At 41.0% G+C, this 144,179-nt stretch overlaps 2 protein-coding genes, 1 long non-coding RNA gene, 1 other non-coding gene and 1 pseudogene across 6 annotated transcripts; 3 read left to right on the top strand and 2 right to left on the bottom strand.

Moving 5' to 3' along the window:
* Nucleotides 1-6,664: 6,664 nt before the first annotated feature.
* LOC101601526 lies at nt 6,665-7,196 on the top strand (annotated as a pseudogene).
* Nucleotides 7,197-51,971: 44,775 nt separating this feature from the next.
* On the top strand, nt 51,972-56,606 carry Dlx5 (distal-less homeobox 5). Of its 2 annotated transcripts, none has more exons than XM_045161105.1 (3): nt 51,972-52,657; nt 54,545-54,647; nt 55,750-55,884. In XM_045161105.1, the coding sequence occupies exons 1-2, from the start codon at nt 52,300-52,302 to the stop codon at nt 54,634-54,636; spliced, it is 450 nt and encodes a 149-aa protein (XP_045017040.1). In that variant the 5' UTR covers nt 51,972-52,299; the 3' UTR covers nt 54,637-54,647; nt 55,750-55,884. The 2 variants fall into 2 exon arrangements, with proteins under 2 accessions (XP_045017040.1, XP_004656254.1); XM_004656197.2 differs by having other exon boundaries at nt 51,977-52,657; nt 54,463-54,647; nt 55,750-56,606.
* Nucleotides 56,607-62,938: 6,332 nt separating this feature from the next.
* LOC123463999 lies at nt 62,939-116,564 on the top strand. 2 transcript variants are annotated; one of them, XR_006639291.1, is made up of 3 exons: nt 62,939-63,077; nt 64,617-65,095; nt 105,156-116,564. It is a non-coding gene; the product is annotated as an uncharacterized LOC123463999 (long non-coding RNA). The 2 variants fall into 2 exon arrangements; XR_006639292.1 differs by lacking the exons at nt 62,939-63,077; nt 64,617-65,095 and adding an exon at nt 72,344-72,708.
* Nucleotides 65,850-71,333, bottom strand: Dlx6 (distal-less homeobox 6). The gene is made up of 3 exons (XM_004656198.2): nt 70,303-71,333; nt 68,873-69,066; nt 65,850-67,116 (listed from the first exon to the last, which is right to left on the bottom strand). The coding sequence occupies exons 1-3, from the start codon at nt 70,766-70,768 to the stop codon at nt 66,865-66,867; spliced, it is 912 nt and encodes a 303-aa protein (XP_004656255.1). The 5' UTR covers nt 70,769-71,333; the 3' UTR covers nt 65,850-66,864.
* On the bottom strand, nt 94,339-94,442 carry LOC123464195. Its single transcript, XR_006639435.1, has one exon. It is a non-coding gene; the product is annotated as a U6 spliceosomal RNA (small nuclear RNA).
* Nucleotides 116,565-144,179: the final 27,615 nt, after the last annotated feature.

Genomic DNA, 144,179 nt, shown 5'->3' with positions numbered 1-144,179 from the left:
GAACAGTAGAACTTATATTTTCTAATATTATATCATGAAGGATAACAGGGGCAATGGCAACTTAATAGGAAAATACCAACAGAGATATTATTCTTGTTGTGTGACTGAGACATTCCTTTTTCTCATTATTCTTCCCAAGTTCCAAATAAATCATACTATAACATGTGTAGCTCTTTCTTAACATTTGTTCTTTCTTGAGTAAAACTTAAATTATCTCACCATTATGTATGATACAACTTGACCTGAAGTTATGAAGTTTCAAAATAGGTTGCTAGTTAAAATTTGGAAACTAGTGCCTTTAATAACTGAGCAATCTTCTCAGACCCTGCTGGTTAAAATTTGAACAGAATAGAAAGAACAACCCAACTGAGAATTAGGAGACCTGATTTCTAGTATTGGACTATCAATACTGTGTTTGATTTTGGGGACAATTGTACAAATCCATAGATGATCACCCATCACCCTTCCATTTTTCAAATCATGTGAATTAATACATGTTGTATCTCTCTGTGTGTTTTGGAGTTTTGTTGTTGTTGCTGTTGTTGCCGCTGCTATCTTTAGGACAGTCTTCGTAGGTAATATAGACTGGCCTAGAATTTGCTTCTCCCACATTGGTCTCCTAAGTGATAGAATTATAAGTGTATATTACCACTCCCACACTAAATGTCCTTTCTACATTAAGTCACAAGTATTAATTAAACACTACCTAGGTGCCTATTGTTCTAAAGAAGGCAGCTATCGCATTTGGAAATAGCAAATTTAATGTAACCATGTATCTTAGTCAATTTTCCATGGTATTGTAATTACCTTCTCATTGCTGGGATTAAGCATCCAACCAAAAGCAGCTGATGGGAGGAAAGCTTCCATTTTGGCTTACAGGGGAAGCTTCGTGATGGCAGGGGAAAGCATGGCAAGAGCACAGTCTGGTCATCACCTCTGCCACAGCAGGTGGAAAGTAACAGAAGAAGGAGCCAAACTGCCAATAACATCTCTGCCAGTAAAGCTCAACCTCCCAAATTTCCACCACCTGGGAACCAAGCATTCAAAACAAAAGTGAGTTTATGGGGCACATCTGATTCAAACCATCACATTTCAGCTCTGACTCCCATAAACTGATAATGATCCATAATGTAGAATGAAGTGCATTAAGTCCAGCTTTATAAGTTCCCACAGTGTTTATGAATTCCAACACTGTTCAAACATTGCCATAGTCCAAGGTCTCTCAACTGTTAGCCTATAAAACCAAAATCACATAATGGCACAGAGCAAACATTCACACTGCAAAAGATGGCATGGCAAGGAAAGATTGAACCAATGCAAAATATAAAACAAATAGGACAAACATCAAATCTGGTAGCTCCAAATCCTACATCTGTAACCAGTGACAGTTACTGGGGTCCCAATTCTGCCCTTCCAGCTAGACTGCCCACAGCTCGGGGAAAACTATATCCCAAGCCAGTAGCTCTCCTTTATGGCTGCCCTGTAGTCCTGGCAACTCTAAAATCCTGGGGACTCCACTGCAACCTATGGTTCATGTCATGGTTCCAGTGGCCTCACATCACCCCAAAGCCATTTCCAAAAAAATAATGTCACAATTTTTTGAAATCCTACAGGACCTGGTAATTCCAGGTGTTCTCCCATCCAAGTACTAACTAGACCCAACCCTGCTTAGCTTCCAAGATTAGGCTAGATTGGGCACCATCAGGATGGTATGGCTATAGATCAATGTTGCAAATGTAATGATCTCTTCCTCTTCTGCTTTTGTTATACTCAACTAGTACCAAGTAGGTTACCAGAGTTTTAATTCAGGAAGGAATAGAGCCAACTTTGAAGAACAGAAAAAGCCCTTCAGCATTCTTCCTTCAAGCCCCCTACTTTCAAGAGTAAGCATTCTTCCTGCTGCCCCTGTGCAGAACAGCTGTCCCAATCTCAATGGCGGTAATAACTCAAACAATGGCAACAAAACCAAACTGCTATATCCTGCTCAACTTTCATTTCTGTGCCTTATCCATCTGCTCATACCACTTCATTTTTTTCTAAATTCAACCCTGCTCAGGTTCTCATGGCACAGGCAGAAAGCAGCAAGTCTCTGTATAAACTACTACTAGCCCAGTCTGAATAAAGCTCTTTCTTCCCCTTATAAACCAAGCCTGAAGAAATTTTGCATTTAGGTCTCTCAAACTCTGAAAGAATGGTTTATCAGACTCTGCTTATAGTACTGCAAGGCATCTATGGGGCTAAGGTTTAAGGTCCACAATCCTCAGCAAATCAGTTCTAAAAGGCCAAAAGTCACACAGTCTAGCAGTAAGCCCATTCTGGTGCCAAGTTTCTGTGGTAGTTACCTTCTCATTGCTGGAATAAAGCACTTCTGTCAGAGTACTTGATGACCCACCAAAGGCCAGTGGTAAGACCCTATTGCTAAAGATTCCATATGCAGCTGATACACAAAATCAAACGGCATGGCTGGAAGCCAGGAGAGAGTCAGTCCCCAGACAGTCAGCATGTCTAGTGCCAGAAGGTGTTACATGGGCGACTGGGGGAAACGACCAATATTTGTCCAAGCAACTCATTGTCTAATCTAATTAGCAACAAATAACCTGACGTGATGCCCACACAAGTGCAATAGTGGCACACAGCCATGGTGAGGAACCAACTACTCTTGATTTGGATAACTGATCCACTCAGTGGTACTAGACCCATAGCTGGAGCTGGGAAACAAGTCAGAACCATACCCAAACACAAGCCCACTCTACAATATCAAGCTATCATCAATCATGGGGAACAAGAGGGCCTACACCTATCAATTTGTCTATCAAAAAAGTAAGTGTTGTTTCAATTTTCTTGGTGCTAACTTACTCTCCGTTGGAGAATCTGCTTCTCTTTTTCAGACAGATGCAGATCCTATGGAGAGAGCTGCCCCAACATACCTCAATAGGGGCCCAACTGAAACTAAGGACAATTGGTGAAACAAGCAAGGGTGATGTTTTCCTGTGAACCGGATACCAGCACAAAGGGGAAGGAGACCAATGCAGAGAAAAATCAACTCCTACCAAATCAGAGAGCCAGAGCCTCAGATGCCCCCAACACCTCAGTACTGAAGCAGACCAAAAATGAACCCAACATGGCTCAGGGAAATTTTGCGGAAGAGGGGGCGGAAAGAATGTCAGAGTCACATGTTGGGTCATGATTTGCAGAGACATTTATCATACCAATAACTGGGACTAACCCCACAGTGCATGACCCATTTACATCAACAAGGAGGGTCTAATGGGAGGGGGTAGATCATAGATGAGCCTAAACAATGGTACCAAACTGCCTGTATTTGATGAAAAGTAAACTAATAAATCAAATTTTTTTTAAAAAAAGCACTTAACCAAAAATAGCTAATGGGAAGAAAGTTTTGTTTTGCTTTTAATTTTGGCTTACAGTCTTGAGGGAAAGCTTCATGGTGGCAGGGGACAGCATGTCATGAACAGATGCTAAACATCACTTCTGCCAGCAGGTAGAAAACAAAATCAGGAAAGTGAGTCAAATTCTAGCCAGGAGGATCTGGCTATAACACCACTAAACATACCTCCAATAGCATACTTCCTCCTGCAAGGCTCCTTTTCCCAAATTGTCACCACCTGGGGACCAAAATACATGAGCTTATGGGGACACCTGATTCAAATCACCACATATGACTAAAACAAAATACCACAGACTGGGTAAATTTCAAAGAAAAACATTTCTCACATGACTTGGGGCTGGGAAATCCAAGATCACAACACTGGCAACTGTCAAGGACCTTTATGCTGCACTATAACTCAGCAGAACATAAAGTGAGCACCTCAAGACAGAGAAGCCTAAAAGTCACTCCTGCCATCACTAGCCCATTCCCACAGTCTTGGCATTAGTCACTTCTTGAGGCTCATGAAGCCCACATGACCTAATCATCTCCCAAAAGTTCTATTCCCAGTACCATCCAAAGGCAGTTAAGTTTCAGCATGACTTTTGGAAGGGGCATGTGAACTATACTGTCATGTTATTGTTTTTGAAAGTAAAAGACCCAAGTGATTGGTTAGGTACCACAAGGAGAGGAAAAAGAAAAGGGATATAAATCAAGGTTTTTGCTCTTGAAGGCTACTTTCTTCTGCTCCCTTTCCAACACTTTTTTTTTTTTTGTTATTGTTATTTTGTACACAATGATTATACATATTTATAGATTAGCAAACCATCTGGGGTGACAGAACCTACACCTAAGAGGATATGTAATGTTCCTATTATTTTTGCCATATCAAATGTCTGGCAGTAATCCAATTGGTGTTATTTGGGTAAGGGTTTTTAACAAGCATTAAATTAGATCATATCATGTACAAACTCCATAAACGGAGAGAAAGAAATATGACCAAGACTAGAACCACCTATAGTTCCTGAAAAACATCATCAAGTTGAACTAGGCCAGGTTCTTTCACATAATCAGGCAGCAAAATAAGGACAAACAATGTTCCACAAGTGGGATCCAATACACTGTGGTTTCACTCTTAAAATCCTGGGATTCTCTTCTTCCATATTATCTTGGTTTCTTTCATCTCCATGAGACTGGTTCTTAGTGTTCATCACTTTTCTACCTATCTCCTACACCCCACCATCTCTTCACTGTTGCCCCACAAAGACTGCTCCCTACCCCTGGCAGGAGCTGGACTCTAACATGGAAAGACTAGGGGTTAGAGTATATGTCCTTTGTGGCATCTCTGAATGGGGCATGATGATGGTCCCCCAGCCTTGAAGTGAGAGCACTATGGCATATCTATTTGCTGGGCAGCATGCCACAAGCTGTGCTGAACAGGAGCAAGTTTCTCCTGACCATACCCATGGGCCATGTGGTTTAAAGATCCTATGACTCCTACCACTTCAGTTTCCCTAGACACCACCCCCAGCTCAGTTATACAACTCCCAGTTTCTGCAGGAGCACAAATCAACAACCAACAAGACCAAGCACATGAACCCTGATGCACTTATGGGGTTCTGCATCCAACTCCACATACTTCCTGCTCCATGCCCAAGGGCATCCTTTCTTCCACCTTTACCCTTGCCCAGTAAGATTTGTATTTGTCTATTGTCTCTGTGGAGACAGGAAACTTATTACATTTTTATCTTGTTTCCAATGTTTACATTTAAAAGTGGCACTGCACAATATGAAAACCAGTGGGAAAATTATTCCAAACATTTAATATGTATTTTTATTTACTTAGAATGACATCAAACAATAAATAAAAACACCATGATGAAGTGAATAGAAAGAGATGAAGAAAGCAAAAAGTTTCACATAGCACCTTTAGCAAAAGTTTTTCCCAGACTTCAGTTTTTATCTTGCACTAAAAATTATATATTCAGCCCCACAAATGAAAAAGGGAATTCTATCTTGAAAAAGATTCCTGGGCATTGGCATGTACCTCATTGGTAGAGCACTTGCCTAAAACCATATGGAAGGCTCTGGGTTCAATCTCCAGTGCTTCATAACAAGCAAACAAACTTGGAGGGAGTGCCAAATATTTATTAGGCATTTTTAATACCTTTTAAGAAGAATTTTTATGTCCCTGTCTAAGAGTGCATAAGCTATGATAATTAATGTGGGCAGTATCAGCCATGGGCTTACATTTTTACCAGCATACCAATGCCAGTGCAGACCTCCTTTCTTAAACTGTCACTGGTCTGGATACTTTTAGCATACATGCTCCAGAATCAGTCAGCATAAGGGATGTCATTGTCAACTCATGATGCCAGGAGAGAACAAGCATCACTATCTAATGTACTTCCTCAACAATATGTGGAATCTGTAGAATCACAGCACATGGTGCCTTCAGTTAGATATAAATGCTACTGGAATAAAAGGAATTGAAGACCAAATAATCACAAATGGGGCTGATGAGATGGCTCAACAATTAAGAGTGCTTGCTACACAACCATGAGGTCCTGATTCAACCCCTAGCAGCCAGGTGAAAATCTGGACATGGCTCTGCATACCTGTGACTCCTGCCCTCAGGCAAGGCAAAGACTGGAAATTGCTGTGGATTAGCAGTCAGCCAGTTTGGGCATCTGCACTACACATACATCACATATACATAAAATGAATAAATAATTAAAATCTTAAAAAATAGCCACAAAGTAACTGTTTATATAAAACACAGTGTAATTTAAGATGATTGATTACAAACTACCCAACTTCCCACACACAAAATCTAATCCTTCCTATTAAAACTATGCATCGGCTATCACAAGTAGTAGAAGAGATCTCTGTTGTACACAGCATCATATGAAAACATCAAGTTGCATCCTTAATGCATATCTCAAACAAACTTGTCTTGACACACCAGCCAATGTTATCTTTTCCTCTGTATAACATTTGTGTGGAATATAATAAAACAATTAAAACTTTGCAAAAAAAAACAGAAATGGAAAAGCATCTTTTCTTAAGAAGTATACCTTCAGCTACCTTACAGTATTTGGAGTGATGTAAACCATGAAAGTCAGTTGAACTGAGTATTGAAATCTCAAGGGTCCACAATGAACATAATACAAGATTTCTCTAAAACTGTCAACGAAATGAACATGCTGAGGTGAGCACTAGCGGTTTTCAGAGCCAGGCAGGATCAGGATCCTGATGGGGTCGGCCTGGCGCAGTATGCTCAGGCTTCAGAAGAGTGTCCTCCACTGTGGCAAAAAGGTCTGGTTGGAATCTAACGAGACTAATGAAATCGCCAATGCCAACTCCAGCCAGTCGATCCTGAATCTGATCAAAGATGGGCTGGTCATCCGCAAACCTGTATCTGTTCATTCCCAGGTTTGATGCTGGAAGGGCAGGCACATGGTCATAGATAAGCGGAAGGTACTGCCAATGCTCCAACGCCAGAGAAGGTGACCTGGATGAGGTGGATGCAGATCCTGCGCAGGCTTCTCAGGAGATGCCATGAATCTAAGAAGATTGACCTCACCTGTACCACAGCCTGTACCTAAACGTGAAGGGGAATGTGTTCAAAAACAAGCGCGTTCTCATGGAGCACATTCACAAGCTGAAGATAGATAAGGCCCGCAGGAAGCTACTAGTTGACCAAGCTGAGGCCAGCAGGTCTAAGACCAAAGAAGCCTACAAACACCCCAAGGAATGCCTCCAGGCCAAGAAGGAAGAACTCATCAAGACTCTGTCCAAGGGGTAGAGACCAAGAAGTGAAGCTTCCCTCTGCCTGTACATAGTGGCCTCAGTGGTCAGTCACAGACCACTGAAATAAGCCTTTATCCGTTTTTTGTTTTTTGTTTGTTTGTTTGTTTTTAAGAGAGAGAGAGCCAGGCTTGGTGGTGCATGCCTTTAATCCCAGCACTTAGGAGGCAGAGGTAGCAGGATCTCTATGAGTTCAAGGCCACCTTGAGATTACATAGTAAATTCCAGGTCAGCCTGAACCAGAGTAAGACCCTACCTCAGAAATGTATCTTAATGTTCTGTTGTTCCCTGCTAGTTTTCACTGTCCCTTCTATTGTTGAGAAACATAACAAAAAGGTTAGGATGGGGGTAGGGAGGACAATGTACAAAAAAAGCTAAATAACTTGTATGAAGCCACACAGAACATCACTAACAGAACCCGAAATCAAAACCCTTTTCCTCTAGTCTCCCACTTAGTCTCCCCAGCAAGGATCCAAACCTCAGTAGTTGGATTTTCTGGGTGTGAATTCCAATGGTAAGAAATCAGGCAAACTGTAAATGCCACCAGTAAGTGCTAAACATGAGCTAGTGAGCACCCAGAGCTGAACCCAATCACCAACTTGAAAAACTTTATTCAATCCATTTTTCACATAGTTTTCTGAATTCTTCTGGAAATTGTTATAGCTTTGGAAAGAGCATTGGTTAGGAAACTTGGCATGGATTGTGCCAATAAAATAAGTACATTTTTCTTTTAAAAGAATTTAGTTTTTCAAAACATCAGTTCAGAAGCTGTATAAGCAGCTGTATTTAATTAAACAATTTTTTTTAGGGAAACCCTCTAGTTTTCAGTAGAGCATTGGCTTCTGCTATCTGTCTTAGCAATTGTAGAACTCTGCATAATAAATGTGGTAAGTGAAATGGTGATTGGTCTATTCCATAACAAACACTTTTCATGAAAATGTCTGCATCCTAACTAGTGTCAGAATGAACAAAAAAAAATGACAAAATAGATATAAAAGAAGTAGATTTCCAAGTAGATTTTTGAAAAGATTCTGATTTCAGTGATATACTTGTCAATTTCCTCATTCAAAACACATTACAGTTGTCATCCATTCCTAAATGAACATCATAAAAGAGGGCAGGCAGATGGGTAAACACATGGTTGCTGGTTTTGAAGATAGCATGGTACCTGGAAGAGCTTTGAAAACCTACCGTTAATGAAAATACAGAAAACTGAGATGCCATTTGTACTGTACTATAACATAAAACATGTTGAGAATCAGCACAAAGAAAGGATTTGTTTTTCATCTTGGATAAATCAACTATGGGCAGGTTTTTTGGTTTGGTTTTTTGTTTTGTTTTGTTTTTCAATGTAGGGTCTTGCTCTACTGAAATTCACTATGTAGTCTCAGGGTGGCCTTGAACCCATGACAGTCCTCCTAGCTCTGCCTTCCAAGTGCTGGGATTAAAGGCATGTGTGACCACACCTGCCTTAGGCAGGTTTGTTTTTTTTAATACTTTGAAAGTTAGATGAATAATGTTACTCATAGTGGAATTTTCATGCTTACCAGATAAGATGTTTTTTAAAAAGCAAATGACATACTATTTACTACATGCCTTTCAGATTGTTCCCTCTAGGAATCTTTACAATTTAGACTCAAATAAATCTGACATGGAAACAATTTCTTGGATGTAAAGATTTCTTTACAGTTCCATTATCACCATCCTAATCTTAAATGACAGGGTCTACAACAGGACTACTACAGTGTATTGTCTCAGTTCTCTGTCTCCCTGCTTTCTCAGGCTGATGCAGAGTCCTTAAAATCATGAGGAAATTATTGTTCACACACAAAACTCTGCACATAATTTGAATAAAGCTAGCTTATAACTTTAAAGATTTAGTACGTGACTCTAGAAGACAACTTTCCGTCTTCGTGTTTTCAAGGCTTTGTTCCATGTATGTAATATTCTACTAGTCAGTCTTATGGTCACTGCAATCAAATATCTGAAAGAAACCATTCAAGGGGGTGAAGAATTTATTTTGGCTCCTGGTTTCAGTGGTTTAGTCCATGGTCATTTAGCCTCATGCACTTGTGCAGAGTATCATGATGATGGGGGCATGTACAAGACCAGATTCTTCCCCTCATGATGGACAGGGGTCATAGACAGAAGATGGGTCCAGAGATTACATACAACCTTCAAAGTCACACCCACTGTGACCTGCTTTATAAAGATGGGTTCACCTCCCCTCATAGCACCACAGGCTGCAACCAAGCATTGGACACATGTGAGCTTGTGAGGGTCATTTTGCATTCAAACCATAACAAATACTATTATCTGAGACATACATGCCTTGTTTGTGGTACTGTGTTTGTAGTTCTTATTAATGACATGTTGGAATGAAGTTCTGACAGATTTAAAAAGTCATGCAGGTCAAAGCACCACATTCACAAACCTTAATCAAACTGTTAAGCTCAAGAATCGCTGTATTCAGGACAACAAAACACTTCCTATGCGGCACTTTTATCTTTGCCACAGAAAATTCTTTGCAGAGTACACATCTGCCTTTTATCCCCCCTTATTTACCTTTTCTGGCGACTAAGCACCCAGTAAACATTCTCTGGAAGGCTGTGCCTCGCCCAACAGATACCCTTTTGTAGGACTTAAATCAAGAAAATGAATGTATGATCTAGATTAGACCAATCACAGGCTCTCTTTGTGGAACATAATTCTGGATCAAACTTTTAAACAATAAAGATTACTGATTTTAATAGCAATGACCTTAAAGAATCACTGGTTCCTGCTACCTATGTATGGTCTCCACATCCATTTAAATGCTATTTATAATATCTAATAACTATTAAAATTCAATTTCATAGTAAGGAAAATTCTCAAATGTATAATTAGGGGCTGGAGAGATGGGTTAATGGTTAAGGCTGTTGCCTGCAAAGCCAAAGAACCCAGGTTCAATCCCCCAGTACCCATTTAAGACTGATGCACAAGGTGGCACATGTGTCTGGAGTTCACTTGCAGTGCTTAGAGGTCCTGGCATGCCCATTATCTCTCTATCTGCCTTCTGTCTCTCTGGTAAATAAATAAAATATTTTAAATGTATAATTAACAGGAGAAAAATCACTACCTTGTGGAGTAGTTTTGTTTTGTTTTTTTCAGAAAGAAAATGATACTCAGTCATCAGGATGGCCGAATGGTCTAAGAAGATGATGCTCAGAATATTCTAAGTTTTTCACACACACACACACACACACACACACACACACACATACACACACACGTGTGCACTCACACATACACACTCACATGCACATATACCATCACCACTATCACCACCACTGCTATTTGAGTAGCTACTGAACCTGTTATTAGCCTAAAGTAAGACAGCTAAAACTGGGACTTGGACTCTGAGTCTCATCCATCCTAAGCACTCTAACAGTGAGCTAACACCCTCAGTCCCTTCTTAACTTTATTTTGACAAAGGGTCTCACTAAGTTGTTCAGGGTTGCTTTGAATTTGTGATCTTCCTCCATCAGCCTACTAAGTAGCTAGAATCATAGGCTGACACCCTTTTCCTGGCTCCAAATGCTCATTTCTCATTGATGTTACAAACATCCATAACTATCCCCTAATACTTCCATTTTGCTGAGATTTCTTCCTACAACCTTTCCCCTAATTGAGTGGCTGAATGTCTCCTGCCAGGTCATGATGAGATTTTGAAGGAAAAAGGACTTTAAGCTGATAAAATAGTGACTATGCCAGCTCAGGTGCTGCTCAGTCAGCACACTATCATGATTTTCTGAAAGAAAAAAATCCCTCTAATGTCACCAAATATTTTTGAGTAAATATGTCACTTTCCAGGTTAGTGGTTTGCAATATCAAGGCTTAACTAGAGTGAGCAATAGCAAAATGCACAGATTAAAAAAAAAAAAAAAGAAACCTTACTAAACTTCTCAAGATGCTATCCATTCATATCAAGAGTACAAAACACATCTATATTAAACTAATTTTTGAATTAGCTACTATTGTTATATATTTTTACTATCAAATTGGTGCTAAATGTCAGTTTTGTTTTTGAAAATCAAGAATAATTATGAATATATGGTTGTTTTCTAAGGAACAATGCATGTAGTAGAACTACATTTTGTAAAACAAATGAAAATATAGTTGTCCCATGATAAATGTGGCAAGTTGTTTCCAGAACACCCAGTGGATTCTGAAACTGCACACATGTTCAAGTGCCTTGTAAAAGAAAAAAAGTATAAAAGCTAAAAGTAGTGGTGGTTTATGCTTGTAAAACTAGCACAGTGAAATTAGAGATAGAGGATCAGTAGATTAAGTCTGGCCTGGGTTCCATAAGACCCTGTCTCAAAAGAACAAAAGAGGCTCAGCAACGTGTTACTTGTAAAGTCTACTGGACAAGGTTCAATTCTCCAGCACCTACGTAAAGCTGGATGCAAACACGTGCATGCATCTGTGAACTCAACACATCTACAGTAATTGGAGACAGAACAAATAAAATTCAAAGCTTGTGGGCCAGCAGGTTCATTTGCTATAACAAGAGACCCGGTCTCAAAGAAATGAAACACAGACAACCCAAAGTTGTCTTCTGAACTCCCCACATCCATACACATACACACACACTAAATAACAGTTTAAATCAAAAAGAGCAAAAAAGTAAATTATTTACATAAAGCCCAAGTACAACATTTGATATATTTTAAATTATCTCTAGATTATTTGTGATACCTAATACAATGTAAATAGCAAGAAAAGTAATGCTGCATTGTTTTAAAAATCAGAATAAGAGGGCTGGAAATATGGCTTAGTGGTTAAGGCACATGCCTGCAAAGCCAAAGGACCCAGATTGAACTCCCCAGGACCTATGTAAACCAGATGCACAAGGAGTCACATGCATCTGGAGTTCCTTTGCGTGACTGGAGGTCCTGATGAGCCCATTCTTTATCAGCCACTTTCTTTCTCCTTCTCTCTCTCTCTCTCTCAAATAAATAAATAAAAAATATTTTAAAAATCAGGATAAGAAGAAAGGTCTCTGCATGTTCAGTACAGACTCAATAAACCAGTCTACAAGTCAGCAACAATGAAATATTTTCCATCTGTGGTTGACTGAATTTACTGACTGGGGACCCATAAATATACAGGACCTACTGCATATTTAGGACATATTCTTTTCACATTTTTAATGTAGAAATATTTTCAATCTCCAAATAGCTATTACTAAAGATAATATTTCATTACACAATCATTGGCATGTTCGAAATGAATAATATTATAGAGGATCTAAATATGCCTAAGTATGCTTTCTCAATTTAGTAACCCTGTTGTTTAATATTCATAGTAAATGACTGAGTCTATATAATTTCTACAGGGAACAGCACTGCTCATTTGTATTCTGAGTCTGGATCACTTCTTTTACCCCTGACCCAAAGCATCCAGAATTACTTAGAGTGACCTTGGACTAAATATCTATAAACTAAATATCTATAAACTTATAAATATCTATAAACCTTTATGTATAATATCTCACTGGTTTTAATAAACTACTGCAAATGAATGAGTATTGGCTTTCTTTATTTGCCTAAACATCAACACAAAACTTTAAGGACATTTGGATTTTAGCAGACTTTGTGGAAAATGGGGACATATTATAGACAAGGAAAAACAATAAAAAATGTGAAATGGGATTTAATAAATCTTGAAGTTTCTTATTTATCCTAGCCCAAAGGTTTTTGTTTTGTTTTGTTTTGTTTTGTTTAACTATCAGGATTTTACACAGATTACATGTACTCTGCTCTTATTGGCCCCACTTCTCTTTCCTGATGATCTTCTCCCCACCACTATTCCCACTTCTCTCTTGGAATATATATATATATTTTTGGACCCAGAATCAGCATATGAGAGAAAACCATACACTACTTCTTCATCTTTCCTACCCTACAAGGAATTTCTTAATAGCAATTTTTCCACTTTTTACAATATTTTCATGCAGAGGTTCTATTTCTCCTTAGTACCTATCAATACAATAGCTTTTTCAAATGTCTTTCTCTTTCAGGGGTAAGAGAGTATCTGAGACCTTCCTGCTCCAGGTAACAGAGAGATCTCAGCATTCATAATATTATTATGCAGAAAAATCAGCTCTTCCACTACAGAGCTGTCTCACTAAAGGTTATTTTGGGGCAGATGAGATAGATCAGTCATTAAAGTACATGACTAGAAAGCATGTGGATCTGAGTTTGAACCCCAACAACCACTCAAAAATGCTGAATGTGGTGGCACAGACTTGTAAGCCCAGCAATGGGAGTGTAGAAATGTGGACTCCAGGGCTCACTGGCCAACAAGTTTAACCAAATTGGTGAGTTCCAGGTCAATGGGACAGCCTGTCTAAAAATGATGAACTGTGTTCCTGAGGAATGACACTTCAGGTTGCCCTCTGGGCTCTAGATACACATATGTACCAACATACCCATGTACATGAACACATATACACATGCATAAAAAGATTGTTTCACACCAGAAATGAAAAACCATTTATTTACTTACATTGAAACAATAAGAACATGGGAGTGGTGAATGAAGTATATAAATGAAGCAGATTCAATGTGTATTGATAATCACTGAGGTTGTTGGTAAATTCAAGTATTGGTACTTAGACCTTTGTAGATGTAATGCAATCATTTTTAGAAAAGACAAATAGATAATATTCATGAAGTCAAATTCAGTATGATGTTCTTTACCTAGGAGGTGTGGATATCTTCCTTTCAGTAAGTGTCAGTAGGCAACTTTTACAAATGACAAGGATATATAGATGCAGTTACACACCCTTTAGAAAAGCTAAGGAAGATAACTCCACAACATATCCAAATTCACAAATACAGCCTATTTTCTTCCTTCTGAAACTTTGCACATACTATCCCTATACCCTTATCTTCTACTTTCTCCCAAATTTACTTGCTGAGTTTTATTTGTATCTCAGATCTCACTTCCTGTGTAAGGATGAATTATTTACACTAAGTTAGGTTATCCTATTATGTGCTCCAATGCCATCCTTTTCTTCCCCTTCTGAAGAAACATCACACAATATATGTATCTGTTTATGTCAAACTGTATACTCTGTGAAGTCAAAGATACAATACATCATGGTCTCAGCTATAGCTGACGTGTTTTATCAAAGTGCCCAGAATATGAAAGACATTCAGTAAAGTTTCATTGACTGAATGACAGAGAGGCTACTGAATAAAACCATGTAGGAGCACCAATGTAATTCCCAGTCAAAGAACAACTTGTCAATAAATGTGTTCTCAGTGAAGAGAGGAATGGAGAGATATCTAATCAGAGTCACACCAAGGCAGAAAGGAATGTGATAAAGCACTCTAGCTGAGTAACTCCTGCCGTCTCAGTGGAGCAAGGAATTAGAGAAATGAAGAGTAAGTGACAATCAATAAAAACAAGCCACATGCAAACAAATCTTGGCTATGTTCAGATCAATTGCATTTTCTTTCACTGTCATGTTGTAATCACCTGTGACTTTTCTGCGCCGAAAATTCCATCAGTTCATCATTTGTATTCTGATTGTTAGACTTAATCCAAGAACAAAGGGCAATGATAATATTTTACTTTAAGATAAAAATCTATTTTTATTTGCCTTCTCTGAAAGAATGGGCCAAGATGGTATAACTAGATAATAATCTTCATTTGTGATTTGTTTTTCTGCACATCTTTCTGTGTTTGTATTTAAGTTTTTGCATGGTTGTTGGTGAAAATCGCTGCCATATTGGGTTAAAGAGATTCACATTATATAAATGGTAAAAGTAGCACCATCATTTCCTTAAGAATTATGAGTTGCCAAGATATTCCTTGGTAATTTTCTGATATTCCCCCTACCATCACAGGAGGACTGATTTCTTTATCCTAATGCAGAAAGGGCATCAGGCCTAGCCTTGAAATGAAGGTTTTTGTAATATTTAATCTTTTTTTCATCTTCCTTTGCTGCATCTTAAGTCCCATTACTCCTGGTCCTGTCCTTGTTGACTAATGAGGATAATTGGTCCCTTTACTCCTGAAAACATCCTTTTATGTGTTTTGGAGAGCTATTATGGCCCTTTCAGGCCTCTCTTCTGTAGGCAGAGCAGGTCTGATTTTTGTAACCTTTCCTCACAGGGCTGATTTTCCAAACCTTTGATCATTTTTGTTCTTCCCCTCTGAACTCTCTCCAATTTGTCTGTCTCTTTCAAAATGTGGTGCCCAGGAAAGAATTCAATCCTTCAGTTGAATCCTAACCAATATAGTATTAACCTGGGCAATGTTTAGTGCATTTGTAATAGAATCTTAAATATTATTTACCCAAATTCTAGTACAGAAGTTTATTTTTAAAAAAACAATAGAAATTAGGAAATTTTTAATTTGACAACTTATTTCCCATAGATAATCTGTGTGATAGCATATTACTTACAAAACAGTGAAATGTCAAACAATAGCAAACAAATTATGAGATACAATAACATTTTTGGAGTGACCAAGCTTCTTTAAAAATTTTTTGTTGTTGTTTATTTATTTATTTGAGAGCAACAGATAGAGAGAGAGAATGGGCACGCCAGGGCCTCCAGCCACTGCAAGCGAACTCCAGACGTATGTGCCCCCTTGTGCATCTGGCTAATATGGGTCCTGGGGAGTTGAGCCTCGAACCGGGGTCCTTAGGCTTGACAGGTAAGGGCCTAACTGCTAAGCCATCTCTCCAGCCCAGTGACCAACCTTCTTAATGGAAAGGAACAATGAGCTTTTCAAATATGAAGAATCTCAGACTGCTTTCTGTCATTTTACTCTATCACATAGCTATCAATTTTTTTTAAATGTAAAGCTGGGCGTGGTGGTGCACACTTTTAATCCCACCACTCAGGAGGCCGAGCTAGGAGAATGGCTGTGAGTTCAAGGCTACCTTGGGACTACATAGTGAATTCTAGGTCAGCCTGGTTACAGAGATACTGTACCACAAAAAAAAACAAAAGAAAAAAATGGATTCTATGTTTAGGTTGCCTTGAAAAATCTCCTAGGTATAAATTTTTTATACCTCAAATTGATACAAGGCTATTTTTTGCTTTGAATCTCACCTTAAAATTATAATAGTAGTTATCAAAAACTATATTCCAAGTAGTTGAAAAAGAAGAGAGAAAATTGTATCATGAGGGATAAAGAAATCAGTCCTGCTGGGATGGTAGGCGAAATATCACTAAAGCTTGGAGAAAAAGGTTAAAGAATGGTTCAAAAGAGATTATAATTTACCTTTTATGCCATCAAAACAAATACTATTAACAGAAATATAAAAGCTATATGGTATCAGCAGTTGATTTTGCAGGTCTTAAACATCAGGAACCATGGAACACTAGCAAACCAGAATGTGGATAAAACAGTAATTCAAGAAAAGAAATCAATTAGAACAATAAGACCTGGCCCCATAGAAGAGTTGAACTTAAATTAAGCCTTGAAAAATAAGCATCAAGAAAGAGAAGAAAGGAAGAAAAGACCAGAAATGTAGAAATGTAGTGGATAAGGAGGAAACTCAACGTGGCTAGAATAGAAAATAAGTTGAGAACCTGTAAGAAATAAGGTGGGCAATTCATACAAGTGGCTTGAAAACCAGGCACTCAGTGAGATGGGCCACTGGGGACAGCTAAGGATTGATGAAGGTTCCCCTGTGGAGATTGGTCTGGTGGCCTACTTCTGTGTTAAGAGCGGTGGGGGCAGGGCAGTGCTACAGCGAATGAAGCACCTGTGAGCATTCTACCCATCACTAGGCTCTTTGGGCTGTCAAACTTGTCCTTTTAAATATGTGAACCCAATTACTCTCCTTTGGCTATATTGCTAGGTGACTTTCATACAAGTCAAAGAAACACTCACACTTAAACATTTCAGTCTTGATCCATCAACACATGTATTTGAAGCACTTTGGAGTTCCAGAAAGATCCTTTTAAGGTGTATATTAGTAGAGAACTTCAATTTAACAACTCCAACAACACTCTTGCAGGACAGGAAGGAGAGCGAATGAGATATGTCTGACCAGTAGATGTCGCTGCGGCTAGTTTACCGAAAGGTAAGCATTCAGAAAGCTTTAAAACGGTTTTCAGTACAGGAGAAAGTAAAATCCATGATGATTGCAGTCCATCCCAACTCCGTCTCACCCACATGCATACTCTTCCTGAAAGGCAAATTTCTGACATTCATCTGAGGGCATGTGATAAGTCTAAAACAAGCTGAACCAGAGTCTCACACCTTCTAGGCAAAGGCTCTACTGAGCTCTATCCTCAGCCTTCCTTTACTTTTTAATTTGAAACAAGGTTTCACTAAGTTGTGAAAACTGGCTCTTAAACTTTTTCCCTAACCCAGGCAGTCAAAACTCGTAATCCTTTTCCCTAAGTGTCCTAAGTAGGTAAGATGCAGGCTTATACCAACCACGTGGGGAGACAGGCAGGGGTTGTTTGTGTTTGTTTTTCCCCTGAACTTTCCTTTCCTAAACATGCGGTTTTCTTAGTGGCTGTATGTAAGACAGGACTGTGGCTTCTTTAGTAGTATATTTGGTTATAGTGACATAATGGGTTAGTTCTTTTTCAAGTGATTTCTGAAAATATTCTGTCAGTTAAGATCTGATTTGGGGTATTCCTTTTAGCTGCATGCATCCCTGGCTTGTTATATAGCAGAATTTCCGAGTTCTCTGTGTAACTGTTTATAATGAAGCTGTTAATACAATGAATGAATTGGAAACCCAAATCACACTTTATTGTGTGTCTACACAGTCTTAATTGCTATACCATGGGAGATATTTTGGGATATTTAAATTTTTTGTATGCTTAGGCTATAGCTTATGAACGCAGCCTCCTATAATAACATGTTTTGTGTCCCCAATAAGGCTGATAAATAACAAGTGTGATCTCTTTGTAAGTAAACACTGTATAAAATACCTTGTGAAATATTTAAGGTTCTCTTCTATAGTAACTAAATGGAGTTAACCAAAATTCCTGTATTTGTCTACTCTGCTAAGATACTATTTAAATTAAAGTGAGAGGAAGCTAGCTACACACTAAAGTGAAAGCAAGACATCATATAGGCCTACATCTTAACCACAGGGATCTCATTTTTACAGCTCCTCATTTCTTGGGTTCAGGGAAGTATCCTCTCTTGTGTTTCTCTGACTATAAATACATTAAGGAGCTAAAGCTGAGAAGTAATAAAATACTCATTGAATTAATGTGATTAAGGAAAAAGATACAGAATTGCTTCATGAGCTCATGAAATGCATAGACACCTAATTTTGTTCTTTTGTCGAGCAAGAAGGTGCAGGTGTAGATTTTTAGTTGGAATTTTTTTAAGTTTTTCAATGTTTCCAAACCCTCTTCGATCTATTTACAGAACCTTAGGAGATAAATATTGCTAAGTCTCCACTCTATAATTTCCTTGTAGGCCTCTGCATCTCAGGAGAGATTGTTGATGACACCTTGAACTAGGATCCTAGCCAAATCAGCAGGACTTATCTCACGCCATATCTTCAGCACACTGCACATGCCACATTCAGAGGGATGCCTGGTACTAAAGAAGACTCTGAGAGCAAAGACCTTTAAGTTCCCAGACAGCATGTGCTGGTACAGCAGGACGCAAGTGGCCACCACTGTGAGGACTCAGGTTGTATAAAAAGAGGACCTTCTCTACCTCTCATCTTCTTCCCAAGGAAATGTTGCATTCTGTCCATCTAATCTAACTCACCACAAGAGACAGATTCAGGATGACAGCTTCTTTGAGCTGCATCCATACAACATGAAATTGAATCACCAGAAAAGTTTACCAAGAAAATGTGAGAAATGAATCTCAAGTACTATGTTAAATGCCCTTCAGACATTGCTTGAAAACATCATTTACTATGTTGTGCAGCTTCCCTGATGGTCAATATTCAGATTTGTATATTTTGGTTTAATTTCAAAGAATGAATACACATTTCTTTTTCTAAGTAAAATGATGATGCAAAAAAAATGCTACATTGACAAAATAAAAATCATTGAAACAATATAGGTAACTTTTTAAAAAATTTATTCAGTTGCAAGGAGAGAAAGAGATTGATAGAAGATGGGTGTGCCAGGGCCTTTAGCCACTGCAAACAAACTCCAAATGCATGTATCACTTTGTGTATATGGCTTTATATGGGTACTGGGAAATCAAACCCCGGTTGTTAGGCAACACATGCAAGCATATTAACTTCTGAGCCAGCTCTCAAGCCCCAATATGGGTAATATTTTAAAGAACTTCTGACACTAAAGGAAAAATGAAAGGATTGTTCTGTTTGACATGAAGTATAAATCAGAGATTGATAAATAATCTCAAATTAAGCACCTGGTCTTTCAGTTATTTTCATCCAATATTCTGTAGCAACAAGCCAAAAAACTTAAGCAATCTGAATGATATTGTGGGCCGGGCATGGTGGCATTAATTAATTAATTAATTAATTGCAGAACTCAGGAGGCAAAGGTAGGAGGATCACTGTGAGTTCAATGACACCCTGAGAGTACATAGTGAATTCCAGGTCAGCCTGAGCTAGAGTGAGACCCTACCTTGAAAAACAACAACAACAACAAAAAAAAAAGTACTGGAGGATCCATGTTTTATAAGTTGAAATGTTTGCCCACTTATATTATGGAACCTATAGTTTTAAGTTATGATGTTTAGCCATAAAGACATATATTTTCCATTAAGAACTGTGTTGTTAATACATTAAGGAGTTTGTTCAGTCATCCATAGGCTACTTCAGAGCAACAGAAAAGAAACTTTCATTTTATTAGAAGCCATACAAATTTTTTTCTAATTTGTGTAATGCAATAATATTTGAAACATAGATGGTTATTTCAACTTAAGGTAAAAAGATAGTAACAATAGAAAATTAGACCTTTGGCAGAAATCCCAGCTTAAAGCTCTGAAAGTGAAGAACTGTTTGATCACTAGTAAATTTGGAGGAAAAACAAAAGCTTTGTATTTAGTTTTGTGAAAATAATCTTTCAAATTAGCAATTTGTTATTGGTAGTGAGCTTTGACGGAATATTCTCACCTGAACAAACTGTAATACACTTCAGATGGAAATCCCAGAGTAGAAGGGGAAAAAAAGCAATTAAAACTCTGGCAAAAATTCCTGGGAGAGATGTGTTCCCAGTGATGACTTGCCTGGCAAGCACTCTGGAAATGCTCTCTCCAGATGCTCCCACTCTCCAGCGTGGGAACCCATGCCAGGTACACACCACATCTGAGCAGAGAAGGGATATGAAATAGAAAGTTTGGCTGTTCTTCCCCAAACCCTATCAGTCAGAAGGGACCAAAAGCTTATGTTAAGTATGGGCACGTCTCAAAAACTGTCTCATTAGTACATAAAATTTATTGTCAAATGTATTAATTCTTTTTTCTTTCTTTCTTTCCTTTTTTTTTTTTTTTTTGGAAGTAAGTTTTGCACTATAACAGAGGCTGGCCTGAAACTCACTTTTTTAGCCAGACTGTCCTTGAACTCATAACAATCTTCTTAGCCTCCTAAACTTTAGGATTATAAGTATGAGCTGCACACTCAGTTTCAAGTATACTAATTGGTATACATATAACAATCCTGTCAGATATTAGTTAATGTGTGAAAATGTAGACAGAGGGGCTGGAGCTATGGCTTGGTGGTTAAGGTGCTTGCCTGCAAAACCGAAGGACCCAGGTTCATTTCCCCAGTACACATGTAGAGCGGGATGCACAAGGTGGCACATGGGTCTGAAGTTTGTTTCCAGTGGCTAAAGGCCCTGGTGTGCCTATTCCTTCTCTGTCTTCTGATCAATCTCTCTCTCTCTCTCTCTCCAGTAAATAAAATAAGAAGTGTGGACAGAGCGCCCTCCATGAAGTTAACCAGACAAGGGAGATCAAGTATGGGCTGGCTATGTACACTGGCCAGGACTTTGGGATTTGAATTCAACCTTTTTGGCCTGGTCTATTCATAAACTACATTGTACTAGCAGCATGTGTCCAACTCTCCCCACTGCCCTCTTGCCTTTCTCTCTAACTTTTCCCATGTATCTAAGGAGAGGCAGAAATGCACATTTATCTCCCATGTTAACTACAACTGCTTTGACTTCCCTTGTTAAAAAAAAAAAAAAGCAAATAAGCTAGTAACCCAGCAGCAATGAGATTTAGAGAACTTGGTATATGTCAGCAAGCTGTTTTGCAGTCCTCATCTCACCTGTGCATCAAGGAGATTATCACCAAGTTCTCAGGGAGGTCGACTAGAGGAAAACACATTGGTGCTAAACCTGTAGAGCCTGGAAAGCTGCTCCAACTTCCTCTGCACTACATTGCTGTAGAAAGTTGAAAGCACAGCTGCTCTCTGGGTCAAGAGTAGATTCTTCATGGAGATGTTACATTCTCCCCACAGGGCCAAAGGAGGGAGCATTCATTTTATATATGATCATTCAATCATTCCATCAAGAAATAGATTGTCTTTTGTTAGCATTGAATTTTCATAGGGAAGTAGAGTAGCTAACAAATTATCTTTAGAGGCTCCTGGGGATTGGGAGCCACAGTGATAGAAAACATCATGAAAAACTACATTAAGGCATTTTCCTCAGAAATATTCAGTGAAGCTTATGCCAAGAAGTAAACATACAATCAAATGATATACTAACAAATATGGAGCAAATGTACAGCAAACAAAATTAGCCATTATAAGAGAAGTAAAAATGACTAAATTTCTCTTTTTTTCTTACAATGTATATAAACTAGTTGGACACAGAGAATCTCATATACAATAAATAGATGCTGATATGGTCATCAACATGTGACTCTGTAAAGGACTGCTTCAAATATTTTGAATCATGTTAAATAGTTTATGAGGCCTAGAGAGATGGCTTACTGGTTAAGCACTTGATTGTGAAGCCTAAGGACCCTGGTTTAAGGTTCAACTCCCCAGGACCCACATAAGCCAGATGCGCAAGAGGTTCATGCATCTGGAGTTTGTTTGCAGTGGCTGGAGGCCCTGTTGTGCCCATTCTGTCTGTCTCTCTGCCTCTTTGTCTGTCCTCTCAAATAAATAAAAATAAACAAAAAATAGTTTATGAGAGGAGGTAAGTAAAGGAACAAACAAATCAATTGTGTATCAAGAAAAAACATAGTAAGATTAGAGGATTTATATAGGAAATGGGACTTGAACTTAACTTTAAGGAATGAGAAAGATTTGACTCATTATGGAGGAGTCAGGAAAGATCCAAACAAGACTGGGGACTTGCATCAGAGTATACAGTAAGGATCCCAAGCTCAGAAGGAAAATAAGTGTCAAGGGATCTAGGGCTGTTCACTGACCTGTTCCAAAACTTACCCAACTTTTTTTTTTCAGTACTGGATAATGAATCCAGTACTACACGTCAGCTAAGTAAACACTCTACCACTGAGGAATAGCCCTAACTCATTTTTAAGGTTTATCCTAAGACAGGATCTTACTGTATAGTTAAGGCTACCCTCAAATCTGTGACCCTCTTGCCCCAAGATCTTGGGTGTTAGCATTATATGTGTATTCCACTATGTCCTCTAATTGTTTTTATTTTATTTATTTGCCATCAGTGAGATAGAGAGAGAGAGAGATTGACAGAGAAAGAACAGACATGTCAGGCCCTCATGCTGCTGTAAAGAAACTGCAGATGCATGTACCACTGTCCATCTGGCTTTATGTGGGTACTGGGGAATTGGACCCAGGCAGGTAGGTTTTGCAAGTGAGCCATTTCCCTGACCCTGTAGATTTTTTGTTTGTTTGCTTGTTTGTTTTCTGTTGTTATGCAATATAGCAATCCTAGTGTGTGAAAAATGGTACTCCACAGTGAACTCTTGATTTTAAATTTAGTAAAATACACACAACTTAAGAATTACCATTTTAATCATTTTAGCTGTACAATTTTGTGGCTTAAGATACATTTATATTATTGTACCACTATCACCATTATGCATCTCCCGAACTTTTTTTTACCACTACATAAAGAAACTTTGAACATATTAAATAGCTCACTATTAATCCTTCCCTCAAACCCCTGATAACCACTGTTTTACTTTCTGTCTCTATGTAAATGGTTACTCTGTGTAACTCATGTGAGCGTATTATCTTATGTCTGATGTTTCACTTAATGTGTTGTCTTCAAGGTTCATCCACATTGCAGAAAGTATCAAAGTTTCTGATTTTAAGGCTGAATATATTCCAGTGTATCTGATGACCTCTTCTTTTTCTGACTTTCTTGATAATTGAAAAGGAAAAACCAAAAGTGTACACAAAACTGTTGACCAACTTGGAGCACTGTCACTATGGAAAGGAAGGACAAGATTTACCTAAGGTTGAAGTTAAGTCACGCAAAGAGTAAGGTGTGTGTGTGTGTGTGTGTGTGTACACATATATATATTGCAAAAAGTAATGGACTATACATGCATAGTCTCCCCTCAGAAGACAAGAGTGGCAGAGGGTGAAACAGCACACCATGTCAGACCCCTGAATATAGCTGGAGAAGCTTCTCTCTAGAGATCTGCAGAGTGGCAGTGACCACAGTGACTAAAGATGGCTAAAAAGCGCAAGGAGGTACAACAAGAGAAGGAACTGTCATGGGAAATAAAGAGGAATGAATTGAAGTCAAACATCATTTTTCCTTTGATAACCACAGCTAAGGTAAAAGAATGCAATTTGCTTGGTCAGACTCAACATTCAGGGTACAAAAGGTAAGGAAAAAAATAAAGTATGATTGTGGCATGTGACAAAAAGGAATAACACAAGTGTATCAATGACAAACCATCACAAAATTTAGTGGCATAAAATAACAGCTGTGAGTTAATTCTAGGCCATGAATTGGCTGCAGAATTTAGCTCATCTGGGCCAAAGTTGGTTGATCTTAGCTAGGCTCGTGTAGAAATCATGTTTTACCTGTTGGAGGCTTGATGGTCTAATATATCCTCAATAAGATGACTTGAGTCCGCATGAGGTCTCACTTCTCCAGTAAACTAGTCAGGGTTTGTCCACATAGTGATAACAGTGGACTGAGAGACCAAGAAAAGGCCTCCTCAGCTCTAGGCTTGGAAACTGTCAAATCATGATTTCAACTGTGTTCTTCCAGTGTAAGTATAGGGCTGGGGGTGTAGCTAGCTCAGTTGGTAGAGAGGGCTAGCATGCACAGAGTGCTGGGTTTGATCACCAGCACTGCATGAACTAGGCCTGGTGAGATATGCTGGTAACCCAAGCACTTGGGGGACAAAGGCAGAATGAACCAAAGCTCAAGGTCATCATCAGCCAGCCTAGCACCTATAAGCCCTTGTGTTAAGGGGGTAGGGAGTATAAAAGAAGTTCAGATTCATAGTAGACTCCACTTCCTAGAGGGAGGAGCTACAACTTCATGTTGCAAAGCACATATAGGTGAGATTTGGGGGCCACTTTTTCAAAATCTTTGTGTATGTATATGTGTGTATATGTGTTTGTGTGTGTGTGAATGTGGGCACACACATGACATTGTGAATGTGGAGCTTAGAAGACAATTTTGTTTGAGGCAGGGTCTCTTTGTTGTTCCCTGTTGTATATGCCAGGTTATCTGTTTCATGGGTCTGAAATTCTCTTGTCTCTGCTGTAGGAGGGCTATGATTACAGACACTACTGCATCCAACTTTAAGTGTATTCTAAGAATCAACATCTAGGTCATCACACCTATACAGCAAGCACTTTTGCCCACTGAGCTTTTACCTCACTCTGAAAATTTGGGCCACTTGTGCAAGTAATCTTACCACAGAAGGAACAATACAGCAAGGCTCCAAATTTATTATGTGTGCAAGAAAAAATAATCCTATTTCCTGGGAATTCCAGAGGACAGCTTCACTATCAGAGAACATGGTACCTGAGGTAGGAAAAGCAGAGTGTTTAACAAAGCATACCATGTAGCAGAAATCCATGTTGGTGAATCAAAAAGAAACATGAATTTTTCCCCAAGTGCAAAACTTGAATCTTCTAACTTTAATACCCCAATGCCAGTGTGTTCATGCAATCCATATAGGTCAGACTAAAGATGTTAATAAAAGTCATAATTATTAATCAAAAGTCCTGGTTCTTTGTCATCTAAGCCTGACCATATTCCACATGAGTATACCTTACTGTATTAATCTGTAAGGAAGAAGGCTTAAAATTTCAAGCTTATTCACTATTTTAACAGCTCTATCTCTTCTGAAACCATAATTCTGCCAATTCTCTGCTGCTGAGGTGCTGTCAGCTATTGAAGATGGAGCTGCTGCCCTGTACTGAGGTGTGACTAGGCATATCCCTGAACCTGTTACACTCAGTCCTGCTAAGAAGTGGATGAGGAAACTGCAGTTTATGCTTTTCACTTGATCCACACCTAGGGGGTCTTCCTTTGCTAACCGTCCCATCATGAGTTTAGCTTGACTCAATCCTCTGTTGTATTCCATCGTTTTTTTTTTATTGTCCCCAATTCAATAGGGTCACTTAATCCCTCGCTACAGCAGTCTCTACTTCAAGAATACCTGCTCCCCAATCAACTGTCTTCCAGATCCAACCATGAAGCATGCAAAAACTCCTATATCCCTCCACATAACATGAGGATTGAAGGAGATTAACCACATCCTTCCTAGTAACCATTCATACCAACATCTCCACCTGAAAGGACCCTCTGAACACGTGTTAGCATAAGGTCACTTTGCATCATAGTTTCTTCTGGACATTCCAAATAGAAGCAACGGTAAATTGTCCCTCTCCTTGGTAACACACACACACACACACACACACACACACACACACACACACACACGCCTGCAAATGTCCTCCATGTCAGAAGCTATGACCTATAGCTCTCCATAGTTTACTTCTCCATCTCCTCCCTCTTTTATCTTTTCATGGCCAAGGCAGGGATAGAAAGGCCCAGCTCACTCTTCTGATGTGGCAAAAGTTTCCTTTCAATCATACTGGAGTCCCTTTATTTCGCCTAGTGCATTAAATTTCCTCACAAGTTTTACTAGACTAAAGAGTATAGAAGGTTAAACTTACCTGGTGATGTGACTTCATTCTCTTTAGGTGTAAGGAGTTCCTTTTTTGAGTAATTCATTCTTTTTCTCTCTCTCTCTCTTTTGTCCTTTTTTTTTTAAATTAGTTAGTTTTGTATTCAGTGAATACATTCAAGTTAGTACCATTGTTAGCCTCCTCCATTTCCTCCCCCATATCCCTGCCCCTCCTTGTTGAGGTATGTGGGTCATGCATTGTGGTGTTAGACCTCAGTTATGGTTAGGAGGAAATGTCTCTGCCTATCATGACCCAACACGAGGCTCTGACATTCTTTCCAATCCCTCTTCTGCAAAATTTCCCTGAGCCATGTTGGGTTCATTTTAGGTCTGCTTCAGTGATATGGTGTTGGGAAACTCTGTGTCTCTGGATATCTGATTTGGTAGGAGTTGATTGTTCTCTGTGTCGATCTCCTTCACCCTTGTGCTGGTACCAGGTTCACCAAGAAAACAGCACCCTTGCATGTTTCACCACTTATTCTTAGTTTTACTTGGGGCCCTTTTTTGTGGTATGATGGAGTGGTTCTCTCCTTAGGATCTGCATCTATCTGAAAAAGAGAAGCAGATTCTCCAATGGAGAGTAAAGTTAGCACCAGATAAATGTGATAACCCTTACTTTTTTTTTTTTTTAGAGATAATTAAATAGGTGTAGGCCCTCTTGTAGCTCAATATTTGTGGGAGCTTGATAATGGAGAGTGGGCTCATTTTTGGATATGGTTCTGATTTGTTTCCCAGCTCCAGCTATGGGTCCTGTTCCACTGAATGGGTCAGTTAGCCAAATCAAGAGCAGTTAATTTCCCACCATGGCTGTGCACCACTATTGCAATTGTGTGAGCATCACAACAGGTTATTTGCTGTTAAGTAGATTAGACCATAAGTTGCTTGGACAGATATTGGTCATTTCCCCCCAGTTGCCCATGTAGCACTTTCTGGTACTAAATGCTCTGATAATCTGCGGACTGACTTTCTTCCAATTTCCAGCCATCTCACTCCATGTTATGTGTCAACCGCATATGGTGTCTTCAGCAGGAGGGTCTTACCACTAACCTTTGGTGGGTCATCAAGTTTGAGTAATTCATTCTCTTTCAGGATTATGGTTGAAACTGAGATTTCTTCCTCTTGCTCTTGCTGCACCTGAAGATAACATCTGGGAATATGGAGCAAGATTGGGTCAGGTTTATGTGGCCTAAAAGCAGTAAGAGAAATGGAGCCTCAGAGCCCCTACTGGTCTAAGATGCAAAGGGACTGGATCGATAGATCCCTATGAGTTTTGTGAAATGAAAGACATTTGTGGATGACTAGCCAAAATGCATCAAACATATTTTTATTTCATGCTACAAGTATTATAGCAACCTCTGTAGATCATTTTGTTTTCATTATTTTGGGACCTTGGTAGGTATTAAAATTGCCACCAGACCTTTTATAATAAATAACATGTATTACCATATCACAAATTAGCTTCAAATTTCAAATTAACTGAATTTACTGCAATCTTTAGTGGAGTAGTTTTTGTTGTTATTTTATATGGTTGTGTTGTGTTTTGCTGGGATTAGAGGCATGAACCACAATGCCCAGTTTAGTTTTACTTTTTCTTTTATTTCTCTCTATCTTTTTCCTTTCTCTTTATATACTTATGTATGTGGCATGCTTTCATGTGTGCATGCATGTTCATATGGGTATGGGTACACGTGTGTGTGCCTCTGTGAGGTGGCTAGAGGTTGACATCAAGTATCTTCCTCAATTGCTCTCCACCTTATTTCTTTGAAACAAAGTCTCTCCCTGAACACGGAGCTCAGTGCCTTGATGACTAGCTAGCTACAAAGACCTAGGGATCACCTGTCTCAACCTCCCCAGACCTGGCATTACACACATGTACCATCACACCTGGCTTCTAAACTTATACAGTGATCTAAATTCAAGTCTTCATGCTTTTATGGCAAGTATTTTATGTACTTTGCCATCTCCTCAGCCTACTTTTAATTTATGCACTTGAATATTGCTCTTATCCCTATTGCTGATGACACCAACATGAAGGCATTGCAAAACACTAAGAAATCAAGCTGGAACTGAACTGGAAGCCATTTCCCCGTTAGATGGTTGCCATAATATTGAAAATCATTATTCAGGCTTCTGGGGAAGAAAAGTCATCAACATTCTAAACAAGCAGTGGATCCTGCAAGCAACACAATCAACCAGCCAGGCAAGATGTGCCTAAGGGCGCAACAGAGGCACATAAGTTATAGAGGTAACTGCTCTCTGATTAGATTTGAAGTCTTCTCAGTGGGAGGGAATTCTCTCTGCTACTGCAAACCAACTCAAAAGCCTATGGCTTGAAAAGCCATAGGCCATAGGGAGCAGCTACCACTGTACTTTAGCTAAATAAATATGTTAAGCCTATTAAATTGCCTTTTAACTGTATATATTCGTGCCCATTGATTTATGTGATTCTCACTTTTTTTTTTCTAAAGGTAGCATGGATTACTAGAGACATCTTAGACTCAAGGAGATGAAAAGAAAAGAAAGCCCAATAGTTAGCACTAGATCAAGACATCTCTATCACAGCCACCAAGTTGTAGGAAACATTGTAGTGGAGGTAGCAAAAACAATATGAGTGCTTCTCTCACTGCTAGCCACAGACACTTCTCTATAGAGATGACTGTACACACTGAAGCAATTTAAAACATACTAAAGCTGAAAATAAGAGGCTGCTGAGAACTCAGCACTAAAGGAGACATCTCTATCACACCCTCCAAGGCTTAGGAAACATTGCCGAAGAGAGGCAGAAAGAATGTAAGAGCCACTGAATGGGAAGGAGTACTTTAGGGCACTGACTTCTAGACGTGAACTAGTGGTACATTCATGACTATTAGTTACTAGTACCCATACAATATCTGCACAATTATGAACCCATCAACATGTTGATGTATAGAATAGAGGAGGACATTACAACAGGAGTAATACTTAGAAAAAGGAGGGTGTTCAGTGGAATAGGGGTAGGGTGGGGAGAAAAGAGGGTAATGGGAAGGGAATACGACCAAATTACATGTTCATGTATTAAAATTGCCAATTTAAAAAAAAGAAAAAGAGGGCTGGAGAGACGGCTTAGCAGGTAAGGCACTTGCCTGCAAAGCCAAAGGACCCAGGTCCAATTCCCCAGGTCCCACATAAGCCAGATGCACAAGGTGGCGCATGCATCTCAAGTTTGCTTGCAGCAGCCAGCAGTCCTAGTGCACACATTCTCTCCCTCTCTTTCTCTCTCTCTGCCTTGTTCTCAAATAAATAAAAAATAAAATATTTTGTAAAAGAAAAAGAAAATTTAAATATATATCTTTTTGGGCTGGAGAGATGGCTTAGCAGTTAAGCGCTTGCCTGTGAAGCCTAAGGACCCCGGTTCGAGGCTCGGTTCCCCAGGTCCCACGTTAGCCAGATGCACAAGGGGGTGCATGCGTCTTGGGTTCGTTTGCAGAGGCTGGAAGCCCTGGCGTGCCCATTCTCTCTCTCTCCCTCCATCTGTCTTTCTCTCAATGTCTGTCACTCTCAAATAAATAAATAAAAAATATTTAAATATATATCTTTTTTCTGACCAAAACTAAGTATTATCATTTCATAAGGAAACCTGTTATTTTCTAAGCAAATTAAAAACAAAATAAAAATAGCTTTCATCACCATTAAAAAATAAAACAGCTGCCGGGTGTGGTGGCGCACCCCTTTAATCCCAGCACTGGGGAGGCAGAGGTAAGAGGATCACCACGAGTTTGAGGCCACCCTGAGGCTACATAGTGAATTCCAGGTCAGCCTGAGCTAGTGAGACCCTACCTCGAAAAACCAAAATAAATAAATAAATAAATAAAACAGCCAAACATGGTTGCATACGCCTCTACTTGAGAGGCAGAGGTAAAAGGATTGTCATGAGTTCAAGACCAGCCTGGGACTATAGAGTGAATTCCAAGTAAACCTGGGCTAGAGTGAGACCCTACCTTGAAAAAGACATATAAATGAAAATATTGCTCTTGATGGCACATGCTTTTAATCTCAGAACTCAAAAGGCTTAGGCAATAGAATTATAAATTCAGGGCCAGCCTGGACTAAATAGTAAGGCCCTTTGGAAGAAGAAAGAGAGAGAGTATAGGAAGGAGGAAGAAGGAAGGAAGGGAGGGAAGGAGGGAAAGAGGAAGAAAGGAAGGAGGAGAAAAAAGGGAAGTAAGGAAGGAAATCCCTTTTCAAAAAGGAATACACAGGCTTTCCCATACTGCTGCATGGGTTCATGTTGGTTTAGTAACTATTAAGAAATCCTGTGTGAAGTCTCTGGAGCTCTCCACTGAGTTTGAAATAAGCAGGATCTGTCTGAGGATTTGAATGACCCACCCTGAAAGTGATGAGGCCATAAGCCTCCCCATATTCCATTAACAAGAACATAACAGTTTGGCCCCACCTGACTGAAAGGAAACCCAAGAAATGTAGTCTGAGTATTTGCTGAAAAAGCAAGTTAAGTGAGCTCCTAGCTAGCTCCTTCTCAGGGGCAAAGATAGTTCATGGTTTCTGTCTCACTTCTAATTCTCACTCTAGAGCTTAATCCAAAGGAATATATATCTTCTTTTATTAAACTTCTTTTTTAATTGACAACTTCCATAATTATAAACAATATCCCATGGTAATTCCCTTCCTCCCCCACTTCCCCCTTCGAAACTCCACTCTTCATCATTCTAAACTTCATTAATTTTATATGTTTATTTGAGGAGGGGGATGAATGGACACACCAGGGCCTCTTGCCACTGCAAACTAACTCCAGATGCATGCACCAACTTGTGCATTTGTGTATCCTGGGGAGTTGAACCTGAGTCCTCTGGCATTGCAGACAAATGCTTTAACCACTAAGCCATCTCTCCAGCCCAAATCTGTCTTCTTGTTCCTTTACCACTTACCATACCACTGCTTTCTCCCTGGCATCCTCATATCCCCAGAAGTAATAATATTTCCCTCTCCTTTTTCTCTTAACTTGAGCTCTTCTATGTCATATTCCCCTTCTACCCTTCCATAGGGTTTCACAGTCTATGCACCATAGGTAAAGAGAAACTCTTCCCTAACTATGAGGAAATTCCCTGATGTAAGTTGACTGGTCTCAGCTCTGAATATGAGATCTGTGGAGCAACTATTAACTAGAAATTGGTAAAGATAAAACACATCAGTATAGTCTCCCCACAACATCCCTGTTTCACAAATAAAGAGATAAGATAGTTAAGAGGGATTGCTATCTTTATGACTGGGACTTGGGTTCATAGACAATGGAAGAGTTCTGACTGAGTTGGGGATAATTATGACATAAATGGAAATCTCCTATTTAAAGTGTATAAGTGGAGTTCCGATTTGAAAAGAATAGAAACTGAAATTATGAGCATACATACAAAATCTCACCACTGAATGACATATTTCAAGAATATGGTCACTTGGGGACCATGTTTGAGAAAGTGGGTGAGATAGTCATTACAAAACAATCACATAAAAAATGCACAATGTCATCTGAAGAGTGAGAAGATCTACCACAGAGAAGCTTGAAGGTCGGAACTATGCCTTTGTTGTTTCCATATCCTAACACCTGTACAAGTATCATCATGGTCCATGCCAAGAGTATATTAATAAGGATAAAAAGACTGGGGACTGTTATGGAGTGGCCTTTTACTTCAGTTTTGTCGCTACCATTTCACTACATTGATTAGGAAGCTCTGGGGCAAAAGGACAATAAAGGAGGAGTTTTCCTCATTGACCCATTCTAGCAAAATCAGAAACATCTACCCTTGACATTAGATTCCACTTAAGTTTGGGACAGAGTTGGGTGAGGAAACTGCTTCAAAGTTAAGCTTCACAGTTACAGAGCAGCTAGGATTGGTAAAAGTTCTGGGTTTGGAGACCCATGGCTGTAATGAGAAGTACAGCTCTCAAGTTTGGATCGATTTGCATTTTGTCAGAAAAACCTGAGCTTGTCATTGCCATGTAGTTTCATTTACCAAACAGTGTTGGCCTGCCCCTACCTCTTCAAATAGTTGTAGGCCACTTTTCTCCTGTAACTTTGGAAAACAGGAAAAATAGGGGATATAAGGATACTACCATCACCAACGTGGCTGTGGTTGCCTCAAGGCAGGTGGGTGACCCAGCCAGTCCTTAGGGAGCTCCACAGGTCTAAGAGCTGTCCCACTGGCCAGACTTCTCCAGTAGCAGAGCTAGCCTGGGGCTTGCATGTCGATCCTGAGCAAGCTTTAATGGGGGAAGCTGGGGCTTTCTCCCACTGTGACTGGAGTGCATGTTTATACCAGCACTTTTTCTGTACATGTCTCTTCAATCCAACAAGTCTATTTTTTATGCCAAGTAGCAGAGGCTTTAAGTAGCTACTGTTATGCTTTCAGCAGCTGGCCGTGGTCTCTTCTGCACCATTTTCTACACCAGACCTGCTTGGCACCACAGGGAGCGCTACCCCTGCACAATGACATTCCAACCACCACCAGCCAGAAGTTACAGCCAACTTTGCTGATTGTCACAAGCAGGGCCCTGAGTCCATTGGCACTGTCAGTGATAGTAAGCCAGTTCTTGGGAGGAGCAAACCTCCTCTCCACCAATCTTCTTGGGCCTTTCCAAATGGGACTTCAAAGGAGTCCCATGCAGGTGGAGTCCATGAGCCAATGGGATATGCAAAGATGCTTAAACATTTCAGGGCTGGTTTCTGTACATATTTAATTCTGGTGCTTAGGAACAGGACCCCAAGCTGATACCCAAGAGAAAGCTCCACTTCCTGTAGGAAGGGGCAGGCCAGACCCTGATGCCTAGTAAGGGGCAACCCTAGGCTTTGTGTTTTCTTGCTTTTATTCCTTTTTTTGTTGGTCTTGTGCTGGGTGTGTTTACAGAAGTTTTATTTTGTTTAACCAACTATTAAAAATGGGAAACTCTGAAAAAAAATAAGGATAAAAAGCAAGACAAAAAAAAATATAGAAAGTCTGGGTGAAGTTAAGTATAGCAGACAGGAAAGAGGCCACCAAATGTGTCAATGTCCTACTTCTGGGACATGTAGATAAAGTTATATCTATATTATACAGCAAAGGGTCTCTGAAAATATGGTCATGGTTAAATCAACTGATGAGATTTCATAGCTTGTTTGGATGGGCTTTATTCCAATCAAACAAGCAAAAGAGTGGGTCAGATAGATGTTAGGTGGGGGCCCCAGGGACTGCTCAGATGAAATATGGAGGGAGGAGGCTATGTGCTAAGGGACACCATTACATATACCAGCTAGGGCCACCTTTCAGCAGACAGCTAGGAGAAAACCTTGTCTTGACTGTACAAATAAAAGAAGCTGAACCTCCAAGCCAGAAATGGATTCTCTCCCAGAGCCTCCAGAAAGAGTGTAGCCCATCAACACTTTGATTTTGGTGTGGTGAGACCCAGTCCAGATGTGTGATGGGCAAACTATAATGAATGGTGTTATTTTATACCATTAAGTTTGTGGTAATTTGTCAACAACAGCAATGGAAAATTAATAGCCCATATAAAAGTAAATAAGAAGGGCTGGAGAGATGGCTTAGAGGTTAAGGCTTTTGCCTGCAAAGCCAAAGGATCCTGGTTCAATTCTCCATGACCCATGTAAACCAGATGCACAAGGGGGTGCATGTGCCTGGAGTTCGTTTGCAGTGGCTAGATGTCCTGGCATGCCCTTCTCTCCTTCTCTCTCTATCAAATATATATACATTTTTTTAAGTGAATAAGGAGCTGGGCATGGTGGTGCACACCTTTAATCCCAGCACTCAGGAAGCAGAGGTAGGAGGATCGCCATGAGTTCAAGGCCACCCTGAGACTACAGAGTGAATTCCAGGTCAACCTGGGCTAAGTGAGACCCTACCTTGAAAAACAAAAACAAACAAACAAAAATATAGTAAATAAGGAGAATTCATGAAGAGAAGTAATCTTGAGGCAAAATCATACAAAATTCTCATCACTTCAGTAATTAAAGGTTAATAGCTTAAAAAATTGACCATTGTCCTGAATAATGGGATAGGTAAATGAGAAAGCTCTTGGGTATAGGGCAACTCCCCAAAAAGGACACACAAGTGGTAATTTTAAACACCCTTAAGAAACTCCTGGGAACACAAAGGAAAGAAAAAAGTTATTTAAAATCCAGAATTAACTCAGGTGAAGTTTTCCTAGTTTGCAGTTTTTCATAAGATTGAACATGTAAGGAGAAAAATCCTGTAGCCTCTAAACCTAAGCTATGTTGTTTTGGTTATCTGAGATTAGTTCATTATCAGAAAAGGAAATAGGGGAACAAATTAAATTATAAGAGTTATGTTTTGTACATTGAGATTAATGGTCATTAAAAAAGGTATAAATGTTAGAATAGACCTATCTAAATTCCATTTTGAAATGTAATATTTTATTGGATAAATCATCATGTGTTTTTGGTGTTACCTTAGAATGTTGCTTAATTTCTCTGAGCCTCAATTTTTCCGGTTTAAACCCAAATATAATATAATATAATATAATATAATATAATATAATATAATATAATATAATATACCAGGTTATGTCTCAAAACCCTCTCAAGATCTAAAATCTGTAGTTCAGGGACTACTTAAGTTTTCCTCATAAATCCACAGTTACCTTTGTTACACAGTCTGGTACTATTTCAGGAAACAATGAAGTTGGAATTGTGTATAACCTTATGGAAGGCTGTTCCAATGCCGGCAGCACAGGTATCAAAGGTGGAGAACTGGGTCTACCTGAAGCATTTTCCATCAGCTGACAGACACTGACTTGAATACTCTCATAAGAAAGAATCAGAAGCCTGTTCCAGGCTGAGCTTAATCTTGAGTATCAAGTGGGCTGGCCAGCAGTGGCATGGGAAAGTAGGGTGTGGATATGTGGGAACCACATATTTCCTATCTCTGCAATGCGGGTAAGGATGATTAAGAAATCTAAGGATTTACTCTGATGTTGCTTGCTATTTCCTAGAGAGGGACACATCAGAACCAAATGAAAGTAGTAGATAAAGAAGGGAGCAGGAAGATACTAGGGAGGTGAGTAGGGCCTGGTGTTAAAATTGTGGGTGGCCAAGCAACTCATGGTCTAACCCACTTAGCAGCAAATAACCTGGTGTGATGCCCACACAAGTGCAATAGTGGCACACAGCCATGGTGGGGTACCAACTGCTCTTGATTTGGCTAACTGATTCCCTCAGTGGTATGGGACCCATAGCTGGAGCTGGGAAACAAGTCAGAACCATATCCAAACACAAGCCCACTCTCTAGTACCAAGCTACCATCAATCATGGACTACAAGAGGGTCTACACTATTAAATTCTCTACAAAAAAGTAAGGGTTATCTCATTTGTCCTGTTGCTAACCTACTCTCCATTGGAGAATCTGCTTCTCTTTTTCAGATAGATGTAGATCCTAAGGAGAGACCCACCCCATCATACCTCAATAGGGCCCAGAGGCTGAAACTAAGAACAATTGGTGAAACAAGCACAAGTGCTGTTTTCCTGATGAACCGGATACTAATGCAAGAGGGAAGGAGATCAACACAGAGAAAAATCAACTCCTACCAAATCAGAGAGCCAGAGCAGCAGAGGCCCCCAACACCTCATCACTGAATCAGACCACAAATGAACCCAACATGGCTCAGGGAAATTTTTCAGAAGAGGGAGCGGAAAGAATGTCAGAGCCACATGTTGGGTCAAGATATGCAGAGACATTTATCTTACCCATAACTGTGGGCTAACTCCACAATGCATGACCCATATACCTCAACAAAGAGGGGCCAAGGGGAATGGGTAGGTCACAGATGAGCCTAATAATGGTACCAAACTGACTGTATTTACTGAATACAAAACTATTTAATTAAAAAAAAATCATGGGTGGCATTTCAAGCACCATCCATCTTAATTAGCAGTTGCCTTCATGTGCACCAGAACTTCTTTGCCACTAGGATTCTGAATGCAGAGTGAATGGCATGCTTTATATTTAACAAAAGAGAAGTGAAAGAGACTTTAAAAAAAAAAAATCTTGGGCTGGAGACATGGCTTAGCAGTTAAGCGCTTGCCTGTGAAGCCTAAGGATCCCAGTTCAAGGCTCGATTCCCCAGGACCCACGTTAGCCAGATGCACAAGGGGGCGCATGGATCTGGAGTTCGTTTGCAGTGGCTGGAGGCCCTGGCGCACCCATTCTCTCTCTCTCTCTGCCTCTTTGTCTGTCGCTCTCAAATAAATAAATAAAAATAACAACAAAAAAATTTTTTTAAAAATCTTTTCTTTTTTATTGAGATAGTCTCAGTACTGCAGGCTGGTCTTGAAATGACTATGTAGCCAAGGACCACCTTGAACTTCTGCTCCTCCCACCTTTACCCTCAGTTTATATAGTGCTGAGGATCAAAAGCTGTGCTAGGCAAAGATTCTACTTTGCCTGCTTTCTTCAACCTAGAAATGACATGTTTTCTGTCCTATTTGGCTCTGCTACCAGTGACAGGATATGGAAATATGAACTTGGGATATTCTCCCAAATACATTCTAGGGTTTTTCCTCCCTCTTAGCTTCTCTGGTTGAGAGGTAATTGCAGCAACAATGATGGTAGCAGCTTCTGTTCCCTCCATTGTTGCTTTAGCTGTGTGTTCTGGATTCAATCTTTCAGATACAGCATCCCAACTGATCCATTAGTGGTAACCACAGGCCCAGTTTGGACTTTTCCTTCATCCTTTGGCACTGGGTATTAAATTCCTTTCTGCCTAAAACATTTAGAATAATATTTGCTTCCTACATTGACTCTTGCTATAGGTAGACGTGAAGTAATAAAAATATAGAGAGAGCCAGGCATGGTGGTGCATACCTTTAATCCCAACACTCTGAAGTCACAGGTAGGAGAATCACCATGAGTTTGAGGCCACCCTGAGACTACATAGTGAATTCCAGGTCAGCCTGGGCTAGAACAAGACCATATATAGAGAGAGAGAAAAAAAAAATGTGGTCAGAGAAACATGAAGTAAATCAATGAGATCACTAGAGGGTTGATTGGAGATGGAGTAGACAAGGCTGGAACAGATCCTGGAAGCTTAGTGCTATGATGTGGAATTCAGATGAATCTCATAGTGAAAAGATATCATTAATGAAGTGCTGAATAGAGCCCAGAGATACTGAAGATTGGAATATCACTTGGAGTCTTGCAATTTCAGGGTGTGATATGAATAAAACACTTAGACTTGGTTGGTACAGAGAAAAGAGGAAATTCTGAGGTATAAGAAAAGACTGAAAGTTATATGTTAGATGTAAATGATGCAATATTCTTTACATCAGAAATCTATTTTATTAAAAATAGAATTTGTAACAAAATTAGTGTAGCTGTAAATAGATCTATGTGAAATTCCAGATGTTATCATTTAGTCCAATTGAGGCTACAGAAATGGCTCAGCAGTTAAGGTATTTGCCCACAAAACCTAATGACCTGGGTTCAATTTCCCACTATGTACATAAAGCCAGATGCACAAAGTGATGCATGCATCTGGAGTTCATTTGCAGCAGTTGGAGACCCTGGTGCATCCATTCTCTGTCTGTCTGTCTCTCTCTCTCTCTCCCACCCTCTGTATGTGTATGTGTGTGTGCATATATGTGTGTTTCGTTCTCTAATTGAAAATAAATAAGTAAGTACCTAAGTAAGAAAATTTGAATTTTTATTTGGTTTCTTCCTTCATGAGTCTCTGCTAGGCCTGTCTTGCTTTAAATGTAAAATGCATCCCATAGCCTCATGTGTTTGTGAGTAAGCCTCATGCTCAGTCCCCAACCAGTGGACTCTTTGGGTGGTGGAGCCTTCCTAGAGGGAATACAGGCCTTAATATTTTAATCCAGCCTAATTGGGTGCTCATAGGTCAGTTTTTCTTCTTCCTCCCTCTTGGTGAAAAATGTGTGCCACCATGATATTTGCTTTTGCCATACTTTCCGTGCCATGATGAAACTTTCTTTAGAAACTTTTCTAAAAATTAACCCTTTCCATAAGCTGCTTCGGGTCAGGTATTGTGCCCCAGCAATGAGAAGGTAAGCACTATAAGATCTAAATACTAAATCAAAAGCTTTAGATCTGTAATGCCATTTTGCCTTCATAATAATTTTTATGATAAACATTTACTTAATGACTGTATAATTGAGAAGACCAAGACTCAGAAAAGTTATTAAATTCTAATCAGGAAACCAACTGCTCTTGATTTGGCTAACTGATCCCCTCAATGGTATGGGACCCATAGCTAGAGCTGGGAAACAAGTCAGAACCATATTCAAACATAAGCCCACTCTCCATTATCAAGTCACCACCAATCATGGGCTACAAGAGGGCCTTCACCTATTAAATTCTCTATTAAAAAAAAATAAGAGTTATCTCATTTGTCCTGGTGCTAACTTACTCTCCGTTGGAGAATCTGCTTCTCTTTTTCAGATAGATGCAGATCCTAAGGAGAGACCCACCCCATCATACCTCAAAAGGGCCCTGGCTGAAACTAAGAAAAATTGGCAAAACAAGCAAGGGTGCTGTTTTCCTGATGAACCGGATACCAGCACAAGGGGGAAGGAGATCAACACAGAGAAAAATCAACTCCTACCAAATCAGAGAGCCAGAGACCCAGAGGCCCCCAACACATCATCACTGAAGCAGACCAAAAATGAGCCCAACATGGCTCAGGGAAGTTTTGCAGAAGAGGGGTTGGAAAGAATATCAGAGCCACATGTTGGGTCATGATATGCAGAGACATTTATCTTACCCATTACTGTGGGCTAACTCCACAATGACCCATATACCTCAACAAGGAGGAGCCAATGGGGAGGGGTTAGGTCATGGATGAGCCTAATAATGGTACCAAACTGACTGTATTTCCTGAATACAAAACTAATTAATAAAAAATAGTAATAATAAATTTTAATCAGCACACACAACTGATTTATTTCCTTATTTTAAAATTGATAACTAGAATGAATCATAGGATTTAGATAAAGACAATTGTTTCATTGTTTCTCCTATCAAAGGCCACACTGAATCTCTAAATCTGAGCTATCATTAGTAAGACATTATCTTTTTTAAAAGGTTTTTTATTACTTATTGATGTTTTATAAAAAGGTTGTATACTCTTAGACTCCCTGCTCCCCTGTCCCAATTATGCTGAGGGTCTTCAGTGGGGTTATTGATATTCATGGTGGGGACCAAGAGGCCTCAGTCAATCTTTGCAGAAGGTAAGGAACATGGTGCCTCAGCCTATTTCCACCCACCCTGAGGCTCCTACAATTCTTCTGCACCCTCTTCTGCAATGTTCCCTGAGCCTCCGCAGTAAGATAGCAATCTGATTACTATTGCATTCTCTATGCCCTCTGGATCTCTGTTTTTGTTGTTTGTTTTGTTTTGTTTCTGCTGTTTTGTTTTTAAAGCTAGGATCTTGCTCTAGCCCAGGCTAACCTGAAATTCACTATGTAGTCTCAGGATGGCTTCAAACTCATGGTGATCCTCCTACCACTGCTCAGGTTAAAGGTGTGTGCCACTATTTCCTGCTTGGATCTCTGTTTTGATGAGGTTTGAGCAACCACAGAAAGGCATTATCTTTGTGTAGCCTTTTAAGAAAATATTGAAGCCAAATAATTAAATATAGTAGAAGTTGAGTGTATTTTTCTCAGACTAAATCAGTGCCATTTTGTTAAACTAGAACCCTTAGATAATAAACCCAGGAAGGTTTCTGATCTACAAAACCTAGGATAGACCCTCACTCATTACAGTAAGTAACAATGTAAGCAGGAAATTAAATAGGAAATAGAAAATGGAGCATTTTTAGTGGACTTCCAAAATTAAGAGTAATTTTCTCACATCTATCCTCTCAGGGCAGTGGTATATTACTATAAACCTTTACATCCTACTTTCTTAGCTTTGAAAAGTCAAGGACATTAAGACAAGTTCAGCCACTGCCTGGTCCTGTAATGTTGTCTAACTCCCTCCCTTTCATGGAAACTTGGTTTAAAAAACCAAGACTCAAGTTCAAAAGCACTGGGCAGACTAATTAATAGCTATAAAATGCTTTCAAATGTGAAATGTTATATCTGTATGTGCTAACTTTTTTTCAATAATCATGTTCATGTCCTATTCATTTTACTGGCAATTGCATAGCACCATCAAAATGTAATGATGTACTCCATGCAAAAGTCAGATGAGATGATCTAATGATGTCAAGATGAAATGCTGACAGTGTAAGTCTATAAAGGTAGTATAACGCTGTCAAAATTGAAAGGAATTATGGCATTGTACTACCATTAAAAAATGTTAGAAGGATAGGGTTCCACAATCTCGGGCAACGTCTGTTATGACATACCTGCTTAAGAAACTTACAAGACAAACTGGCATTCTTCATGCAATTTTCTTTATCCAAAGGATTTTCATTAAAATTCTCTGTTAATTTCCTCCATGAATGTTTTCAAGCCCAGAATAGGACTATATTCTCAAAAGCAATTTGTATTTGAAACACTCATTGTTCCTTGGATCTGCGGTCCAACATTAATTGCTCTAGATAATCACTTCTCTTGCAAGGAGTACATTTTAAAAGATTCATAAAAGTAATCATCCTCAAAGCTTCACTCTTTGAAGAAACTTTGTCAGTGAAGGAGATCTTCGTTATGTAGGGCAAACTTCACAGAAGAAAAGAAGGCAGGCTTTCCTACATGGTCAGTTCAGATACACATATCTATCCTCTCTGTATACCAGATATTGAAAAGTCTTAGGAAGATCTTATCTGAAAAGAAAATGAAATCTTTCAGTATAATTTTGAGCATTTAGAAACCTTGGATTACAATTCTATGAACTTTTATGTTAATTGGGGGATTTAGATTAAGTGATTTTTAAAAATATACACAGTAATTTCTGCCAAGACTATTAAAAAAGATAATAGAAGTAGGGATATAGATGAATCCTTACGAAGAGTTAGAAAAGATTGAACTTTGTTGCACTCAGAGCTTCAACCAGACTATGTGGTACTTTGTGTGAGTTAGAATAGATATGCCTTTCTAACAGCAGAGATGGTCACACACTTGGGAACATAGCTGGGCCAGAATGGTAAGGGTGGATGTCAGCTCCCATTTTCCCTTCAGCACAGTTTATCAACCTGCGCAACTACTTTTCAGGGTACTTACCCTCCCTAAACTGCTAGATATAGACCATGTAAGTAGGTATCTCAAAAAGTCTCTGCTCTGCCAACTAAACAAATTTCTGGGATGCTAGGTTACTAGGCAAGACTCCCTAAGATGACCTCCTGAAGGACTTTGCAGAGTGTTAGAAATATATCATGAAATTAAGACTTGACTAGGACCATTCTATTTTACTTCTGTTGTGTTACAATAAATTATTAACATGTCTTTTACATTTTCAAAAATGACTTACTTTGAAGGTTAAATTTTATGTATACCATACACATAACACTACTAAGAAATAATATGAAAGTGTTAGGAAAATGGTTCAGCAAATAAGAGTATTTGCTGTACAAGAATAGCCCAAGATAGCCTGAGTTTAATTCTTAATTGAACCCTGGCCAGCAGGTTTTGCAAACAATCACCTTTAAGCACTGAACCATCTTCATAGCTCCTTATTTTTATTTTTAGTGAATGCATAGTTAAGGGTATATATTTATGGAATACAGTATGATAGTTCAGTTCATCTATATAACATTCCATAAGCATATCAGGGCAGCTGTCCTTTCTTTATCATTTCTTTCTATTAAGAGCAGTTGAAATCCTCTCTATTATCCATTTTTAATATTTTATTTTTATTTTTTACTTGACAGCAAGAAAGAGGTAGAGAGAGAGGCAGATATATAGCGAGAATGGGCATGCCAGGGCCTCTAGCTACTACAAAGGAACTCCAGATGCATGCACCATCATATGCATTTGGCTTACATGGATACTGGGAAATTGAACCTGGGCCCTTAAGCTTTTCAGACATATGTTTTAACCTCTAAGCCATCTCTCAAGCCCTGTCAGCTATTTTTAAACATCTGATTAATCATTGGCTAGCATAGTTGTACTATAGAACATTAGAAGTTATTCTTTCATTCCAATTGAACCTTGTATCTATAAACCATCATCCATCCCTATCACCACCTCTTGTCTTCATAGGCTCTGGCATCCACAATGTATTCTCCATTCTTTTTGTTAATCACATAGATGATAATTAAATGCATTTATCGCTCTGGTTCTTATTCCTCTGTAAGATGGGATAATGATGGTAAGCTCTGGTAAGAATAAATAACAAAGGGCAAAGTGGCTAGCACATAGTAAATGCCTAATGAATGTGGTGAGTTATTTTGTGTGTGGTAAGTTTTTAATGTTGAAAGAGTAACAAGTTTGCTTCAGTCATAACCAACTGTGTGAGTGTGTGTGTGTGTGTGTGTGTGTGTGTGTGTAGACAGTAATTTAACTATGGGACATTTTGACTGTGTATATCAAGCAGAAAGTTAAGAAAATAGGCTTTGTCTTTCCTTACCTGCCTGTTAAGAAAAGGGTAGGGACAAATATTAAATTATACAAGAATCTTCTGAGGTTTTTAAAAATAAGTTTAAAATTCTAAACAAATACAAGCTATTATTATTACTACAGTGTCCTCTTTGGATCTCTTCATATTAATCTATCAATAGGCTATCAGTTGCTTTTTTATTGCTAGGACAAAATACCCAATCCAAAAGGAAGGTATTTATTTTAACATACAGTTTCAAGGTGAAGGGAGAAAGTGTGATAGCAACAGATATCTGGTATCACTTTTTCACATCAGCAGGGAGAAAACATCAAGAGCCAGCAGGGCTGGGTTGAAATACCTCAAAGCCCACCCTGAGTGGCACATGTCCTCCAGCAAGGCTCTACCTTTCAAAAATTCCATAATCTTACCAAATAGTGCCACCAACTGGAGATTAAATATTCAAACACATGAGTGTATGGGAGATAATTTACATTTTAACTACCATATTATTCATAATGAATTTATTTGAGCCAGACATAATGGAGCATTCCCATAATCCCCTCACTTGGAAGGTGGAGACAGGTGAAATGTGGTGTTCAAGATTATTCTCAGCTACTTAGTGAGTTGAAGGTGAGCCTGGGCTACATGAGACCTTGTAGTCTTGAGTACACATATGTATGACTTTCAGTACCACCTCTCTCTGTCTCAACCACCTGTAGGGCAATTTGTATTTCACATACATAGGAGAATTGGATAGACATATTTCTTCCTTTCTCAGGAGCACATTGGTCTGTAGGGACTGGACCTGGAAATTTGGCAAGAAGCCCAACATCTAACTTCCATACTCATGAAGAGAGGACTATAGTAATGGTAAGAGGGAGGAAAGTAATGGGCCAGGCAGGAGGAGGCAAGAGCCCCACACTCAGCCAGCATTTCTATGACTATATGTTCCCAGGCCTACTGAGCAGTGAAGGAGATGCACAGCTGGCACTGTTCATACCAGTCCTCAAAGGCCTGTGGCAGTAGCAATGCCACCACAGCATTGCCCAAACCCACCAATAAAGGGTGAGGTAGGAAGGTAGGAGTGCCAGTATGGAATATGAGCAAGTTCAAGTTAATTAAAGGTAAATATATAAAAGTCAAGGACCACCCACAATAGCCTAGCATAGCTACTTCACAAGGGTACTTGTGAAATCCAAGTAAATTATATGTGAAATTCCTTTGGATAAAAACCATTTAAAAGCCTATAAAAGTTGCAAAAAACATACCAAATGGCCTCTATAAGACTGTGAAGAGTGGACTGGAGAGATGGCTTAGTGGTTAGGCACTTGCCTGTGAAGCCTAAAGACCCCAGTTCAAGGCTTGATTACCCAGGACCCTCATTAGCCAGATGCACAAGGGGGCGGACGCGTCTGGAATTTGTTTGCAGTGGCTGGAGGCCCTGGCATGCCCAATCTCTGTCTCTCTCTATCTGCCTCTTTCTCTCTCTGTCTGTCACTCTCAAATAAATAACCCCCCAAAATTAAAAAGAAACACTGTGAAGAGTAATGGACCCCAATAATGCAATAGAAGAAATTAAAGAACATTTGCCCTAAACTGACACTTAGAGCCAAGTTAGAGATGAATGACCCAATTCCTACACCTCAAAACTCACAAAGACATGAACCATCATTATAATCCACACCCGAACATACTTCCAACTACTTCAAGAGGTGTTCTCCCAAAGATAATCTTTGCTAGTAAGTGCTATTTTCTACAGGTCACCCCAGTGCTTATTCTCATAGAGACCAAGGAGGTTCTATCTTATGTTTGTTGTTTTTTGTTTGTTAGTTTGTTTTGTTTTGTCTTGTTTTTGCTGCCTATTTCTACTTAAACTCTGTCATTATTCTTATAATGTAGGAAAAATTATTAGGCAGTTTTAATCATTAGGTACTCACCACCCACCTATCTGCCTAGTTGACAGGCTTCAGGAGTAATTCTATTGAAAAAATAATTTTAATTTAACTGTAGCAAGGATGATCTCTTTTGTTCATTTACTTTTCTCAATGAATAAAACAATGTCCTATAATCTCACAAACTTTACTATCCAGGTATGCTACCAGCCATCTAGCACATTCCAACAATAGCCTGAGAGCACCTGAAACCTTAAACAGTCAAATGTAGGGGAAAATTAAAAAACAACAACAACAACTGTTAAGTAATATAACGTGGAAGCAGTGAGATACTCAAATAGCAAAGAACATTAATAGGAAAGTATATGGAAAGATGCTACATGCCATGGTATATTCTGATTTTTTTTTCCATATATGAATTCAGCTACTAGTGACCGTGTCTGTTATCTGCTTATTGAATTTGTTGGTTTCCACCTTTACTTTTTCCCAATAGTAAAGGATTAAACACCAAACCTATACAGTCTGTAGCTAGCTGAAATACAATAATTATGGAAGGTGTATCTTTCTTTTCTCCAAAGATTCCTGTAACTTTTAAGAAAAAGTCCAGATATTCTTAATTTATCCTATTTTAAACTAATAGCAGTGCACACAGACATACAGTGGATTGCCTGCAAAGTGATCTCTCTTAAAAAGTTGTAGCAGCCGGGTGTGGTGGTACATGCCTTTAATCCCAGCATTCAGGAGGCAGAGATAGAATAGAAAGATTGCTGTGAGTTTGAGGCCACCCTGAGACTACACGGTGAATTCCAGGTCAGCCTGAATATGAGTGAGATCCTACCTTGAAAAATCAAAAAAAAAAAAGTTGTAGCAACAGAAAAGTGTCTTTTGATTTCCTAGGTAACCAATTGAAATGCATACATCAAAGGGAATAATGCTGAAAAAAATACACAAAACTACTTAATAATGCAATTATATACCCAAACTTAGAATCCACAATGCAGTCATAAGTCATACAAATGTATATATTTACATATGATTTGCTATATGTTTGACCCTTATCTCCTGACACAGTGAAATAAAATAAGACTGAAGGTTTAGAAAGTGAAAAAGTGATTTTTTTTTTTTCCCCAAGTTAACTGACAATAGATAGGTAGTCATTGCTGCCAGGGATTGGTTTCAGGAACTGTTTCCCAGACAAAATTCCATGTATGCTCAAGACCTTTATGTAAAGTAGCACAATATTTGCATATAAACTTCTCACATTATATTTATATTTAAAAAACAAAGCAATTCTTCTTCCTTTATAATGGCTAACACAATGTAAATACTATATAAAAAGTCATACATTGCTTAGAGAAAAATGACAGATAGAAAATCATTACATGTTCATCACACATGGATTTTTTTCTCCAGAAATTCATTCAATAAAAGGTTGTTAGAATCCAAGGGTATAGAATCTGCAAATACAAAGAGCCAATGCTGTATGGTAGATGTCATGGAGATTCTGTCAGCAAGTAAGATATCTTTGCTGCCTACAATTTTCAAAAGGGACTTCACTACAGTGTCAGCTGCTTTTCACTTGGAAAAGCTATTGACTTTTCCTTCCTGTTGCCTTAATTTTCCTCTACCAGAGCACAGAGGGATGTGAGTCCGGGTGGGCGCTGCGCTTTCCACTGATTATGCTATATGACACCCAGTGGGAAAGCCTCTTATCTCAGACTGGGGTTGCCTGTTTAACATGACTTTTTTTTTTTCTTTATAAAAGGTATAAGGTAGTAAATACAGCTGTATAAAAAGTTTTTGTGTTTTCTTTCTGTTTGTTTTGGTCTATGGCAATGACACAATTATGGTAGAGTGCAAAGAACAGCCCACAAAATTTTCCTGTCTGTCCTAATGTCCTTCCTTTCCCAGCAAGTTGTACCTGTCTCACACTGTTGGATTAAGGCAAATGGATTTGACTTTAGAAATTGATTCCTACATTTTTGCATACAGTACTGTCAGATCATAAAGTAAGGAGGTCTCAGATCAATGGGCTTTAAAATTCTATAGTTTAATAATGGAATTAGGGTGCTATTAAAGATCATTTAAGATTCATTGTATTAGTTCCTTCCTAGAGCTGGATCCTCTTTCTAAATTCCCATTGGACAATTACTTTTACCTCTACCAGGGACATTTTTTAGTTGGAATATTTATATGTATTTAAGAAGAATAAAGGATTTAAGAATAGCATCACAGTCAAACTTTCATTTCTAGAAGACAAAAGCTGGTCTTAGGATAAAGAATATCCCTCAATTTTAATTTGCAAAGACATATAATATTATAATCCCATTTTCTTCCCACTTAGATGAACTTGAGGTGTTTTCAGCTATGCCATATTAAATTCATCTCATAGAGAATAGATTTGAGTAGATATTTAAGGCCTTTTCCTAGATAGTTACATTTAAGTTAGATAAATAAACAAACACATTTTAATGTCTTAATTATAAAAACAAAATATGTATAAGTCCATGGTCTGCACTACAATTTAGAATAAACTGAAAAACGTCTTATTAGGTTGGAATTAAGTAGGAAATAGTTTTCCCCACTGGGATTTTAACTTTATTCAGAATATTTATGTAACTGCATGGCAGTGACTCCTTGGACATTACATTGTTGGAGATGTACTATAACCCCAAACCTATCTTTCTTGAAGGAAGGGGGTGTTACAAATAATTCCTGTATGGACAAACTCCTTCCTTGATAACAGTGCAAACAAATATTTTACAGACACTTGGTATTTATGTACAAAACTTACTGTCAATTCATATGGGCTCATAAATGTTTGAACATAAATAAACCCCATGAAAGCACAGAAAAACACTTTGACCCTCGGTGCTAAACTCAGAAGATGACCTATCTCTAAGTGTCAATGCCAGAACAAATAGCTGGCTGGCCCTCTGCTAGGTAACAAAGACCATTCACTTGCAAGACCAAAAAAGATTAACAGCTTGGGATATTTACTCTTATAATCATTATTTCTATATTTTCTTATTATACCAGCTCATGTGAATGTGTCTGCTATATAACTATTGTATTAACTGCTCCAGAGCTATTACATTATTAAATGGTCTTAGTGCTCCATTTTAAAGATAAATGTAGTGCCATGGAAAATGCAATGATTGCTCAGATCTACCTCATAGAATGTATGACTTAACCAGCTTTGTTTATGTTTGAGATTTCTGGGATATAAAGTGCCCTAGATGGATCATGATCAATAAAGACATAACAACAGTGAACTTCTCTGACAGCCTTTTTCACTGCACAGAAAAATAAAAGCAATGGATGAAGCACTGCAAATAAAAAGGAAAAGAAATCTCAGCCCAAGAAAAAGCCTTTGAAAAGACAAGCAAGGGCCAGATAGAAATTGTAAACCAAGAAAACATTGTTCATGTTGTATGTGCACATATCCTGAATTCAGTATGTATTATGTAGTCCTTCACTACTTGAATTATGTACATTTGAGTACTGTGTAAAATATACTAACAAATGAAATCTCACATACATTACATATCTTAATTTTATAAACATTTTCAAGTGGACTGAACTGAGCCTCAAACCCAAATGAAGGTTATGTTCTACTTCTAAAGAAATAGATTTCCAATGGACCAGCAAAAGAAAACTGAGTTAATATGGTTACTGATATTATCTCCTCATCCCTGATGGTACTAGACAATGTAGTTCAATTGGTAGAATGCTCACCTAACTGCATAAAGCCCTGATCCTCAGCTACAACATGAGTTTGAGGCCAGTCAGGAATACCTGAAACCCTGTCTATATCTTCCAGCTGGCCCCTTCATGGGAGGAAGAAACCTGAATAAGTAAAAAGTAAAGGAGAGGAGAAGAGAGTGTATGGGGTGGAGAGAAAGGTATACTGGAAGTTGAGAGAAAGAAACCCTATCCCTCACACATCAGCCAAGCCACAGCTGAATCCACAGAGGAATTGGGGAGACCAGCATGAGTGCTGCTTCCATGCTGTACCTGATAATCAGCACCAGGGTGTAGAAGAAAGACTCTGAGGATACCAAAGCAGAGATCCAGGGACTCCCAAGAGCTCACTACTGAAGTAGACTTAAAACTCGCCCACCACAGCTCAGGGAAGTTTTCAGAAGAAGGGGGTGGAAAAATTGTAAGAGTCACAAGTTGAGTCATGCTCAGAGACATTTCCTGCCCCCACCACACAAATAACTACTGCTCCCACAGTGCAGAAACTACAACCCCATGGGGGATACCTGCAACCCCACTGAAGAGCATCCCCAACAGACACAGGCATGGATGAGGGGGAAAAGGGTACTGACACATGTTATATACATAAGAAACATCTTGCTAATAATAATAATAAACATTTTAAAAATTACCGTTTGATAGTAGATTGAAACCTAAAGGATCAGCCCTAGCTGTCTGAATGTGACAAGACTGCCATTCTTCTCTGCTCTTCAAGAACACTGGGTGGCGCCCGTGGTAAAGACTTGCTCTGTTCTGGGTCTCCCCACTACCACCACCACCACCACCACACACACACACACACACACACACACACACACTTACACACTTTGCTACACTAAAATGAAATCACATTCTTCCTACGTGTCTCACTAGGGAGCCCAGGGCTGGAGACTTTGTTGCTGTGGGTTTGTTACTCCACAGTTGGGTTTGTTGAGACTTGAGAGGCAACACTTTTAGGACTCTAGGTTTTAGGACATAGCTAGAGGCCTTGTTGTCAGAAGTGCCTCCTCAGTACCAGCATAAAGTTGCACACCCCACCTCTCTCTCCCTCAGCCCCTGGGGAGCCCCAGTGAGAATTCATCTGGGAGTGTGGATCTAAAGCTTCAACCAGACCCACAGCTCAGCTGGCAGCTCCCAGACCACAATGAGTATATTGTGAAATTAAATGGACTATGTATATTGTGAACAGATTCTGGCTGCCTGTGCTCCCTCTCCCCTTCGCATTTAAGGAAGGGAGGGTTGGAGGAGAAAATGAGATCATCCGAGAAAAGCAGTCAAGAAAATTGAGCACTTGGAGCCTTTTAGAGAGGCTTCCCCATTGGGCAGCCCCACCCAGAAGAGGACTCAAATCAACCTAAAAAGCAATGTTACAACACTTCAGGAATTACATTCTTTCCTTCCAATCCCCCTCTTGTCTTTATCTCCTCCCCTCCTCACCCTTTCACCCTCTGTCCCCTCCTTCCATATCAGGTAGTAGCGAGATCTAGTACCGTTTATACGTTCTAACATTGTGCTGAAAGAGATTGTGAACTTTATCAACCTAAATTCTGCAGCTTCCAGTACCGTACTCCAGAACCAGCTTTCTCATCGGGGTGTGACAGCATTCCTAGGAGAACTTTAGTGACTATGTCCTCCAACATTGTCACACTGAAATCAATATTCAACAGACTATTGGGATGGGTGAAAAGGTCGCCTAACTTCTTACTCCCTGCGCTACTTGCCTTTACCCGCATGCGCTTTGACAATCCCAGAGCTGCACTGGAGGCGCGATTGGTGTAATTAGGCAGCACGTGTGTAAGGTGACTCCACTGAGGAGCTTCTCCAGAGCACTCCAGGACCCCAGCCCAGCCCAATAAGGGTCCATAGTGTGCCTTTGCCTACTTGAAGATCCTCACTGTATACATCTAGACCGTGAGTATCCTAGCAAAAATTCTGGGTAGTGGGTCTTCTTACTCCCAGGTCTATGCCAGATAAGAAACCTAGGGCCACCCAGGCCGCAAGCAAGGGACCCGAGCCAGGGGGAGCAGGGTGGCCTTTCGGAACTTCTTGTGCCCACAGATGCTGAGGTTTCCCTCCAGGAAAAGCAACAGCGGTGACTGTGGTTTTATGGGGCCCAGGCATGTTGTTGCTACCTTTTGGAGTCTGGGGTTCCAGAGCAGAGCTGGCTTCCTGCTCTGAGCTGCAGATGCCCTCCGACAGATGGTTTGGGGCTTTGGGACCTGGTAGTTTACGTATTAGTCTGTTGGGGAAAGAGGCCAGACAATTTCATCCTGAATATCCACTGGAGCACAGAGATTCCCGGCTTTCTGCCCCCAAAAGGAAGATAGAGAGGGGCTGCATGCAAGATACAGTTCATATAGTTGCATAATCGAGGAGGTGAAAATGAGGATTGAGTGAGACTTATGACAGATTTTTTAAGCTTCTATTGCATTCTGACTTCACTTAAAGCAAGTAATTAAAAAGTTAACTTTGGAATGTGTGTGAAGTGTATGATTCTTGAGCCCTTTCTCCCTTTGCATATAAACTGTTTACTGTGCCGGAAACAAAAGGGAGAAGGTACAGAAATTCATACTGAGAAATGGAGAATCAGAGCCTTGAATGACAGGCAATGAAAACAGGAAAGGGTACATTTGTGGGATCATTCGACTTTCCAAAGGGGCCTTTTGCTCCCTGTTTACTTTCCAGTCTCGGTGGTCCCATTTGATTTGGAGGCATGGCAGGTCTTATACCTGGATCTATTCATTTTTTGCAAGAGTCTTTGCAGAACTGAGTTACAAACATTCTATTCCAAAGGTTTCCAAGTAGGTGAGAATATGGAAAAAGAGAGGGGCTGCCCAGCTCTTGAAAGCAAGGAGGGAGAATGTGGAATCATCCAGCCATGTGGGAATAAGAGTGATCTTTAAGTCCTAAAGACTTGAGTTGCAGGATTTCTGTGCCATCAACAGATGAAGGGGCATGTGCATGCCTGAGCATCCCCACACAGATATCTGAGAGATGCTCTTCTCCTACAGAGGAGATGTTTCCTATATATGTATCTGCTTTCCAAGTTGAAAATTTTCAACACAAATAAGTTACAGCTTGCTTCTAACAACAACACTCAAGTAATGCTGCTCTCCAATTGTCACTTTCATCCCTCTTAACTCCCCATTTCAATATCAGTGTTCAATTGTATACTCTCCCTTGGAGGTGTACGTGGGGACAAGGAGATGGAGAACAAGGAAAGACCATCCCTGCTTCATCCACCAAACAAATGCACTTTGGAGGCTGCTGATTGGGACATATTGTCTTCACACAGTACCGAGGTGGGGGCTTGGAGCTTGCGCGTGGTATAAAAAAATAAAAAATAAAAAAAAGATTGTCTGAGAGTCTCCCTCCCCTCCCCCAGGAAGCAACAACGCACACAGGCGGGAGCGCGCGCATACACACACACACACACACACACCTCCTTCACCCCCCCCTTTCTCTCCCTCCTCTCCTCTTCTCTCCCTCTCTCTCTCTCTCTCTCTCTCTCAGCAATGCTTTGTTGTGCTAAAACTAGTTGGACGAGTTAGGGTGTAGCTCCTGCTCCCGAGGCCCTGGCCAATGGAACCCGATCCACCCCGCTGTGCGTAAGCGCGCAATTAAGGATTTAACCAAGGCTGTGCTGCGCCTCTGCCTGCAGTCAGCTAGCCGGAGACAGAGCCTCCACGACTCCCAGCCTCCTCCTCGCCGCCGCCGCCTCCTCCGCTCCTCCTCCTCCTCTTCCTCCTCTTCCTCCTCCTCCTCCTCCCTCGCTCCCACGGCCATGTCTGCTTAGACCTGAGCAGCCCCACAGGCAACTTCGGCCGCTGTCGCCGCCACAAACAACTGGGACCGCCGCCTCCGCCGGTGAGCGATGACAGGAGTGTTTGACAGAAGAGTTCCCAGCATCCGATCGGGCGACTTCCAGGCTCCCTTCCAGACGTCCGCAGCCATGCACCACCCGTCTCAGGAATCGCCAACTTTGCCCGAGTCGTCGGCCACCGATTCCGACTACTACAGTCCCCCCACGGGGGGAGCCCCGCACGGCTACTGTTCTCCTACCTCGGCTTCCTACGGCAAAGCGCTCAATCCCTACCAATACCAATACCCCGGCGTCAACGGCTCGGCCACCAGCTACCCCGCCAAAGCCTACGCCGACTATGGCTACGCCAGCTCCTACCACCAGTACGGCGGCGCCTACAACCGCGTCCCCAGCGCGGCTAGCCAGCCAGGTACGGGGGCGGGGGGTGGGTGGAGGCGGATTCACAGAGGAGCGGGACTCCACTCCGGAGCACACGGGGTGGGGTGGCAGATGGGGTCACAGGGGAGTGGGAGGCTGCAAACAAGTGAGCGGCTTTCTCAGGTCCCCCAATTTAGGGACTCTTAGTGGAAGAACCCCCACGGAGGTTTAGACTGGCGTCTCTTCCCCCAGCCACCTCCCACACCTCCCAGGTCGCTCCTTCTCCGGATCCCCAGCTTGCCTAGCCAGAAATCCATCTAGGTTGGAAGCTCGGTAGGAAGGGACAGAAGAAATCAAGCTGCCCCAGTGGCGTTTGCGTAATAAAGGGGAGGTTAGTTGGATTTCTTTTTTCTTTTTTGAGAGAGAGTGCGCTGGGTTGGTGCGTGCCACAGTACAACGCTTACTGAAGACTCGGTTCAGCCCGAGTAACGAACGCCACGAGGCCGCTCAGTGCGGGTGCCTGGAGCGCACAGTGGAAGTCTGCGGGGTGGGGGTGTAATCGTCCAGAAAAGAGCTAGTCAGGAGCTTTGCGGTTTATCCAATGCATTTCCAAGTACAAAAAGGCATTTAAAGATAGAAGAGGGTTGCTGAGAGGTCACGTTGTTAAGTGGGATATCTTACACACACACACACACACACACCTATATGCCTAAATTTTGTCTGCTTCCTCCTCCCCCATCTCTTCCCTTTTCCTCTTTTGTCCAATTTGAAACTTACTTGAAGAATTTAAGAGGGTTAGTGAGCTTGGGCGGTAAATGAGAGGCATGAGGTCTCTGTGGAGAGTTTTTACTGGTAGAGTTTCATCTCTCCTCACCAGCACATTAATAAACCTGCTAATATTAGCATCCCCTAGTCTGGCAGAATGAAGACCACAGCCCTCATCCTCTACCCTTCCTCTCCCATGAGCTCGACACACACAGATTCTCCACGGGATCCACTTCCAGATTCACAGTATGGGGTGGGGGGTGGGGATGAAGAGGATAGATATATGGCTGGAGAGCATATTGGTAAAACACTGGTTCAGAAAGTCTCCGCTAACCCCCGTACATTTTTGACAGTGAGAATTCATCAGGATTTGCCTCCCCTTTGCTACGAAAATATTTCACTACTGATTCCATTTTAGTGTTCCTTCCACTGTCTCTGCCTTCGTGCACAAGTGGAAGAGGTTTTTCCCATTTGGCCAAGAACACATTAAGTCTATTTGTAAAAGAAACCAGACACATCTGCACCCTTACAGATCTGTAGTGAGATTATGGGGGCTGCATAATCGGCTCTCTGTCTGTGGCGGGCCGGACTGCTTGCGGCTGAAATAAGGGATCCTAGTTTTCTTATTGGTCTTTGAACTTTGGAGATCCCAGGCTAGCGTCTTCCGAGCTTCTGCTTCTGGCCTCAGCAGACGCCCGAACTGAAGCGGGGTCACGGCTCATGTCCTCCTGGCCCGGTATCCAGCGAAAGGATTGGTCACTTTCAACCCAGAAATGCTAGAGTGTAGGATGGGGTGGCGGGGGGAGTGGGGGTAGGATGGGAAAAGTAAGCCTTGCTGAAGGCTGCTTCTTTCCTCAATGCCAAGAAGCTGATACTCAGTGCTTTTCACAAATCTACCTGAAGCAACGCAGTGTAGATTAATCAGTCTGTTTCCACGATTTACTTGCGGGAGGGATATATTTCTCTGAGTTCTGAAAAGCAAGGGAGAATGAGGAGTACATAGTTTTAAAAAAATGTCAAGAATTGTATTTGTGGTCCTACGCATAGGGCCATTGTCTGCCCACAAACTCTAACCTAGTCTGTTTTATTTAGAGAAAGAAGTGGCCGAACCCGAGGTGAGGATGGTAAATGGCAAACCAAAGAAAGTTCGTAAACCCAGGACTATTTATTCCAGCTTTCAGCTGGCTGCGTTACAGAGAAGGTTTCAGAAGACCCAGTACCTCGCCCTGCCCGAGCGCGCGGAGCTGGCGGCCTCACTGGGACTGACGCAAACACAGGTAAATCCAGCCGCCGCCAGTACCGGCCCCGCCTTGCCTGCGAGCCTGGCTGGGCAGTGCAATTCGGTCGCAACTGGTTGGAGCCAATTCCATAGTCCTCACAGATTGACAGACAGACCGAAAGACACCAGCCCCGCGCCTTTCCCACCGGAGACTGGCGGGCCGTCCGGGACTTGTGACGGCGGGCATGGAATTCCTAGTCGGTCCCGGGAATGCGCCCCTGTATTGGGCCACCGGGGGCGAAGGACCAATGTTGTGGGGTGGAAACAATGGGAGGGTTGTTTCTGGTGTCGGAAGGAAGCGTCTGGTTCTCTTCAAGGCGCTGAGATTTTCTGGGGTGAGCGGGGAGCGAGGGTCTCTTGGTGATCTGCTGCCACGCAGAGGTCGCGAACGTCGCCTGGGGCAGGAGACACCAAGGGCTGTGCCCAGAGACTGCCGCAGCCTGAGAGTCGTGGGAGGGGGCGCTGTTGGCCGGGAAAATCTTCCTGGAGTGCCCCCTCACACACACCTCTCTACCTCCCGCCATTCCCCCTCCAACCCGCTGGGGCCTAAGTGGCAGAAAGAATGTTCAGGTCGCCGCCCAGTGCTCCAGGCGGATTCTGGCCTCACGACGCTGAGGATGGTGAAGGGAGTCGGGCGGGAGGTTGGGAAATCGCTCCTTTCTCTCTGCACCACGCGCCTTTGGCCGTGCCCACATCCCTTCCAGGTTCTGGCCATTGTTCAGGAGAGGGTTGCCACGAGGTGTTCTGTGGGTCCCCAGGCCCGTCACTGTGCTGCGGCCCAGCGCGGACCCCAGGCGCCGTGCACCCGCTCCTGGTCCCCTCCCTCCCCAGCCCCCACTCTCCAACCCGTGTCAAAGCCCCGGGCTTGGGTTCTCACCCTCTCTGCGGCCGGACGCGCTTTGGGCGGGCCAAGGCACATTCTAGTGGCTCTCTGTCCTTGCTTAGAATCAGGCCCAAGCCACCTGGCCATTCGTGGCCGTCTGAGATAAGCCAGAGTCCGGCTAGGGACCACAAGGAAGATGTCTTCAGTCTCTACCCCGGGAAAGGCGCGGGCAATTTCGGAGTGTTCCGGTAACGTGTGCCTTTGTTCCCCCACCCAGGTGAAAATCTGGTTTCAGAACAAAAGATCCAAGATCAAGAAGATAATGAAAAACGGGGAGATGCCCCCTGAGCACAGTCCTAGCTCCAGCGACCCCATGGCGTGTAACTCGCCGCAATCTCCAGCGGTTTGGGAGCCCCAAGGCTCTTCCCGCTCTCTCAGCCACCACCCTCATGCCCACCCTCCGACTTCCAACCAGTCCCCCGCGTCCAGCTACTTGGAGAACTCGGCTTCCTGGTACCCAAGCGCAGCCAGTTCCATCAATACCCACCTGCCGCCGCCGGGTTCCTTGCAGCACCCGCTGGCGCTGGCCTCCGGGACGCTCTATTAGATGGGCTGCTCTCTCTTTTTTTTTTTTTTTAATTTTTTAAATTTTTTTTTTGCGGGGGGAACTACTGTGTTTTACTGATTTATAAAATTCATAAGGAAAGGAATTCATATGGGAAAGTTTGGAAAACGGAAACAAAAAATTCATGTGTAAAGCTTTTTTGCATGTAAGTTATTGCATTTCAAAGGACCTCCCCCCCTTTTTTTACAAACGAACATTTTGCGCAACTGTGGACACTATCAATGGTGCCTTGAAATCTATGACCTCAACTTTTCAAAAGACTCTTTTCAATGTTATTTTATCCATGTAAATAAGTGTAGATAGAGGAATTAAACTGTATATTCTGGATAAATAAAATTATTTCGACCATGAAAGCAGAATGCTTCTGAAAACTGCTCCTTTTTGGCCCCTTAATAATTGGCTAGTGAGGCTATAAGGTGGCAATTAAGGAAAGCCAAGCTGCAGAGATGCAACAAGACTAATAATAATAATAATAATAATAATAACAATAATAAAGAAAACAGAAACCAGGGTTAGCATTGATGCTGAAGTATTAATGTTGAAGGATGTGTGTGTGTGTGTGTGTGTGTGTGTGTGTGTGTGTGTGGTGCTGTACTTTATATATCTGTGCCTCTATGTGGCCTGTTTATGGTACTGCTGATAGTCATACTTAGGTGTTTTGGGCCTATCCACAAAACCATTCTGATAATGTTAAATATAACCCCAATTGTTTCAGGTAGAATGTGATTCTGAAATCTAAATACATCCCTACTACCTTGTGCATGAATAACAAGACAACAGAAAATCCCTCAATAAACATGCTGAGTTCTAAGTTCAAAGCAGTTATGATGAACTGCCCCCCCCCATCATCTTGTGTATTGCCAAAGCAATTAGACAAATTACACTCCCTTCAAGGGAGCTTCCAAAGATGAGAAAAGGGAAAGAAAAAGAAATCTATGTTCATTCTTATGACATTTTTCAAAAATATGAAATGTTTGGTGCATGGCAAGTAATAGAGCCTTGAGAGTCCTTGTGCACATTATGATAAATCTGACTGGGTTCTTTTTCAGAGACAAGAGAATATCACAGTGACTGAGAACAATAATGTACCTAAAATCAGCAGGCCTTTCAGGGAATGTGCGGGGGAGGCTGGGGGGCATTCAGTGTCTTCTAAGCAAGGGTATTGCCAAGAGAGGGACTTTTGGGTGGGGGTGAAGGCATTGTGGCCCATATTGATTTTGTTTTGTGTGAGATAAGGTTCTTAATATAATTTTTCTTCCTCAGCCACTTTACCATTCTGGCTTTTGTTGTTGGTGGTGGTTTTTTGTTGTTGTTTTTTGTTTTCCAGAACAAGCTGTCTCTGCTTTGCTTTTGCATGAAACAGTGGCAAGGCCTGTTCTAAATCATGGGAAATGGAATCTCTTTGTGAAACCATCTTGGGGGCAAGCATGAAGGACTTGCAACAACTTGGCCTATGACTGGTTTTTCTCCTCACACCTCTGCGTGTAGATAGAGGAGTGTGCCCAGAGCTGCAGCCCTGTTCCAGAGTTATGGCCTCAGGCCTGAAGAGTAGGCGTCTTACTGGCTGGCTATTCTTTAGTCACCTCAATCTATTTCCTTAGGATACTAAGGGAATGTGTGTTGGGAATTACACGATGCATGTGAAGTTCTTTACAGCAAGAAAGTCAGCAGCAATAAATGTGACAAAAGAGCCTTCTTAAGGAGGGAGAGGATTAGAACATAAAAAATTACATCCTGTCATCTGAGAATTTCTGAGAAGGTTGGTCCAGGATTGGGAGACTAGACCTGAAAAGGCATGCAGGGGGCCCGGAGGGCGATTCTCTGTTTTCTCTCCGCCCCCCCCCCCTGCCACGCACCCTTACTCTTCCCCCTTTTCTCCACCACTCATCAGGTGTCTCCTCTATTTCTTCTTCCCTAGACCCCATTCCTTTCTTTCGAGAAGTGATGCTAAGCCCACCAAATTGAAACTTCTTGGCCCTTAGGGGTCCACGACATTTTGCCAGACTCAGGGGCAGCACGCTTAGGTCAGCCTGAGCTATTGGTTGATACTAACTCCCCTTCCCTCATTCCGCCCCCTCCCCTCAAATTGGGAACAACCTTTTCTCAGAAGTTTTTGCCTCCCCTCCCTCCAAACCTATGGTCCTTTCTAGGAAGAAGAATTGAAGGGGATTGGCACATCCAGTGAGGGGGTAACAGGGTGAGGGTGGCTCGTACCCCATGTTGTTTTCTGCCCTGGCAAAGAATAGAGTGGAGAAGAGGAAGGTATCTATTTCCTAAGATTCTTTCTGTGCTTGCAAAGAGTTGAGTAGTTTCCATTACACTGAAAGCCTGAGCTTTCTGGAGTCGCTGGCCTGGAGAAATCAAGCGGTTGCAGTTTTGAGAGCCAGGATTTCCATTGGGTGCGCGTGCCTCACCCCATTCTAAGGTGCGCTTTTGGGAAGATTGGCGGCAGTGTGCCTACCACACCGCCAACATTTCCCTCCCACTGGCTGCCAGAGTGACTAGGATGTACTTGGAACGCGTTCTTTTCTTTTCTGCACAAGCAGAGGGCAGATATTTTTTCAGTTCGTCTCCCTACACCCATTCCTGGAGGAAGAAAGGGATCCCTTCAGTAGTTCCAAACGGAAAGAAAGCGGGACCCTTGGTGGGAATGCGGGAGGGGAGAAGAGGGAAGCTCGTAATGACTACCCTCCACTCCTAGCTTGTCTTTAAGGACACTAAAGCCCAGCGCCAGCGCGGCCAGCCCTGCGCCCGCACAGACCCAGATTCGGTTTCAGTATTCCTTCCTGGTGCGAACCTCACTTGTGCCTCTTGCAGTGCCCTCTTCTTTCACGCGGTTTCTCCTCCTCCTCCTCTTTCTCTTCCTCCTTCTCCTTCTTCTTTTTCTTTTCTTCTCCTTCTTTTTAACTTGGTCAGGTAGCGGTGAACAAAAAAATTCTGGCAACCCAGTCTTCCATGGGCTTTCCCTGGCACCACGGGGATTCTCCCAGGGAATTTAACTCCCAGCAGTCCCGCGCCCAAGGATGTAAAAATAACAGATCCGCAGCAAAGTCTAAAAATATCTGTTTCTTTCGCGCTCCCTCCCTCCCACCTTCCTCTTCTCCTTTATTCTTTCTTTCCATATCTAATATACGTGTATCACTCCGCGGAATATTCTCGTGGCGGACCCCACCCTCCTTGGATTTCGCACTGAGGGTCCTCTGTCTGCCCCTTTCAGTCTGCCTACTTCTCAGGCAAGTGCCCCAGGATGAATCAAGCCAAATCCAAGTTTTAGGGGGTTTTTTTTGTTGGTTTTTTTTTTTTTTTTCAGTTGGTTCTACCTCCGCCCCTTAATTCCAACGCCCCATCACCAGACCTCCCTGCAAAGCCCAGGAGGCCCAGAGCATGTTGGCAGGGTTTGTGTGATTCCTCCGTGGCCTGTCCACCTCCAGGGCCCTCACGTAGAAGATCAGATAAATTGGCCTTTGTTTGAGGCTCGAGTTGGGCTAGGAGGATTTCTGCCCCCTTTCTCCCCCTTTTGCTGGCGGCCACCTCCCTGTGGGACTAGAGGCGGCCTGGGGATCCGAGAGAAGCCGCATTCCTGTGGGTGCCAGGCGGCTCCAGCACTGAGCCACAGGGCCTTAGACACACATAGTGGAACCCACAGACCTCTCTGCCCTTGATCTCACTCCCTTGCTGCCTCTCCCTCCGATGGGAGGCACCCACCAGGAGACAGTCTGCCCCCACTTGGTCATACCCAGGCCTTAGCCTCTTGTAACAGCGTGTTGACCCACACAGAGACGCATACGCACCCCTCCCCACAACACCCCCCAGGCTAGCATCTTCCCTCCCCTTATCCCACAACCCCAGACGCGCCGGCTGGCCTCCTCGGGCTCCTTTGATCCCATCCTCCGACGCCCCACGGCTCGCGGTGTCCCAACTGTTGCCATCCTGGGAGTCACCCACAGCGCACCAAGGATAGGCATTTCAGGCCTTCCTGCTGGTTGCCCAATAGTTCCCTGAGGCCTTGACCCCTGCAGTCTAAGGAGCTGCCTAGCACGAAGTGGTCAGGGTGCCCCGCATGAAACACTGCCCCCTTCACACCCCCTTCCCCTGACCCTCCTAATTTTCTAGTGTTTGGGAAGAGGGACTTTTAGAGTGACTCCACCACCTCCTCCCCGACCCATCTCTGCCATCCCTAGGATCGCGCGCCTACCAGTGACCACTGGGATCTGGCCAACCTTCAGCTCTGCACCCCCCCCACACACACACCCTTAGGGCAGTAGCTCTGGGACACCGTTCAGAAGCGCGCCAGGCGTGAATCAGTCCTGTGGTCAACCCCTGTCCTCCACGCTTAAGCACCCCCACTCCAGCGGCTGGGCGGAGGTCCCACACGTCCCAGAGCCTGGTGAGGGGGCTCTGCGGCTTGCTCCTGTCCTCAGCTCATTCTCCGGTTTGCCCGCAGATCTTGCACGTGTTGCTTGGGTTTCTCGGCCCAGTCCCAGTCCCAGAGAATTTTGGGCCTTGAAAAGAGCCCAGATAGCTGAGGCACGTGTGGGATTGGTTAAATCTTGTCTACACAGCCTCCCCTCCGCCCTTCCTCCTCCCATCCCTGGTGTTTTCTTCTGACCGGCTTTAGATTACGCCGTAGTGCGGTGTAAGGCAAAAAGTATTCATTGTCTCTACTGCCCAGGGTATGGGAGGTGAAGAGTTGACGGAACCTTCCCTTTCAATCCTTCAGGGTGGCAGACAGCAATGTAATAACTTGCTTTATAGTTCGATCTCTACCTACCCGTGAGGCTAGAAACGGGGCAGTTACAAGAATCTTTCTTTAAAGGAGATGAGAATCCTGCTTGGTAGCGATTAAAATGTTTCTGTTCTTTTGTTCGCTGGTTCTTATTTACTCCTGATTTATGGGGATCCGAAGAAGTGTCTTTGCCAAAAGCATATGTATTATTGAGTCTGTTCCACGTCCCAAACCAAGATTTATATAAAACCGTGAAATGCCACATATTACGACCTTTCACCACAGGAAGGAAAAAAAAATGGCTTCATAACTCGCTCCCTCTTTCTTGCTCTCCTCTAGGTCTCTCTCTCTCTTTCTCTTCCCCTCTCTCCCTTCTTCCCTCCCTCCCTCCTGATTTTAGTAACACTTCTCCGTGGAATCTACCACGCACAGTCTACTGTATTTACTGTGTTTTTTAAGTGAGGGGGGGTGATGAATGGAAAACAGTTCCCATGCTATTCTATGATTTATTTTAAAGCTTTTTTTTTTTTTTTTTTTTTTTTACTTTAAGAGATATGAAGACAGAACCTGCCAGTGGACTTATTGTCGTCCAAGGGCTATTTCTGCCACTTGACATTTGTCAGGTGGGGGGAGAGGGGAGGGGAAGAGGCAGGATATAGACTCGACTTTCATCTATAAACAGGGGTCACTAAACAGGGGACATTTTATTATTGCTCTTACATTCACAGGAGCTAGAGGGCCTGCTTGCCACCCTGCAGGGTGGCCCTGGCAGTGCAGCTCCCAGGTCTGTAAGGTGTTGGGAGGAGGGAGAAGTAACACACGCTGGCCTAGAGACTGGAAAACATACCCAGGAATTTCTTTATGCTCATAGTGGGAAAGACTGGACTCCCAGGGATATAAGGTCTTTAAGTATCTCTAACCAGGGGGTCTGCCTTAGAATTAGACTGGGGAAGTCTCTACCAGGGCAGGACCCATCCTCCTTAAAACAGCAGGTAGAATCCTTTGAGTGCTTGGACTATGAGACCTAGTTCCACTCCAGCATCTCTCTGCCTAACTCTCCTATCTCATGTTTCTTTGGTCATCTCATAAAGTGACTAACTTCACTCGTTTAGGTATATTGTGCCATATAGCAACAAAAGCAGCTGGTCTGGTTTATATTTTAAGGGGGAGTTAATTAATAAATTTAAAAACGAATAGTCAGCCAAGCCAACTGGAGAAGGCAGCTTCCCAGTTGGCTATATTTAATTAGCGCCAATTAATATATTTTCAGCTGATATCCTTCAAAACACACCATGGCATTTTTATTGTGAAAGAGAGGAGATGAGAAGCAAGAACTTATGAGCACACAGGGCGTTTTTGCACTGATAATAAGATTGCAAATTCATTTATTAAGAAAATATTTATAAACAAGTGACAGACACACTCCGAGGTGCCTTTGGTGGAAAGGATGGTGAAATTGACAAATGGTCTTTGCTTTGGGGGATGGGCACTTTCTCAAGTGGGGAAATGCTTTGGTAGAGAGAAGAAAAAGACAACAGCATTAAAAAAAAAAAAAAGAGGGGGAGAAAAATATTTCATCCAGACAGCAAGACTCAGCAGCCTTTGCAAATACATCACCCCATACTATTGAAGATTTGGACACGTAATGCTTCAGACCACTGATTTGCTATTTTCTTAATTCCTGCTCTTCTTTTTCCATATGAATCAAACAGTCTTTTGTCCTTCAAGGTTTGATTTGATCGCTACTGTTCACATTTCACTTTTGTATTTTCCTCTTCCTATACCATTACTCATTGAGTGCCCCGTGAAATTACAATCGTACATTTTCAACTCAGCAACCCATTTGCAGTGCAAAAATAGGGTCTAAATAATGGCTGAATTAGCCCTACTGGACAGTTTCAGATGTAACACTCTGTAATAATTATATTGCAGGCTGGATTAGGATGCTATTATCATAATCTGGACGTTTACAATTATCTGTAATTTGCAAAGATGCGCTAGGTCTTGATTACAGCAGGTTTTTTTTTTTTGTATCACGCTAACCATCACTAAACAGTGACAGTAATAACAGCTAATTTTGCTGGCAATATAAGAGGTGCTGGGGTGTGCAAACAATTTCACACCTGGATGTGCTCACTCAACCAAGAATATAGAGAAAGAGCTTCTGCCCTGAGACTCAGAAAAATACTCTCCTTGCTTCATATCAGTGTAGATTTCTAGCCTCTGATCATGGCTTAAGAGATATTCACTGGGGGTAAGTTTTTATTTCTTACATACTTCAAAACACAGTTACTATTTCTCTTCTCACACTAAATAATGCGTTGTTGTTGTGATTTACATCGACTACAACTTTGCATGTCTCAATTCTGAACTTTTATCCTCTTTTAACAGAAAAGGAATTGTTCTGATGGATAGGATTTGGGTAAGAGTGGGGATCTTAACCTGATTTGTCTGATTTGCTTTCTGTGCTGCTGATGTATTTGTTGTAGCTTGTGAGGGGAGACAGGGAAAGGACCAGGTTTCTGAGAGGTATGGAGGAAGCCTGGGATTCCAGGCTAATATCTATTTGAAAATTGTTACAACTGATCCTAGGTAATCAATTGAAGTCTGTAGAGCGGACATGATTTTGGGTTTTGAGATGTCAAGAAATCAAAGGAATCTGATCACGGAGCTTCTGTAGACTCAAAGGTAGGTGGGTCTGTGCAGAAGCAGGTATAGCCTGGATCTCTGGGTTTTGCAACCCCTTTGACATCTTCTCTCCAGCTGGGGAAAAGTTTGTGGAATAACTGGCCTCTGAAGCCCTCCAAGGCTGTTCTTTAGGGCCTTTGCCTCAGGCTGTCATATGTGTGTGGAGATGGTTGGGGGGCGGGTAGGTTATAAGGATCTTGGAGCTCACAGTGTGCTAAACCCAAATACTTTGACCCTGGGGGTCATGATTGGCTGAGATGTATAGCAAGATGTGGAGCTGAGGAACCAGTCTAGTTTAGGAAAGAAGTAAGAAACAGAGCTGTTCCATCTATAGATGACGCTGTTTCCTGACTCTGGTAACTTTATAAGCAGCTAGAAATTTTGAGTGTAGGAGCCACTGAAATCTTTCCCTTCCCCATCCCAGGGTAGAAAAAGCCTTTTTTTCTGGTTTCAGGAAGCTTTGGACTAAATTGTGTCCAAAAATAATGAGATGTTTATTGGAGGACAAATTGTCTCCTTCACTCCTACCTCAGTAGCTATTGCTCTCTCTCTCTCCTCTCTCTTCTCTCTCTCTCTCTGTCTGTCATTCTGTCTGTCTGAAATATGGTCAAAATTCAGCTGTGGAAGTCAAACTGCAGCCTGTGGGGAAGTATGAACATAGGGAAGTGTGGAGAGGCTCAGAGCATACCTTTTGCCCATGCCCCTCCCACCAATCCCTCCCTCAGAATGGGTTTCCTAGGAGGTCAATACGTTCTAAAGAGAGAAAAATATTAACCCTTGAGGTTCAGAGGATCTAGTGGGGATACCAGATCTAGGGGGACTATTTGGCAGAATTTGCTTAATTAAACTCATGTTAAGAGATAGAGATGGATACAAAAACACAATATGCTAACATACATTTTCTGGGTTTCAAAATTCTGCATTCACTGGTTTGGCATATATCTGGTGAATATTTTTTAAAGAAAAATTAGTGTTGGTTTTGATGTATGGTAGCTTTCCCTCTAACGTAATTTGAATAATTCAGCAAAGCCCCACTACCAGCTGTACTTCTGCAGCCTCTTCCATTCTTTTCAGCATTATAATTTTGGTTAATTTTCAATTTTAGGTCCTACGTCTCTGCAATTTGTGTATGAATAACAGAATAATTTCCCTCTTTTGTTTCGCCTTTCCTGTTCCTGAATCTAAATAAAGATGGCTTTTTAGTATTAAAAGTGGAAGAAAATTACAGGTAATTATCTTTGACGGTAAAAACGCTGTAATCAGCGGGCTACATGAAAAATTACTCTAATTATGGCTGCATTTAAGAGAATGGAAAAAAACCTTCTTGTGGATAAAAACCTTAAATTGTCCCCAATGTCTGCTTCAAATTGGATGGCACTGCAGCTGGAGGCTTTGTTCAGAATTGATCCTGGGGAGCTACGAACCCAAAGTTTCACAGTAGGAAGGGGAAAAAAAGAAAAGAAAACATTTTTCCTAATGTAACAATGCGAATGCTAGAAAATGACAAGACTGATCGGTTTTAAACCATTCTGAAGACTGACTGAGCGTGGAAGTTGCTCAACAAAAAAAGGAACGGGTATATTGGTAAGTAGTCTTTGCTTTGTGTCTAATTATAGTGACTGTCCTTTTGCACAACTGTATGTCGCTGTCATTATATGGAGCACTCCGAGTGTCTCTATTGACTTCTGATAAATGGCTCAGTGGTTTCAAGGTTCATAATTTGAAGGATGCCCAGGTCTGTAGCCATTAATTCTCACAGTATGGGGCTTCCCGCTTGTATGACGAAAGGATTTTTCATTTTCATTATTTCTTTGCTTTCCACAAGATCAGAAGGATGTGGTTCTCACAGGATAGTTTGTCCTACCTAGGTAGTTTGCAATAGGTTTTAAAGATTAAGTAGTCAAAATTGTGCACTTTGCTTTCTAGGTTTTATTTTTATTCTTTCCTTTTGTCACGTAAAAAAAAAAAATGCTTCCAAAGGCAAGTACAACTTTAAGATTTGGGCTCGGAAAAGGGAAAAGAGCATACTTAGTTCCAGAAATAGAAATTACTGAATGTCTACAAGCTAATCTGGGGACATGTCATTCTAATGTTTTAAAAAAATAGAAAAAATGTGTAGAAAACACAAGAAAAAACTAAAATGAAGAGGAAGCTGAGAGAACATCCATGGCTAATGTTGGTACCTAAGACAAAGGCTGATGGTGCAAAATGATATCTTTGAGGCACTTGATATTTATGTAAAGAGTTTCCCATATCAGGAAATAGAAATTCTTTTAAGTGTGATAGAAAATATGAGGAGGAGGGGCGGAGGAAAGAGACAGAAACACACAGAGAAATATACAGGACACTCCCAGCATTTTGTGGCTTTTACTCCATATATGAAAGAAGACAAAAACATACAAAGTATATATACAACTAAAATTCAACAATATATACAGAAATGTTTCTCCATATAAACATCCCTATTAGCTTAGTGAATGCTACCAATTCACCCGGTAAAGGTGTCAAAGTGTTAGAACGGTGATTTTGGTTGTTTCCTTAGTCTTTCCTGATTCCAGTTCATGGGGTGGGGATGGGGTAGGGAAAGGTCATTTTTCTTGTTGCTGTTTGTGTGTGTGTGTGTTTTAATTAAATCATTGTTAGCCATCATTCTGATATAAACATGCAGCAGTTTCCTTTGTGGCAACTTTCTAGTTGTACAGCCAATATTTTCCTTTCTTCTTTAGAGAAGGGATGTTACTACAGAGGATTCCCCCCCGACACACTTTTTTTCCCTCTTTCTTTGTCAGTCTGGCATTAGTAAATAACAATGCAGGAGTCCAAAACGCTTCTCTTTCATCATGTAATGTCTTAAACTCATTAAACAAGTAAAAATGCTGCCATGTTTGTGCAGGTTCTTCTGGTGTGGGAGGGTGTCTGTAAAAAAAAAAGTCATTTTGATGGATGCTCCAGTAGAGAAGAAGAGGTGCAGAGCCTGAACCCCAGAGAAATATCCTTACAGTAAGGGTTTTTCAAACCACTGGCACACAACCAGCCTCTCTCACTTTTTCTCTCTCCTGCAAGGTCAGTTACTAAGGTTCTTCAAGGGAGGAAAAGGTAGGGAAGAGAGAAAGGAATAATAAAGAAAGGTGGAAAAAAATAAGGATGAATAAGAAAAAGAAAAGAGTGAGAAAGGGAAAGAAAGGAGGGAAAGAGAGGAAGGGGGAGAAAGAAAGAAGCAGAGAGCTGTGGTTTCTGGCCACACACACAAGTTCTCCAAGCTTGCTCCTTAGGCTGTGTTTGGCAGCTGCAATCAAGTCCAGGATCCTCCATGCCTGGGTCCGACTCTCCCTTAGGCTGTACCCTCAGACAACTCACATCATCTGTGGTCTCTGCATAGTGTCCTGGTGTGGTGAGGAATACCAGTGCGAATAGCCAGGCATGTAGCTGTTGGGGGGCATACTGACGCCCTTGGCTGAGGCAGAAACGTCCCACACTGGAGGCAGCGCAGGCGAGCGTGGTGACAGGGCTGCTGAGCCTGGGAGGGGGTCACTCTCGTGAGGGTTACTGCCCTGCTTCAGCAGTTTCTTAAACTTAGAGCGCTTGTTCTGAAACCATATCTTCACCTGGAAGAAATGCAGCAGTCATTAGGCAAGATAAACATCAAACCAGTGTCTTTAGAGGCATCTCAGGCTTAAAAGCAATATTAAAATTAAAATAAAATGCTACTGAACTACCAAGAGGTCTCCACCACTCTTTTCTCCCCCTCTTTCATTTCCATCCCTTCTCTGCATCCTACTGGCTGTCTAGTCAGGATGCCTACCATCCTTGTGTTTCTTGGGCTGCATACCAATCTGAATTTAAAGCAGCTTAAAGAAGGGTAAGAAAGAAATGGAATGAGATAAATGGGCCCAAAACTGGGTAAAGGACTTTTTAAAGGAGCAGTTTTTAGATCCAAACCATACAGCTAAATTCACCTCCTCTGATTGTTTTTATTTACTACCTGAAAGCTGGCATTGCTATGCATACACAGTTAGCAAATGACTATAAGTAGATGAAACCCTGCATGTTCATAACCACACTCCTTGAACATATCTATGCATGTAGTACACAGACCATGGATATGCATGAAGTGTCTTTTTCCAGGCATAAATATATCCCAGAATCCTGCAGGAATAAAGGACAGAACATTCCATATCCCCTACATTGATTATTATGTATTCAAACAGTGGCCAACGATTCAACAATCATATAATAATAGCTAGTGTACTTACAACTGTAAAAGACCTCTGAAAAGTAAACGTGAGTCAGAAATCTGTGTTGGTAGCTTATTTAGGCCAACATCCCAAATCTATTTTATTCAATGAAAATTCTATGAAGTATCTTTACCTTTAAAATTCCTGGAATCTTCTTTTCCAATAATAATACAAGTTACTGAGGAGCTAGTCCTTTCATATCAAACCTCAAATATTTTCAGAGCCAATATGGCAATGGAAACCAGGCAATTGAAAAAAGCATAGCAAAATGGTCTTCAGGCACCATTCTGCCAATCTTTACACAAAACCTGAAGTGAAGATCACTCACCTCAGGAAAAAGCCTTGTCACCCCAAGCAGATGAATTAACTGCAGGTGACTGCACACTGGCTTTATGGCCAGGGTTTGAAAAATGCCCACCCGAAATATCCCATCTATCTTTCAAATTAGCAAGGTTAGAGAACTTCAGCAAGTGTTCTCTGTAACTTCCCCCGCTGTAATTTGGAGAGTATTATTTTGATCTTCAATTCTGTCAAGTCCTGTGCTCCAGGTATATACTTTAACACGAACAATTCAGTGCCAGGACGACTCAACCACAGAGATTAAAGCAATCTTCAGAAAACCGCACCTTACCCATCCTTGCACATGGATGCCTTGATTAGACCCACTGGAGACTATGCCTACCTGACTTTTCCTCCCGAAAGCCTCACAAGTTTTCTTCCTATTTCAAAGAGTTGAAATTCTTATTAGCTCCCAGGAGCCACGAAAAGATCTTTAAGAGAGGTGGGCCTTACTTTGCTTCCTGGCCGAGACACCTTTTTCTCTCCTACACGGATTGTTCTCTTTTATGTCATTGTGCTCTGGAATAGGATTTGATTGAATTATGAGTTTGTTCACCAAGGGGTGCTAGGCTCATTGGGGTCATAGAGGGTGGTTATGCAAATCCAATCCAGGTCATTTATTCCAAACTGTGTAATCCTGGGAAGGTGCGCAACTGGAGCAAAAGCATTTGTCATTAAGCTCCTTCCATCCTTGTTGGACTAGGCCAAAAATTCCTCCTGGTGTGCTCCCTGCCCGATTGCAAGCGGTGCCTGCTTTTCAGGGAAACTCAGGCTTCCTGGGAATTACCTGTGTTTGTGTCAGTCCTAAGGAAGCTGCCAGTTCGGCTCTCTCGGGAAGGGCCAGGTACTGAGTCTGCTGAAAACGATGGTTTAAAGCCTGAAGCTGCAGGCTGGAATAAATGGTTCGAGGCTTCCGAATCTTTTTCCCTTTTCCGTTGAACCTGATTTCTCCGTTTTCAATCACTGTAGTTTTTTGTTGATCTGTAAGCAAATGACACAGGAGCGGTCAACTGTGAAGCTACCGCTGCGGTATCCCTTCGTCATGGCAAGGCCTGCCTAGTTTTCCCCAAGCTTAAAACTGGTTTCCTCGAAGTATCCCCACGCTGCCCTGAACTCCCTGGATCCACCGGGCTCAATTCTCCCCAGAGGGTGTGTTAACTTCTCCCCGACTCTGTGTCTGGTGGCTGGACCCAGGAAACCCTTGGCGAAACAGCAGCGCCTTTCGCCGCAGTGAAGGCAGTGCTGGCGGCTTTCTGGGGAGCATAGAGCTGGAAGGCACGGGTTCTCTAGGCCCAGCAGGGCTCCACCGACTGGTTTTACAGTGCCTGAGGCTGTCTTTGAGTTACGCGAATGTTTTCGTGGTCAGTTTATTTGATGTCACCCAGCTCCAAGCCTGGTGCATTAAGTGCCCTCCAAGTGTTGAAAATGAAGATGTCGGAGGGATCAAAACCCGAAATAACCAGGCGCGTTCAGAGCAGCGTGAGGGGTGTTTGCACCTTTCGGCACAACTTTGTCCCCTCGGGTGCAGAGAACCATCAGCCAGAGGCCCTCTGTTTAGCTTCTGGGAACAAAGGAGCGGCCAACGTACTGTTGAAAACCTAGAGGGAGGGGGCCCAGTCAGAATGGGGAGTGGGGGACTGGGGACGCCTCAAAGCCCACAGGGAAATAAAAAAGCCCAATTACACTAGTTTAACCAGAGCCACAGGCCACAGCGGCTTTTCTCTCAGTCACCGGGGCGCACCGGGTGCCCCACGCAAAGTAGGCCAGTGCCTGCCCAGCTTGGGGTGACAGGTCCAGCCAGCTCCCCAGTTTTGGCACAGTAACTGCCCCCTTCCTAACCAACGCGGGTGCGGGCGACTGAGAAGGAGCCAGGCCAAAGGAGCTCGGACCCTGCGCGCAGCACCGCGAAGCGGAGCGCGCAGCGGGGAACGCGGGCCGTCCCGGGGAGCGGGCCGGGAGGGGGGACCGCCTCGGCGGGACGGGGCCGGGCTGGGGGTGGGAGAGGCCGGCAGGCGGGCGTCAGGCGAACAGTTCGCGCACGGGAGAGGGGGCCCGGATGGGAGGGAGGGGGCGCGTGCCCGGCCGCCCAAAGGAGGGGACCGGCCGCGGCCCCCGGGGCGTCCGAGGAGGAAGTGCTCGGAGCAGGCTGGGTGGAGGGGACAGTGGGGAGGCGGGAGAAAAGCGAGCGGTCCCCCCCGCCCCCCGGCGGCCTCTCACCTGCGTCGTCCCCTCGCGTCTGGGCCGCCGCGCTGCTGTTGTGGTAGGACTGGAGGTAAGGGCTGTGCTGCGAGTGGCTCATGTACGGGTAGGCGGCGAGCGAGCGGTGGTTGTAGGAGTTGCCTCCGCCGCCCGCCGACGCGTAGGGCGAGCCGTGGTGGTGGTGGTGCTGGTGGTGGTGGTGGTGGTGCGAGCCGGCCGCCGCCGCCGCCGCCGCCGCGGCGGAGTGCAGGCAGTGCAGCGGGTAGTGCGCGCCTGCCATGGCCGGGGAGCTCTGCTGCGAGTGCGGCGGCGGCGGCGGCGGTGGCGGCGGCGGAGGCTGCTGCTGCTGCTGCGGTGGCGGCGGCGGCGGCGGCTGCTGCTGCTGCTGCTGCTGTTGCTGCTGCTGCTGCCCGAACTCCATGAAGGCGGATTTGGACGAGTCCTGGCCTTCCAAGCCGTCAGCCATCGTAGTCATGGTCATCATCAAAACTTTGGGGGCTGGAGAAAGCCTTCTCCCGGGTTTCCTCCACCCTCCCCCACTTGGCTCTCGCTGCTCTCCCCTCGGCAGCCACCTTAGCTCTTGGGATCCTTGCAAAAAAAATTAAAAAAAATTAAAAGGGAGGGGGAGGGCAGAGGTTGTTCTCCGTCTCCCTCGCTCTTCTCTATTTTTCATATATATGTATATAGAGATATATATATATAATTTAATATAAAGAGATATAGTGAGCAGGGCCTTGTTAACCCAAAAGGTGCAAGAAGGGGGAGGGATGGGAGAGGAGAGGGGGAGGGGGAATCTGCTCTCTCTCTCTCTCTCTCTCTCTCTCTCCCCCCCTCTTTTGCTTTCCCCCCTTGTATTTTTTTGGGGGCTGGTGCAGTTTAAGGCAGAGATTTTAAGGTGGATTCTGCGAAAGTTGCGCGTCTGCTTTCAGACTTGATGCAGACGCCACGAGTCGAATGGTTTGTCTCCAAAGGGCAGCGCCTCCCCATTGGTCAGTCGCCCCCTGACGTCACAGGCGCACAGCTTCTACTGGAGTGTGCGCGGCTCTCCGGCTTCTTCGCCTACCTAAGGCAACTCCAATCCCAGCCAAGCAGCTGTCCCGGGCTGTGCAGCGCGGCTCCGGGAGCTGCGGCCCAGGAAGACGCCAGCATCCCGGGCTGGCCACCGACGCTTCTTCCCTCCTGAGCTCGATCACCAAATTCTGGAGCTCGGGTTTCCAGTGTCGCAGTCTCGAAAACAGATTGGCCAAAGGCCTCCCTCCCTCCCTCTGTCTCTCTCTTTCTCCTTCTCTCTCTCAATTTCCTGGCGCTCTTAAGGGCTGCCGGTGCTCAGTAGCAGTGCCCCTTGCATTTAAGGCCACCCCCCCCTTGACCTTCTGCCCTCGCACCCCAGCCTCACCACTCACCACTCACCATGCTCCCGTGGGAGCGCCCTGTCACCACGGATTTTTCTAGACCATTCTTTATTGAAACCATCGAGGGAAGAACCCCCACACCTGGACTCCACCTCGTGGGGAGGGGGTAGTAAATAAAGTAGAAAAATCAGACCCTGTTTAGCGAGATCCCTGTCGTTTCAGAATCTACTTCATATATATTGAATCTCCTAAAAAGAGGTGTTTTGTTTTTGTTTTTTGGTTCCCCCCCCCCCCAGAACGCAGCCGCCTGTTCTGCGAGGGAGTCGTTGGAAGGCTGACAGTAATGCATTTTTTCCTATTGAAAACAGAAGCTACTGTAATGCTTTCAAATATATGCAAATGATACATGCGGTTAGTGGTTTGGCAAATCTTGATTACAATATAAACTACCCAAGTAAAAGTGCCTTCGTCCTAAATTTGTCTCTCGATTACAATTCCAATTGATTTTATTTTATTGTCAACATTGTTAATGATAAAAATAGAGTCGTTTTACAGTTATTTTTACTTTCTGGAAGGAGGCAATTAGAGTTCTAATCAGGAATACACAAAAATCTCCCATGATTAACTGCAGTACTTTGTTCAAATTGCTGCTATAAAATTCAGAACAATTTGCCTGTAATGATTATGGACTGGGTTTATTTTGGGAGGTGGAATAAAAGTGGATATAGCATAAATTATCCTCTAATTATACACCAGTGTCGCCTCAATTATCCTCTTATCAAAATGGTTGTCTAACTGCCGCATTTAGTTTCAATTCTCTCCTTTTTTTCTATAAAAAGAACTTCATACCTTGTTATTATTAATCCATTTATTATTTGCAAGGGGATTTATATCCTCACATGCAGGTGGTAGAACCACTTCTCTTTCAAAGATGGACTGGGGAAAGACATTAAGTTTGGAGCAGCCCGGGGTTTCGGATCTAGCCTTTCTCCCTCTGGTTTCCAGACTCAGATCCAAGCAACCAAGCCAGGACAGCGGAACCCAGGCGTGCAGCTCAGGCCCCGACCGTCAGGTAGGAGAGCCCGTCCCAGCCCTAGGCGCCTAGGAAGGCAAGCCCAGGCCTCATGGAGGTTGGGTCTGGGCACTGCAGGTAGGCGCTGGGTGTTCATTGTAGCCAGATGACAGAGACTGGGTGGGCGAAACCTGCAGACCTGGGTCTGGCTTGGTGCCTACTTTTGTAGTCACAGACCCCTAAGCCGGGAGCCTTTGACCACACGAAGAAATGTGCCACCTAACAACCTTATGTCGTGGTGTTTGGAGTTTAAGGGTACAGAAAACCTCCTCAGGTCTTCTTCCTACATTTCTGCACCCATATCCCATAAATTAGGCGACCCAGGGAACCCGAGAAGTGGAGACTTTGGAGGTGCTGTTTTGGATGGTAATTCCAGCAAAGGGTGGCTGCAGACCGGGCTCCTGGGTCACTTTTTACAGACTGAGCGAAGGTCGCCCCCCCCCCCCGCAGTGGCTTATGCTGTATGATAATTGATTTTTTTCCCCCCAGTTTCTTGACTCGGGTCTCCAGGCATCCTCCGGCAAGTTTGCCATGTTCTTGTCCCTTCTTTCTTTTCTTTCTTTATCAGAAGACCCGAAGCTCGCTGCAGCCGACGGCTTTTTGCCATAGTTTTCTGGGTAGCGACATTTGCTCTCCTCTCCCCCTCCTTTCCCCACTTCTCCACGCTGAACTCAGGAGCCGGTTCAATAACTCTGAATTCATTTTTAAGTGGAGTCCCTTGTTCCTTTGCTTTAACAAGAGGTGCACTTTAACACGCGAGTCTGTAATGCGATCCAAGCGCTCACAAATCGGCAGTGAATAAAACATCAGTATCTTCAAGGAAAATGAAAGGTGGGTTGGGTAAGGGGAAGATGGGGGACAGAAAGAAAAATCTCGGAAAAAAAAGGAGCACCCCACCCACACACACACACTCCCTGTGCGCTCGCAGCGGGCTGTGCGCCCAGCTTGTAATGTCCTCAAAGCCAGAAGGTATACATGGCAGTTTTATTGCCTTATACCCTGCAGCTTGCTGTTAACACGGTGAAGGCGTTTCTCCCCCATGCTTGTCTTCTGTGTCTCTCCCTTTATGCTCGCAGGTGCATTGCTGTTTTCACGGGCTTCCTGCAACCGTAATGGCATTCGGAGTGTGATGTTCAATGCAGGGGCCAGGGAAGGTTCCCTCAACCTAATCCTTAGACTTCCGGCGAACTGCCTATCTTTGCAAAGGGATTCCCTTCCCCTTTCCCTCTTTATTTAATTCTCCAGGAAACCATATAGGCTGGAATTGTTTGTGCAGGTTACAGTCTTAGTCCCCTTATCCGTCCCTAAGTAGGTTGTGGATAAAATTCATTTACTCAGTTCCAGGAGTGCAAGTGGACGGTTGCGCCTAGTGGATAGTTATGTGTGGTGAGACCTGCTTGGTGACGGAGGGACAGAGGCAAGAAGAGAGCCCGGGTGGCTCTCCACACTTGAGAGTGGTCCCTTTGTGTACTTTCAGGATAGAATCTGAATTGTAGACATGACTGTCCCACTTTCCCACCAGTCTTGGGAATGGAAAACCAATGAACTAGTGTGGCCCCAGGACTGGTTGCTAGTACCTTTCCCAAAGTGGCCTCTGCCACCAGCCAAGGCTGTTTGAGGCAAAGAGGTTTTCTATCAGGCAAGCAGCTTGGTGTGATCATTTCTCTCCAACTAAAGGGAGCAGTTCTCAATGAAGAGGAGATTGAAGTCACCCCACCTTTGTCCCAGTGCTACCTGCACTTGCAAGCCCTTTGGCAAGAGGCAAAAACCCAGGCTTTTCAGAGCCTTGCAAAAGGCACAAACCTCAGGGGCTCCTAGCCCCGGCGCCTTGTTCACTGCCTGCGGGGCCCTGGCTCAGACCTCTTTGTCTAACCTTCTAGGGAACCTCAGGCCTACTCAAGCCAGTGGGAGGAGATGGAGGGCTGGCCTGGTGGGAGAAACCTTTATCATTCAAAAACAAACTCGGGAGGCCTGGAGATTCTTTGACGGCCTGTTGTGAGGGTCATATTCATTAAAGTTTTAAGCTGCTGGATTTGAGGCCTAAGTGGCCTTAACTTCTTAAGGTGTTGTAGGGTTTCTGTTGCAGCTCAAGGTGTTTGGTAGAGTAAAGCTTGCATATTAGAGTCCCAAAACTTCATGGCTCAAGGCCATTGTTGAAAGAATGGGCTCACTAGGTCAAAGAATACTCCTCTTTAGTTCTGGCAGGGATTTTTTTTTTTTTTTTTCTTGTGGCAGATTTGCAGGTTTGGGAATACCTGGATGATGGAGGTGGGTTTGTAGCCTCAGAAGGGCCATGGCTGTACATTCAAAACAGTCAGGACATGGCTGGGTTTGGTTGCTAAGTTGGGCTCAGTTATCACATTAATTCTAAAGAAATTAGACCTGGATAAATAGCCTTTGAATTCAAAGAAATAACTTGGTATTGATTTACATAGCCATGTTAAGAATCCCCTTCTCAATAGAAGAGATTGGTGGAAAATAAATTCCTGCTAGTTTTTTCCTCATTCTAAATAAAACTCCTCCCCTCCTCCCTCTGTTATTTTTGTGTAAGAAAAGGGTGTCTGATATTCTGGAAACCCAGATGCCCTTCCTCCCCCCAACACACACACACACACACACACACACACACAGAAATATAAAGAGAGAGAGAGAGAGAGAGAGAGAGAGAGAAAGCCTCCAGGGTGCTACCTCATTGCACTGCTCTACCCAGAACAGCGATAGTATCCTCCACAGTGGCCCAAACATTCAGTCTCAGCAAGAAAACTCTTAAGGTTTTGGTGATATTTTTCCTACCAAGAAAACAATGTCTATGTTCCTTCCTTCCTCACACAGTTTCTTCTAGATCCAGCTACACAGAAAGTTTTTGTCTATGCCCCACCCAGAAGGAGCTGTATTGAAGTTGGAGGACATAACCCTAATTTCTCCAGGCCTGAGTCCCAAAACAGACACCAAGGAAATTCCAACCTGTTACTGACTTGCCAGATGGCTTCAGAATTTTTTATTTCCAAAAGTGCCTCATTTGGATAATATCAATGCCCCAATGTAAAGGTTCCTACTCTGGACATTCTTAATCCTGGAGACTCATAGAGCTAATGAACATACACTGATCTGGGCTGGAAACTCTTGCCCACTTCTTCCAATTCACTTCTAGGTGTGAAAGCTTTGGAAGCTCCATACTTGAGAACTGAATGAAGTTGAGAACAGGAGGTTTCTCTCCCTCTACACACTCACATGGCATTGTACATAGAATCCGGTCTGCCTGCTTTCCTCTCCTTCTCCTTCCTTTCCTTCCTTCTCTCTGTCTCTATGTGTCTCTCATCTGTTTTTTTCAACAAGGGTGGGACCTGACTTCCTAGTACACATTCTTTCATGGGGGAAGGAGCTCCTCAATGTTTAAACACTTAGCTTAAAACCAGGTGAATGAAGTTGTTTGTCTTACTAATATGTAGGTTAAACTTAGACTGAGTTCCTCCCACCTCCCCATATTTGTCCAACTGAGACCTGCACCAGAGTAAAGGGACAAGAGAAAGGATATTACAAGCCAGCTTTCATCTACCACTCTTTTTAAAGTAAGACCTTCTGACCATTGAAGGATAAACACAGCCCTAGAGTAGCAGAGAACAAGTGTCAACAGGAAATGTCTATTTTTAGGCATAATAAGGAGTTAATATAGCTGCCCAAGTGGCTTCCTAAATGCCTCAAAGCATCTTCTGTCTAATTCTTTCACCTCTTCAACAGCAGTAACAGTAACAAAGCCACAGTACATTGGGTATTAAATAATAGTCAGGCTTACGACAGCTCTCTAGGAAAACCTGGGATAGAAAATATTCTCCTCATGCTACCCTGTGAGCTTTCTTAGATCGACACAGATAAGTAAGTGAAAACCACTTTTTCACTAGTGAGAGAAAGAAGCATATTCTGTATTTGACTGTCCTTATAATATAGATGTGAATACACTGATAATTTTAATATTTAGACCCTGTCATAGACAATTTTTATCTTATTTGTTTGGGACATCTCAGTAAATGAGAAAGCCATTTGTTAGCCTTTTAAAGGACAATAGATTTGAGAATACTTAGAAGTTCAGAGATTTAAAAATAAATACCAGCCATGTTGTACCCATTTCCATCCCTTTTATCCATACAAAAACCTCTCCCCTTTACACAAATCTAGGAGAAAGAAAGCCCCTCTATTCCACCACAGCAATGAATTTCTTTTCCCTGTAAGTTTCAACAATTTTGTGCACAAAAAATGTTTCCCATTTATTCCCTTCATTCCACTAAGCAGAGGTTCTTTTCCCACAGAACTCAAAACCTTTTTGGTTCTATAAATACACATTGAGGAGCTATGTCCATTTGGCAAATTAATATTTGCATTTATCATTTTGGGAGGCAAAGAGGGCATTTAAAAGGGTAGATTGAGATAGAGAGAGGGAAAGAGTATTAGAAAGTAGATCACAGAGAATGGATGTGAATTTGTCTTTGATAGGAGTATCTAGTCGTAAGTATCTGGGTAACCTCCCAGCCTGTAGGTATCTGCCTCCACCTTGTTCTCTAGGTACCATTGTGCTATAATGTCAACTGCAGAACAAACAAACAATTAAAGTTAATAAAGTTGGCCCTGTCTACCTGCGGGTCTTCGGAGTGTATCTTTATTCTAGGACAGGAGGGATTTGGGGTGAAGGGTTAGCTAGACCCACCAAAACAGCACTTCATTCGCTAATCTTTACCCCCCTCTTACTCCTCAGTCTCCTTTTCCCTCAAGTATTCAGGACATCGCACTATTCTTCTGCAAATTCTTAGGAGGTAAATAAATGCAAAAAGTCCAAAATGAGGATTTTAATCATAAGGGTTGAAGAGTTATACAAGTAAGGGTGGCATTTATGATGCCAGTTCAGGAGTTTCAAGCAGACCAACAGGCATCCTGGGTCTGGGATAAAGGCAGAGGCCAGGGCAGGAGTGGGGAAGGGGCAGAAGCAGAGGGCGGTGGCAGCTGGCTCCCACGCGCCGCAGTCTGCCCGGAACCGGGGCCGGGTAATGGAATTCAGCAGGCAGAGATTCTCCGAGAGCCAGCCACTGTCTTGTACAGATTTGCAGAGAAACCCTCAATGTAATTAAAACCGTACAGTCAGATTAATTCAATGTGTTGCTCAGCAGCATTTTTAATAGTAAAAATCCGCTTTAAAATTGAATTAGGGTTGAAGAAATTTTTTTCTGCGAGACCTGCGGGATTTGCCAGTTTTCACTGAAGCCAGTTCGGGTGGATGTAGGCGGTGGCACCTAGGTGTCGATCCTCTTTCGCGAGGTGGAGGTGAGGTGAGGTCTGGGGAGGGTTGTTGATCAACCGGGGATCAGTTTGGGCACTAGACTGGGTGGGTGGCAAGAAGCCAGACTATGGGGGGAGCAGACCGCCTGCGGCTCACCCTTCTGATCTCAGGGGGCTAGGCACAATGTTTAGACACCCAGGGCCAACCCACGCCCTACGACGGTCTCTGCGAAGTTCTTAGCTCTGGAGAGGTGGGTGGTAGGGAAAGAAGAGAGCTTTACTGTATCTTAAAGCAATTTCTTACTGCGTGTTTCCGCGTGTGGCGGAGGTTGGAGCGCTCTCTGGCCGTTGAGTGACAGACAGGAGAAAGTTGTGGTTCTCTCAGAACCCATCCCTTCCCCCACTTCTTGAAAACCTTCCAAAATATAAAGGTATTATTTCAAGAGCGCTGTCAAAATGTCTCCCAAGCTTTGATTTGGCTGGCCGCCTCCTTTCCATCCCCTCCCCTCCCTCCCCCTTCTTTCCCCTCCCCGCCCCTCTCAAACCTACCCCGCAACCGTGGCATTTGGCTTGGTTATGCTCTAGAAGTTAGCATTCTTATATGCGCTTTCCCCTCCCCCCGCCCCCGCCCCCTCCCCCCCCGCTAACTTGCTTAAAGTTTCACATTGGAAGGGGTGGCTAAGCCCTGGAGACAGAGGTTCTCTCTAGAGAGGGGCCAGGAAGTGGGGTAGTGAAATGGCGGGGGTGGGGATAAATCGAGATCTGAATTCAGCTCCCTTTTGAAGGCTAGGGGTTTTAGCCTCCTAGGAGCAGCTCTGAGCTCTCCTTTTTCCCACAAATTCGGATATTGCATGGACTTTTTGGCTGATGAAACACACACACACGCACGCACGCACGCGCACCCGCACCCGCACCCTCACGCAAAGGCGCAAACCTCGGATGCAAATTCCCTAACTAGTTAGTCACATCATCAGGCCAGGGAAAACAAAATCCGCTGTGGGTCCTTGTTCCTCCGGCAACGGCGCGCAGACGCTTTAATTGCTGCAAATTGTCACTATGTCCCCCTTTTTTATTTTCTCGCTCTTTCGTTTATTTTTAGTACACTTCAAATGCCTACACACTTTCCTAGTAAGGAGAGCCGAGCAATTATTGCCTGTGCCTTCGGGGCCCGCTTTGCCAATCACTGAATGGGGATGGAGTAAACAGGGCGAAAAGCCAGGCGCGTTATTGGTCTTGCTTATTTCAGGTGGAGGGAGGTAAATAACTCCCCCTACTGAGCCACCCCCGCCCTCATTTCTTAGGTACCAATTATCTGGAAGAAAGGAGCCACCTCTCCCTGGTGCTCCCGGTCCCACTCCACCGAGGGCACACCAAATGTTACTAGAATCCAGCAGATCCCATCAGAATTGGTGGATTCCTCGGAGGGTTGTTAGGGAAAAATAATTCTAGAGAGACCCAGTTCTTAATTCTGTACAGAATAGAATGACGCGTGCTGAGGAGGCATCTTCCTTGCGCCCACTCCTCCCCCCAAGCTGAACGGCTAAATGGGGTACAGATTCCCCCCCCCCCCGCAGGAGGTAGTGAGCCTTCAAGGCCCCCTTCTTAGGGCCCGCTTTCAGATGATTGGTTCATAGTAGTTTGGACACTCTGCTAGAACTATTGTCTTCCATATTAGCCAGGATATCTTAAAAGAGGACTTTAAATGACGGCTGATGTCCTGGATCCTGTTGGGGTCCTTTTTGCACTGCATCATATCTTCTATCTTTCAAGGGACGGGCACTGTGGGGAGGGAGACCAGTGTCTGCAGCTGCTGCAGTCGCAGCAGTCAGAAGTTGGGTGGTTAGGGGGGAGGACACCGGTAATCCGGCATCCAGCCGGTGGCTCCCAAACAAATCAGCGCGGGATTAACTTGTCTGTCTGCTGAATTGTCTCCAAGTGCTAAAACTGCACGGGGTGCGCCTGCCTGAGCGGGTTCGGGTTACCTGCTGGTCCTGAGTTGAAGGTCCAGTCCTAGTACAGGTCTCGGCTGGGACCTGAGACCTCTCAGGCGCGCAGGCCCATTGGTTGGACATTTCAAAGTACATAGTGAATATGAACTGCTCTATTCTTACACACAGCCCTCCCCTCTTATTTCTTTCTTCCTTTCTTTTTATGAAAACATTTACAAGAAACTTAATTTCAGATTGTAGAAGTAAATTTCATGCTAGGATATATTTTACAAAACATGTAATCTTTTGAGGCCGGAAGACGTTTAATTAAAACCATACTTTGACAAGTTGAGTTTCAAAGCATAGTCACACCAGCACGGAAGGCTAATTCATATTCAAGATGTAGCCTGTAATTCAAGGTGTTTGAAAACTGCCGGCCAGCCGGGCAATGCCTGCCGATTCCCCTGGTTAGCTACCTGCTCAAGGGCCTGGGGACTCCAAAGAGTCCAGAACTTGAACTAGAGCCCACACCGGGCCCCCTCCCCTCTATGCTCAGCTACTCTGCTGCCGGGCTAGGGCAAGTCAGCAGCAGGGAAGAGAAGGAGAAAGGCGGAGGGGGGCAGGGGGAGACCATAGGGCATCATTAATATACCTATGGTCATAGCCCTCCTGGCACACCAGATTCCTTAGGAGAACAGTGGAGCAAGATTCCCAAGAGGGAAGTCAAGATTCCTTGGAGAGCAGCTCCCTCCATCTGGTCTTCCTGCTGACCTACAAAAGAAAAAGGGACTCTCCAACACACCCTATTCCTTATGCTCCAGAACCCCATTCCTAGTGATCCAGAGGTAGGGATGATTTGTCCTGATTAACTGGCACAGCCCTCATAGTCCTCAGATAAATGGTAATGTGCTCCCAGAAACTTCAGCACTATCACTGAATTTTTGAAGTCATTGTCCTCAACAAGTCTCATTGTTTAACTTCCTTTGCTGTGTCCTTACAACTTGAATTAAATAAAAAAGTAAGTCCTTATGGAAAAGAAATGCTACCTCTTTTCTTTTTCTCCTCTCCTCTCCTCTTCATCTTTTTTCCTTTTCTTTCATGAACTAGCCCTATTGGTACAGAGAGCTAATGGCCAGTCATTCCTGCTGTGGATGGAGAAAGTGAGTAGGTACTTGAGATCTGTGCAAATAGTACACACGGAGATGTTTCAGGTCAGCTTAGGTTAGAATCTGGGGTAGCTGTGTGCAGTAGCTACTAACACTGTGTCTGGTGCTGGTTTCAGGTCAAGATCTTGAGCCCACACCTCAGCATTCTTCTCCAGATGCCTAGCCTACTGAGGTCAAAAACAACTTAGAAAGAGGCCAGGATGTCGATTTGAGACTTAGGTTGGCTTAATTTTCCCCACAACACTTAAAAAGTTCTTCACTTATCCCAGCCACCCACAAGACAGAGAAAGAAGATTTTGCTTCAAATGATGGCAGTGAAAATAATTGATTGGCAGATGGCCATTTTTTGGCCTGTTTTCTTTCAAACACAGTATTATTTCCCTATTTCTTAAAGGACAAATGTAAGTCAGTAATAAAAAATATGCCTAAGATCCAACATTGAAGGAATATTGTAGGTTAGAAATAAAGCTAGGTAGTAGAGAACATATGCCAGGCCTTAAGGTCAATCCCAGTCTTATGAGTCTTTGGTTTTATTGGCCTAGTTTGAGAAAGCTTCATTTTTGCAAAGAGAATCCCAACACACAATTGTGAAAAGGTAGCTATTCTATACAGAGATCATGAGGTGATATCTCTGGAGATTGAGTAGGTCCCTTATTTTTTGGAAAATAGGTGTGACTATTGGCTGCTGTATGCTTAATATTTAATACTTATTGGCTAATATTTATTTTGGATGAGTAAGACCTTGAGGTCATCTTGTGTTCCTTACAGTTTGGAGGGCTATGGTCAGACTTTGGTTCACATTCTTAAAAAACAACAACAAAAAAAAAAAAAAAAAAACAAGTCTTGTTATAATTGTAGGTCAGAAGTCTACAAGAAAGACAAATGGAGACACTGCTGGGATGGTTCTAAGTATCACATTAGGTGAGCCGAGCAAGAAATAGTGTGTGCCTGACCAAGTGCATTTGAAGCTTAATCCTATATTGGAAAGTTGTGAATTACACACAAGGGGAGAGGAACTACAAGTAATGATCTCCACCTGTTTCATTTCATCGATAAGCAGTTTTCTTGTCATAGGGTATGAATCCTCTTAGGAGTGTTGGGGGCCCATTTGTAGGCAGCAAGTTCTGGCAGGGTTGTATGGTGGGAAGAGGAGCTATGGCAGGGCAGCAGCAAGCAGCCTTACTGAGCACAAGGGGCAGGATGGTAATACTTCCCAGCTGGCCCACCCCTTCTGTAGCCCCAGGAACCAACCTCATCATTTCCAACACAGCCTGACTGCAGCCAAGGGAATCCAGACAGAGGGCAGATCATGCCACTTACCTACCTTTCTAGGACCCCCCCCCCCACCCCCGCTTACCTTAATTAGCCCCATTTCACAGATTTGCTAATACATCAACCCCACCCCCACCAACTCTTTAGGTTGTGGGCAAAGGAGCCTTAATGGAACACAGGTGTTCTAGCTTCCCATCTCCCTGGCAACAATGTATGGCTGGGGATAGTGTAATTAAGAGTGGGCTTTGAGCTTGCTTTCCTTAGACAGTTTCTGGGTTTTGAGACTGGTCAAACGAAGTAGGTGTGACTTTATCTATGACAGATAAGGCTCACAGAGCCAGCACTGGCCTAAGGTCCCAGCGCTTTGAAGGTAGCACTTTCAGAATCTAGGTATTCCTGCCAGTGCTCTTTCATAGCCTCCTTTCTTCTGAATTCTGACTTTTCTTAAATTCAGATTACTTTAACCCTTGCTTGTAGTAAACGTATCTATAGATCATAAATGTGCCTATTTCTTATAGAAATTTTTAGTATCTAGATGAGGAACAATACTAAAACACTTTATTTTTAAAGTGGGTTAAAAAGGTCTATTGTTGAGGAAGTGAGATGTCAATGTGACCCGCAGGCTTAGTGAGAGTGGGGTTGTATTGGCGCTGGGGAGTGCGCAGAAGTTAGCTCACGTGTGTACCTTAACATGCAAATCTGAAAGTTCAGGCATGCGCGCTGCGTCCTTCGTGTACCCGCCTCCGTCGTTTAGTTGGGACCACGACTTTCAGATGCGCAATAATTAGATTTCCTCATTGAACAAAGTTTTCCCCATCACCGCAGCCTCCCACGGTTCCCAATTGCCTGAGCTCCTTGCCAAACCAAGCTGCAAAGCCATCTCCTTTGGTCCTCCTCTTTCTACCCCAGTCTCTATCCAGACTTTACGGCGGTCCCCGACTTCTCCTTTGGCTCCCCGAATATAAGAGTCCTTCCCGTCATTCATTTTCTTTTGGTGCTGGAGAGATGGCTTAGTGGTTAAAGCGTTTGCCTGCAAAGCCAAAAGACCTCGGTTCTTTTAATTGGCTTTAAAGCGTACCAAAACCCAGTGGTTTGTTCGCTTTAGGTCCCCTCCCTCATCTTTCCCTCCAAAGGAGATTAACACACTAAAACAAAAACTCCCTGTGGTTTGATTAGACAGAAAAAAGATGTTGACACTACCGCTGTCCACTCAGTAGGCTTCAAACTACTTCTCAGCCCTCCGTGAAGGTGACAACTTCAGTCCAAAGCACTGGATGGTTACTAGAGGTGGTCACCGCCAAGTCTTTATCTCTATATCTCTACAGCCGCAGGCAAGAGACCAGGCCAAGAAGAAGACCCTCTGACGGTGTGGGGTGCTGCCCTTTACTCCTTCATGGCCTCCTCAGGGTACTCCAACGGAGTGTTCGCTGAGCCTCTCCAAGACCTCCTGTGCAGCCTTGAACCTTAAGGACCTATCTTTTCAGAGCAGGAGAATGGCCCTGTCTAGAAAGGCATCTTAGTAAGGAAAAAATCGCTGGCATTGCCTTCAGAGTTCCCTGGGGGAGAGCTTGGGCTCCGCGTGGAGTTCTGGGGACCCCGGAGTGGCCTGGGGCCAGCCACGCGCACACTCACTCCGGGACTCGCGTATAGCTCTATTCCTCCGTAGACCCAGGTATCGTTTCTCTGGCTTTCAATTACTCTCAGCTTACCTGCGGGGCGAATGGATTTGTATTTTTCCACGAGAGACCTCTTGCCCTGGATTTCCCCTCCCCCGCATCAGCAAACCTTCACCAGAAGGGAGAGATAAAGGTTTGATTCTCTGATAGCACACGAATAATCGCTGCATCATGTAACTTCCTACATTTTGGTTTTAATTTTCAGTGAACCAAACAAAGATATTTGCAATTTTAAAATGAGCACTCAATTTAATAAATGGGAACATTGTGCCGGGAAGACTATGGCCCCCCTCCGCCCCCTTCAGCAGACGTTATTAGCTCTGACAGCATGCCGCTCAGGTTTGCCGAGCGGATTTTGTAAAGGGATGACAGACAGGAAGGCCAGCAATCATGGACTCCTTGGATGAAGCTCCCCCCCCCCCCCACTCTTTCTTTTCTTTCTTTCTTTTTTTTTTTTATCAGAATGTTCTGTTCGATGCCATTTATCCTTGATGATAGAAAATTGCGCTGTTGCCAGGACGCTGCCGCCGCCGCTGAAATAGAGGGCAGGAGCCGCATTTCCATTTCCCGGCTTGAAAGCTATTCAAATGAATTTGCAGAGTGGGGGGAAAATCTAGCGATAAACAAATGAGAATAAATCGAGTTCCCCTTCCCATTCTTTCCTTTAAATGGGTAGCTCTTCATTTCTCATAGAAAGATTTTTTTTTTTTTTTTTGTTCATCAGTGTTTGGGAATACCTGGGAGATCATGGAAGACAACGCAGGATTTATTTTGATACTCTTAAAGTGACTAGCCACATAAACACCTAAAGAGAAGCATATGTCCAAATATATATAAAGTATACAAATTATATATACATAGATCACATACTTACCTACCTTTCCACTACTCCAAAGTACAATCGAAGGTAAACTCAGCAACGTCTCAGTTAAATATAATTTGCAAGCAATACTTGCTGTTGATGGAGATGGGCTTATAAGTTATGTCCATAGGAACATAGCTGGATGGGGAAAAATTAAAGCCCTTTTATCATGTGTCTTTCCGGATGCTATGAAATTTAATTGTTAGATAGGTCATAACTAATTTACGCACCTTTTCACAAGGAAGTAAAGTAAAAATCACTCTACCTTATGTGTGCATGTTAATTTTCCAAGCATGCCTTTACAGTTTTTTTCCTAAGTCAGGAACTACAAAATTTAAAAATTAGCATGCTGCATCTCTAAAAGATATGACAGACTGAAGCTTCTGTTTTCTTCCTTTAAAATCTGAATTCATTGCTAGTTTAAAAAAGATTCTGTATTGAAGTTCAAGTAATCATGACCAAATTGTGATATTTGCAAAATGGAAACAACAATTACAATCCACAAAATTGCCACCTCTCTATCCCTTCCCTCCCTCCCTTTCTCCTTTCCTTCTCCCTTCCCTCCCTCTTTCCTTCCTTCCCTTCCGTCTCACAGGGATCTCACTGTGTTTTAATAATTAAATAACATTCACTGAACTCTAGTATTTTAGTAATACAAAAGACTGAAAATTTTCCAGCAATATTAAGGCCTTTCAAATACAACAGCTGATTAAACTAAAGATTTCAGCTAGGGGCTGGAGAGATGGCTTAGCGTTTAAGTGCTTGCCTGTGAAGCCTAAGGACCCCGGTTTGAGGCTCGAATCCCCAGGACCCACGTTAGCCAGATGCACAAGGGGACGCACGCATCTGGAGTTCCGTTTGCAGTGGCTGGAGGCCCTGGCAGGCCCATTCTCTCCCTCCCCCTCTCTCTCCCTCCCTCTTTCTCCCTCTGTCTGTCGCTTTCAAGTAAATAAAATAAACAAACAAAAAAGATTTCAGCTAGTATTAAGACAACAAAAAGTAACACTCCACATCATTTTAGAACTTCACGGTTTTTATAGCGCGACATGGGTGTCTCTACTGTTTTTAGCTAAGCGGCTGTTTCTGCCGGACAAGCCAAATTAGGGCAAATTGGAGATACACAGAGAAAGAAAAAGGTGCGGGAAGGGTGTGTGTGTGTGTGTGTGTGTGTGTGTGTGTGTGTGTGTGTGCGGGGGGGGGGCGGGGGTGATGAGGGTATTTTGAACTTTTCCAATAAGATGTTCAGGGACTTTTGATGCCTAATTACCGATTCCAGAGCAATATTTGTTCAGATGAATAAAATTTCCCTGCTGACACAGCCTGAGAATGGGAAATCAGCATCATCAGGAAGGCCAAATAAAGAAAGGAAATGGCCCTAAAAAGTCCAATGAGTTTGTGTTTATTAGGATAAAAACCAGGGGAGCTGAGCCCAGAGTGGTCAGGCATTTGAGAGCTCCCATTATACTTGGCTTTGGGGATTTCGTTCTGATAAGAGAGCCCCACTTAGCAGAGGCTATCCCAACTGAAAGAGCTAACATGGTTCCTGGGAGTTTTTTCTCCCCTGGGGCGCAGAGGGACACTGTGACAAGGCGGGAAGCACCATCCCAACCCCTGCCCTGCAAGGAATCTGAATCCAAGCTACTGTGTCTCTTGGGGGACTAGGCCGAGGAACAGTGCACCGAGGAGGGAGGAGGTACTGCTCCCTTAGGTGCTCAGGCATGGGTACTTGCTGGCTCTGGGTGGTGGGCCCACGGAGACTTCTTTTGATGGCCAATTCCTTGAGGTGTCTCCATCTCAGGTCACTTTCTGGGCTCTGGCTCTGTAGTGTGGACCTTTGGACAAACGTCTCCAGCTAGGGGTTGAAGTAATGATGAGAGAAAAGAGCTGGCTAACCTGAGAGAATCGGAAAGGGGCAATGAACTAAAGTTGTCTGCAGGACCTCTGTGCCCATTGGAGAAAGCAGGACTCCTTTGGTTGGATGCACTTGTAAGGTGTTGGCACTTCTTGTTATGTGGGTGTCTTTATGGGACCAAGCTGCAGAGTTGTAGAAAAATTGAACTTTGGGTGGAACTGTATGGTAGACACAGGTAGGGGTTCTGCCTAGGCTAAGAGAACCAACTCCTCCCCATCATCCTGCTCTCTTAAGAAGGACATAAAGTTCACTTAAAACTGCTGGTCGAGCTGCTCCTTGGCGCTCCCTCTTTCACATAATGTAGCTCAAATCAGCCAAGTTCCGGAGGATAGAAGCTTCCTCCGCCCTTACCCCCAAGGGGTGTGTACACTAAGCATTACAAATGAAAGCGGATTTTTTTTTTTTTTCTTCACCTTCTCAGAGCCCAGGAATATGGACTTGCTTTTTCCTCAACAAAAGAACAAGCAATTCTAAAAGGCCTCGAGAACACTCACCCTTTAGGGGTTCCAGTATCCAGGAATGTCGCATGCAGTGGGAACACAAAAGCTCAACATTTTGATATTTTAAAAGATTTTCTTCTAGTTTGAATCCTCCTTGTAAATGCCTGATTGTAGCAACGTGACAGTGCTTTCGTGTGAAAACATGCAGTAGGGTTCCCTTGCCTTTTCATATGTCCTAGCAGCTGCAAAACATTCCAAATGGAGTTAGGTCATTATGGGGGCCATTAATATGACATTCAGTGCCGCCTCCTCAACTAGCCAAAAGCTTTGCCCCAGAAAAGGAGAAAGGAGAAAGCCAGTGTTTACAAAGTACTCTAAATTCTGTATTGCTTCCCAAATCCCAAATAACTTTTCACAGCTAGCTGCCCCTGTGCTATTAACCCACCTCACTAAGGCCCCACTTCTTTGGTGTTCCAGACTGCATTTATACTTATTCTTAAGTCTCCAGAATTTGGAGATGGGCAATGCAGCCAGTAAAGAACGACATCAATCCTGCTTTGATCTCAGAAGGGAGAGATCATAGCAGAAATCCGGTCATCATTAAGATAGGCACTGCTGGGAAAATGAACCCCATTAATTTTCCTTTTCCTATCTTACTCCCTCCCTCCCTTCCTACATTCATTTCTTCCTTCCTCTTTCCCTCCTCCCTTCCCCTTCCTTCCTTCCTCCTTTTCTTTGTTCCTTGTAATCTTCCTCAGATTTAGGACATCCACTTTCAGTTGGCAAACTAGAAAGTGTCAGTACGACTATGAATAACTTGCGCCTTAACAGGAGGACAATGAAACTCTTTATATTGCGCCACTTTTTGTCTCATACATCTAGATAGTAGAGTTAATGTATTTATCCTGTTTGTCTGGTTTTTACATAAACACATTGGATCATGCTCCAAATACATGTCCCAAACACAACCTCCACAGGAGCTTAATTGCTTGAAAATGAAAAGTTGTATTTCTTTCTTTGCCCCCTCCCTTTTTTTAACCCTGGAGTCCTGCAAGCATGAGGATATTGGTAGTTAATCTGTTGAGATATTTAAGACTCAAAGATTAGAAGGGCTATATTGACAATTTCAAAATTCAAATCTGAGTGCTTTGGCTAAGCAAAGCTTAAGAGATGACAGATGTGATAAAAGAACTGCCAAAATTTAGACTTTATTAAAACTAAAAAGTGGGATGTTTTTGTGGCTTTGAAAGAAATTATTGTTATAGAGCTCATTCAATCCATCTGTGTCTCCAAACAAACAACTACCGGAGTATTTTTATTCTAAACTACCTGATACTTATCCACACAATACAATATTTCATTCTGCTTCTATATACACATATAAGTAAATTTTATAGTGATTTCCAACCCATCTTTCATATACAAAAACACAATTAGCACTTGGTATAGTTACTATAGCTGAGCCACATGCATGCTCAAGTGATGTGAACATAATCATGAACATTAGTGCCATAGACACATCCTACCCCTTCTTCCCAATTTTCTGTTATAGCTTCAACATTGTATCAGAAAAAATGTTGTTTATGAAACTGGAGCTGCTGCAGGCTTCCTTCCAAATTTATGAGGTAGGAGGAGCATATGTAGGTATTTGAATTTGTTAAAAATGAAATTCTATTGCCAACCATCTCTATTAGAGTTGGTTTTCAGTTAACTGCAGTGGTCCTATGTTGATGGCAGCTCAAATCCCACCAACACCAATGCGATTCAAATACTTTCACAAGCAGAACAAGGTACATTAAATTATGTTTAATGAACTATGCTCTTTTGAAATGATTTAGCCCACTGGTTTGGTAGTGCAGCTTAGGAGGAAGTCTAAAGTAGGAAAATGAGTTCAGGGAGGAAGGAGGTGAAAAAACAAGAATCACATAAATTATCACTTAGGTGAAGAAATCTTCCATGGCTGTAGATTGTGTTCCACAAATTGTTGAGGAAATCTCCAGACTCAGGATGTCCTGGGTCTTCTAAACTTGATATTAGAGAATTTGTAGTGGAAGCTATCATTATGATTCTTTGTAGAATGTTAGGAGCATTTACTTGATACAGAGACAAAGAAGCATTGGAGTAAGTGTCACAGAAATGCTTATTTTGGTGACATGTAGCTAAAACTATATTTTGTTCATGTAAGGTGACTTGCACCTTGTCCTGTCTGTGACTTAACCAGTTCTCAGCTCACTTTAAAGCCTGATTTTGCACATACATTGAAGTCAAGACTACTTTCTCTATGGAAAAGTAACAAATGTTGGTGACTTGTTGGCCATTAACCATGGCACTGAACATTCCATCTTAATTAAATTTACAGTTTTGTTAAAAATGGTAATCTTTTCAGTCTGCTCTTTCTTTTACCAGGATCTCAAGAGCCTAGTGTGTCTCATGCATGTAAAAAGAGAGAATAGACCTCCTTGTCTTTTTAATTAAAGTTTATATATCTTGTAGAAAGTAGTAATTTTCTAGAAAATTGAATCAGTTTAGATCACTGTGGTTCCACTCTTCTGCCTTTAACAAGCTTCTACACAAACCAAGCCCTTGAAAAACCTATCAATTACAAGCAAGATTGCTGGAGAATTTTGAACTTAAAGTACCAAGATTTAGAAGTGAGAGTAGAAGTAAATGACAGATTTTACTATGTATGTATGGTGTGACAACACATGTTGTTGGATTCTGTGTGTTGTGCCAGAGAGAATGGTGAAAATTCCCATTCCTACAAATAGCATCATTGTTACCTCTCTCTCCATTCTGGGAGTTGTGATTCACATGTACAAAATAGCCTTCTTAGGTCATTCAACTTTATAAAGAGTTTTAATTGTGGCTTTGTAACCAATTGTTGGCATGCTCAAGTCAAGCCATCTTTGGAGAATTTCCTATTTTAATTGATGGGGTCATGGGCAAATTGAATTACCTCTTCAGCCCTTAGACATTTGACAGTATTAGTCAATAGGGGGCTTATATACATGGTGATTGGAATTAACTATATGAGTATACTACTAGGTTTCAACTCAGTAATTCTTTGGCCAAGTGTACTCTAATGACTCTATTTATGCCATGGATGTAAAAGTGGTTAATAGAAAAGATTGCACCCCCCCCCCCAAGGTCTCATAGATCAGGCTGGCCTGGAACTCGAAATTCTCCTGCGTCTGCTCCTGAGTGCTGGAATTACAGATGTATGACACAATGTCTAGTCATCAAAATCATTAAAAAAAAAAAAAAAAACCTGGGCTGGAGGGATGGCTTAGTGGTTAAGGCATTAGCCTGCAAAGCCAAAGGACCCAGGTTTAGTTCCCCAGGACCCATGTTAGGCAGATGCACAAGGGGGCACACACATCTGGAGTTCATTTGCAATGTCTGGAGGCCCTGGTGTGGCCATTCTCACTCTCTCTTTCTCTTTCCCTCCCTCCCTCTCTTTTTCTCTGTCAAATAAATAAATAAAATACACTAAAATAAAGTATTAAAAAAGAATTATTTAAAGTTAAAGCTGCCTCACTGGCATCTTGACCCTAAATAACTCAAACAGAAATATTGAAAATTTTCACTATTGTAGGAAAATTTGAGGGAAGACCAGTGAAAAAAATAATGTCCGATTTATAGAATACAAGCTTGGCCTAGTTGATCAGGTCCGTAATATGAGTACTGTGGAAACTGAGGCAGAAGGATTATCACAGCTTGAGGCTATTCTGGGCTATATAATAAGTTCCAGGTGACCCTGCTTTAATGTGAGATCCTGTTTCAAAAATATAACAAAGCACAACAAAAATAGAGTTATGGAACATAATAATCTACCATATAGAGAATATTTACACAGGCCAGGGACCAGTACTCTGCAGCTGAGATTCATAATGGGGTGTACTTAATAAGCACACCAAAATACTTTGTAATTATTTCATTAATTGTAAGAAACAGTTGTTACTGGAGTGTTTGAAAGCAGTTTGTTTTCTTAAGAAGATTAATCACCCCCTGCAAAGCTAATTTAATTAGATTGTAAACTCTCTTCAACCAAAGGAAAAGTTAAGTCAATTCCCCATCTTGGAATTACCAAGTGTTTTTAAAGACATAAGATCCACATTAACTAGCATTTTCTGGGATAACTTATAAATATGTGCATTAAATGATCAAAAATTATGAGTTTCGTTATTGTGCTAGGGTAAACTATAATGAATGTTTATGAGCTTTGTCTAAAACTAAGATAATGCAATACAAAATTACAAAAGAAAAACAAGTTATTCAATGTCATTATGGGAAAAATGGAGCTTCCATTGATGGTCAAGGGTTATTAGTGTCCTCAGAACAAAAAACGAAGTAGATATTTTGATTTGGTTACAGATCCAAAGAAAAGACCTTACAGAACATCATGTAAACATTTGGGAATTTTAATGCCATCTTATTTTCTTATTCTCATTGTAGGCATTCCTAAGCCATCATATGACCATTCTTCTTGAAACCCAAGGTAGACCTAACTGTACATTACATGTACTTATAAGACATTACAGTCTACTTGGAAAAAGTAGATCAAATAAAGGGAGTGAATGGAGCGATAGGAATTCTGTTTTGCACTGGGCATAAAAAATGTAATATGGATCCATTCGAAAGATAAGCAAAGTACCTGAGCTTTTCCTGGAGATCCTGATGTGTGTTTACTTACTGGTGGTGGATTGTTTTGTTTTGTTTTTTTCTCTCTCTCTTTTTCTGTGCTTGGTCCTGTGAAAGGGGGTTGACTTCTTCTGCCATTATGGAATTTCCCCTGGATCTATAAGCTTCAAATAAATTTCTTCTTCCTCCCATGGAAAAAAAAATGTAATATGGGATACAGGTTCCTAAGATGAGGAAATGGTAAATAATAAGTAAGGAAAACAGTAAGGCTGGCAATCAATACCTGTGGATTTTCCCATTGCTGTCACTTTTTTGGTGGCATTTCCTACTTATTTATGCTCCACATCTTTCTATAAAGGATTTGAAATGGCTTTAACAACTTACATAAATACAAAACAAATATTTTACTATGCCCACTCTCACTTCAGATTCAAGTTATGGAGTTGCTCTTAGAAGGCTGACCAAGAAATTTCTGCCAATGAAACTATTCATTAACTAGTTTTATTATTAACACAACAACATGCGTAAAACTCCAGTGATTTTTTTTCCTATGAAGGTAAAATTATTCAGGAAGAGTGAATCTTCTCCCCTCTCACCAATTATTAATACCAGGTTTTGCCAAATAAATATAATCTTTGTGGTCCACCTATGATCCCCATTGAAGATACTGAAGCAAGACCCAGAATCTTCTCTTGGCAGCCTGCTTCCTGCGGTTGTTGAAAGTTTAGTGTGAAAATGTTTTATTGTTTCAGATTGAACCTCCCAATGAATTTTTATGCCTGAGTACCTAAAAAAAAAAAAACTCCAAGAAAAATATAGCTTAAACCACCACATTTTGCTTTCTTTCAGGTTCAAGTCTTATAAAACCACCACATTTTGTATGGTTTCTACCCCAGACTGTAAGTTGGCATGAGATCTTGGAAGATACTCTGATCAGGTCCAGTTGGAATATATACCAACCTTGACAACATTTTTTTTTGTGTGTGAATTTGGCACTAATTTGGAATGTAGGTGATACAGGCTTAATAGCAGTGCATTTTGCTTCCATTTTTCTATCCTGTCACTCAACTAGGGATAGAGACCTACTTAGTCATTTTAGCCAATCATGTTTGTTTTACCTTGGACCTGTCCTACCCTTCCTTTTTTAATGTGTGTATGTATGTGTGTATGTATGTATTTATGTATGTGTATGTATGTATGTATGTACGATGTGCGTGTGTGTGTGTGTAGTATGTGCATGTGTGCTTGTGTATATGAGTACAGGTGTATGTGTGCCACAGTTTACCTGTAGAGGTCAGAGGACAACATCTGATGTTGGTTCTTATTTATCACCTGGTTGAAAGCAGGGTCTCTTTAAATTTGTTTGTATTGGTTTTATTTTTATTGTTTTAAAGACTTTTTATTGACAACTTGCATAAGTAAAGACAATAAATGATAACAATTCCCTCCCATCATCCCCATTTTCTCCCTCCCAAATATGCCCTCCATTGAATCCTTCTTCTTTCAAATTAGTATCCGTTCTATTCTGATATTTTTTCCTCCTATTCAGAAGGGCTTGTGTAGGTAGTGTCAGGCACTGTCACGACATGAATATCAAAGATATATTGTGTGCAGCTCTACCCTTCCTTTTGCTCTTACATTCTTTATGTCACCTCTTCTTCAATGGACTCTGAGCAGTGGAGGGCATGATAGAGATGTCTCACTTAGTTTTTCACTACTGCCTATGCCAGGCTAGCTGGCTCACCAGCTTATTGAATTATACTGTCTCTGCCTCTCATCTCATTTTAGAGGGCTAATATTGCAGATAATACTGATTCTAGCTTTTGTGTGGGTTCTGGGGTTTTGAACTGCAGTTATTGTGCTTGTACAGTAAGTGCTTTGACTCACTGAGCTATCTTCCCAACTCTTTTCCCCTCTCAAAACATACTTCTTCCATATACATTTCCCTCAGGTTTTATACTTTGAGGCTAGTCAGATGGGTCTCAGAGAATGCATGGAACACTAGATTGTAAATTCCTTCTGGGAAGACAGGGTCCCTTGCTGACAGTTGAGAATTTCAGACAAAACACAAGATCTTAAATTTTTTTTTAATTAATTAGTTTTGTACTCAGCGAATATAGTCAAGTTGATACCATTGTTAGGCTCTTCCATGACCTACTCCCTCCTGCCAGCCCCTCCTTGTTGAGGTATACGGGAATGCAAGATTTTTTAGTTTGTTAAATACCTGAATATCACACTCTATGATCTTTGGGTCTTCATCTCTTAGTAAACCCCACAGAGCAGATGTCCAGTAATCAATGGATAAAATGAGCAAATGGAAATAGTAGGCCCAAATCTTTAAATCTTTTGAGCTCTCTAAACTGTATCCATTGGAAGCTAGCTCACTCTGTAGATATGTACCTGTGGTCTCAAAGCCTCTGATAGTAGTTTCTGATGGAGATTGGAGCAGTCATGGTCGGATTTTTTTTTTTAATATGGAATGCTTCACAAATTTGCATGTCATCCTTCTGCAAGGGCCATGCTAATCTCTGTATCGTTCCAATTTTAGTATATGTGATGCCGAAGCGAGCACATGGTTGGATTTTTTTTTTATCCTGATTTTGCGTGGGGTCACTGTCTAGAAGAGCATTCTTCATTTTTGGAGAAACCTGTGGGATAGACAAAGATGAGATAAGGACACTTGTAGTTCATTACAGGAAAAGCAATCCTGAAATTCAGTAGTGGGGAGGGAACCTTAAGAGGATGGGAAGGGTAACCAGTCATCCTGCTGTCTTTTATAACCTACCAGAAGTGAGAGAGCCTTTGCTAACCATAGATAGGAGAGTCCTAGAAGCCCCACTGGTGCTGGGAAGAAATGTAATGATAGCAATTTGGGCCAACTAGAATCTTATACAAATAGTTCTACTGCCCTCAAAGTTGTCATCATGAGGATTCTTAAACCTCTGTGGAAGGGGGAACTATCTCAACATTTTATTTTATAATTATACTAAATTATCAATTATATTTATTATTACAAGTATTGTGAAATTATGAGTACTATCATTTTAAAATATGATAAAGGTAGTGCTGACTTGCTCTTCACTTATTACATTGGTTGTTTTCTTTAGAAAGTTCCCAGAGCTTTCCCAGTACTTTATTATGTTTCTCCTTGGCCTGAAACAGGATCTCTCAGAAAAATGAGTTGTAGAAAATTAAGAACAAGGGGGCTGACATTAGTTAGCATATCCTGTGTTAGCATGTCATCTATTTAGAGCTGTGGCTGAAGTCATAGTAGATAAATTTTCAGTACATTTCATCTTTTGGCTGCCCCAAAAGGCAAGGGAGATGATTTAATCCTGAGATAAATCAGCTTTCAGAGACACTGGGCCTACAAGGCACACTCACCCACCAGATCTCTCAAATTCTGCTTTGTAAGTAGATTATCTTTGTCACTTGCTTATCTAATTTCTTGAATCACCTTCTGGCTCTAGGCTAATTGACAAATAGAGACAAACTGTGCCCCCTCTTGCTACTGTATTCTGTTCATTTAACCTTCCAAGGTCAAAGAAGTCAAAGAGTCTAAAAGACCTATCCAGGAAAGTTTTCAGAGGTATGGAATTTGGGTTTTTCTATACAATTTGGTTTCTTAAAAAAATGAGGAATTTGGAGTTAATTTTATCTGCAGTAGAACTCTAGATTCGTCTCTTCAGTAGCTAGAAACAAGTGATATTGTCCCTCCAAGTTCCAGTTTTGTAGTATGTAAAGAACAGAACTGTTTTATGGGGTCTTTGTTAGGATAAAGTGACTGGAGAGTCTAGCCCATGTGTAGTAAGTGTTCAACAAATGACAGTAATTATTGATGGTCCATATCAAAGACTGGAATGAAAGATTGGCTCTTTAAACAGAATCTGAGAATGTTTCATCAACAACTAGATGGCTTGGATCCTGCTTAGGGGCCATGATTAAGAACTGTGGCAGTTATGTTTCTATACCAAGTTGGTCATATACCTGGCCTCTCCTCTGAATGTCCAGCTTCTGGTTTAACTGGAAGTTGGATGTTAGTGTAAGGACACTTTTGTACCTTCTAACATAGCCAGGATTGGAGCCTCATGGAAGGTGGGTGAGGTCTGTCTGGTGCCAACCCAAATTGCTTCTGACCTGGGTACTCCTCCTACTCAACTTTCCAGGGGTTGTTTTGGAGGGCATATATTCCCAGCATTTCATAGGTGGTGGCTATGCCTTCTGCCTGAGGCTTTGCTGGGTTCTTGGCACTTCCGCCAAACTGCCAGTCCTCTTCTAGCTCAACCAGAAGTTCAGGTGTGAGGTGGCCTGATGGTATGTGTTGGTCAGGAAGAGTGGGTGGGGTGCAATGGAAAACACTTGAGCAATGAATGCAGAGGTCCAGAGGAAGTTTTTGTGTCTCTGTTTCCTTCTTCGTTTCTTCTTCTTTCTCCTTCTCCTCCATTTATCTTTCCTCCTTTTCTTCTTTCTGTAAGTGGAATTTTATTTCATACCATTTTATCTCTTCTACCTACTTTGATCCTTTCATGGCTTGAATTCCAAAGGGAGGGTAAAGGTCACTGCAGATAAGCTGTGGAGAGAGGAAATTGGGGCAAAAAGAAAATCTTAAGATAGAGTCATCCCTTCAGCAGTCCCTCTTTTTCTAGCCTCCTTTACATTTGGGTCTTTCTAGAATACCTAGCCATTTCTGACCATTAAGAGTTTGAGGACCTTCAAACTTCTTTCATCTTTGGTCACCCTTCCAATCGTGTCTTCTATTTTTCAAACCATTCTTTTTTTTTTTTTCTTATAGCATAGGAGAGGGGAGCTTTAAAATTAATACTCAACGCATTGAAAATAAGTCCAGAAGAAAACAAAACTGAAGCCAACATGCATGGCAAAATAAGGACTATGAAAGAGAATGATGAGGAAGGTTTAGCTCCTGTGATCCTAGGTGACAGAAAACTGTCTCAAGTTAATCCAGAAATACAAAGCCTCTTGTCTGAAACTTCCAAAAAGGACTTCCTAGAAATGGGAAAAAAAATGGAAAAGATTTGTATCATGTGGAAGGAAATCTTCAAGAGATTGGTGGTATTATTAACCAACTCCAAGTGCTGAGGAAACATGGCCATGTGCTGCTGCAAATGACACATCCAGAATAGTCTGAAGGGTTCAGATGATTTCTTCATGGTGGGAAAATGACTGACATTCTGATAATGTTACATTTATTTATTGGTGATAGCTGTGAAGTTTTACATAAACATACATATACATGTATATATATTTGTACATGTATATACATATATACATATGTACATATACATGTATATATACATGTATATGTACATATACATATACAGATGTATACATACATGTATATATACATATATATGTATATATATAATTATATATGTTATACATATGCATATGAATTAGGACTATAGATTTGCTATAAACAAGTATATAAGAGAAAGAGGGAGAGAGAAGAAGAGAATCAGAGAGAGAAAGAATGGGCATGCCAGGACCCCCAACTACTGCAAAGGAACTCCAGGAGCATGCACAACCTTGTGAATCTGGCTTACATGGGTCCTAGGGAATCAAACTGAGATCCTTTGGCTTTGCAGGCAAACACCTTAACCACTATGCCATCTCTCCAGTGCCTGGGCTTTATATTTTATTTAGCATTAATGTAGTCCACATTTGCTTGCTAAAAAGTTTCAGGGCATTTAAAATATCCACTAATTGTAGGCATACCATAGCAAAATAAAAAGGGTTTTATGTGTCAAAGCTATAAGTTAAGGAGGAGACTCTTAAGCTATGAAAAAGTCAATGAGCAGGGTAGTTAAGCAATTCATGGGTTTTTCTTGTACAGAATAAAGATGTTTATATGGACTTGTATAGCATACTTTCTAAATGCTATTGTAGTATTTAAGGTGTTTTTCTTTTTTTAAAGACTCCCATACTCTCCAACAAAAGGGCCCTTCCACATGGCAATGGCGTGGTCAGAATCCCCTTTGTTCCTCAGTATCTGTGCAGTATTGGGCACATAGATAGGCCAATATTTCTCATGCCAAACTAAATGGACAGAGAATAAGGAAGGAAAAATTCTGAGAAAAATGATCTTTTAAAAACACTGTTACGGCTGGAGAGATTGTTCATTTGTTAAGGCACTTGCCCTCATAGCCTAAGGATGTGGGTTTTATTACTTAGTACCCATATAAAGCCAGAGGTATAAAGTGGCACATGCTTTTGAAGTTCATTTGCAGTAGCTAGAGGCACTGGCATGCCCATTCTCTCTCTCTCAAATAAATAAATAAATAAAACATTTCAAAAAACTTACTTGGCATACTTATTTCCTTGATGGCAATCTGGATTATAAACCTACCTAGATTTTTCTCCTGACACCATATGCCCAGATTATTATATTTATTTATTTTGTCCCTTCTCCCTCCATTTGTTGAGTCGTTCTTTTATATCAGGTCTTGACATATCCTGGATGCTCAGGCCTTCTGATAATGGCATCACTTCCTGCTCATATAGCCTGGTGATGTGGAAGCATATTTCCTTTGCACAAGACTTCTGGAGCGTGGCTAGGACTTAGTATATCATAAACAACAACACCAACAGGTATGAGAGGAATCCAAGGACCTATTTGTTGGACTGAAGGAAAACTGGACCTTATCATACAAAGATCTAAGATAGGTTTACTACATGTAGGATGTTTATCTTTTGAGGGAACTTGAAACCTTTCTACTATGTCGATGTCATTATCAGATGTGCATAGGATGTATATAATTTTAGGTAAATGTGGAAAATTCCTGCTCAGCTATGGAGTTTCAGTTTATCTCATACTAATTTTCTTATTCAATATTTTCTTCAGAAGCCTTCTAAATGAACACAAGATTCTTCCCCTTCCTATATCAGAATAAGTTCATGTTTTATAATAAGTAAATTACAAAGTAGTAAAATAATCATAAAGCCAGTTATTTAATATAGACCTTGTTTGTTTAGTACTTGAGTGGTAGGACATAATGGAGTACATCATGAAACTTAAAAATTCATAATGATTATTGACACCATTAATCAGAATTGGCCATGTGAACAGTTCACAGATCTGTTGTATTAAACTGTCATGTGGTTGCAATCATGCCTTTTAACTGCCATCAAAGGTAACTGTCAGCAAAACCACATCTTCTCTTCAGTCTATTATGGCTTCAGTCTCCCAGGGTTCCATCCTGAGTCCAGGGTGATTTGTATGGTACACTAATGACCTGCAGATTGTCTGGACAAAAGCTAAATCATACACTGTTCAGGCAACACAGTGATTCTGCACAAAAGCAAAGGACTATCTGGTGTCAAAATAATACCATACTCCAACTTTGATAAAGGTTTTAAAACTGACTACAAGGTACTATTTGGTGCTAACATGTGGCAGAAAGAATGTTTATTCAAATACCTAACAAGTTGGCATTAGGTAAATTTCAAAAATGTGTGTGTGTGTGTGTGTGTGTGTGTGTGTGAAAGGATGCTATTTGGCTATTTCTCTTAGATTTTTGGTTCTCTCTTTGTAATAAAGTAGCAAAATATATTTGCTTCATTGGCTATTTATGCATGCTAATTACTAAGATACCTTTGAAGTAATATGTCAATAAACGGTTTTATTACTAGATTTTGAAAAGGAGTAATGGATAATGCATCAATATATCTGCCTATTATCAATTGACCTATTTCCATGTGGGGTCTGTAAGGGCCAGTTTCTATATGGTATGCCTGCCACATAGTATCTACCTTAAGAACCTACGGACACAAGAATGCTGATCTAATGCTGGTAAATCATCTAACTCTACTCTGCTCTGCTCCTCTTCATACTGTCCTTTGCCACCATCATACAGACTCTTCCATCCTCTCTCCCTCCCTCTCTCTCTCTCTCTCTCTCTCTCTCTCTCTCTCTCTCTCTCTCTCTCTGTGTGTGTGTGTGTGTATTTAGGGATGATATTCCCTAGGGGCTATATCACAGAGTCATCTATCTGTTCAGTGATGGAGAAAAAAGAATTCCTGCTGAGACTCTAACCCAGATTCCAAAAGTTTATTTCAAGACTTGGCTTGCTTGCTCGTTCATTCACTCATTTGATTTAAGCCTACTGCTATATAGCAGGTACTCAGATTAGGTAATGATTAAGATTTCACTCAACTCCTAAGCCCCTTGTAGCCCAGTAGGAGTTAGTGATTGGTCAGCTCATAATTACACCACAGACTGTCAAGGATCCTTCAGTTCATCCCGACAAAACTTAAAGGGCCTGAGGATTGTAGTAAGGTGGCAAAAATGAAAAATCTTCCAGTAGACTAGGACAAGAACTAGGTTTTGCCCCTGGAATTATTCATAACCCTGATCATAGAAAGCATATGTTTTATGAAATATTAATGAAGTTTTTTGAAATGTCTAAGAGATGAACTTTGGCAAAGGATGATAAACTGCAGATGTTATGAGCAGATACTTTAGTAACAGGGTGTGGTGGCACATGCTGCCATCCTAGCACTTGGAAAGCTGATGCAGGAGAATCAAGAGTTCAAGACCAGCCTGGGCTACAAAGTAACACTTGTATTAAAAATAAAAGAAGGAAGAAAATAAGGTTAAGAATTTGAGAAAAGAAGCACTGAGAGTTTGACATAGTAACCAATGATATCCCCACCCGATCAAATTTCTTCATCCACTTTAAAAGAAGTGTTTGGTATATATGACATGTCAAGTACATGTGCCTGGTACAAGAGTCAAAGGCAGGCAAAGTAGAAGCAGGAACTTTTGACCTGATTCTTGTGTTGGAGGGACTGCAGGAACAGGTAGAGAGCATTTAAGCAGTGTGCTGAGTTTTATGAAAGAAGAGGACAATGCTTGCTTAGGGGAGAGTAAGAGGCCAGAAAAATGAAACAGGAGGCCCAAGGGGCAAGTATGCAAAGGCCTGGAGGAGAGAACAAAGAAGGTACCTTCTAGGGACTTAATATCTAGAGTCACTGATTTTCACTTGCAAGGAATAAGTATAAGTCTGGGGAAGAGAGCAAGGAAAGATCTTGAAGAGCTGTGAAGGGAGTGTTTAGTAATTTAGACTCTACCTAAGATCCAGTAGAATTTAAGGGGGCTTTAGTTAAATAGCAACATGATGAAATTTGAATTTGAGAAAGATTTCTCATATGACATGTCAGATGGGGGATTAGACAGTCTGAGTTAGGAAGATTTGTATAGTAATACAAGTGAAGGATGGTTCATGATCCAATAGTTTTCATGGTAGACAATATTAAGGTTAAAGCCAGACAGGTTATGTGCAGGATTCAGGTAGCCAAGGAGTGGGCAACATAACATAGTAAGACTATCTCACAACCTCCCAAACCACAAAGACATATGTGTGTATATATATTTAATAAGACTTGGCTATAAAACTTAACAATGGATGTGATAGTTAATCTTGTCAACTGTATAGGACTTAGAATCACCTTGGAAGCACTCCTCTGAGTGTGTCTATGATATTTCCAGCAAGGTTTAGCTGAAAAGGAAAGATTCACCCTGAATGTGAACAGCACCACTTCATGGGCTTGGACCCTAGCCTGAATAAAAGAAGAAAGTGAGCTGGCCTAGCATTCATCTCATGCCTGTTAACTGTGGCTGTAATGTGACTGAGCCACTTTACACTACTGTCACCAGGTCTTCCATGCTATGATGAACTATATCCCTTCTCAAACTGTGAGCCAAAATAAAGCCTTCCTTCCTTAAGTTACTTTTGTCAGGGTTGTCACAGTAATGAGAAAATTACATGATACACATAGCACCCACATTTCTTCTGCAAAAGCAGAGTAACTTTCTCTGTTTGCCATGGCATGGAAATGAAATACAGCTGATAAGATAGCAGGTATAACATGAAATACTTAGTCAGTGTTTTCTCTGTCCCTGCTGCTGTCAATTATATTGCACCTTCCTCCCTTCTTGTATTTTCACCCCTTTTAATGCACAACTTGAGGATTTTAAATAGGGTCTTGTTTCTTGTTGATGGTCATCCTTTTTATCCCTGGACCATGCAGATGGTGAAAACTCCTTTTGTCTTTTCTCTTCTTGCCTGCTCTCAGAATCCTCTGGGCTATCACAAGATTACCTCTGCAAGTGTCAGTTCTGTTGAAACTTTATTCTGGTTTGGGTGATGTTATTAGCCAGTGGAAATGAAGCTCAGTGAAGACTAAAATCTTCTCTTCCTTCCCTTTGGGGTTTTCTGGTAACTGCATTCTCTTCCTCATGCCCTTGGAATGCAGCTTTGGTGTTATCTTTGGCTCTCCTCAGGGTTACTTCTCAAGTGAGAGGACTTTGTATTTTTTTTTTTTAACAGAATAGGCCTTATTTTCACTTTGAGGATATTCCAAAATCCTGTCATATTTTCCTTTCTGACATCTCTAAGACTCATCTTTTCCCATTGGTCTGTAGTAACTGAAATCCTTTCCTATACTTTGGCCCTCCTTTCCTTCTATTTCTTATAAATACCTTCACTGTGGTCTCTGTTCTTGAGTTATGCCTCTGTTAAAGTAATCTCCTTGGTGCCTTCATGACAGCAAAGTTTCAAATGTGTTCATTTGTTTGTCTCATCTGCATTAAACTTGGTTTCAGGAGTCTTTACTATTCATTGCCTGATTGTTTTATTCCCTACTGGTTTCCCATATTTCTTAATTTCTTAATACCTGATCTCCTTATATGTGCTCTTTTAATTTTTCTGATTCTCAGTTGTTTTTCTAGGCAGTTTCAAGCTGTGTCCTCCCTAGCCAAGAACATTTTCTTTCCTTTATATATGCCAAACCCAGCTTATAGCAACTTTTGTCCTGTAAGCCCCTTAGCTTTCTTCCTCACATTTGCTAATGTTTCTCTCTTCATGATGGCAGTCTATTATTTTTAAATCAAGTGGTACCCTAGCTATATAACAAAGTGAATATGTAAGTCTTTTCTTAATATTTTATCTTGTTTTTAGTTATTTATCTGAAAAAGAGAGAGGGAGGGGGTAGAGAGAGAGATTTAGAAAGAGAGAAAATGGGCATGCCAGGGAATCCAGCCACTGGAAACAAACTCCACATTCATGCACCACCTTGTACATCCAGCTTACATGGGTCATGGGGAATCAAACCTAGGTCCATTGGCTTTGCAGGAAATTACTTAAACCACTAAGGCATTTCTCCAGCCCAGGTAAGTCTTTTTGATTTGCACAAATCCACCATTTATTTGGGAGCAATGTTGCTATCAGTTGGCTTTAGTTCCCCCTCTTACCTCCATTGTTCTACCATCTTGATTTGGAGCTGACCATTGTAGCTGTCTCCTGTTTGCTTTCACTGCCTGGGCCATCTTTCCTAACAATTTTGTCTTCACCGTGTTCTCAAAGATGTCTTTCTGATTGGGTCCATTTTTCTTCTTCAATAATACAAATAATAAAGCTTCTGGCCTTCTCTGCCATATAGAAAAAAGAATCTCTGTACCCTGCCCTCCTTCACTGTTTTCAACATACTCTGTCACTTTCATTCTGAATCTTGGTCCCAGTCACACAGAATTGTTCAAGGAGACAGTATAGTAAGTGTAAAAGTCACGAGCTGCTACAGGCCAAATCAAATTTGCAACAATTCTTTGTCATCTCTTAAAGCTCAAACAAATGTATATGAATATTTTTTGCTTTGTTGACTTCACATGGGAAAATATGATAACGATGCTGCCTTATGTACCCAGAAGCAGTAGAGGTTGCAGTTCGATGATAGTGGTCCCTTTTGATGTAAAAGGCTTTCTTCAACTTGACATAGCCTCTGCTGTATCCTTTAGCATCCTCCAACATTGAGGAAAGGGGTCATTTGGCATTTATCATTGCTGTTTTTGCTTTGTTTTACTGTATTAAGAAAAATTGTGAGCCAGTTGTGGTGTTGCATCACTGTAGCTCTTTGGAGGCAGAGGTAGAAGATTGTGAATTTGAGGCTAGCTCATGCTATAGTTTAAGTTCCAGGCTAATGTAAGCTATACAGTGAGACCCTGTACCCTAAAAAACAACGAGGATGAGAGAAAGTGAGAGATTTTTCTAGTTTGCTATAGGTAATGAGAGGTGGTCAGATGTTGTTTTGTATTTAAAGAAATATAATTGGCTCACATTATAGGTTTATTGTTCTGTACAGTTGTAAGATTAAACAAGAAGCTTGTGAAAACACTCCATCTTACTAGCTCCTTGTTCCTTCCTGCTCTCTTTCTTATAGTCTAGTAGTTTAATTTCATGTATATATGCTCCATCAGAAAATTGTCCATATCTCATGGGAGTGCTAATGCTACCAATTGTTAATACTCTAGTAGGAAATATACAAATTTGGTAACTGGAAGACTTTGTTTGAGTGATGTCTGCCATGTAAGAGAAGTTAGAATTGATGAATAAATAGCACATGGCTACTGCATTTCTGGAACCTGAGATAGGGGAAGACATAGCAAGGGAGTGAGTGGATAGCAGCCAAAGAAAGTCATTGGTTTGGCCATTTTGCCCAGTGCTCAGGTGATGGCACTCCAATATAATGCTGCTGATGAGTTTGGCAGAGATGCCCCAAAACTATAGATTCTTCATCTAGCTTGTATCTCTGAAGGATTCCTCCTCCCTTTTTATGTGGTAGGACCTCACTCTAGGCAAGGCTGACCTGGACCTCACTCTGTAATTCCAAACTGGCCTTGAATTTATAGCAATTCTCCCACTGCTGGGGTTAAAGACATGCACCACCATGCCCAGCTCTGAAGAATTATCACTATACTATTGTATTTTATTAAAGACTCCAGGAGCCTGTCATATTGATGGCACAAGAAATAGCTTAGGTTCCTATGTTTTTGACTTTTCATGGGATCTTGAATCCAAGTTTGTCCCCAAACAATATTATTAATTTGGTTCTTAGTGCATGCAGTCATTACTTTTGCTTGGGTTAACTCTATGCAACATTATCAAGAAGCCACTGGTCTTGCACTCTTTAAACTCTCTCCTCACAGAAATATTTTCCACACTTCATTTTTCTATAAGCTTTATACATGTAGATTCACTTGCATTTTATTACAGTGACACTTTTTCTTTTTCTTTGGTATTACAATGTCTGTGAAGGAGCTAAGACTCCATAGGCATATTTTTGTGTGTTCCTGTACTCTCCACTCCCATTATCTAGAAAACACCTAGCTTCACTTAGAGGACAATGAGTCTATCCTCAGGCTTTGTTTATCTCATGTATTTATGAACATACTCACTGCTGCTATGGTTTAACTTTGTAATCTTTAACTTTACAGCTGCTGGGATGGAGGGGAAATCCACTTCTCTGGAAGAGCATGGATTTTGCTCCATCTTACTTTCTCACTGCTGATGAGCCCCTTGGACACCAACTTCAAGATGACTGTGTATGGCTGCCCAGGCTCATCACCTGAAGCTTCTCTCTACATTGCCTTCTTTGTTCCAGGGAGGTTGTCATCAGAGTTGGATCAGAGATGAAACAGCTGGACAACAGTGTGGATAGCTGACCTCTTGGGGCTCTAAGATGTCAAAGAATGTTACTATGTTCATGGAAATACAAGGATAAGAAAATATATTTACCAGCTCTGCTCTTGGAGAGAATGTATGTGAAGTGGGAGGAATAGTTTACAATATTCCCAAGAGTTAGTCAGTAAGGTTAATCAGAATATATATAAATATGGGGTCATTTTACCTCGTGACTTCTGGCTTTCATACTGGGATATACCATCTATGTATTCCTGGGATATTGTCTGTGATCATAAAGAAGGTTGTGTTTTCCAATGGAACTGCTGCTCAATTCCTGTCTTCTAATAAGTACTAGACTCACCAATCTATTAGCTTACATTTCTCTGCACTCTAGGACTTGACTTTGAAGATGCTGGCATTGCCTGTGTATCTTAATGTTCTAGATGTGAGGCCTATAGACATGTGTTGGTGTCTTTGTTGACCTGAGCATAAAGATCATGGCAACAGGGTAGTTCAAGTCCACTTAAACTTTTGTTTAGAGATAGATCTTGTACTGAATTAATTAGAGCAATGGAGTACTTGGATCTTCAAACTTATTTGAATGAAAGGTGACATTGTTGGTTATTTGTAAAAGAGGACATCATGGACCATGCTTGGAATCATTAAACATGGCACTAATGGTCATGCTTAGTAACCCCAACAAGTAAGCTAAGTATAGCCTGCACTTAAGTACTCTGTGGAGACTTAGTCATACAATAGACACAATTCCTGTTCTGTGAAATATACACTCTAGCTTCCTTGTAGGTGTGAAAAGTAGTTGATACAGCAAGGGAGCAACTACAAAGACCTTTCCTGACTTCTAATAGGTAGTTCCTATCACCTCAAATTACCTCCAGTAGTAGTTCCTACTGCCTCCGTTGACTTCCAATGGCAGTTCCTACTATGTCCAGTGATTTTCAATGGGTAGTCCTACCATCTCTAGTAGATTTACAAGGGGCAGTTCCCACTGCCTTAATCATACCCAGTGACTATATCCTCTAAGCACCCACTCTACACTTTATGAACATGGGCTGTTTTCCCCCAGCAAGTTGTGCCAGATCCTAGGATGCAAGGGGGAAGAACTCCATTTTGCAGAGCTTGTGATAAGGGAAACACTAAATTATTTGGATCAGGAAATGGAAAAGATAGGATTCAGAGCAACTATTGCTTCTATTCTTTGTAGGAAACTAAACTGTGAAATACTCTTAGCTGGGAACTGTTAGTCCTGGGCTATACAAACACACACACACACACACACACATACACGTATGTATACATATATACATATATCAGAGAAACAGAGTGAGTGAGAATGGGTATGCCATGGCCTCTAGCTGCTGCAAATGAACTCCAGATGCATGTGCCACTTTGTGTATCTGGCTTACATGAGTACTTGAGAATCAAACCCAGATTGTTAGACTTTGTAGGCAAGTACCTTAACCACTAAGCAATCTCTTCAGCCCAGTTCTGGGTTTTAGAATTTGTTATAACACTAAAGAGCTCTGTAACTGTGGTCAAACCATTTTACATTACATTTGGATGCGTCTGGAGTGACTCCAAACCTTGTCTAGCTCTGAAATTATTAACATCAAGCCCCAAGCTACAGTTAACCTCTTTAAAAATATCCTGTTCTAAGTTGTTAGGTTATATGTAGATCTTTAGTAGCTCCTGAATTTCTTTTAGAGGGACCATTTGTTTGTGTCAACTTTTTAAAAATAGAGTGAGTTTGCTTCTCCCTTTGCCACTACAATGATGCTACCCCTACCCTCCCTCATCCATTCCTTGCTTGTATTTCTCCTTCTCCTTTACTTGTTTGCATTTCCATAGAACTTTTACTACATGCCATGTTTCAGGTATGCGCTAGATTTGGAGAGACATGATATCCAATTGTCTCATAGAGTTGTTCCTTCCCTTTTATGTATAGGTCTTTTTGTTTGGAGGGAGTCAAATACATCTCAATGTAATATGGTAGTGGCACTACTGAGGTAACCACTCACAGGCAGATACCCCATTGTGCTCAAGCACATCTTTTATGCTCTAAGATACACATCAAGTAACCATTCAGACCCAAGGTCAGTAAGAAAGAAGCTTTGCATAGGCATAAAGAAGAAATATCTATGACTTCTGGGATATCTGTGTAGAGGGACAATCCTTCCTATTGTGGGGACTTCTGAATAGTCTTACCCTGCAACTCATACCCCCCCAGCTAGAGAGAATCAAACCTTCAAAAAAAAATTTCTCCATAAATGAACATATTTCATATATACAGTGATTACTTGGCTAGTGACCTCTTTAAAAAAAAAGATAAAAGGAAAACCACTAATCAGACAAAAGCATTGCTTTGAATTCCTACCTCATTGCAATCCTATGTTAGCAATTTCTCCTCATCTTTGTTTCTTTCAGTAATAGCAAGTTAGCTTCTTGTTGCTGGCATAAAACACCAGAAAGCACCCTACCAAAAAAAGTTTATGGGAAGAAAGGGTTCATTTTGACTTACAGAGGGGAAGCTCTATGATGGCAAGGGACACCTTGGCACATGCAGAGGCTGGGCATCCCTCCTGGCTATCTGGTGGACAGCAGTAGCAGGACAGTGTGCCAAAAACTGGCAAAGAGGACCTAGTTATAACACCCATAAACCTGCCCCCAACAATACATCACTTCCAAGAGGCTCCAGTTCCCAGATTGCCACCAGCTAGGGACCTAGTATTGAGAACACAAATTTATGGAGGATACCTGAATTAAACCACCACAAAGTCTATTTAATATTTATTTATACCCAAGAGAAGAAAATATTTTATGAAGAAATATATCAGTGGAATATCAAATTCAGAGTTGGGGATACAAACTATTTGGTTTGACAATTTTATCCTGGGAAATAATTTTAGGTATTTCAATTTACAGCTAAAGTGGTAAAATGAACAAATGAGCTACTGTTGACTTTGTAAGGCTCATTAGGTAAAATGGCTGGTATGACTTTAGAAAGAAGCAAAAGACTGGAAAAAATCCTACAAAGGGAAAGTCAACTGAAATAATTGACAACATATCATATATTTTGTATTTTTATTTTTGATTTTTTTTGAAACAGGGTTTCATGTAGCCCAGGAAGCCAAAGCTGGTCTTGAATTTGTGATCCTCCTGCCTCCTCCTCCCAAGGGCTGGTGTTACAGACATGTCCCACCATGCTGCCATGCTCAGCTCATATTTAAATATTTTACTGCAGCATTTCTCCCACTACATAGAAGTGGCATCAATAAATCTATAAACTCCAAACATTCTAATGAAAAGGAGAACCTTCGGCCAGTCATCTCACATTTCCAAATACCTGAACATTATTCATAGTGAATACAAAACAAACAGATAATAGACTAGTATTCTACATCTGATGTGAATGATCTGATGTTTTGGAGCTCTAGCCACTGAATAAGGCAATTTATATATTTTTTTCTTTCTCCCTCAAGAGATAAAGAGAAAAATCTTATTTTTTTCAAGCAATTAAAACTCTTCCTCTTCAGTTACAGTATAACAATTAGTTCTGTCTCCTTGTATGTAATTGCATGTTTCATCTTTCTTATTTTACTGATTGACAGAAAACTGATAAACTGAGACAACTCTGCATTAGGGTTGAAAGTACTCTCTTGGTGGCTTTATTGCTAATTTGTTTGACTATTTTACAGGATTTCTTACTCTGTCATGGAAAGGTTTATTAAATATGAGGGGTTCTAAGCTTTCTGAATACTAATGAACTTATTTGCCAAAATTTAAATGTTCTTCTTGTCAGGGAATGCCTGTCTCACTTAACAGAATCCAAATTGAATAATGAAGAAAATAAGACTCTATCATACCCTCAAGGGAAATTGTGTGTGAATTGTAATATAATACTGAGAGGGATAGGGTCACATTAAAAAAATGGAGTAGATAATTTGGATTATTTTTTAAAAGGATGAATTCAGGGAAGTTCATTTTTTCAAAGAAATATACAGTCATTCAAGACTCAGGACTTCCTGCTACCCAAAAAATCTATACTTATGGACAGTTTACAATGAAAGTGAAGTTAGAGTTCTATGGAAATACATACTGGTTTTCTGTGGTTACAATTTACTAAACTTATTCTCATATAAAACATTTATATGCCTGTGATGGAAAGGGAAAATCAATAAACTTGCAAAGTAAGTGAGCACTGTTCTTTAGAAGAAGTTCAATAAGGAGAGAGAGAGAGAGAGAGAGGAATTGTTGCAATTCTTCCTCTACACATAACATAATGAGGCTGTTCCTTGACCCATGTGTTTACCTCCATTGCCTTGGTCCTGTCACTAATAAGGCCAATGATCATGATGCTTTTCCTTTGCCAGCACCTGGGGGCATTGTGGGATCAATATAGCTGTCCTCTTGTCCAGGGAGAGAACCTCAGCAGTGGCACCAACTGCCAAGCATGGTCAGGGTAAAACACTGTGTGTGTGTGTGTGTGTGTGTGTGTGTGTATAACTAAAACAACTGAGGAGAAGTGAGTGAGAATGTAGAGGACACATGGTGCAAGGTGAGAACTTTTCCTGTTGTCCTTGACACAAATCTGAAATTGGGGCATGTTCACTGGGAAAAGATGAAGGCAAAAAGACCCTAAAGCATGAGAAACACTGAAAGGAAAATGAATATCCATAATATTTTTAAAAAATGATTTTCTTGAGATTTCAAAGAAGGGATAAAGAGAAGGATCTCCAAAGAAATAAGGGGAAGAGTCCCAAAGCTTATGAAATTTCCAAGACAAAATTCAATACACTTAAAATTAAAAAGTAAATGCTGTTCTACTAATAAAAATGGATAAGAAGAGGCAGTGATGACAGCATGATTTGTGCTTAGGTTTTATTTTTTTTTCAGACCATAGGATAAAATAGTTTACATGACAGAACTGTAAGATATCAATGTGTCTTTTGGAAATAATATCAGGCTTTATTCCCAAAGGGAAAAAGGAGAGTCAACATATTTTTGATTATCACTGGGAAATATTTTTATTTATTTATTTGTATGCAGAGAGAAATAAGGCAGACATACACTGAGAGAATGGATGCACCAGGGCTTCTAGTCACTGTGAATGAACTCTAGGTACATGTGCCACTTTTTGTTATCTGTCTTTATGTGGGTATTTTGGAGTCAAATCCAGGTCATTAGGCCTTGCAGGCAAGTGCTATAACTGCTGAACTATCTCTCCGGCTCCTCACTGCATAATATTTCACCTGAGAGCACATTTCCTTTATTACCTCCTAAAATAATAAATGAACTAATTTATTTGACTGCTTCTGTGGGAAGGCATAACAGTTACAATGCTAGACTTCTCTACCATTAGGATGATAATTTTATTTTAAAAATTTAGTAAACAAACAGAAAGAGATGAAGATTCACATCCACCATAGTCATGCCCTTTCCTGATGGACATAAAGATATGCTTGGCAAACAGGAAGGCATGGGAATAAGATGACTAGAAGGAAGAAGGCTGAAAACCACATAACACAACCCAATTTGTGAGAAAATTAAATGAACAATAGAATTTGAAAGATGAGTGTGTAATAAGGAACATAAAACAATAAGACTTTTAGAAAGAGGAAATTACTTGGGAAATGAGGATGAATGATAAATTATATGAGAGATGATTAAGGGATTTGGGAGGTTAGGGGAGGGAGGAGATAATTGGGATAGAAAACAAAATGTGACTAATGGCTGAAAAGGACAAGTTTGAACACTTTGTGTCAGAGCCCTCAATCTTTGGAAAAGGCATACAACCTGGAAATGAAAGAGGAGCACATGAGAAGAGCTCATGGTTAACATGAAATCATAATAAGGACAATAGAAGCAATAAGTGTCATTAGTCTACAGGAATGAAAGCATTTATATAGAAATCTATTAGTCTGTTTCTTCATTCATTTGTGAGTAGAATAATTTTCCTCTTCCTTTACAAGAGGTTGATTTATAAAATTAATGCTATTAAAGGGAAGAAAAACCATGCATGATCAGGGAAATTATGAAAAGATTGCACATAGAATAAGTGAAGTAGGGAGTATATGAGAAAATCTATTCACAGCTTTGTATTTAAAATTTTGAATTTCTAAACCTTAGAAAACAACTTAAAATCATTTATTTAAATAGAAATTTGTGTAGCAATGAGAGAGGAAGTTTTTACTGATGTAAATATTTTAGAGTATATTTTCCCACAATATTTTCCCCATAAAATGAGTGTACTGAAGTTAAAAAGCTTTAGTGTATGATTTGAAACACTTAGATTTACAGTTATATAATGTAAATGGATAGTAATAGATATAATGTTGATATTTGCAAGTCAAAATGCCTGTTATTTTCCTTTTTGTATTCCTGTGTTTATGCAGGGGATTCCTTGTAGTCAGATAGCACCAGACCCCCTTTGGAGGGAAGCTGATAAAGTAATTTAGCTGGAAAGGCTTAATGAGATAATGATACTAAGGCCAGTTAACACCTAATAAGAACATAACCACGAGGGATGATATTGTTGCTTATTAATTATAATGATGATGATGTGGAGGGAAGAGACAAGATGGTACTCATTTAGTAGAGAGTACTCAGGAGTATGGCTGGCTCCCAAAGCAAAGCTGCAGTAAGGTGGACTTAGAAGTAAGTCAACATTTAACAGAGTTCTAAATTTATGGCTTCTGGGTTATATTGGCAAAAACAGAACTGAAGGCCATGCAGGAGGGAATAGATACCTTCATGATGGTGGCTAGGGTTAGAGTGGAGATCTCTGTGGTTTCCAGGCCATGTGCAGAAGACAGACTCCAGGTTGAGATTTGGAGCAATCTGTTAAACAGGAGATTCCATAGTGGTCATTCATGGGCACACAGGCCCATATCCAAGATGGACTGGCTATGCTTCCAGTACTGTGATCTTCCCTGCTAGCCCTAGATTGAGTGAGTCAGACCCAGATTGGAGCTATTCAATCAGTGTTGACACTATGCCCTGGAGAGGGAGCTCCAAAATTCTTTTGATTCTGTTTGTAGCAGTATACTTATTTGCTGACTTGTACTTATGCAGTTTGGGTGTTAGGGCTCTAATTCTGCTTCCTATGTAGTCAGGGCAGGGCAACTGTAGCTACATTCATCTGTAATAACCACGTCTAATAGTCATCTGTAATAGTCAGATTTGTATGAGTAGAGAACACACAATAAGAGAAAGTAAAGAGTGCCTTTGGAAATCTTAGAATTTCTTCATGGAGGCATAGATGCTGGAAACATGGAACTAGCTTGGGATTGCTAACAGGAGACCTGGGAAGGAATGTGACACTTACCTCTACTTTCTGTGAGGATCCAGAAGCTAAGGTTCACTCTATTGGATTTTTCAATGCCCCCACTTCAATGACAGGGATGGTTTCCCATGCCTTTTTGTGCTATTGATTTTATTAGCTGAATGAAGACCATTTCACAGTATTTTTCTCACCCTATGTGATGATGTCACTAGTTTTGGCAACAGAAAGGAAATGACATCTTCACCATTAGCTTCTTAAGGTACATTAACTTCAGCTTAATTAAATATGTGGTTTGAGAGAGGCAAGAAGTGAAAGATTAGATGAAAAAAAGAGTGCTTCATACCAGTCCTGTGATCTTGGGCAAGTCTCTTGCCTTTCTGAACTTGGCTTTCCCCATTCATAAAATGAGCTACTGTTGAAGATATTCACTAATTTTAAAGACATGTTCAGTGTTAAAATTCTATTTGTTGAGCTAGAGAGATGGCTTAGCAGTTAAGGTGTTTGCCTGTGAAGCCTAAGGACCCTGGTTTGATTCCCCGAAAGACACTTAAGCTAGATGCATAAGGGGGCACATGTGTCTGGAATTTTTTTGCAGTGGTTGGAGGCTATGGTGCATCCATTCTTTCCTTCTCCCTCCTCTCTCTCTCTCCATCTTTCTCTCTTAAATAAATAAATAAATAAAAGGTTTTTAAAAAATTCTATGTGTTACACACCCACATTTCTAAGGATTCTACATATGTTTAGGTTATGTGAGAGAGGTAGTTGATAAATGCTGTTGTCTTATATCTGTGGTTCAGAGTAGATTGTAAAGGTCAGCTACCAATCAATGACATAACTACTTGCTTACTGAGTAGTAAATATTAGGCAGCCACATGCCACCAGGTGCTACATACAGATGAAATGAAATCTTTCAAAAGATTAAATTAGAACTGAAGAGATGCCTCAGTGGGTAAAGGAACTTGCTAGTAAAGCCTCATGGCCCAAGTTCAATTCCCCTGTATCTACATAAAGCCAGATATACAAAGTGGCACATGTGTCTAGAGTGCATTTACAGTGCAACATGCCCTGGCTCACCCATTTCCTCTCTTTCATTCATATTCTCTCTTTCTCTTTCCTTGCAAATAAGTAAATAAAATACTTTTAAAAAGATTAAATTAAGTCTTTCAAGATTATATAGTCAATAAGAAGCAGAGTGAACATTCAATCCCACATCTCTCTGACACTAAAGTGTTAACCCTTATCACTGCCATGTGTCTCCCGCTATTTAGAATACAATACTAATGTCCCATAACTCATAACACAAGTCACTAAATCATAATAATTCTCAGCTGAGAAGTGAGACAGGTACAAGCCAAAAAGTTTAAAGTCTCCCTGCTCAGCTGACGCTGATACACATCCCTTTGCTTCTAACTATCTGCTTTCTTTGAACCATCACTCTGCCAACCATGCTTACATGATTATCTAAAAAGCACTTTGCTGGGCAAGGCAGATAGATTAATAGGCAAAGTGCTTGCTTTATAAACATGAGGACCCAAGCTCAATCCTCAGCACCCATCTAAAAATGCCAGGTGTTGTGACATACATTTGAAATCCCAGTGCTGGAAAGGCAATGACAGGGCAGTTTCTGACTCAACAGCAAGCCAGTTTACCTTACTTGATGAGCTCTAGGCCAATGAGAAAGCCTGTCTCAAAAAAGGTAGACAGTGTTCCTGAGGAAGGACACTTCAGTTATATTCTGGTCTTCATAGGCATGCACATGCATATTCACACACACTAGGCATGCATACTAAATAAATGAAATAAAATAAAATAAACACCTTGATTGCAAGCTATTGTAATCCCGTTTCTTCCACATGTTGAGGGAGAGACACTGAACACATTTTTCTTTTGTCTTCAAATGGGAATTAAAGCAAAGAGAATCAAATGATAAAACTTTACACACCTACTCAGTGGTGAAGTGGTCACAGACCTGGCATCCCTCAACATCTTAAGACTTCAGAAGGCTGGGTATAGTGGTATACACCTGTAATCCTAGAATTTGGGAAACTGATGGTAGAGGATCTTGAGTTGGAGGCCAGCCTGTTGTACATAGAGCGACCCTGTCTCATAAAAATGAAACGAAGAAGCAGAAAAGATTCAAGCAATACAAGATTGTTGTCTTTTTAGCCAATTCAATTAATAATGATTTTTTATATGAAAGGAAAGTGTCACTTCTGACATCTGGCAAATAAGTAATATTATTTTTGAGGTATGTTTTCACTCTAGGCCTCCTTCCTGGAAGCAACTTCACAGACCCACTTATGAAGAATGTCTGTGGATTCTTAAACAGGCCAAGTTGACACAAAACTTAACCATCACACATACCAAATTTTTATTCAGTATGGCTGCATTCAGCTAATGGTGAAAAATTAGAAACTTCCAAGTATGGGATTTGATTAAAGAAAGACATGATAGAATCTTGTTTGCTATTTAAAAGAATGACATAGTTCTTTATATAAAATGATTTTTTAAGATGTACAGTGAACATTTAAAAAACAAGGTATATAGTGAGATGTATTGTATGCTACTTTGTATATGCATAAATGTTCAGTATGTTTATATGCATTGTGAAACTATGGAGAGATATTCAAGGAACTGGAAATAGTGGTTGTCTCTGGGGAAACAGACTGGCCGGGAGACTGGTGAAAAACTATCTATCTTGTTGTCCCTTTTATACAGTCTATCATCTTCATATATTACCTATTCATATTTTTATAAGCTAAGAGGTAGAGCTACTTTTCCTTGAGATGGAAAAAATACAAAAGACATATTGTTATGTATAAAAAGCAAGTTGCAGAATAGTATAAATAGAATATTATCCAATTTTTGTAAACATATGTATCTAGGTACATATATGTATGTGTATACAATAACACATCTTTAAGAATGTGTACCACATTGTTCATAGTAGTTCTCTCTAGGGAGAAAAAGTATGTATGTGTATATGTGCATTTATAAACATTTTATGCTCACACAATATAAACACCAATTCACAATAAATAATTTGTAAAACTCTAAAGAGGGGCTGGGGAGATGACTGGGTGGGCAAAGCATTTGCTGTGCAAGCAAGGAAACCTGACTGTGGATTCCCAGAACTAGTGTGAAGAAAACCAGACCTGGAAATGTCTGCAGTGAGATGGGAGGAAGAGCTAGGACAGTCCCTGGAAACTTACAGGCCACCTAGCTTGGCATACATAGTGGTAAAGACACCCTCCCTCAAACAAGCTAGAAGATGAAGACCAACACCTAAGGTTGATCTCTGATCTGCACACATGTACCACAGCACACACAGCCCCACACTCACACTCATGTATACAAACACACACACACACACCCCTAACTTAGCATACATAGTGGGAACAAGAGACCTGGCCTCAAACAAGATAGAGATTAAGACCAATACAGGAGGTTGTTCTCTGACCTTCACACATGTGCTATAGCACACATACCCTCACACACACACACACACACACACACACACACACACTTACACATACCATACACACTCATACACACATCACACACATGATTTAAAAAAAACAAAAAAAAAAAACTAACCAAATTTGACAGACACAATTTCAGAGGCCAATCTTTCTGGTGAGCCTGTTTTGTTGTGTGCAACATCTCATAGATTCTCTTCAGATCTCTTCCTTGTTCTCTACCCTGATTCTTCCTGAACTTCCTGGTTTTTTGTTTATCCTCTCGTGTATTTGCTACAATCAGAAGAACTCAGCTAAGGTTCTGACCAAGAAATTACAGTTATACTGCTAACAGTTCCTCTTTCCATTTAAATTAATCCCGAATGGTGTGGCAAAATCCTTCTTGTACCTACTTTAGAGACTTCTACCTGAATTAACTGAGTAAACTCTCTATTTTAAGAACATGTCTTGGCTCTCTGGATCTGTTGTATCCTCACACAAATATATTATGTCCCCAGTCTCAATAAGAATGAAACCCAGGAAAACTCCTTCAACTCCAAACTTCTCCTAACTACTGCTCTAGTTCTCCATTCTCCTTTGAAAAATTGTGATTACTTGTGTAAAAATACAACCCTACAGATATTCATTCTAAAGCTCTTTCAGATTTTCTAAGAAATATTTTGTTTTTATTTGAGAGAGAAGGAGGGAATGGGCATGCCAGAACCTCTAACCACTGCAAATGAACTCTAGACACACATGCCGCTTTGTGCGACTGGCGTTACATGGGTACTGAGGGATGGAACTTGTATCTGTATCTTCACAGGCAAGGTCACAACTGCTAAGCAATCACTCCAGCCCTTTCTCAGGTTTTTAGCCCTGGCAATTGTCTCTAAGTTCTCTTGTGAAGATACAACCTTTACTTGTCAAGTTTTCATCCTTATCTTCTCTAACCCTGTACTAGTGGATAAGATTTAGTCATTCTCTCTTGTTGAAATTCTTTTCCTCTCTTGGCCCTCTGCTTCCTCTCTTTTGGATCTCCCCAGTACCTCACAGATAGCTCTGTCTCAGTTTCTTTCTTTGTTTTACCTTGGAGTGTTGGATTACTCGTGGTTCAGTTCTTAGTGATACCTGGCTTTTTAATCTAAACTCATTCATTGGTATTTAGCTTTATAATGAGCATGCTATCCCTAACAAGTTCAAAGTAGTCCAACTTGCTCCCTCCATCTTTTCCATGTTGATAACTGCCAACTCCATTGAGGATTTCCTTTTAAAATTGGTCCTGAACCTGATCATTTTCATTACTTCCACCACAAAAGCCTTTTTCCAAGCTTCAGCAGCACTCCCCTGGATTGGCTGAATATGCCATCTCTACTCATCTACTGTTGCAGTCAGGTTAACATTGTTGGCAGAAATCACCTGACCAAGAGCAGCTTGTGGGAAAAGAAAGGTTTATTTTGGCTTACAGATTCCAGGGAAAGCTCCATATCAACAGGGGAAAGCGACATGACCAGAGGGTAGATATTACCTCTTGGCCAACATCATCTGGCCAACAAGAACAGGAGAGTGTGCCAATCACTGGCAAGGGGAACCTGGCTATAACACTCATAAGCCCACCCCCAACAATCCACTGTCTGGAGTAAGTATTAATTCCCAAATCTCTATCAGCTAGGAACTGTGGGGGACACTTGAATCAAACCACCACATCTACCCTTTCCCTTAAAATCTGTCCACTGGTAATTTTTCACTAAAAGAAATATGAATCAGAGCTAGAGAGATGGCTCAGTGGTTAAAGCACTTGGCTAAGAAGCCTAAAGACCAATGTTCAATTCTCCAGGTCCCATGTAAGCCAGATACACAAAGGTGAGGCAAGTGAAAGGTTGCATATGCCCACTAGGTTGCAGAAGTGTCTGGAGTTTGATTATAGTGGCTGAGGCCCTGGCATGCCAACCATCTCTCTCTCTCTCTCTCTCTCTCTCTCTCTCTTGCTCTCACTCCCGTTCTCTCTCATGGAACATTGCAAAAAGAAATACAAATCAGGTTGTTTTATTGTGCACACCCCACTACAAATGGCTGCCATCAAATTCAGAGTAAAACTCAACATCCTTGAGATAAGCTTCAAGGCCAACAGTGCCTCTGATATTAATTCCTCATCTCTGAACTCTCTCCATCCTTTCCCTCTTCACTGGTGAAGTGCTATCCCTATCTTCTGCCTGCTTTTGGATCATGCTAGGATGCTTCCATTGCAAAGCCCTTGCACTAGTAGTGTCTCCCTAGAGCGCTCTTCCCAGCTCAATTCCCTGTCACCATCCTGCCCAGATGTCACCTTATCAGAGAACCTCCCTGGAAATCAGGCCCAAAGCAGCATTTGTCTATTTTACCCTACTCCTTTACCTTGTTTGATTTTAACTGTCATCTGATATACTGCATACATATTTGACTAAAATTTGTTTATTAGTTATCTGCACTACAATGTAAAGTCAATAAAAACAGGAATCTCGCCTTGTTCAACTCTGTATCTTTGACATTTGGAAAAATAGATTGCTATGGAGGAAAAGTAAACAAGATTCTCCATTGAGTAAAGACAGCGGAGAGGGTCACTTTAGCTTCTTTAGCAGATTTAAATAATATGACTGGTCTTAAACAGTTCATTTCTGCATTTCATTTCTGTTTTAAAACTTGCTTCAAATTTTTCTTTTTCTTTTTCTTTTATTTTTTTTGTTTGGTTTTTTTGAAGTACAATCTCACATTAGCCCAGGCTGACATGGAGTTCATTATGTAGTAGTCTCAGGGTGGCCTTGAATTCACAGCAATCCTCCTATTTCTGCTTCCCAAGTGCTGGGATTAAGGGCAGGCACCACCACGCCAAACTCAACTTTTTCTTTTGAAATGGTTGTAGGCTTACAAATATTTGCAAAGATAGTATAAAGACATTCTATATGCTCTTTATCCAGCTTCCTCTCATACATTTTTCTCAACAATCCTTTTGAAAAATTTTTTCACTCTACCTTTTTCTTCTTGCATAACTTTTCTATATAGGTTTTCAAAATCTCTCTCACGTGTTCTCTATCTCTTCCCTTCCTATTTCTCTCTCTCTCTTCTTCTCATGCTGGGGACCAAAACTAAGAACTCATACTCATGTTAGATAAATGTTATGTTACTAAGCTACCCCTACCTCACTTCCAATACTTATTTGATAGTCAGATAATTGGACCTCAACACCAATATCAAATTATTGCTCCAAGTGAAAGTCAGTAGTAGAGGACGGGAACCTAGAGAGGGGCTATGAGGGAGAGAGGATGGGAGAGTTTAAGGGGAGCATATTGTAGATATGTAAGTAGAGGGGCAGAGTACTGGGGGGAATGGGCTAAGTGAAATCAGGGGAAGGGATGGAGAAAAGGAGGGGTGGGAGAAAGGTTAATCAAAATTTAAGATGTTTTGAATAAGCCATATGATAACTTACTTCTTTGCTAGCCAAATAATTTTGTTAAAAAAAAGAAAGAGAGTTTGGGCAGAAATACCCTGTGGGTGAGGGGGATAATGCTATGATAGAAGCCATACATTGTTACTAGAAAATTTCAGTGCCAGGGGTAGGATACCTTCCAGTGAGTTGTTGGCCAGGGAGGATACTTATGTCCCACAAACATTACAGGCCATTGCCAAACTCTTGATTGCCCACTAGAACTATATTACTATATTACTGAAGACTTCATATACTTAGGTTTCGGTTCACTGAGAAATCAAGCTGGAGCTGAGCTGCAAATCTCCTTCCTTTTGACTAGCTGTCAGAATGCTAGATAAAGCTATGTAGCATGTAATCTTTCAGGAGAGAGAAATCACTAATGGTGTTAACCAGCAACGGACCCCACATGCCTTATAGCTGGCCAGCCAGGCCAAGTGGTACAATTGTGGCATGTCTGTTATGGGGGAAACCAGTTGCTGTCTGATTGGACTAAAGGCCTGCTCCATGGGAAGGATTACATGCCTGGTACTGAAAACTTAATCAAAAGCCTTTAGCTGGGCTGGAGAGATGGCTTAGCGGTTAAGCACTTGCCTGTGAAGCCTAAGAACCCCGGTTCGAGGCTCAATTCTCCAGGACCCACGTTAGCCAGATGCACAAGGGGGCGCACGTATCTGGAGTTCGTTTGCAGTGGCTGGAAGCCCTGGCGTGCCCATTCTCTCCCTCTCTCTCTCTATCTGCCTCTTTCTGTCTCTGTCACTCTCAAATAAATAAAAATGAAGAAAAAAATTAAAAAAAAATAAAAGCCTATAGCTGGGAAGTAATAAGCCCTAGGGAAGTAATGACTATTATTGTCTGGTTCAATGGATTTGTTATGCCCACCAAACTGCTCTCTAAACACTTATGTTTATGCTAGTATATTAATGCTACTCTCACTTTTGCTTATAGGAGCTTGTTTTTTGCAGATGGTAGGAACTGTTGGGGTGACTCAAAACTCACCATAGTGCTGAGAGGTGACAGAGGAGTGTTCAGCACTAAGTGAGACATCTCTGTCACACCTTCCAAAGCTCAGGGTGGAAAAGGTGGTAGGACAAATGTAAGAACTAAAGGAAGGGTAGGATTGCTTACAATGCTACCTTCTAGATACAAAATGGCCTTAATATTCATGACCTCATAGGGCCTGACACTACCTATATAAGATCTTCATATTAGGAGGAGAAAAAATGATGATATCAAAATAGAAGAGAGATAAACTGGGTAGAAAAAGAGATTTAATGGATGGTAGATTTGGTAGGGGAGAAATAAGAGTGGTGGGAGGATAGTGGCAGGTCTGTCATGGTGGAAACCAACTGCCCTCCAATTGGACTGGAGGCCCACTCCATGGGGGGAATAGATTCCTGATACTGAAAACCTAAAACAGGGGTAGTCATGAGCCCTAGGGGTGTAACATCTGCTGATGTCTGGATAAGTTTATATACTATGCTTATCAAACTGCCCAGTAAGCACTTCTCTTAACATTTATACTCTTATATTAAAGCTACTCTCGCTTTGGGTAGAGAATCTTCTCTTTTCAGATGGCAGTGACCTTGGGATGACTCAGAAGGTATCATAGTGCTGGAAAGGAGTGACTGGAGTACTTAGTAACATCTCGATCACACCTTCCAAGGCTCAGGGTCTAATGCAGAAGAGGTGGTGGAAAGAATGTAAGAGCCAAAGGAAGGGTAGTACTCCTTACAGCATGCTCCTCCAGACACAAAATGGCCTGCATATCCATGACCTCACTATGCTTGACACTACCTACACAAGACCATCATAAGAGGAGGAAAAGATCATGACATCAAAATAAAAGAGAGACTGCTTGAGATGGGGAGGGGATATGATGGAGAATGGAATTTCAAAGGGGAAAGGGTGGGGGAGGGACGGTATTACCATGGGATATTTTTTATAATCATGGAAAATGTTAATAAAAATTGAGAAAAAAGAGTGGTGGGAGGAAATTAGCATGGTTTATTATCTATATTTATGGAAGTTGTAAATAAAAAGTTAAACAAAAAAAGAAAAGAAATTTCCCCAAGATGACATCTTACTCAAAGGGAAATAGTATACTTGAATTAAGTGAAATCAATTATCTTAAACCAATTTTTTCATGTTAACACAAGCAAAAGAGAGAAATAGAATAGACTTCTATCTTTTTTTTTTTTGTTTGTTTGTTTGTTTGTTTTTTTCGAGGTAGGGTCTCACTCTAGCCCAGGCTGACCTGGAATTCACTATGGAGTCTCAGGGTGGCCTTGAACTCACAGCGATCCTCCTACCTCTGCCTCCCGAGTGCTGGGATTAAAGGCATGCGCCACCACGCCCGGCGACTTCTATCTTTTAAATCCATATATGGTCCTATTTCCTCTTGCATAAATTCTATATAGCAAGTTGTTTGCTGTGATTTCTAAAGATAGACTCTTTGTTGATGTTGCTGTATGCTTTATTGCTTAGATATGACTATTTAAGAAGAGCTGAGTAAAAACAAAATTAAGATTTTTAGCTGAGCATTATGATATAGGCCTTTAATCCCAGTACTTGGGAGGCAGAGTTAGGTGGATTACTCTGAGTTTGAGGCCACTCAGACTACATAGTGAATTCCAAGTAAGCCTGGGCTAGAGTGAAACCTACCTTAAGAAAAACAAAAGCAGAGTTTTAATTGTTTATATTTAGTTTTCATGAACAATTTATTCTGATGCATTCCTGTCACTCATTTATTCAACAAGTTTCTTTTCTCTATTTTATATTCCCTAACCCTGTACCCATTCCACTGAGGGCCTTCCTCAGAGGGCTTATTGGTAATCACTGTGGGGTCATGAATGCACCAGTCAGTCTTCTCAACCTAGGGACATTATATTCTTTCTGTCCCTGACCCCTTCCACAATGTACCCTAAGTCTTGGAAGGTGTGTTAGTAGTCTCCTTTAGTGTTGATCTCACAGCAGCCTATGATTTTCTGCTTTGCTGAGTTTTGAGGCTCCTCAGTGTCTACTGCTATCTCTCTCAAGAAGGTTCTCAGGCTACTAGTGAAATCAGCACTCCTATTTAATCCACCATGTCCTCTGTAATGTTTATTGGGCCTTGGCAGATATGATAAAGATGACTTATATCATGGTGGACATTTGGCTTTCTTTTCGTGTCATGCTGATGGGTCTTGATTCTTATACCACCTGTCAAAAGTAGATTGTCTGGACAAGAGTGAGGGTATTATGGGACAAATGGGCTAAGCAGATAGTTAGAAGGCCTTTTCAGGCAATAACTTCCTCTTTTGTCCAAGAAGCATCCTTCTAGTATCTATGACCAGCCAAGCCATAGGCTTCTGATTTGGTTCTCATTACCAGGTATAAATTACCTCCCACTGAGTAGGCCTCATTTCCAATCAGAGAGTGGTTGATTGCCCTCATAATCTGTGTGCCACTCTTGCACCAGTGTGACCATCTTGCCTGGTTGATTTTTTAGCTTGCAGGATCCATTGCTTTTTCATGCTGTTGGTGATCAGTATCCACCTGCAACTCGCATAGCAAATTCCAGACTATGAGGACTAGTCAGCAGGTAGCTGGCTACCATCTCAGTTCCAACACGATCTTTAAATGTCCTTTGACTGCAATTTGTGGGGTCTTCAGCAATAGAATCTTACCATTTAGTTTGTGTAGGTAACAAAGTGCTTTGGCAGTGGCTTGCACTGTTTTGGGGGCCTCATGTGCTTTCTTGACCAACAACCCACTGTGGGGGAGTAACCCAATTCTGGCACTGTGACTTACTAGCCATAGCCTATGGTTTTATGGTGAAGCTTTCTCTGAGCCTGTAAGATAATTCTGCCCAAACTATCATCTCTCTCTTTTTAAGAGTTATATCTTTTAATTTGCTAACCAAGAGGAAGTCAATAAATGTTTTTTTTCTGTTTGTTTACCTACTGTATGCCAACATTCATGCTAATAATGACCTTTTATCTCCAAAGTATACCTGGGATGAACACCTCCTTTAACACGTTAAGTGTTAAAAGATTGAAAAACTTCCACCTTCCAGGTAAATCAGCTCTCCGTTATGGAAGAGTCATTCATATTCAGTTTATAATGCCAGAATAACCAGATTTCTGAAATCAAACATCAAAAACCACATTCCTTACAATATGTCTGACATATATGAGATAACCCACCATTTCATAAGATATGACACTGACTTATGAGTAAAAAGAAGATATGGCTGGGGCATGAGTATGCATGAAACTCCCTTCATGGTAAACTAGAAAACTGTCTTTCAGTGTTCTCCTATAATCTCTTTCCAGTTATTAATAGGATAACTATACACCCCATTTGCCTGAACTGTTCAGGTTCCCACCTGTTATTCCAGCATAATTGCTAATTGCAGCCCTTTTCACTCTCTAAAGAATCCTGGTTTGGGTGATAAATTATATGGTCGATTCAAGTATTAGGGGCTCTGGAATAAACTATCAAGGCACCATTCCTATTTATTGTATTACCTTGTCACAAGCTGTGAAAACAGCTTTCCTTTTGATTGTTTCTTCCTGACTTGTCACAAAGACCTTCACATAAAATCACTCTCTCCCATTAAAGTAATTATTGAAACCCCTTCAGTAATGACCACTTGTTTTAGCTTTCCTCTTCAGGTTCCAAAGACCAAATGTAGAGATTCCTTTTGCTGGGTCAGGATCAAAATTGTTCAGAGGCACTAGCCTTTGTACAGGGAAAATTTTACCTGATTATCTAATCCACCAGAATGTGAAAAAGACTTTTCTTCTTGGAAACATTATCTTGTAGAAAACATCCATGATTGACTGCTGATGTTAGTCCAGAGAACAGAAAACTCAGTACAATAAACATAATTTCACTGAAGTATATGAATTTCTTGATTAAGATTTCTAATGTAGCTAGAGTTGCCACTGGGGAATGAGTAACTCAGAGGAGAATCAGGGTGGCCTCCTCAGGGGTCTCTGTTTAAACTATGTAATCCCTCTGATTCACAGGAAGGCTTCCTTGGTATGTTAAAAAGAATGGTGTCTACTGGTTACAGGTTGCTACAGCTGCATTCTTGGTTTATTGTAGAGCAGTACCACCATACCACCATGGGTGTATTATTTTACTTTGTAAAATCAATCACAACTTTCCTTCACCAAAGGCTATCTCCTTATAGTACTGAAGAGAAATAGAAATCAATTCAATGTAAAAAGAATATTTTTCACAATGTAGAATAATGGAGACAAAAAAAAAACAATAAGGGAGATTTTCTGTTTATTTTTCCTGATATTTTGTATCTCATTTGTAAACTGAAAAATTCTGCTGTTGTTTATCTTCCCAAAGCAGTTCATGTAGGAATAATATATTTCATGAAATCTTATGAGTACTTGGGGTAATAGATATGAATTATTTTGTCATTATTACTTGTAGTTTGCTAGAAAAATTAAATTGAGGAAAAAGTACCTAAAGTGTGCTTGCCTCCTTTTCCTTTTGCTTCATTTTTTAAAAATTTAAAGTGCAAAAGTATTTTGGAGATATGAGGGTCATCTGGCTGTGACATCTGTCACCCCATTGATCACCAGGGTTGATTCAGCTGATCTGGCTAGCTAGGCGGGTGTCCCCTTCCTCCTTCACTGCTGCATGAATGTCCTTATGTGCTCAGTCAATGAGGAGGACCTTCCCCTAATAGAGGAGGGTTGATCTTGGTCAAGGGTATATTAGGAGCTACACTCTCTTGCTAGAACCTCCAAAGTACTTTGAAACTGTTATTAGTTGCAGAACCAACTTCATAATAAGATACTGATAAACCCTGAAATATTAATGATATTCCTCTGGAACTAATTTAGACAAGTTCCATGTTTTTGTCAAAATGAAGAAAATATCAGTAAAAATGGGTTCCCAAATCCCTTCTCTTCATTGAAGGAACTGGGTTGAACAGCTGAAGGAAGCTTCTAATGATGTTTTTCATCTTTCAGGCATTACTTGAAATGCACCCTACCTCACCTGCCCCTCTTAGAAAACCCTTAACAAATCCCAGAAACCTCCAGTCCACATGCATCAAAATAGTTTGTTTCTTTTCTAAGACTTTCAGGAGCTGTTTGCAAAACTTGCCTGGCAACTCTCTCAAGAGCACCACAGTCCCTGAGTGCACAGGGGAAGTTCTATGACTCAGAAGTAGTGGCATCAGGTGGGGATAGAGTCAGCCCCACATTGCTGTGATGAACATCCAAACCAGACAAGTTTATGGGAGGAAGAGACTTATTTCAAGCTTACAGCTCCAGGGGACCTTCCATCTATGGCAGAAGAAGCTGGCCCCCATCCATAAATCCAAGCAGAAGGAAAGACTAACACCAGCTAGCAAACACCAGAGTCAGCAAACCCAAAACCAGCAGCAAACAACAGGGACCCTGGGAGAGTTCAGACCTCTCTGCATAACTTTGGGCTAGAAATCAGATCCACCCCCCAAATACACCTTAGAGCTGGACCCCAGGATCTGCCCCTGGTAACAACTCCTCCAGCAAGGTGACTGGAGACCCAAGAAATAAGCTTTAATAAAACACCTGAGACTATGAGGAACATACATTCAAACTACCATAGGTAGTTTGAGGAGTGAAGTGTCATCTGGGAAACAAATTTCATAAGGATTATGATAATATGTCATATTAGATATTATATACACTAAAACACATACAATTTTCTCACAGAACAAAGACCTGAACTATGGAGTCAGCATTTGATTAGTGAGTAAAAGATCAGCTTTTACTGATTCCAAAGTCAGGACCTAATTTAAAGTATGAGCAGGAGCTACTGAGGATATACTGTATTTTATTTTGTCAGCGTGACTGGGATTAACTTGTGCCCGTCTCTGCAATTCTCAGGAGATTCCCTCTCTGTCTTCCAAACAGTAATACAACAAGATTTTAGCGGCATGCCACATCCAAGGCCTTGGTATCAGAATTGAGATTATTTTGTTAAAGAACTCCAGGTTCCTTGATAGTTTTGTTCTATGAATGATTCCCAGAAAAGCTTAGAGACTTCCATAGAAATGGTAAGTCTCCAAAATGAGAAAAGGATAGAAGGACATATGAGTGTGGGTTGTGTGTTTGTGGAGGCAGGCCGACTTTGCACTGTGTTTTGAAGGCCTACTGTTTAGCAAAGCTCACCTTAAAAAAGACCAGAAGTGGATGGTTGGCAATATTTACCTATTTTTGGAAGGTTATTTCTCTTTCCAACTTTCCCCTGCTCAGAAGGGTGATTTCATTATCTGACTGTCTAAGGCCCCTTCACTGGAGCTGATATATTCTAACTTTTCCCCACTTCTCATCCAGACTGAATTTCACATTATATGAAACCTACATGGTACCCCTATTTTCAAAAGGAACAGAAATTTATCTGATAAGCTGGTTAGAATGGCAGTACATGGGTAGTTTAGTGCACCTTGTCTCCTAAGGAGTGTGGAGAATAATAAGTTTATTCTTTATGAGTGGCTCAAGAACAGCAGAATTTATTCTCAAAGATGTGAAATTTTAGCTGGGTATGTTGGCCTATGCCTGCAGCCCCAGCTACTTATGAAGATGAGGTAGGGGGATTGCAAATTCAAGGTCTACCTGTGCTATGTACTAAGTTCAAAGTCAGCCTGGAAACTTAGTCTCAAAAATTTAAAAGGGGCTAATGATGTAGCTAATTGGTAGTATTGTTACCCTACCATGTGCAAGGCCTTGAGTTCAATTCCCAATAATGCTTATACACAAACACACATACACACACAGTGAATTTTCAGTGGTGAAATTTCAGAGGCTATGTTTCCAATTGGTGTGAGTAATATTTCAGCAACACAGGTACATTTTTTTGCACCCTTACACACTAATTCTTATAGACTACCTTGTTCTGTATAAGAAGGACCAACCCTAGAGGCTGGGAGTCTGAGTTTTTGTACAGCCAGGTCTCATTACAGTGAAGGGAGGAGGTGCCAGCGAGGAGCTGACAGTGGGAGAAAATGCCTGACTGCTCTGTGCCTGACTGCTCTGTCAATGGGAACACTGGGGGACTGTCCATCCTTTTCTCCTCCTGGGGGTTAGCACTTTGAAAGGATTTTGGGCACCACTCCCAAATACACACATCCCCTCTTCCAGGCACTCCCAGCCTCACCCCTCACTGGACGGTTTGCCCCTGGGATGATTCCTAAAAGATCAGAGAGACAAATGATTCAGAAGTGCCTGCAGCTGATTCCTGGTTAGAATATGTAATCTCACAATTGTGCCTGTCTGCTTTTCAGTGCTTGTATGATGCAGATCAATCCTTCCCTCACCATCACTTTGGCAATAGCCCCAGTGATGTTTTGTTTCTGATTATGTAATGACTTGAGGCAAAGGAGTTATTTTGTTTTTTAAATATAGCAGTTTTGATTTGATAGTGTTTATGTTTTGTTCTGTTAATCCAATTTTTCTGAATAACCTTGTACTTAAGGCTGTCTATAGTCCTGGAATTATTGATGACATAGGGCTCTGGTTTAACAAGATAGTTTCTAATGGGACTTACAGGGATTTACAGTGGGAATGGAGAATACCACATTGATTGGTCTTAATAATTATTTGGCTTCTGCATGCAAATGCTGTGTTCTACATATATATGCACAGAGGGCATAAAATTTCCAGAGTTGATATAAATGTGTATTCACATGCACACATTTACATACTATGTGGATCTCTGGTCTTCCTTTACTAACTAGGCCCCTGTAGAAAGTAACTTCTCCTCCTTCTTCTAATTATTGAAGCTGGATCTGGGAAACAAGTCAGAACCATACCCAAAAATGAGCTCACTCTCCATTGTCAAGCTACCACCAATCATGGGCCACAAGAGGGCCTACACCTATTAAATTCTCTATTAAAAAAAGGGTTATCCCATTTGTCTGGTGCTAACTTTATTCTCCGTTGGAGAATCTGCTTCTCTTTTTCGGATAGATGCAGATCCTAAGGAGAGACCCACCCCATCATACCTCAAAAGGGCCCAACTGAAACTAAGAATAATTGCAAAACAAGCAAGGGTGCTATTTTCTTTGTGAACCAGGTACCAGCACAAGGTGAAGGAGATCAACACAGAGAAAAATCAACTCCTACCAAGTCAGATATCCAGAGACACAGAGGCTCCCAACACCTCATCACTGAAGCAAACCTACAATGAACCCAACATGGCTCAGGGAAATTTTGCGGAAGAGGGGGCAGAAAGAATGTCAGAGCCACATATTAGGTCATGATATGCAGAGACATTTCTCCTACCCATAACTATGGGCTAACTCCACAATGCATGACCCATATACCTCAACAAAGAGGGGCCAGGGGGAGGGGGTAGGACATGGATGAGCCTAACAATGGTACTAACTCGACTGTATTCACTGAGTACAAAACTAATTAATTAAAAAAATTTTAAATAAAGTCTTAAATTCATCAAGAGCAAAATGTCACCTTCCCAGGTGCTATAAAGGCTAATGCTGTTTTAGCTGCAACCCCACCCTGTTCCTTGTCTCTCTTTCCTGTGGCTTGAGGTTTATAGCTTCTGCATATCTTTGCCTGGCTCACAGATCAGGCTCCCTGACACTGTACCTCTGTAAAATATACAATCTCCAGATGGGAATGATTTAGGAAAATTAAAAACAGACAAGGGGCAGGGAAGGCAGGAGGTGTCAAATGTTTCCTCTACCCCATTATCAGTTTGATGTGGTGGCCTTGTTTCTACCTAGTCCTCCTTCACACTGTCCGTTACCCAAAGTTAAAATATCTGAAATGTTAACAGAACACACATGAACAGAGATGTGCATTCCCTTCAATTCCTTCCTTAATCAACACATAGAGTTTTAATTGTGGCTTATTTCAACTTAATTTTGCTTCACTCTGCAGATGAAAGAGTCTTACGAGGTATTATAAAATATATAAGTATTTGCAAGAATCAGCTTAGCCACCTCAAAACTTGTAGAAATTGGGCTAGAGAGATGGTTTAGCAATTAAGTGCTTGCCTGTGAAGCCTAAGGACCTTGGATCCACACTTGATTCCCCAGGACCCACATAAGCCAGATGCACAAGGTAGAGCATGCATCTGGAGTTTGTTTGTCGTGGTTAGAGGCCCTGGAGTGTCCATTCTCTATCTATCTGTTTCTTTATCTATCTGTCACTCTCAAATAAATAAATATTTTTTTTAAGTTGCAGAAATCATTGCTTTCATTAAATGATATGCTTTTAGAGTGAACTTTTTCTTTTCAAACAAAAACCTGTTGTATCGGCCTGATGACTTTAAAGGCTCTGTCTTGATAAATTATACACTTAGTCGTTATTTATGGGTAAGTGTAAATAAAATCTCTGCTCAGGTTAGAAACAGATTGAATAGAAAAAATATGAAGGAGTTATGTATAGAAAAGCAGTATCATGTAGTAGATTCTCCCTGCCCCCCCCCCCCCCCCCCGGGGGAGATCTAGAGTCAAACAACTTTGTAGCGCTGGAAAGATTAAGGACAAGTTGAGAACTTCCCATTGATCCCAGACCTTGAGTCAACATCAGTCCACAAAACCCATGATGCTATCATTAGGTTCACAGTGATGAGTCCCAATCACATAAATAACTGAATAAAATAAAAATAACTGAATAAAGAGAAGGTTAGTGAAGAGCCTACGAGGACCACTATTTCCTTTTTATCCTTGATCTACTGCTTTATGAGCTCATGCTCATCTCAGAATCCATAGCAGGCAAAAAGGCTACTTACTACTGGACAGGCCATGATCTCTGGCATGCCTCTAAAATATGACTATAGCATGAACTCAAAGCTGTTTAGGCTGTGGCTAACTTTCAACATGGTTTCAAGTGTAACTTCTGGGCTCCAGTGAGGATGAAAGAGCATGTCCCCTTCTCATGTTTCTTGTTAACACCTTGCATATCTTTCTGCAAGATTCAACCTCTGGATTTCTGCAACATAAAACCAATAAGATTCTTGGTATCTTTTATTTTCTGCAAATAGTCTGTATTTACAATACTACTCCAGTGTTTCTGACTACTGCTTAGGACAATTTTGCTTAGCCTAGCGGAATGTCCTGGAAACTACTGGCAATGATTTAGCCTCCAAAATTGGAAAGCATTTAGTAGAGACAGAAAGCCTATGAACAAATAGTGGGCATGTGCCAGAGTAAATAAGTGTGGTTCATGAGCCGCGGTCAGAAATGTCTCTCTTTCAGTATGCAGGGCAAAGCTTGTGCCAGCATTTGCCATAAAGTCATCATACAAAGTAGTTTCTCCCCTCAGTAAGACAGACTCAATGAAAGAAGGTTTCTAGTCTCACAATCTCCTAGTCTCACAATCTCCTCTTGGGGCTGTAGTCACAGGTCATGCCAAGGAGACCTGAGCCGAGGGGTCTTTTTCTCCAATTAGTCTTTCTTACTCAGCCTGCCAAGGCTTCATGAAAAAAGAATAAGTCCCAGGAGGGAATACAAGGCTGGAAGGATTGGAAAAGGAAAGACTCTTTGTAGCATTCAACTCTCCTCCCAAGATCCCATAGCAAACCACAGAGTTAGTTTGCTTCCCCTCTTTTCCAAACTCAAACTTTGGCCTGTACAACACAGAGCCTCCAAAGCACTTGGTGAGGCTATGATTAGGGGCAAGGTATTAAGTCTAGCTTAAGACGCACTGCTGCCACCTTCTCTTGTGGAGACTGAAGGAGACAGACATATATGGTTGCTACTTTAGGCTGTTTGCATTTTCCTTTAGAATTTAACTCCTTGACCACACATTACTGAAGGATTTAGCATAGTTGGGTTGGACTACTTTGATCTCTGGTGCAGTGAGCATGCTTGCCCTCTGAGCATGGAGTTTGGTTTCATGTAGTTTTTGATTCCTGTGTAGACTGTGAAGTCTCAGTGGCCACTGAAATTCAAGAAGAATTTTTTTTTTAAACTGAAAAAACCATAAATCAATACCTGGCAATATTCATTCACTGTGGGGATTTGTCATAGGTGGTTATATAGTTTCCCTTTAATAAAACACATGGAAAGAGACACTGTTTTCCAAATCTGATCATCACTATAAAACAGTAAAATATGGGTGAATGTTTAATACATACCCCATATATGATAGCTTTCATAAAAAAGGAAATACAAAATAGAATTTCTATATGAGGTTACAAATGTCCTAGTTCCTTATGCATCCTATAATTAATAGTACAAGTTGCTGGGTATGTTAATGGCACATGCCTTTAATCCCAGTACTTGGGAGACATAGGTAGGAGGATTGCTGTGAGTTCAAGGCTACCCTGAGACTACATTGTGAATTCCAGATAAGCTTTGGCTACAGTGAGACCTTAACTTGACAAACAAAACAAAAACAAAAACAAAAATCAGAAAAAGGACGCACCCACAATGTGCTAAGTATTATGTTAAGTAACCATAGTGAAAGATAGCAAGAGATAAGTAAGTGTTGAGCATTGTTAGTTCTGAACAGTTGGATTTTGGGATTGAAGAGTTTGTACTTGTTCAATTTAGAAATGTACATGTAAACAAAATGTCTTTTGTCTTTTTTTTTCATCTAGAAAGAAAAAGTGAAAACACTTCATGTCAACTAGCTTGTAGTTGATGAATATGGAGACGAGTGACTCAGTAATTTAAATATAATGCGATAGGGTTGGGGTGTGGCTCAGTGGTTGAGCACTGGCCTAGCATGCACGAACCTTGGGTTCTATCCTGGCACTACCGAAACAAACAAATAAATATAATGTGACACAGCAGCATAATATAGAGATGCTCAGAGACATTGTTTAGGGCCTAGCACTAAGTAATATGAATCTCAGGGAGAAGAAAAACTAGTTTAATAGGACTAGAGAGGTGTCTCAGCAATTAAAGGTGTTTGCTTGAAAAGCCTGGATGGCCCAGGTTCAATTTCCCAGCATCCATGTAAAGCCAGATGAAAAGTGCTGTGTGTCTGGCATGTGTTTGATGTAGCAAGACACCTTGCCACACACACACACACACACACACACACACACACACACACACACACAAATAAATAAAAGTTTGAAAAAGAACTACTAGCTGGAGAGTTTGAGAAAGGAAGATTCCCCTCTTTTGCTTCTCCATGTAGGCATGAACAAAGTACTTAACTACTGTAACACAGTATCTTCCCCTATCACATGGGGATAATACTCTGTTGTTAAGATTAAATTTGAAAACATGCATATGAAAAGGCTCAAAGGACTGTGCATTTAATATAAATGTGAACTGTTCTTTTTGTATTTTTGTAAAACTATTATTTTTGTAATAATTATTTTGTAATTTTAAAATTTTGTAATTTAGTATCATAGCCTTATCTACTAGACACCTATACAGTTAATTGTACTTTACTATTATCTATGTATCTATCATCTACCATCTGGCTACTATCTATCTTCTACTTGACTGTTCTTCATCTAATTGTTCACAGAAAAGAATGTTTCAATTTGTTTTCATCTAAATATTTCCAGACTCTTTCCTCAAATTCTCATAATCAAGGGCTAAGTGGCTAAACAAGAAATCACTCAGCTTATATTATTGAACACACTTTGGTATCACCCAAGAGCATCAGTACACCTTTGCTACTTCAAGTGAACTTGGTAGGCAGGATGGCTTATTGAAATGAGCAGAAGTTCTAGAGTAGATGGATTTGTGGATTAAGATTCTTGCATATAAATTTTCCCATTCCACAATTAGGATGAAATATCCCTGCTAAGTGTTTATTAATGTGCAGTGAGATAAACATGTGGAATAGCTGAAAGACAGCAGTACATTTAAGCACAGGAGACCCATCATGACTACAAATGTTTTCTGAGATTACCCAAGTTTCCTTTGTCTATGAAGAATGCTAAGCAGTGAAGCAGTCACACCAGTATTTCAATATGGGAGCTGAAGTGATACTGAACATAAAAGTAAGAATCAAAATAGAAAATGGAAGGAAATTTCTATCCACTATATAAATTAAGCCGATCTGGGGTTCTGGGTTGGACTGCATGCTAAATGAATGATGTATGCATGAATGCCAAAGAAAAACTAAAATTAGCTCTATCTGAAATCTAGGTATTCTCATCTTGCTTTGCTTACTTTTTTGACTCCCAACTTATCCACCCCCAGCCTCCGTAAAAAATTCACCTCACCAAAGAGCAAGCAAATTTCCCTTCTAGTTTTCTTGTCCCTTTAATTTTACTTGGACTTGGAGACTTTGTATGTAGCTGGTGTAACAATTCTGTTGGTTAAACTACCGCAAAGAACTTCATATAGTTTCTTCCCCTGCTTCTTGCCAATCAGCAAAAACCAGGGTTACAGATTCAAAATGCATAAGCAAAAAAAAAAAAAAAACCTGAAAAACAACAATTTATAGCCAAGACAAAAGGTGCCATAGCATAATATGTCATTTCTATACAAGGTTCTGAAAAATGCCGCTGTACTGTCATGGCTGCATGGCACTGTTTGGGATAAAAGCCTGGATCAAGGATGAAAAGTACATTCCACACAAATTTAGCCAATTTCTTTCAAAGTGGCTTGAGTTTTGATCTCTATCAATGTGGTGATGAATTTTAATAATAGAAACATGTCTTCCTTACCCCACGGACTAGTTTGGAAGAATTTCACACTGTGGAAAAGATTCATTAGGTCTGATAAAGTGGGACAGAATCAAAATCTAGCCATCATCACTTTGATTGTTTCAGCCATATCCTATGAACATGTTTAAAAATGAATTACCAATTTTTATCACAGAAGTATAGTGAGACAGGAAGATGTTAGTATAGAATTTGACAAAAACATAAGATTAAGTTGGAACAGACATACCAGGATATTGATTTTGTGTAACTGGAAAAAGAAGGTAAGAATAATTTTGTTTTGGTGGACAGCTCAAATATGCATCCACAGCATATTCTTGCCTCCACACTGTTTCTTTACCAATATTTATTTCCCCTATCTCTCCTGTCCTTGACTGATCATGCACACTTCCAGTATCTAGAGGAACATACTCTATTTATTTTGATTTTTAAAAAGTCCCATTAGGCTATTTCAAAGGCTCGTGAAAAACACAATTGAGAAATGACATAAATCAAATGATCTACCTTTCTGACTAGTAATGTGGTTAGGGTATCTGGACACTGTCAGGGCATTGCAACCCATATCCCAAAGTGACTTTGGTATATGAAAGGAGTTTATTTTTTTCATCATTATAACCTTGTGAAATTCCCACATTAAAAAGCAATCACATCTTTCAAGCTAGAAATGATTGTGTTTGGCACCACAGTCTCTGGTGTAATGGGTTCAGCTTGTTTTCACTAAAATGAAATCAGCTTTCAAAATAAATCATCTGTAACAACACTCTACTCCTCAAATCGTATAATCCTATTAACAGAGTTACATTTTTCCCCCGTTGTCACTAGTCTGACAAGATTGGCCAACATTCAACATGGAGAAACAAAGCTTTAGAGGACCTGGCTGAGGCGAGGAAGCTACTCAGCTGCAGCTGTGCCAGAGCTGACTAAATCCTCATATGTAGCCACCCGTGTTTTCATCTGTACCTAGTGTGCTTCATGGGTGACACATCTATGCAGTCACTCAGCAATTCAAGTCACTCACCAAACAGCCCATGTTGCACACCTAAAACAAAACACAACCACGATCATCAGTGAATCAAACCTTCAAGAAAATCACAGATGATGAAGCAGGCACTGGGTAAGGATGTGCCCATGCGGCTGTTGAGAATCTGTCAGAGGTACAAATGATGTGGTACAATTGCAAAGAGCATCTTATAATTTCAGATTTCTCAAGAGAGTGAATTTTTCTTTGGTGGTGAAAAAGAAGAGAAAGAAACATCTCACAGTGTTTAAGTAGATGTGTTTTTATTTTTATTTTTTTTCTTCCAGCAGGAAGAGAGATCTTGTAGAAAAAATTAAGGGAGTTTCCAGCCAAAATGTCCTGTTCAGTTTGGTTTTTGTCCCTCATAAACACACCAAGTCACTACTGCACTGGACTTTGTCAGTTAGGCAATTGGTTGACAGTCTGTGATCATAATGATCTTATCAAATTAACAAAAGCAGAGGTGGTGAGTTTATAATTTTCCATAATAAGGGACAGATCCCAAGTGTTGTTGGACAAAGTACGTGGTTTGGGGTGGGAATTCAGACAATTTGCCACTGCTCCTAAGGAAGCCCTCAAATTAGTCCTTGGTGACAGCTGTGTCCATGAGCTAAAATCTTCTAGCATTATATTGACATAGAAACCAAAAAGCACAAACTTAGCATCAGCCTAGCTTTGTCTTTTCTAAGGTTTTCTGGGCCAGAATCACATACTCCTTGGTTTTCAGCTTTTCTTAATTCCTTGGCAAGTGACTCTGACTCTACAATGAGTCCTGGGTTTGAGTTCTACCTTTTTAACTTATTAGCCTAATAAACTAGGCCAAAGTGTTTTAACCTCATTGAGTCAGTTTCTCAATCTGTTGACTATTGTAATGGGATTATCTGGTTTAAAGAACTATTAAGATAGTAAAATAATAATTTAAAATTATGAAAATTAGTTATCCTCCCCCACCATAATGTCTGGGGATTTTGATTTAAAAATCCATGCTGCATTAAGTAAATTATACATAAATGCATACTAGGAACTAGTAGGAATAAATAATTTCAAAATCTCAAGTGTCTGAAAATCTCTCTCTCTAACTTTTATTATAATGCAAAGGTAATTAGATGAAAATGGAGGGCTCTAGGTGTTCACTATTTTGGCTCTTTTGAATTCCCTAGGCAGAGGTAGATTCTTCACATTACAAATTACTAACTTAAACAGTCCTTAGAAGCTGCTTCATTTCCCCATCTTCAAGAAAAACAGCAAATTTCCTGTGTGGACTGACTGTTGGATCTGAACTAATTTTAGATATAGGGTTGACTGAATCATAACTGACTATTGAAAGGTATCCAACTTTTTACAATTTTATGGTCATTATTTCAAACAAATGAAAACACAAGTTACATTAAAGAAATGGGGAGATTTCTTTTTCTTGGAAAAGATGGTAGTTATGCTATATGGATGAAGATTAAAATGTTTAGAGATTTCTCCTAGGCTTACTTGGAATTCAATATGTACTCTGAGGGGGGTTCTCCAACTCACAGCAATCCACCTGCCTCTGCCTCCAGAGTGCTGAGATTAAAGGCAGGCACCACCATACTTGGATTTGTGTAGAGATTTTAATTCTTTTTAATCAAGTGCTATCTTCCTAGGAGACAATATTTATGTATGATTTTGTTTAGACTAGCAAATAATTACATTTAAATGGAAGTTATGCAATCCTTTCTATAGTAATTTATTCTTACATTTATTCTTTTCCAAAGAAAGATCAATTTGTATTTACATATATACTCCATATATACTCTAGTTTTTACAAAAAAATTTTTACTTTTAAGAGCTCTGTGTTTATTTGAGGATATGAGGAAACAAATTTCTATCTGAAATTAATAATAGTTAATTGTATGTAAAGCACATTCAAGTTGGACGCATTATTTCTCATGACAAATTGTAGTGGTTAAGGTCCCTGTTGCAGTCCGGTTCGCATTGCTGGTAGAAATCACCCAACCAAGAGCAGCTTCTGGGAAAAAGAGTTTATTTTGGCTTACAGGCTCGAGGGGAAGCTCCACAATGGCAGGGGAAAAGGATGGCATGAGCAGAGGGTGGACATCACCCCCTGGCCAACATAAGGTGGGACACAGCAACAGGAGAGTGTGCCAAACACTGGCATGGGGAAACTGGCCATAAAGCCCATAAGCCCGCCCCCATCAATACACTCCCTCCAGGAGGCATTAATTCCCAAATATCCATCAGCTGGGAACCTAGCATTCAGAACACCTAAGTTTATGTGGGACACCTGAATCAAACCACCACAGTCCCCATTAATGGCACTTTTCTTCTTTGCAGTTTGGGATGGACATGAAATTAATTTAAACAAGTTAAAATATCTGAAAATATTTCCTTTTTTTTACTTAGTTTTTAAAAGCAATATTGCTTATTATAAACATTAACATTTATTGGGGCCTACTTAATATACCTACTTAATATAATAAAATTTATTATTGCAGATTTATAATTCACTATTATGCAAGTAAGCACCACCACCACACACAATCCACTCAAGGTAGATTGGGTAATTATTGATGCAGACAAATGCCTTAAACACTAAGTCATCTCTCCATCTCCATGTCTTAGGGTTTTTGGACAGAGACTCAAAATATACAGCTGAAATTAAAGGATCCTCAAACAAGTTCACCATTTCAAGTTGCAGTCCTCACTTTTATCATACAGTGATGATATTGTTTGTGGATAAGGCTGTTGTCATGACTTCTCTTGAGCTGTATGGGCATGGGAATATGGGAGAAGTAAACACTTTAGCACATTTCCTTATCATAACAAATCTGAGAATGTTACCTCAGTGTACATAGTGCAGTACCCTTGCAGTCTAGTGATCCTAAATATTTGAGTTACAGTATTTCACTTCTGTCCTGTAATAGCAGTGTCTTTCTTTATCTCTCTCTCTTTTTCTTTCTACATGAATATGTGTGCACTTGTCACACATGTGTGTGTGCATGTGCACATGTGTGAAAATGTGTGTGGAAACCACAGGTCAGACTTCAGAGATCTTCCTCTTCAGTCACTCCCCATCTGTTTTTTTTTTTTCATCTCTTCTCTTCACTTTTTATTTATTTATTCTCTTTTGACTTTTTTGTTTTGTTTTGTTTTTTGAGGTAGGGTCTCACTCTAGCCCAGGCTGACCTGAAATTCACTACATAGTCTCAGGGTGACCTTGAACTCACAGCAATCCTCCTACCTCTGCCTCCCGAGTGCTGGGATTAAAGGCGTGCACCACCACACCTGGCCCTATTTATTCATTTATTAGTTTTGTTTGGAGATAGGGTCTTTCACTGAACCTATAGCATAATGTGCTATTGCCAGGCAATAACACTGTACTTCCAAACGACCAGATGCTGATTCAGCAGGGCTAGATAGCCAGCAAGCCCTGGGGATTCTGTTTCTGCCTCCCCAGTGCTAGGATTCCAGCCTTGTGCTGCCTAGATTTACTTTTACAGGGATACTGGAGATCAGAACTCAGGTCTCATGCTTGCAAGGGAAACTCTTTATTCACTGAACCATCTCTACAGCAATATAAGTATTTCGCTTAAATTGTAAAGTAAGTAAAGGCTTTTCATAACTTATACATAAGACTTAGCATTGTTAAATGATAAGTATTTTTGTCAGTAAATAAGAAGGCAGTGATCTGAGAAGATAACCATGGGACATTTCTGAACCCCAGGCTGATGATAATCTCTCTCTATGCACCTGCTATTTTGGAGCTGTTTCTGCCTGGGGACTTATAGTTGTCTCAGCATCTACACAGCGTAAGGAATATTCTATAACCATCATACAAAAAAGAAAGCTAAAATGTTCTTTTCCAGGCAACATTATTGCTCTTCCAGACAACCAGATGTCAACTATGGCACTGTGGTCATCAAAATGGGCATACTTTACTATTATGACACTGGCTTTCAGTTGGTGACTGACCAGCTGACCATGTCATTCAAGCTGTAAAAACAATTGTTGAAAGTGAAAATCCAGTCACTCGGGGGCTGGAGAGATGGCTTAGTGTTTAAGACACTTGCCTGCAAAGCCAAAGGACCTTGGTCTGATTCCCCAGGACCCATGTAAACCAGATGCATAAGGTGGCACATGCATCTGGAGTTCATTTGCCATGGCTGGAGGCCATTCTCTCTCTCTCTCTCCCTGTCTTTCACTCTATCAAATAAATAAAAAAATATATATATTAAAAAAAAACAACAAAAAAAGGAAAATCCAGTCACTCAGTTCATTTCGTTGCTACATAGTGAGTTTTTTCCATCCTCCCCTTAAAGACCAAGTTACTTGAGTGGCCCTTCCTGAAGACTTAGTACCTCTTTTGGTAGTTTATGCAGTGAGTCTCAAATGCAAAACCCAATGGAGCCGTTTCTGGCCTCGTGGCATCTTATGATTTATATCTTATGCTGCAGTGTACCACCCCCAGGCCAGGTAGTCTTCTTGTACAAATTCTCTAAAAAGTGTGAAAAAGACTGTCAGTAAAGATTCTTTTTCCTTGCTGAGTCTCTTTTTAAAGGATGTAGGCCAGAAGGCCAGAAAGAGGATGTGTTTTGAGTTTAAAAATAAGAGGGACAAATACTCCATGAAACATTAAATCTTATGCTCTCATTCAGAACAATAAATCTTGATACCTGCAGATAAAAGACAGATGCTAAGCTCAGAGTTTATGAAATTAATTTAACCCTGAGCTGGAGTAAGCAAGGATTACTCCATTAACCTTGAGCACACAACTGGGTTTCTATCATGGTCTGGAATCTTGCCCTTAAAACCCACAATTGCTGTCTATTACATGATCACTTGCCTGCTAACAATTACTCCCGTGTGGTAGGATGACATTCTTTTCCTGCTCATAATAGCATGACAATCTCCCCAGGGCACAGGTGTCATCCAAAGAAAGTTCTATCTTTTAGGGGATTTTTTCTTTCTATAAGTTTGACTGGCCAAATGGCTACCACATATTTCATTGCCTTTATATCCCACTCTTGGTTTCTGGCGCAGACAGTAATATATATAGGATGAGCAAAAGTGTCCTTGAGTTTTTAAAATTGTGATAAGGTGGTCAGGCCATAGACCAAAGTCACATAAATAAACCTTTATGAGAATGCTATTACTTTTGGCCAATCTAAAATGGCAAATTCTTTTAAATAAATTACTAAGATTAAAAATAGGCTATTAATATAATGTAAAACACTGATTATTTTAGCAGCTGGCAGTAAAGAGGAACTTGACTATTAGATTGCTTGTCTATTATTAAGTTGGTCAATCAAGACAGGCATCCATTCATTTAATATTTGATTCCTAATATGTACTGTGGTAATTTGAATGGGAATATATTGCCCATAGCTGAGGTATTTTGATGAGATTGACCTCAGAAGTTGAGTCTTAAGCAGCCCTGCTGGAAGAGATGTCACTGTCTTTAGCTTGTCCCTGGTAGGTGTACAGAGAGCCAGTTTTGAACTCCGGCTGTTGGTGTTTGCCACTGCTGGCCATTGTTTTCTCTCTGCTGTTGATATAAGCTAGCTTCCTCTGCTATTGATGGAGTGGGTAAGCCTGAAATAAGCCCTTTCCTTCCATAAGCTGCTTCCGGTTCTGTTTGTCCTAGTAACAAAAAGGTAACTGCAATGTGAACCTGGAACATACCAGAATAGAAAGTAGAAGAAAAAGAAAACAAGATGGAAAAGGTATTTCAAGTTTATGTGCTCTTTTTCTCTCTTTATCAATTATCATGTACGAATATTTATAACTTGTACCAGGTAGGATAATACTAGTTGTTTAAGTTAGTGTAATGCTGGCTGTTGTAACAGTAGATGGTAAAACACATAATGGTTTACATTCAAGAAAAGTTCATTATGCCTGTAAAGCTTCTTGAGTTATTTAAAGTAAAGGGTATGTAGGGAAAAGAAATTGGTCTTTGTCATTTAGGGACACACACTACTGAAAGCTCTGTAATCTTTCATGTTTAGTGTTCAAGGTCCCTGCTATTGTTTCTGTCTTTTGGCTGTGGAATATGGCATAATAACCAAAGTGTGAGAGGTTTTACAAGCACAGCCTAGCAGTGACACCCATCATGTCTACTTCTATCCTGTTGGTTAGACCTCTGGTGTATGGCACTGCCAGCCTGTGCTCAAACTCTGAACCATGGGAGGGGAAGTACACACCTTTGGGGACAGATAACTGTCATTGCCATATAACTTAGGTAGGCTTTTCTCTTTACAGATGGTCATTAGTCCTGTCATCTCCCACTGGGACCACCAGAGTGACAAATTGATGTCCAAGTAGTCAGGGCCATGACAGATGGCAGTGTCATGTTTTCCTATGTTCACTACTGAACCAATTTTAGCTTTTAAAGTCTGAGTTTTATCAGTTTTAGACTGTGCTCATTTGACACCTGGTCTTTGTAACTGGGATTCATGTTCACTCTTCTGACTTGGATATTCTTAAGGCATCGCTGTTAACTTCACGCTGGCTTTCATTTCTGTCTGTATTGTGCTGGTGGGCCCAGAAGTGTTTGTTATGAATCATTTAAACCCTTTTACAAACAGCTGTCTCTTATGTAAAGTATAATCATCTACTTTTAGCTGTTTGTTGTTGAAAAGTCTCTTGGGAGCTGGAAAATAAGAGTTCTTTATTTTGAAAATTGATTTTCCCCTACTTCTCACTCTGGCTTTCCCTTTTATTCTTACAATATCTTTGGACGGCTTTAGAGTATCATGAATGTGTCTATAAACTCTGCTTTGCTTACAACTACAAGCCAAAAGGATGTTTTGTGAGGGTGCTGAATGGCTGGGTAAGTACACCTTTGGGGGAAAACTCAGATGTCAATAGTGATGGCTAACATATACTGAATACCTGGCACATGCCAGTGGTGATGGGTACTGTTATGTTTTGATATGAATGGGCTCTGAGGTGCTGCTTAGATGGTCATTTCTGTGTGTGTCTATAAGGATGTTTCTAATGAGATTAGCATGGGCATCTCAATAAAGTAGATTGACTTACCAATGTAAATGGTTGTCATCAATGCAATCAGGGCCGGAACAGCAAAAAAGGTAGGGAAGGAAGGAACTCACCTTCCTTTTCATACTGCCTTGCTGCTTGCACTAGGGCAATTTATGTACTGGGTCTTACGCCACTGAACACCTTGGTTTTCAAGTCTTTAGGCTCTGAATTAAACAGTACCACCTACTTTCCTGGGTCTCCAGTTTGCAGATGCTAGATCTTCTAAGCTTCCATAATCACATGAGCCAATTCCTCATAATAAACATTGCTTATCTCACTCTCTTTTATTACACATGCATATGTATTTACCCATATATATCCTAGTTGATTAAGACACACACACACACACACACACACATTTAGAAATCTTCTATGGATGCTCTACACAAAATATTGAGCTTCCAGTCCCTAGCAGCACAGAAATAAATAAAATAAAATAGAACTGAGATTTCTAAGACATTATTTCATTTAATGCCCAAAATGACTCTTGGAGACTGGCATATTGTTCCTATTTTATGCATGATGAAACTCAGATGGAGACCGGTTGGAAACAGAGGCAGCACCAGTGTAAAGTGGCAGTGCTATGCACATATACTATATTTGTATGACTTATCATGGCCATTTAAGTTTCTTGTTTTAAATTATAATCTCAGAGTTGCTATTTTCCATATATCTTTCATATATAATAAATCTACATATTCCATTATTACTCTTGGCAACTAAATGGTTCAGTAAATAAAAATAGATATTTCAAGATATCTTTTTTTCTTGATGGTCTTGTTCCTCCCATTAAATTATATGTGCTGAAGAAAGAACAGGCTTCTTAGAATACAGTGCACACTTCTCACCAGAGGAGCCCAGATTTGCAGCTTCAACTACAGCACTTGACAGTATTGCTTAATAAAAAGATTTAAATTCACCTACAACTTTACACTCAAGAACAGATTGCAACATCCTTTAACAGACAAGTAATATGAGAAAAATGATAATGTAACTGTTCTCTAGAGTGTATTGATTCACTGTGAGCATTTTGATCTCATCATATTGGTTAATTTTGATTGGGATGGTCAATCCAAGTTAAGTTGAATTTGGTACTACTGAGAGAAAGTCATGATTCTTAAAGTGAAGAATAAAGACACATACTAGCCTTAATAAAACTATAAGCTTTGACAGTTCTGAAATATAGTTTAGCTTGTTTCCATTTAGATATTCAAATTTCTACCTGGATTTAAACTGATATGACATTGTGAATGACTTTCAGTAAGTTGCTTATCCTTTCTAAACCTCAGTTTGCTCATATCAAAAATAGAGATTATCATAGCACTAACTTCATAGGGTTATCATGGTATTATGTAAATAAAGCACTCTGGGATAACCAAGCAATAGTAACTGCCTTTCCTCCGGGATGGTGGAGGTAGTAGTGGTGATGTGTGTGTGTAGAGCTTGATGTTATCTCTTCTAGTGATTTCACTTAAACCTTTATTACCTCCTTACAGATCCTGTCTCCAAATATGGTTACATCAAGGTTGGGCTTCCACATATGAATTTTTTGGACATTCCATTCAGTTTAGCTCAAAAATAGTAAGATGCTTTAATTATTGCATATTAATTCTGTTAGTATATAGCTTTATGTTGCATGGATCTGACACTCTTGAGTGTTTTCAAAGTCAAGAGCAGCTAAGGTTCCTTGAGTGAACCTCCAGAACAAAAGCAGCTACAATGTAGGTACTGAATAGAGTTACAGCTAGAGTGAGGTATCTCCAGAGACATGGTGGTTGGTGGTGATAGTGGCATATGTTGGGATGGGTGGAGTGCTTCTTCCAGAGTACTCTACAAACAGAAGTGGGTGGCTTAAGTCCTGAGAATATTGGTTAACTTGAATAGATATTTTGAGACATCTTGTGTGATTAAGGCTTTTATGAAAAGCTAGGGCTTTTTTCTTTTCTTTTCACCATTCTCTAATTAAAACTG

Source organism: Jaculus jaculus, chromosome 10 (assembly GCF_020740685.1).
Source record: "Jaculus jaculus isolate mJacJac1 chromosome 10, mJacJac1.mat.Y.cur, whole genome shotgun sequence".
Lineage (NCBI taxonomy): Eukaryota > Metazoa > Chordata > Mammalia > Rodentia > Dipodidae > Jaculus > Jaculus jaculus.
The sequence above is the reverse complement of the archived record's forward strand: the minus strand, read 5'-3'. Positions and strand labels throughout refer to the sequence as shown.

What these genes read in the sequence shown, in the direction of transcription:
- Dlx6 (XM_004656198.2), bottom strand. Translation starts at nt 70,768, where the DNA reads ATGATGACCATGACTACGATGGCTGACGGCTTGGAAGGCCAGGACTCG. An exon ending in GACGCGAGGGGACGACGCAG is followed by an intron (nt 69,067 to 70,302) that starts GTGAGAGGCCGC and finishes ATTTGCTTACAG; the next exon opens with ATCAACAAAAAACTACAGTG. An exon ending in TAGGACTGACACAAACACAG is followed by an intron (nt 67,117 to 68,872) that starts GTAATTCCCAGG and finishes CATTTCTTCCAG; the next exon opens with GTGAAGATATGGTTTCAGAA.
- Dlx5 (XM_004656197.2), top strand. Translation starts at nt 52,300, where the DNA reads ATGACAGGAGTGTTTGACAGAAGAGTTCCCAGCATCCGATCGGGCGAC. An exon ending in CAGCGCGGCTAGCCAGCCAG is followed by an intron (nt 52,658 to 54,462) that starts GTACGGGGGCGG and finishes TGTTTTATTTAG; the next exon opens with AGAAAGAAGTGGCCGAACCC. An exon ending in TGGGACTGACGCAAACACAG is followed by an intron (nt 54,648 to 55,749) that starts GTAAATCCAGCC and finishes TCCCCCACCCAG; the next exon opens with GTGAAAATCTGGTTTCAGAA.